Source organism: Perognathus longimembris, chromosome 19 (genome assembly GCF_023159225.1).
Source record: "Perognathus longimembris pacificus isolate PPM17 chromosome 19, ASM2315922v1, whole genome shotgun sequence".
Taxonomy (NCBI): domain Eukaryota; kingdom Metazoa; phylum Chordata; class Mammalia; order Rodentia; family Heteromyidae; genus Perognathus; species Perognathus longimembris.
In genome coordinates, this window is record NC_063179.1 from 32,748,560 (window position 1) to 32,870,972 (window position 122,413).

At 39.0% G+C, this 122,413-nt stretch overlaps 1 protein-coding gene across 4 annotated transcripts; it reads right to left on the bottom strand.

Moving 5' to 3' along the window:
- Window positions 1-16,062: 16,062 nt before the first annotated feature.
- Window positions 16,063-103,562, bottom strand: Plpp1 (phospholipid phosphatase 1). Of its 4 annotated transcripts, none has more exons than XM_048368515.1 (6): window positions 103,072-103,562; window positions 73,139-73,293; window positions 50,984-51,264; window positions 24,046-24,103; window positions 17,535-17,711; window positions 16,063-17,039 (listed from the first exon to the last, which is right to left on the bottom strand). In XM_048368515.1, the coding sequence occupies exons 1-6, from the start codon at window positions 103,127-103,129 to the stop codon at window positions 16,908-16,910; spliced, it is 861 nt and encodes a 286-aa protein (XP_048224472.1). In that variant the 5' UTR covers window positions 103,130-103,562; the 3' UTR covers window positions 16,063-16,907. The 4 variants fall into 4 exon arrangements, with proteins under 4 accessions (XP_048224472.1, XP_048224473.1, XP_048224474.1 ...); XM_048368516.1 differs by lacking the exon at window positions 73,139-73,293 and adding an exon at window positions 57,432-57,583 and having other exon boundaries at window positions 103,072-103,558; XM_048368517.1 differs by lacking the exon at window positions 103,072-103,562 and adding an exon at window positions 57,432-57,583 and having other exon boundaries at window positions 73,139-73,272.
- Window positions 103,563-122,413: the final 18,851 nt, after the last annotated feature.

Sequence of the window (122,413 nt, forward strand, 5' to 3'; positions counted from 1 at the left end):
GCTACTTTGTGTTTCAAGAGAATGTAAGTTAATAGATTTTTTAATTCATACATTACATAGTAGAGATTAAATAGTACACTGGATAATTCCTAATTATAACAATACTGTATCAGACAGGCACTAGTGGCTCACTCCTCTTATTCTTCTAGCTCAGGAGACTGAGATCTGAGGATTGTGATGTGAAATTGGCTTGGGCAGGAAAGTCTATGAGACTCTTATCTCCAATTAACCATCAAAGAACTAGAAGTAGAGCTGTGGCTCAAGTGGAGGAGTACCATCTGTTAGGTCCTCTCCCTGAGGGCTCCATGCAGATGCCCCCACCTCATTAAGTCTCCACCCAGTTACCTGGGTAACCTGCAGACCTGGAGGCAGTTACCTCCCCTTTCCCTGAGGTCACATCCTATTCAACCTGGTCACAGCCCTTGCCCCTGCCCTAGATATAAGGCAGGGCTGGGTGGGGGTCTCTCTCTCCTCTCTCTGTCCCCCCTCTCCCTTCTCTCTGGCCATGGATCATCTTGGCCACAGGCCAGCAGTTCGGTAATAAACTTTCTCTCCTGCCTGAATACCACGTGGTGTTCTCCTTTACTGGCTACCTACTTTAAAAACCTAACACCATCCTTGATTAAAAAAGCTGAAGGACAGTGCCCAGGCCCTAGAACTGGCTCTATTGTAATATAATTTTTGATAATACTAAATACATATAAGAGAGTGAGATTTTATTTTTAGCTAGTCATTACTTGTCATACTCCATTTTTAATTTGTCCTATAGCCCAGTTGTTTTATTTTTTTAAATCTATCCCAGTCACCTTGTCCTAGAAAGAAAAAAGACCTGTGAAATTAAACTTAGGAAAATGTAATGAAAATGAAGGGAGACAGTGCGATTACATTAAACACACCCCATTAATAGACATAACTTTGAACCAAACTGATCCTATTAGAAACTGAAATCTTAGTTTTCATGGGTAAGGTGTGAAGCAGAGACTGTAACTCTTGAAGGCTTAACAGTAACTTTTTCATGTCTGTGATTAGTTAATTATTAACAGCTCCTTAGAAATCCAAAAATGGCTGGGCTAAGGGTATACCTCAGCAGCAGAGTATTTGTCTGGTAAAGAAATCTAACACTGAAGTTTTAGATGGAATACACAAGAATACTAATTTGAAGTGTGTTTCTTTTTTTTTTTTTTTGGCCAGTCCTAGGCCGTGAACTCAGGGCCTGAGCACTGTCCCTGGCTCCTTTTATGCTCAAGGCTAGCACTCTGCCACTTGAGCCACAGCACCACTTCTGGCCATTTTCTGTATATGTGGTGCTGAGGGATCGAACCCAGGGCCTCATGTATACGAGGCAAGCACTCTTGCCACTAGGACATATTCCCAGCCCCAAGTGTGTTTCTTTAAAAAAAGAAAAAAATTTTTTTTGCCAGTCCTGGGACTTGAACTCAGGACCTAGACACTGTCCTTGAGCTTCTTTTGCTCAAGGCTAGCACTCTGCCACAGTGCCACTCCTGGATTTTTTGTTTCTGTGGTACTGAGGAATCATTCCAGGGCTTCCTGCATGCAAGGCAAGCACTCTACTGCTAAGCCACATTCTCGGCCCTAAATTTTTTTCGTTGTTGTTATAAAATTGATAAACAGAAGGGTTACATTTATATAGGTCAGGTAACCAGCACAGTTTTAGTGTGCATTTCTAAAACCAGTATTATTTTAAAAAGTAATATATGTTTTCAAATTTTCACATTTAAGGCTTTATTGGTTGTGAATGGAGTGAGGAAAATTAAGAGATTAAGATAAGGACACTTTCCTTCTAATAAAATTTATAGTTATGATTTTATTCATTTTTCTGAGTCCCAAGTCTTTGAACTCTGGGTGTGGGCGCTGTCCCTGAGCTCTTCAGTCAAGGGTAGCTCTGTACCACTTGAGCCACAGCACCACTTCCAGTTTTCTGGTGGCTAACTGGAGAAAAGTGTTTCACAGACATTTGTGCCTGAGTTGGTTTTGAGCCACAATCCTCAGATCTCAGCCTCCTGAGTAGCTAAGATTACAGGTGTGAGACACCAGCGCCCTGCCACATTTTAAAATAATACAGTAATTTAAAATCAGTGTAACAGTGGCTTGAGCTGTGATCTTGCTATTCAGGAGACAAAAATCTATAAGATTTGGGTTCAACGGTAGCTGTCAGCCTGGCATTCTCAGATTTCAGCCTTCCTGGTAGATAGGATAAAAGACATGAGCCACCAGCACCTGGCTAGGGACATTATTTTTAATGTTCTTTATTCCAAATATTTGATTTCAACTAATCTAGAATTTTTTCGAAACTACAGTTGTTTCAGACTTAAGAAAGACATTCGTCATGTTGATGTATCTGATTTTTTTTAATATCTGATCTCATTTCCATTGATAAAGCAAAAAGGTGGCTCGTGAGCACACTTTGCAGATTTAGCAGTGTAATATTTTCTTCTGAATGTAATTGAGGATGAAAGTGATTTTTCTTATATTAAACTTGAGTTGATTAGAAACTCAAGATGCTAATAACTCACGTCTTGAGATTAGACATGAAAAGGTGTCATAGAAGCCTTCCTTAATTTAAACAAGCAATTAGTAGACAACTGTACTTTAAACTTGGATTTTTATATCTAACTTCCCTTTGTTTATAGTCTAGTGAGATGCCCAAGTTAACAGAACCATAGCTGGACCACTCCATCAAAGGCAGGTAAGATAGTACAAAATAAATGTTTTGACAGTCTGATTATAGTACAGTTTAATTATCATCCTACAGAGAAAACTACAAGTGATGTGAGTCATGTCATATAATGTTACTTTAATTTTAAAGTTTTGTATTGATAGTGACATTGAACTTGAAGCTGTATTTCCTGAAGCAAGTGCTCTACCATGGTAGCCTTTCCTTCAGCCTACCATTTAATGCTGTTTTATCATTATTTCCTTTGATCTTCATTTTAGTGATTAAACCTTCTTCTTCATTATTGCATTGACTTGTGTGGAGTCTGTTGAGTGCCAAGTTAAAACCAAATAATATGGATAGGCTACCTGACAATTTATTATTTGTATCATTTCCTTTAGTATTTAGAAATGGCATCCTATACACTAGATTTAGTTTAACTTTCTTGTACATTTTTACATCCTAGTTTGTAGTGATTTTTTTCTTTTGCGTTTAATGTATATTAATACAAAGTGAGTTTTACTATGTTCTCATACATGCATATACTGTACTTTGGTCATATTCATCTATATATCTTTCATTCTAGTCTCCCTTTTTCCTCCAAGTGGTCCACCTCTTCCCATAATTATGTTTTTCGTAATCTAGATTTTGTGTATGAAAGAAAACATGCAATATTTGTCTGGTTTATTTTACTTAACATGATGATGACATCCAATTTCATGATAATATTCCATTTTATATATGTGCCACATTTTTATCCATCTTATCCTAATGGATAAGGATGTTTTCATTTGGGAATTGTCTGTTCATTTGTCCTATCTTTTTTTCTTCAATGATTTGAGCTCTTTATATATTCTAGATATTAATTTCCCACCCCACAAGTAGCTTGCAAAGAAAGATTTCTCCCATTCTGCAGGCTGTCTCTTCATTTTGTTAGTTCTTTCCTTTGCTGTACAAAAAAAATTATTTTTAATTTAATGTAGTGCCATTTGTCAGGTCTTAATATTTTTCTGAGCTATCAGTCCTAGTCAGCGAGCCATTGCCTGTACCTTACTGAGAAGTGGTTTACCTATTTTCCTCTAGTAGCTTCAAAGTGCAAGGTCTTCATTAAGGTGTTTGATCCACTTTGAATTGATTTTGTACAAGGTGAGAGATAGGAGTCTAGTTTCAGTCTTCTGCATATGAACATAGTTTTCTCATTGGTTGACTAGGCTGGCTTAAATGGTATGTTTTTTGCCCTGTGTGAATAATCCAATGACTGGGGGTGTGGGTATATTTCAGCTTTGTTCCCCTGGCACATGTGTCTACTTTTGTGTCAGTAACAGGCTTTTCCTTTTACTGTAGTTCTGCATTACAAAGTCAGAGATGACTTGCTCAGTGTTGCCTTGCTTGTTCATTGGTCTTTTGAACTATTGTGTGAATATTAGGATTTTTTCTTCTTCTGTGAAAGATAGGCTAAGTAAGACCTTATACCAGGAGAAGAAAAATGAATCAGTGTTAACAGTTCATATCCCTTTAGTATTACTAAAATTTGAGAAAAGCAAATATTCATTTATTCTCATGAATTAGCAAGGAAATATTTTACTGTAGGATTTTTCTCTATTTTTTATTTTTAGTGAAAGAGCTGGAGATAAGTTAAATTCTGCTCTTACATACTTTTAATAAAGATTTCTATTTTTTTAAAGATATAATGTAAGATCATGCTTTTATTTTTCTCAACCAATATGACTTTTGAAAACTTAGTTGAACATTTAGCAGTGCAAGCACTGTGCTGCCTACTTAGAAAAGAATATACAAATTACACAATAATATTCAAGATGAAAAAGGGACTTTGTAGAAAACTAGCTTTGGAAATCCACAGAGTAAAAGTTACATGGGTGTTCATAAGTAAGGAATTTTAACCATGTCTTTTATCTTTTAAAGGAATGTGCTAAAAGAATTGCAAAAGTTTCAGCTGAAGCCAAATTGGAAATTGATGAGGAAAGTTATCTAAAGTTATTCAAACCTCACTTGATGGATGTGGTATATACTTGGGCAACTGGAGCTACATTTGCTCATATCTGCAAAATGACAGATGTCTTTGAAGGTATGGCTAAATTTTTCATTCATATATTTTTCCAGATACAAGAAATGCACTTAGGGTTAGGGTTATTCCTCATTGGTAGAGTGCTTGTTGCCTACCATATACAGAATCTTAGAATCCCTCCCTCTTACCACACACACACACACACACACACACACACACACACACACACACACACACACGGAAATGAGAAATATACTAAAGATCAAAGTAATAACTTTGTGCCAATTTCTGGGCTAGCAATCTACTACTTGAGCCACAGCACCACCTCCCGCTTTTTGTGGTTCATTGGAGATAAAAGAGTTTTATGGACTTTCCTGACTGGGCTGGCATCAAATCGTGATCCTCAAATCTCAGCCTCCTGAGTAACTAGAATTACAAATGTGAGCCACCCATGCCTGGCTGAGGAAACACAGGAAAAACCCCCAAAAAAGAAAAAGAAAAAGTCCCATGAGGTTCCTCAGGAAAATGGGGTGGAAGAACCAGAGCCCTCCGTCTCTTTCTCCAAGCACCCGAAAAAGCTTTTTCCAAGGAGGAGTTGGTTAGAAGTGATCTTGAAGAGACAGCTGGTGGCAGCACAAGTCCTCCAAAGAGGAAAAAGCATCCTAAGGTGGAAGTGGCAAATGAACCAGAGGAGGCAGCCAGCCTCCCTGACCCCAAGAAAAAGAGGAAATCCTCCTCCAGGGAGAAACCAGTCAGCAGCAGGCCTGAAAAGGCTGCTAGAAGCAAAAGCAGTACCAAGAAAAAGAAAAAGCTCAAAAAAGCATCCCAGGATTAGAGTAGACATTACCTGGGGGGAAGGGCATGCCTCAAGGTGACCTTTATCATTCCATGTCCTAAACCCCAATAAAAACTAACAAAAAACAAAAACAAAAAAACAACAAAAAGCATAGTCTATGTGCTTTAAGTTCTAAAATACAGTTCTAGCATCCAAAAACAGAAGTAACAAGTAGAGCCAGCACTTCTTGAGCTTCTGTTGTTTTCTTGACACTCATTAAACTTTACATACATTCTCGTCTCATAATAATTCCTTCTAGATTATATAATTAACATTATACATGTTAATTAACATTCGTTAACATTATATTATGTCATCGTACATTGGCATAATTAACATGTTAATTAACATTACTGTTTTTTGTTTGTGTGTGTGTGTGTGTGTGTGTGTGTGTGTGTGTGTGTGTTGGTGTCTGTGTCTGTGTGTGTCTTCTAGGGGCTGAGAACATTAGGAGTTCAAGTCCCACTTTGTAAAAGTCTAAGATTGTTCCATGAACTCTTAGGCCAGAATTGAAAGGAAAGCATTTTCTGCACATTGCTAATTATAGATGTTCCACCTTTTCAGATAGGAGAGGAATGGGGGACAAGAATATCTTGGGCTGGGGATATAGCCTAGTGGCAAGAGTGCCTGCCTCGGATACGCGAGGCCCTAGGTTCGATTCCCCAGCACCACATATACAGAAAACGGCCAGAAGCGGCGCTGTGGCTCAAGTGGCAGAGTGCTAGCCTTGAGCGGGAAGAAGCCAGGGACAGTGCTCAGGCCCTGAGTCCAAGGCCCAGGACTGGCCAAAAAAAAAAAAAAAAAAAAAAAAAAGAATATCTTGATCTCTGGCAGAAGAAGATGGTGGAGGAGCAGCAGAGCCCTATCTAAGCTTGTTCCCAGAACCCAGTTTTTCTTCTACAGGGAAACTTCTAACCCTAAAGACATAGCCCAACCAGGTATAACAGTACAGAGCTTCAAGTTGGGAAGGAAAAAATGAGAGCGCAGATCCAAGAATCCAGATTTCAGCTGCAGGCGGTGATGCCGCCACCAGCCGGCTGCTTATTGGGTGGAGCCAAATCCACACCCACCTCCAGCACCACAGCAACGAGGCGAGAAACCCGCCAGACGGCAGCAGACAGACGCACTTCCACAAGCAGAGTGGGAAAGCTCCGGAGAGCCAGAGGAAGCATGAGGACTCCACAAAAGGCAGTCTCACTCTAGTATGCACCCACAGAACGCCATTCAGAAAGTAGCCCATCCCCCCATCCACCACAGTGAATCTCCATCTTTGTCCCTGGCACAGACAGAGCAGACCAGAAATAAAGCGTGCCAGGGGAAAGTAAGGTCAAAGGGGCCATCTTTGAAATGGGCAAGGTGCCAGAGTGGCAAGCCCCAGCTCCGCCCAGGGGAAGGAGTCCCCGCCCAGACAGGAGGAACCACGGCAGCCCTGCAAGCCGCCCTGCAACACCAGTAAACAAAACAAGAGGCTTGCTTCCAGGCAGCCATCACTGCCACTACTGCTGAGACAGCAACAGACTGGTTTCCTAGGCCAAATATTATCCACCAGTGTCTGGGGGCTCCCAGGCTCTTCCCGCAAACCCCAGCTAAGGACACAGCCAGTCCCGCCGAGGGGGGAGGAACTTCCTTGCAGGCAGATCCATCCTCCCAGCTAGAGCCCACCGCTGAGCCCTTCAGCAGCCCCAAGGTCCCACTCAGGGCCTGCCACCAGCAGTCTGGAAGTCACGGCGTGGGCTTGGCAGGTGCAGGTACAATTCAGAAGTCGCAGCCCTGGCACCACAGACAATTCAGGAGTCAAGTTGGGGCTCTGTGGGCATGTCAGGGGTCCTACCCAGGGCTCTATCCACAGTTCAAGGGTCCCACCCCAGGCTCCGCTCCACAGTTCGAGGGTCCCACCAGGGGCACCCCAGGCAACTCAGGGGTCTCAGCCAGAGTCCAACGCCCACTGTCGCCGGCCCAGAGATCCCAGCTGGGACCACCGAAAGCAGCACAAGGGTCCCAGCCAAAGCCCACTGCCCACCTTCAGCAGCCCAGTGGTCCCATTCGGGACCCACTGCAGGCAGCTCAGGAGGCCCAGCCAGAACCTGCTGCCTGCCCTCAGCAACCCAGAGGTCTCAGCCAAGAGCCACAGGTCCCACTGCCTCCGAGGTAGAATGCTGCTGCTGGCAATGCCTCGGGAGCAACAGACTGGTTCTCCAGGTCGTCCACGTCCACAATCTCCCAATTACTGAGGGCACCCAACTTCTAACCACAACCCTCAGAGAACCACAGAGGCACCACCGCCCAGGACCTCCAGAATCCATTGAGCCAAGGTTAATGGTAGGCAAGATAATAGGCATGGAGGGTCAATCTGAGTGAATCAAAGGTGTTCATAGAGCAATTCTATCAACCCAAAAAGAAATAACAAGGTTGTAATGGTATAAAATAGAGCTACTGTTGGTTTTTACTTCCAAAGTGTAATTTGTGGGTACACCCAATCTGCTGCTATACCCCAAAAAAGAGAGGGAACTTACCTGTCTAGGTCTGTGTACCTATAAGAATAGCACAACAGGACCTGATAAGCTCTGGTTCCGACCATAAACAGTGCCAAAGGTGGCTAGCAGACTAGCATTCAAATCCAAATGGGCAGAAGAAACACAAAATGTATGGCAAGACAGGGAAACTCATCACCCACTCAAAACAAACAGGAAACAGAGCATTCAATTGAAATCCCAGGGGAGAGCCCTCAAAATGCTCTACCAACTATGCTGATAAAAATGATAAATGAAAAGTTTGACTGTCTCCAGACTAGTATCCTAGAACATGAGGAGGCGAACCAAAAAATAATTTGTGAACGTGATGAATCCAATCATAAGTTAATACAGGACTTCATGGCCTCCACAAATAGAATGATAAATGAACTCCAACAGAAAGAAAAAGAGTCCTATGAAAAGATAGCTACTCAGCTAAAAGAGATTAGAGACAGTACCCAGAACCAAATCAATGAAGTAAGGAAGTCCATACAGGACCTAAGAGAGAGTTATAGCAGAGACATGGAAGACATCAAGGAAGATCAATCCAAAGGTAGGAGATAAGAAAACAAGTTGCAAGTTTAGGGAGCATACTGGACAATGCAGAAGATCGAATCTCAGGAATTGAGGACAGCCTAGACATTATGAAGAAAGAAGAAAAAACAATACAAAATCAAACCAAAAAGCAAGACAGATCATGTCAGGAGCTTCAAGAGGCCCAATATAAGACTAATAGGAATTGAAGAAAACCTAGAAAAAGAAGTCAATGGAATGGGCAACTTACTTAACAGAATATTAGCTGAGAACTTCCCAAACATCCAGAAGGACAGGCCTATCCAGATAAAAGAAGCATTTAGAACCCCAAACAGACCAGACCAGAAAAGGACTTCCCATTGACACACTGTAATCAAAACAGGATCAATAGAGGCCAAAGAAAGAATCCTTAAAGCTGCTAGAGAAAAGAGAACAATCACGTATAAAAGAAAACCAATCAGAATTTCCCCAGACTTCTCAGCAGAGACCATGAAAGCTAGGAGAGCCTAGAATGACGTTTTCCATATCCTAAAGAAAAATAACTTCCAAGCATTCTGTACCCAGCTAAACTCTCATTCATAACCGAAGGTCAAATAAAAGTCTTCCATAGCAAGGAAAAATTGAATCAATATATCTCCACCAAATAAGCATTACAGCATATCCTCAAAGATGTCCTCCACATCAAGAAAACACCAAGACAACAATCCAGACAGGAAAAGCAACCTTAAATAAAATTCCAGATTAGCAAAGCAAAAAGGGAAGACACAGCCCCTACAAAGATAAATACAATGATATAGATACACCTCTCAATCCTAACTCTCAATATTAATGGACTTGACTCTCTGACATAGATTGACATAGATTGACAAGTTGGATCAAAAAACAAGATCCATCTTTCTGCTGCCTCCAAGAGACTCACCTTGCCAGCAAAAGAAAACATATTCTAAAATTGAAAGGCTGGAATAAAATCTATTAAGCAAACGGCCCCAGCAAACAGGCCGGGGTCGCAGTTCAGTATCAGATAAAATTGACTTCAAACTAAAAACAGGAAAAAGAGACAAATAAGGTTACTACATACTAATAAAGGGATCTCTCCTACAGGAAGACATAACCATCCTAAACATCTACACTTTTTTTTTTTTTTTTGGCCAGTCCTGGGCCTTGGACTCAGGGCCTAAGCACTGTCCCTGGCTTCTTCCCGCTCAAGGCTAGCACTCTGCCACTTGAGCCACAGCACCGCTTCTGGCCGTTTTCTGTATATATGGTGCTGGGGAATCGAACCTAGGGCCTCGGGTATACCGAGGCAGGCACTCTTGCCACTAGGCTATATCCCCAGCCCCTAAACATCTACACTTTTAACACACCATTGTCACCTCTGGACAGATCAACACACCAAAAGCTGAGCAAAGAAACCTCAGAACTAAACTACATAGACCATGTAGATTTAACCGACATCTACAGAATACTCCATCCAACAACACCAGAATATACATTTTTCTGAGCAACACATGGAACATTCTCCAAAATAGATCACATCTTAGGGCACAAAGAAAACCTGTACAAATACAGAAACATTGAAATCTTCCCTTGCACACTCTCAGACCACAATGGAATAAAACTAGAGGTCAACGCCAAGGCCACCAAAGAAAACTCCACAACTCATGAAGACTTAACAATACATTGATGAACCAGCAATGGATATTCGAGGAAATCAGAACAGAATTAAAAATGTTTATGGAACTAAACCAAGACGAATTCACAAATTACCACCTCCTCTGGGACACAGCAAAGGCAATACTAAGAGGAAAATTTATAGCCCTGAGCACCCACATCAACACATTGGAAAAATCCCAATTAAACAACTTAAGAAAGCAACTCAAACTCCTTGAAGGAGAACAACAAGCCAAACCAGAAATGAACCCCATAGACCTACGGCTACTTAATCTTTGACAAAGAAGCTAAAAATATAAGTTGAAACAAAGAAAGGATCTTCAACAAATGGTGCTGGTGAAACTGGTTCAACACCTGTAACAAACTAATACTAGACCCCTATATATCACCCTGCACCAAAATAAACTCCAAATGGATCAAAGACCTGGAAATAAAATCAGACACCCTGAAAACTACAAGAAGAAATAGGAGAAACTCTAGGACTCATTGAAACTGGAAGAAACTTCTTCAACAAAGGCCCAGAAATCCAACAAATCAAAGAAAGGCTGGACAAGTGAGACTGTATCAAACTGCAGAGCTTCTTCGGGGCAAAGGATATAGCTCCCAAGATAAATAGAAAGCCCACCGATTGGGAAAAGATCTTCACCAGCCATACAATGGACAAAGGCCTGATATCTAAAATATACACAGAACTCAAAAAATTAAATTTTTCCAAAACAAACAATCAAAGAACCAACAGCCCTCTTGACAAATGGGCTAAAGGCCTAAAAAGAAAGTTCTCTGAAGAGGAAATGAGAATAGCCAAGAGTCACATGAAAAAGTGCTCTACATCACTGGCTATAGCAGAAATGCAAATCAAAACAACACTGAGATACCACCTCACCCCAGTAAGAAGGTCCATTATCAGGAAATCTAATAATAACAAATGCTGGAGAGGATGTGGCCAAAAGGGAACTCTACTACATTGTTGGTGGGAATGTAAACTTGTTCAACCCCTCTGGAAAGCAGTATGGAGGTTCCTCAGAAGGCTAAACATAGAGTTTCCCTACAACCCAGCAGCCCCACTTTTGGGCATCTACCCAAAAGACTACAAGCAAGACCACACTAAACCCACCAGCACAACAATGTTCATCGCAGCACAACTCGTCATCACTAAAACATGGAACCAAGCTAGATGCCCCTCAGTAAACAAGTGGATCAGGAAAATGTGGTACATTTACACAATGGAATTCTATGCCTCCATCAGAAGGAATGACACTGCCCCATTCATAAGGAAATGGAAGCAATTGGAAAAAAATCATACTAAGTGAAGTGACCCAGACCCCCAAAAAATAAACCCTATGGTGTCCCTCATAGGGAATAGCTAGTACAGGAATAGGCTAGTCATGGAACAACCAAAATACCCCAATAACTACACCCATATGACCACATAAGAAGTTGCCAAGTGAAATGAACTCCATGTTGAGGAAACAAGAGTTATACCACTGTTGTAAGTCTTCTCAACATGCTATGTGAACTCATACTACTTTTTTCCTTGTCAGTTTGTTTGACTGAATGGTTTGTCTAGTTTTGTTTCTCTTGTAGTCCCTTCCTGTGGCTGTACCCTCGCTACTACTGTACTACATCCGAGTACCCTGGATATTGTCCAATACAGGTAACAGAACTGGGAAAGGGAGGGAGAATGGCAAAATCGAGAGACAAAGAACAAAAATCATCACTTAGAAACCATTTGGTGTAAACCAACTGCACAACTCTTGGGGGGAGAGGGAAGGGGAGTAAGGGGGAAAGTGAAGGAGGAGGTAACAAGTATAACAAGAAATGTACTCACTGCCTTTCATATGAATCTGTAACCCCTCTGTATCACATTTTGACAATAAAAAAATTGAAAGAAAAAATATCTTGATCTTTAATCATACATCTAAAATTACTAACCTGCACCTAAAAGGTACGAAGCACCTCTTGTATTTCCTATCTATACCAAGGTTGAGAGTGGCTAAGCTACAGTCATCTGGAAAGTTGGCTGTGAAATCAATCAGTATTTAAAGGTAATTAAAAGAGACAGCAAACCTCTTCTATTTTTTGTGTTGTGCTGATTTTCCAAATCTTGAAATAATTTAAAGGTCGGAATGAGTTCTCTGAGTAGCAGGGTGAGTTGATGGCTATCACATAAGCACTTCACTTTTTCACGCCTGCTGTGGACAGGACACAGTCACTCTGCTTGGAAAAAATCCTCTGAGCCTCTCAGTAGATCCACTGCAGTGGCCTCAAGAATAGGAAGTAATGGGGTTCCTTCCATCTTCTACCTAACCCAGATCAATCTTTGACTAGAGAAAACATTGAGTTGTATGGTCCCCAAAACCTTCCCCCAAGGAGAATCTATTCTGGGCCTTCTCTTCCACTTTCCTTAATGGCAATTCCAGATCATCCTTGCTCAGAAGCATTTTTCCCACTTCAGCTACGCTTCTTGGCTGCTCCCTCTCCCAAAGAAAGTTAACACCAGTAGGCATGTCTTCTTACCGAGAAATTCAACCAAATATATCCAACCCTGGAGAAAAGTCTTATGCTCCCCGTTGCTCTGAATCCCAGGGTCTTCCTCCTCCTCCTTCTTGTTGAATCATACCACTTTTGCTATGTGCAACATATAGTGTTTAAGAGCTGTAATCCTACTTGCTTGATAGATGAAAGATCCTGGGCAAGTTTTGCTTGAGTATACCTGCTACTGGTGCTGGTGTGCCATGCTCTGCACTTCATATTTAATAAACATTAACTGCTGCTGCCCACTTGGGCATGGGAGTTATTTTCCTCACCCTCACTCTCTCATCCCTTTTACAGCTAAGTTCTTGAAAAAGAGCAGTCAGTACCCACTTCCCATTTCAGTCTGCTTGAACCACACCTCCACTTCTTTTTGCTGCATCTCTCAGACTGCCCAGGCTGGTGCTAAATAGCTATTCTCAGATCTCAGCCTCCTGAATAGCTGGTTATAGGTGTAAGCTACCAGGACCAGCTTTATAATATTTAATTTTAAATATACATATAGTTTAATTGTAAATTGTATAATTGTAAAGTATTTTAGAAAACCAAGCTCAGTCTATGTGAATTACTGTAATATGGTTATATGCTTGCTTAGAATCTTACTGTCTAGATACCATCTCTGATGATAGTCAATTAATAACTTCACTGAGTTTTTCTCTCTTTGTAACATAGGGATGACAACGATACTTGCCTCATGAAGTTGTGAGGATCAAACAAGAGAAAATTCATAAAATAGAAAGTATAGACATAGCACAAGTGCACAGTAAACATTAGGATTCACCAACTTTTCTAAAATCATATTCCAATTTTAGCTTTATTCCAATTTTACCTTTCCTTCATCTTAAAAATTTTATGAACATCATTTATTCTAATATATAAGAAAGCCTTGTTATTATAAGATGTGCATACATATGTAAATGAAGTGTCACTCTTGACCCTAGATTATAAAACTAATTCAAATTAAGCAACACAGTGTAGAATACAACACAAGTTTCTACCCAGTCTTTCTGTAACTCTGGGTACCTTCCTTGGCTTACTCCTGCAAACCATGTACAACCACACTGTACATAAGAGATGGCAGTGTCCTTTTAAGTGTCTTTTCTGGGGCCTATCTATTGTAGAGATCTTCTTTTTAACCAGTCTCATCCTAAAAACCTCCTGCTACCTGAAAGAACATCTTTGTAGGCTGATTGCTGCGGCTTAGGGATGTGTTTAGAAAATAGACATGTTGTCCTTATTGCACCCTTGTACATTTTCAGGCTGCTTTTAACACCCCACTTGGAGAAGTGGTCTGTGTGTACTTCCTGAAGTCCTAGGAGTGTTTAATTCAGGCAGAGAATCCAGGGCCATCCTTGAACAATTGGAACTGCTTACAGTTTCAGCTTTAATGTAGCTGTGTCAGACAGGGTGAAGATTCATAGCTAGTCTCCTCTTTGTGCTTCCTTGAGGCACAATGAGGAAATTATTTCAGTTCCACAAAAATGAAAGGCCTTTACAAGACATATGGAATCCTGTTGTGTTCCCTCCACAGGATACTGGGCGTGACATTGATACCTGAGGAGGCCATACCCAGGGTCCTCAGGCTTTTCTGCACTCTCAGGGGCATTCACGGCCTGCCTGACCTCATTCTTGCAGACCCAGATTAAATATCATGTTTGCCAACCTTCCTCTGTTTCATCACACAGGACATTTAGCTTATCTGCATTAAATAACAAGTGTCAACATATAGTAAAGTCTGTCTCTTACTAACATTAGTCAAAGCTGGGAATTAAACTTGTCTTTTCTATAGACTTCATAGTGCCTAGCAGACAAGCCAGTCAAGTTTACTAGCTTATTTAGTATCTAAAAGTACTGTTACTTGTTCTATATTCTTTTACCTGGCCTCTTAACATTGTACTGTTCTTGATTAACCCATTTTACAAATAATTTGTTCCTTTTCTGTCTAGGCAGCATAATTCATTGTATGAGGCGCCTGGAAAAATGGCTTCGGCAAATGTGTCAGGCAGCAAAAGCCACTGGAAACACTGAGCTGGAAAATAAATTTGTAGAAGGTCAGTATCCAGCTTTTCCTAATCATTGAGGCAAATATTCTGACACTTGAGCCACTGACACAACTTAGGGGGGTATTTTGAAATGTCCTTGTTGGTTTCCATGGAGAACCATCCAGTAGTTTTGTTACAAAATTGAAATGTAGAGGATTTGTATGGGGAAAAGTTTAGGGAGTTTGTTTTTGTACTCATGAGTATTTATTTATTTTTATTTTTTTATTTTTTATTTTTTGGCCAGTCCTGGGGCTTGGACTCAGGGCCTGAGTCCCTGGCCTCCTTCTGCTCAAGGCTAGCACTCCGCCACTTGAGCCACAGCGCCACTTCTGGCCATTTTCTGTATATGTGGTGCTGGGGAATCGAACCCAGGGCCTCATGTATATGAGGCAGGCACTCTTGCCACTAGGCCATATCCCCAGCCCCTCATGAGTATTTATTGTTCAGCTCCTTTGTGCCAAACATGGTTTTAGATATTTGGAGTTGCACAGAAAACAAAAATCACTGCCTCCATGGATCTTACATTCTAGCATAAGGGAGACAGAAAAATCAATAATTAAAATATATCAGATGGTTTTAAGTATACAGGATTAAAACATGCCGAGGTTTGGGGGATGGGTGAGATGGCCTGGAGGGCCTCCACAAAGGAAGGGACCTTTGAGGCTCTCTAAATACTTGGTATATTTGTGTGGCAGTAAGTGGCTAGAGCAGACTGAGCGGTAGGGTTTGGAAGGCCCCAGGCCTTTCTCTGCAATGATTAGAGGTTTGGATCTCAAGAATGATGTAATTCTTGCTTTGAGAGTATACATGTAGTGTAGCAAGTTAGGCAGGATTGCTGGGCCAAGGATTTGGGGGTGGGTAGAGGAAGTAAGCACATTTGTTAAATAGATTTGTCTTCCTCATGAATAAATTTGAGAAAAGAAACAAAGAATGGCAACCCCACACTGTTACTCTGAATCAGTCAATGCTTGTTATTTCTGCTTAGTGTTATAAGAAGAGATTTGCAAAAACTGGCTTATTGTCTGGCGTGGTGGCTCATGCCTGTAATCCTAGCTCTGAGGTCTGAGAATCATTGGGGCAGAAAAGTTCCCTACCTTCTTATCTCCAATACACTACTCTGAAAAGGCTGGAAGTGGTGCTGTGACTCCAGTGGTAGAGTTCTAGCCTTGAGCAAAAGATGCTCATTGACAGCTTAGGCCCAGAGTTCAAGCCCCAGGACTGGCAAAAAAATAATTCTAAAAAGAGACTGGCTTATTTTTCAATATTGATTAAATGAACAGTTTTAAGCATGAAAGTTTTAAAAGCTACCTGCCCTGTTTTTGTACAAAAGAAGAATCTCACTAAAATAACTAAAAGTATATTTACTTTCCCAGATGATTTTATTTTGAAACAGTTTTAAACACTACCCCTACATATTCGGTGTACTTCAGTCAAACAAACAGGAGTCTGGCTTTCTAAGTTTTCCATCTTTTAGGAGGCTGCAAACTCCTTTTAGGTATCTTGGACCAACCACCAAATGCTTTTGATTTGTCAGTTGCTGTCATTTAATCAGGATTGTCATGCTGTCTTTGAAAGTATTTTCTTTTCTCCTAGGAATCACCAAAATCAAGAGAGATATTGTGTTTGCTGCCAGCCTCTGCTTATAGTCAGCTTAAGGAACATGGATTTAAAAATACTCACCACTGGTTTGATTATAGTTGACTACAAATGCTTACAAGTGTTGTGGTTCTCTCAAGACAGTTGTCCTTAAACATTTTAATATGCATTATATTTAAATCAAACATATGGGAAAGCGTATTACATACACATATGTACATAGCATTACATTTTTTAATAAAAATGTACACGTGGGGCATTGCTCTAGTGGAAGGCTTGAAATTTGTTTTGGTGAACTTAGAGCTATTAGATAACCGCTGTGTTAAATGTGACTATATACACAGATAGAGTGGGTATTCAGGAGGTACAGCAGCAGCAGTCCTGGAAAGGCCTATACACCAGGAAGAAAAACACATCCTCTTGGCTTCTAGTTGCAGTCATTTTCCTTTAGAAAGCAGGCCAGTTTCAACTGCCACCTTGCTACCCTTCAGGGCTGGTGATTGTTCCGATAGTGATTTCCCGCTGTTGGGGTTTCATGCAGAGTTGTGTGAGAGTCCTCCTCTTTTCTTTCTTTAAAGGGAGAGTTTCTTGCCTTGAAGAAATCTGATACATACACGGCCTATATGGAACAAGTTACACATGGAACACTTATGTATATTTACTAGTGCAGTTTACCTAAGGTACAGAAATCTTTTTGCAAAGATAAACAAAAGGATATGCATTGGAGATAAAAATTTAGACTATAAAAATTAGTATCTAATATGAATTTTAGTAAAAAAGGTTATTGCAAAAAGAGTTGCTTTTTTATGCTTTGGTAAATAGTTTTAGTCTACTAACACTTCACAAAAGTGTTAGGTACATTAATTTTCAGTTCATACCCAAAATAAAATGGTTTATAGCCATAGGCTTGAACATAAGTATAAATTTAAGAGTTTTTATCTAAAGAGTAACCTAATTTTTATCCAGTGTGCTTAATATTTACTTTAAACACGTGATTCTTAGCCACTGGGAGCCACATTCTCTACCTTGTCAGTTTTCTCTTTGGGTATTTTTTCCGCTTATTTATCCAGATGTTGATGGTATCAATATATCAGCTGCTTCCCTGTATACTTACAACCAATACTGCAACCACAGCTCCTTGAATGAGTCCAGTCAACACATCACTCCAATGGTGTTTGTAATCAGAAACTCGAGAAAGGCCCACATAAATGGCTACAGCAACAAGACCAAATTGTAGTGTGGGACGTAAGAGTCTTGCCCAGTCTCCCTTCATCCTGGCTTGAAGGTAAAGCTAACAGAAAAGATAAGAATAAAGAAAATAGTTCATTACTATGGCAACTGAAAATCATGCTTATAAAGAGTTGGCATTTAAAATGACTACCAGGATAGCTATTATACATGGAATAGAACTTTAAGCAAGCATTCTTGTACTCATTAATACCTTAAAGTTAATACCGTCAAACATAAAATACAATATACTATTGCAATTGTAACTTATGTTCCAAAGAATTTACTAGTTATCTGGCAATTCTACCCTTCAAATTATAAAGCCAGTGGTTGCTTTATGACTTTTAAGACAGGATTTCAAGCCAGCTTCTCCCTTTTGCTGTTTGGGTTGTCAAGCACAATGATCCTAGTTTAGAGATAAATTGTTAGCATTCCCAGCACAGCTTGCTCAGCTCATCAGAGACTGTTTTCTTAACTTACCAGTTTACTTGAAAGCTGTGCTAGCCTCAAACTATTTAATGGAGCCACTGAGACTAAACACATTATTGGTGTAAATAAATAAAATTGGCCCAAATAAGTAACACACATTGTAGCACCCTTTTTAGGTACTATCAGGCCTGGAAATTTACCCTTTCTGATACCTGCCTTTTGATGTTGGATGCATTAGTATCTCAAGATTTTATTGTTTTTGTGGAATTGAAGTCTGAACTTGGGGCCTCATGCTTGCTATGCAGGCACTGTATCACTTGAGTTAATCTACTAGCCCATTATCTAAAAGTGTTGAAGCAAAGGAATTCTTGAGTGAAACTACTCACTTTTTTAAGGATAACTTTACACTAGTTCTAAGAATATAAAATTGCAGTATTATTATAGATAGAAATTAAGTTTATTTGTGTATGGTGGTACGCAACTGTAATTCCAGCACGCTACAGAGTCTGAGGCAGAGGATCACAAGTAAGACAGATAAATCTACATAGTAGGGCTGGGAATATGGCCTAGTGGCAAGAATGCTTGCCTTGTACATATAAAGCCCTGGGTTCAATTCCTCAGCACCACATATATAGAAAACAGCCAGAAGTGGTGCTGTGGCTCAAGTGGCAGAGTGCTAGCCTTGAGCAAAAAGAAGCCAGGGACATTGCTCAGGCCCTGAGTCCAAGCCCCAGGACTTGCAAAAAAAAAAAAAAAAAGTTTTTTAAAATATACATAGTAAGACCTTTTAGTAAAAGAAGAGTATAAGATTAGCATTCATTTAAAAGTTCTGTGCAAAAATTTAAGATTCAGATAAATTAAGTGTAGTCTTCAGAAAACACTTTGTAAGGCTCTGCCCAATGGCATTACCTATTTAAAATAGATGTGCAAATCCATTCCCAGTTGTGCATTGCTGTGGGTGTTTTGTTCTCAGCAGCTGGCAAAGACCCAGAGGTTGTCTAATTTTATCAAGTACACAGCATAAACATCTAAAAGAGCATACCAGCTGTTTAACTGAGTGTGACTCATTTGCTAGAATAAGTGCTACTAGAATTCTATGTATTCTCCAAACACAAACCTTGTTTTTTGTTTGTTATTCAAACTATGACAATAGTAGCAAAAAGAGACTTGTCTCAAGATTTGCTTATTATTTCTGTCTTAATTGGAAACTATTAAGAAGAAAAGACTATAGCTGAAACTAAGCTTTGGATATTGCTGTCAGAATGGTTCAGCTATTACCAACAGGTTACTCAGACTATAAAAATATAAATCCAGGAATTACAGGCTTCTGAACAGAGGTATCTTAAGGCCTACCACTTAAGGAAAATAGTGTCCATCTCTCCTTAGGAGAAAGCAAGAAAAAAAAATACACCTCTCAAATGGGACTTAATTAAGCTGCTTCCATTTTGTACCTCCAACCTTTCCTCATGTAAGGTCCTAAAATTCCCTTAGCAGTATTTTCCTTCCAAAGAATCCTGGCTTCAATTATAGGTATAAAATTGTTTTTGTTAATTGTAATTAAGTATTATTTTCCTCAAATTTCTTCTCTAACATCCCGAGGAAGGGAATTTATTCACTCTGGATCGGTAGTCAAAAGCTGCAGCACCTTCAGAGAAACCTTTGCCCCTGGTAAATAGCTGGTTTTCTCCTATATATCTGCCTGTGTACAAGCTTCTCCCATCAATGAAACTCATTATAGATGCAGAAATTATTTTACCTTGAAGGACTTCAGGGATCTGCTTTGTTCTGCCCCTAACCTATGTTCTATACTCTGGTTCCTCTAGGTGCCAATGGCCATGTTTGAGAACACTTGCTAATTGGAGTACTTTATGTTTGTGTGTACTGCGTTTTCTTGGAACAAGGGTACTCAGGGTTTTCCCTATGAAAGGCATTTCTTAGAGCTTTACTCTTCCACATGAAGACTTCTCTATTTCAGTTGACCTCAAGAAAGTAAACACCACCAATTTTTTGGACTTTGATTCATAGGTGACATGCCTAGAATTCCACTGTGACTTTTGTCCCAGGCTATTAATCCTGTGTGAGTAGGTTCAGAAAAGTACAACATGACTTCATGGTTTAGAAAAGCACAACATGGCTTCACTTCCTAAGCCTCTTCAGGTTCTAGGGTACAAATATTTTAAAATCTCACCCTCTGGAGATGGGGCAGTTGAAAAGTTGGTTAGTAAGTCTACATTTTTCCATAGCCAGTCTATTTTTATCCTGAAGTTCTTGAACACATCACATCAGAGTGCTTCCTGCTTAAAACAAAGATGACTGAATGTATCAACACATAGGTGTGATTTCGATGCCAGGAAACACAGCTTCTGGTTCCAAGAGTGTCACTCTACATTACCCGGTGATTTTGTACAAAGCAAGTACTTTGCATAACTTATTTTTAAAGAATCTCTCCATCATTCTAACTGCTACAGAGAAACATTGTCTGAAGCTCAAATTAGAAATAGGGACAGAGCTCACAGTAAAAGGCTCATTATGTCTCTGCCTTTGCAAACTCACATCTTACTCCTTTCCCCATATGTCTCATCTGCTGATAGCATTAGTCCACTCTGGATAAGACTTTTCCATTTTTTTTTGTCAGTGGTGGGGCTTGAACTCTGGGCCTGGGCACTGTCACTGAGCACTTCAGCTCAAGGCTAGCACTCTACAGCATGCATAGAGTTCCTAAGCTTGACTCAAGCTTCTATGGGCCATGAGCTGTTTCTCATTTGCTCAATGCCCAGAGATTCTTTCCAGTCTCAGAAACAGGGGCATGAAATATTAGCAGTACTAAGTGATGGATTGAAAATGGTGTAAATTGTGAGTAAAGAGTGGTGTGAATTAAATTGGTGAGTAGCACTAGAAATCTGGGAAGCAGTTTGTGGCAGGGAAGAAAGCCTTAAACAGAGAGGGATTTTCTAACAGGCAGTGATACTAGCAACCTGGGGATTCAGAATCCACAGTAATGAATAGGAAAAATCTGTGCATTTCTCATGTCTAGTACCATGATTATCCTGAATAACCACCCAAATTTGGAACTGGCAGTCAGCCAAATTCAAGGGCAGGCACAAAGCACTCCAACTGGCTTTGTGCAAAGCCACTCCTTCCCTGCGTGTCTGCTAGTCAAGGCAGCTCTTCCAGGGGGCCTCCCTGACACTGGCAAGGGGTGATGCTGGGCTCCCAATCAGGGCAGAACAATTGATGGAACGGCTGTAGGAGACATTTTTATCTGGAAGTTAATTTCTAGACGTTAGAAATTCTTAAATGACTGCACATCTTCACCCAAACCTGGGACTGACTCATGATGCCAAGATGCCCAAAGCATTGAGATTTATCTATTGCCTAAGGAGTTTGAGAAAAGATGCTAAATGCTGCATAAAAACAGGAAAGCTGAAAAGCCAGAAGACACCTATGTATTAAGAACTGAAATAAAATTTGGGACTATATCCCAATCAAGAAAATATTTATGGGGCTGGGAATATGGCCTAGTGGCAAGAGTGCCTGCCTCGTATACATGAGGCCCTGGATTCGATTCCTCAGCACCACATATACAGAAAATGGCCAGAAGTGGCGCTGTGGCTCAAGTGGTAGAGTGCTAGCCTTGAGCAAAAAAGAAGCCAGGGACAGTGCTCAGGCCCTGAGTTCACGGCCTAGGACTGGCCAAAAAAAAAGAAAATATTTACGCTGTCCAGTTTCAGGAAAAGGCAGTGCATTGTTAGGCTTCTCCAGGAAGGCTACAACAAAAATGGACCTGGACTATTTCCTCATAATTTACCTCTAAATGGCTTACATTGTCCTATATTTACCATATCATGATTGAGGTAATTTTCCATTTGTGTATGTGTGAGTCCTGCTCGCGGGCTCCTGGATATCCACCTAGCACACCTGTATCTAATCACTGAGACTTCCTACTAGACTTTAAGTAATCAATAAAGTAATCAATAAAAACAGTTTCTGACTGTTAAGAGGTGCCTTGAAAGTTCAGAGACATTAGCAGTCTCCTCTCAGAGATATTTTTCTTCATAGAGATTATAAGAAAGTCAATATTTTCAATAATGTAAGATAAAAGTCAGTGTCACAAGATTTGCCAAGTCTCTATGTGAGTCTGGTTCCACACTTCAAATATAGTTCAGTATAGTCACAGACTGGTGTTCTGGGGAAAGGTCTTGAGATGGTGACTGCTCTCACCATTGCCTCACGTTCCCCATGTCCTATTTTTAAAAGAGCAAAAAGTACATTGGCTCCCTTTATGAGGAAAGCAAATTTTCCTAGTAAGATGAATGGGAGATGTGACAATGGCATATGCTGTTAGCCACCTTGAAGTAAATTTCTCATGGAACATCTACAGAATCATTTAGGTGTTAAAAAGGAAGCCCTAAATTCTGCTGAGTTTGCATTCTGTTGCTTCCTTACAAAATTTAACATAAGATATGAAAGACTTAAAATTTCCAGACTGTTGGAAAAGCCAAAAATTATTCTGTAATGGCTTGATATTCTGGATCCGAATTTTTTAGAACTGGCTAACAAGTTATACAGAGGAGATATTTATTTCATTGCTAGATAAGAAATTTACATGTTACATGGCACCTGCAATTTTTACCGTTTTATTCCCCATGTACTGGGGCTCAAACTCAGTGCCTCAAGCTCCTGCTTGGCTTTTTTGCTCCAGGCACCACTTAAGCGACACCTCCAACTTCAGTTTTTGGTGATTGATTGGAGTTAAGAGTCTCATGGGTGTTACTGTCTGGGCTGGGTTCAAACCATGATCACCATATCTCAGCTCCTGAGTAGCTAAGATTACAGGTGTGAGCCATCAACTTCTGGCTTTCACATGGTTTTAACTTAGGAAATTTGGCTTTTCAAATAAGATTCTGGTACAGATGATTTTAAATTCTGAAGCCAATTAAATCCCTTTAGACTATGCTTAATATTGCACATGATAGAATTTTTAATTTAACCCTTAAATAATCATACATCAACATGATCAAAGAAAAAATAGAAGTCTACAAATACACATGAAACAAAATTACATGAGAATCTATTCATGAAGCCAATACCTATACTTGATCTGTTAGGATAGAAAGCTCTCTTTGTCCTCTAAATGTTGACAACATACATAAAACAGTGATGCATATAATTTTATAAGTAACATATAAATAGGAAGCATTATAAAAAATCAATTGAAACTGATCCTTAAAAATTCCTTGAATGTGTTTTCAAGCTTGGTCTTCCAATAATTACTGTAAAATATACACCCAGGGTTAAGGTGACTTTGGCTCAAGTGGTAGAGAGTTTGCCTAGCAAGTATAAAGCCCTGAATTCAAACCCCAGTATTGCAGACAAACACACACACACACACACACACACACACACACACACACACAACCAAAAGGGACACATGCATCTCTAGTTTTACAAGCAAAATATAGGTACAAACTTTGCTAAGGCCTCTCAGAGAACTTAAGAATAACATACATGCAAATGACCAGGCTGCTCAATAGGCCAGCCATCAGAAATGGACCAGGGAGTTCCACAGACAACTCCCAGAAGTGGAAAAACTGGTCCCGTGGAAAGCAGTGTGAGGAAAGTCCAGCAAGTGAAAGGAAAACAAAAACTGCTAAAACAGGAGCCACAACAGCTGCTTTGCTGTTGATAATCAAGTTCAACTCAAGAGAGCAAACTACAGAAGGTAAATATCAGGACTAGTGAACCCACACTGAGAGGTTAGGAATTGGGGGTGACTGTTGTAGGTGCACAGAAAGCTATGTGTGGGCTCCAAAAATGGCCCAAGTCTAAGGATGCACATTCTTAGCAGGAAACTTGAGAGACTTGCTGATATGTTCACTTTCACCTGCCCTGTGCAGCATGAAACACCTATGCACAGAAGCCACCCACGTAGCGCATAATCCAACCATCAGTAGGCACAGAGTACTTACTGCCACGAACAGCATGCAGTACATGGAGAACGAAGAGTGGCCTGAGTAGAAGGACAATCTAAAAGAGAAAGAAGAAAATATCAGTATTTTCCTCTTAGAAGCTGTCACTACTCCTTTCTTCCCCCCCTAGTGGGGCTGGAGAGCACAAGCAGGCCTTCCTTGGGTGTACTTTAACAAGCATTCTATCACTGAGCCACACCCATGCCCTAGACCATTCTTAATTTCATAAAGCTTATAGCTTCACAGTGCACATGCTCCGTCCCTCCGCCTTTTAAGAATTTTCAGGATGGGGGTAGAGGACAACTGTCACAACATTATGGAGTGTACAGAGGTCTAATGGCAGATGTCCACACAGGATCGCTGATGTCTACACAGCAGTATCACTCTATTGAAACTTCCAAGATGGGCAATGAGTCATGAGCAAACTTGCCAAGCATTTCTTCAGATGTCAGAGGAGTAATAACTTGACAAGCCATAACTGGTATAAGTGGCCTTGACTTTATTACATAAAAACTCATAAGCCCATATTTAAGGTTTATTTTTCAACTATAGCATTTGCTCCCAAATAACATGATAACTACTCAGTTACTTCATTTCTTCCATCCATATATTTGTGTGTGTTCCATGAGCATGTATCTTGTCTTTCCAAACAGATGAAGTGTTTTTGTTTGCTACTGCCCTTTAAATTGTGCACAGACAATGCTGAACCAGATGAATATCTCATTATTATAGTCTACAAACCTCTGAGCATCACCTTTACACCTAAAAATGACAGTGATTACATAACTTAAAAGAAAAACTAAAGCTAACACTGCAGATATAAGTTCTGCTTACACAGAATTAGCCACTGCTACGAGAAGCTGGGCACGTTAGTGGAGGGTGTGGAAAGCACCCAAGCAAAGCACTGCAATGTTTCTTCTATTTTCTCCACACAAGAATATGAATACAGGGCTGGGGATATAGCCTAGTGGCAAGAGTGCCTGCCTCGGATACACGAGGCCCTAGGTTCGATTCCCCAGCACCACATATACAGAAAACGGCCAGAAGCGGCGCTGTGGCTCAAGTGGCAGAGTGCTAGCCTTGAGCGGGAAGAAGCCAGGGACAGTGCTCAGGCCCTGAGTCCAAGGCCCAGGACTGGCCAAAAAAAAAAAAAAAAAAAAGAATATGAATACACACACTGTACTTACTATACTCTGTCTTATTCAAAAGGATTATGTCTTATTCAAAAGATGCTGAATTCAGAGAAGAGAAGGCTCATATCAAAAAGTGTGTGTGTAGTGAGTGGGGAAGTAATGAGTAATTAAATACATGTTGATGGTGGCTCTAGAGAAAAATCTAAACCAAGAGCTTTGTCTTTTTGCAAGTCAGATATATTCTCAACACAGTGAACCTTCTAGTTTCCTGTGTCATCCAGAAATTATATAATTAAACCTGATTATTTTGACCATTATATATTTTAAAGAAAAAAATCACTTTTTAGCCTTATATCTGGCTACAGAGAATTGATCAAAACAAATCTCTATTTTAAATCAGATAATTACAGCAGAGTTCTGTGTATTTTATGGTTAATTTCAATAAACTACGCTGATGAACTGAAAGAAACAACTTCAGAGATTGTCAAAAGCCATTGAGCCAACATAACCATGATCATAGAAATATTTTCAAAGTCAAGCCATTTAGTTTAGTTCCTTCACCTTATAGTACAAAATCATAAACTCAAAACTAGTTTTTAACGGTCTTCAATCTAGTATAATTTAGTCAAGTACAAACAAAATCAATTCTTTATTCTGAATATATAAACACATTTTTTATTCAATATAGAACTAGCCACAAAGTCTGCCTATGATTTTGACGGGGATTAAAAACAAAGGGCTAACTATTCAATCTTGGTTTTTAAGTCTTCATCCATAGTAACTTATCAAACAGATCAGGTAATATGGGTTTTTATTTCTATTAAAATGAAAATAGCCAGGCAATGGTGGCTCACACCTGTAATCCTAGTGACAGTTCAAAGCCAGCTGGGGCAGGAAAGTCCATGAGACTCAACTTCAACTAACCACCAGAAAGCCAGGATTGGCACTTTGCCTCAAGTGGTAGAGCATTAGCCTTGTGCTAAGGAGCTCAGGAATAGTGCCCAGGCCCAGAGTTCAAACCCCACACCCCCCCCACCAAAAAAAAAGAAAGGTCCTTCAAAACGATGCTGCATTAATTCTGGGGAATGGTCTGTAAACAATAAGCAACCTTAAATAATCAAGTGCATTAGCCTTTACTACATTACTGTGAATTTCTATTAAAATGGCAAACTTAATTAGCCAGGTGCCAGCAGCTCACACCTATAATCCTAGCTACGCAAGACGCTGAGATTTAAAGACTGCAGTTCAAAGCGAGCCTTGGCAAGGAGAGTCCATGAGACTCATCTCCAATAAAAGATTCAGGAAAAACCAGAAGTGGCACTGTAGTTCAAATGGTAGAGCATGAGCCTTAAGCACAAAGAGGCTCAGGGGTAGCTCTCAGGCCCTGAGTTCAAGGCCCAGGACCAGCATTTGTCACATAGAATACCCCTTTCTCCTAGGAAAGTGATTAAGTTCAGCCTGAACCCCAGTATCACAGTCCTCAGAGAATCCATAACTATTCACCCACTCCAAATCGTATTCCTTCTCCTCCTCCTCTTCTGTACTCCAACATCTAATCCATGTTCAACCTACCTTATAAATTACAAAGACAACCAAATCCATCAGAAATCAACCAATATAAAGCGTTTCTTCTTAGCATTTGAGGGCTTATAGGAAGATTATATTACAAGGAACCTGGCTGATCATCAATTTTGTCTTCTTCCACAACCAAAGTTTCTTTTTCCTAGGCCTCTCCATTCTTAAAAGTTAAGGGGAAAAAAAAAAATCACAAAACAGCTGTTGCCATTGGCTCAAGACTATAATCCTAGTTTCTCAGGAAGCTGAGATCTGAGAGATCACAGTGTAAAGCCAACCCTGGCAGAAAAGTACAAGAGACTTCATCTTCAAATTAAGCAGAAAAAAAGCCAGACTGGAGGTGTGGTTTAAAGTGGTAGAGCACCAGCCAAGCAGGCTAAATGTAAATCTGAAAACTAAGATGGAAGAGATGGCTTTCAAATAGTGTGTTTATGTAACCTGCAACTAGTCTGCCAATGTTTAACCTTCCTACAGACCAGGAAATCATGAATTTCTAGTCACCAGAACCAAGAGAGCAAGGAAAGTATCTTTAGGTACAAGTTAAAGCAGATAACAACAGTAAGAAGAGAAGAGGCCAAAACCCAAAGAGCTGTCAAATTATTTTGTTCACTAGGAAGCTTGCAAGACAGGTCACTCTTGTTCCTTTCAGATAGACCAGGTGACATCACTGCAGCTCACATAACCATAAGGACTAGCACCGTGCCTCAATACCTCCCTTAAGAGCTCTCTACTCAGTAGACAAAAGCAGAAAAGTACCCCAGTTCTTGCTATTAAAATAACAATTCCCATCATGGAATCTTTAAGGTTGCCATTCTAGTACATTTAGACTATAATTATGGAAAGGACAGCTAAATATGTTTTGCAAATATAAAAACAAAACAGGATCATTTTGCTTGTGCTTCACGCCCTTCATTAGAACAAACTGCTGAGCATAGAGTAACAGACCTCTCTAAGCCCTGCCAACTTCTCCAGAGCCATCATCTGCTAACAAACTATTTAGTTCCTGACATGTTCATGCTGTACTTGTTCATCCTCTCTCCTAGACTAAGCTTCCCACATTCTTTCCATAAATATTATTCAAGAGTCAATTCAGCCACTGATTCCTCCATGAAATCTTTCCTTAAAAAAACAGACTATAGAGCCAGGTGCCAGGGGCTCATGCCTGTAATCCTAGCTACTCAGGAGGCTGAGATCTGAGGATCACAGTTCAAAGCCAGCCTGGGCAGGAAAGTCAGTGAGATTCTTATCTCCAATCAAGCACCAAAAAGCTGGAAGTAGAGCTGTGGTTCAAGTGACCGAATGCTAGCCGTCCACACAAAGCTCAGGGAAAGTGCCCTAAGGACCCCCTGCCACACCCACCCGAGACAGACAGACACACACACACACACACACACACACACACACACACACACACACACTGCAGTTATTCCAAGGAAAAAAGCCCTACTTGCATTCAAATTTATCAACTATACACCAAGTTCCTTAGGTAAAAATCATTTCCTACTGAATCTTCTCCTTCCATTATATCAAAAGTTGGAGCAAGAGGAACAAGACTTTTTAATAGCCTTGGGTGTACTTTGTTAGTACATCATTTTTAAAATAAAAATCAATATACAGAGAAACAAAAGGAAAATTGTTGGTAAATACCTTAAACGAGATCACATCTAATACCCTAACACTTTTCCCAGTCATCACACATTCAGTAGGTGCTCAGCACATTTTTATTTGATTTTTACACCTAAATCCCTAAAGTACTTTCTCCACATAGCTGTTAGAAATTTCAACTTTATCTTCAAAGCCCAGGAACAGAAACATTAGGAGGTACAGTCAACATCCTGTCATGATCACCCTTCACTCAGAAATCCCAGGCTAAATAAACAGAACTTAGTGCACTGTCTCAACACATCGGGGAAGGCAAGCATTTTTAATAATGCATACAAAATGCCCCCAAATCCTTTATACATTGTACTTAAGGGAAGCCAGATTGGTTGAGCAAATAATGTCCATAATGACATAATAGTAGCTATGTTTTGTTGTAAATTTTTTCAAGTCTAAGCAAGTAACATACAACAATAACAAGGAGAAAAGGTTTAAGTATCACCTGAATCCACTGCCTGTATGAAGATCTCTTAAATTTTTAAAGAAGCATTTTACCCATCAAAAAGCAAATCTTATTCTTAAGTTTTCAAAATGTTACTTCAGCTGCAAAGCATTACCATTGCAATAGATTACATAAAAAATTAATGGTTAATATAACACAAACAAAAAAGAAGATAACGATTCCTATAATCTTGCTTTCCAGTGTATATAAGTTTATTATATATAAGAACAGTAATCTTATTAAACTTTACTGTTTTCCAAACCTGTCTCCAAAAAAAGCATCAAAAATTCCATGAAAATTTTGCTATTTGCCTGCTCAATAGAGAACATCATAGAAATTCAAGTCAATATTCAGGCACTAGGGGTCAGGAAGCTGCTGTTAAGAAACTTCAGTTGGTCCAGGCAAGGCTGGTGGCATGTGGGTATGAGAAATTGCTGTACCCTTTAAAGCAGTTGAGTTACTGCTTTCCTTACCTGCACTCTGGTCTTCGACATCAGAAGAATCTTACTCTCTAAAAGCAAGTTGCTGAGTTCTGTACCCCTTCAGCTATTCATTATCTCACACCTGGATTAGCACTATATTCTCCCAACTAGTCTTTACACTTCATTATCTACAGCATAAGTTCATGCTCCTTAGAGTACTACTCCAAACTCCCAAATCTGAATACTCTAAACATCCAGCCTTTGATCATGTGGCTCCCTGAACTGAGATATTATTTCACTCCAAATCTACACACTGAAGTCTTTTTTTGGTGTGTGTGTATACTGTTACTGAGACTCAGGGACTAGGCACTGTTCCTTAACTATGTTCTTTTTTTTTTTTTTTTAATTTCTGGCAGTAGTGGGGCTTGAACTTTGGGCCTGGGCACTGTCCCTGAGCTATTCAACTCAAGGCTAGTGCTCTACTACTTGAGCCACAGTACCACTTCTGGTTTTCTGGTGGTTAATTAGAGATAAGAATCTCACAGACTTTCCTACCCAGACTGGCTTTGAACCATAGTCCTCAGATCTCAGTCTCCAGAGTAGCTAGGATTAAAGACATCAGCCACTGGCATCTGGCTCCTTAACCTTTTTTACTCAAGGATATCCCTCTACCACTTCAGCCAACTCCATTTCTGGCTTTTGATGGTTAACTGGAGATACTGCCCAGGCTAGCTTTGAAAAACAATGCTCAGCTCTTAGCTTCCTGAGTAGCTAAGATTAAAATCTACAGTTGAAATCTTACTTATTCTTGAACTAGAATCCAGCTACTCATTCTTTGATTTCATGTGGAAATTTATCTTAGATCACTTTCCATCAGCCACTTCATCTCTAAACACATCCATCTTCATCGTAAGCACCATAAGAACAGCACAGGTATCTTGGCAGTTCCCACAGTGATCACAGCACAAGAACTGTAAGACATGCCTAACAGGGAAACTAAAAAGAGTCATTAATCTGTGTGTGTGTGTGTGTGTGTGTGTGTGTGTGTGTGTGTGTGTGTGTGTGTATTTTCATTTTGTTTGGTTGGTTGTTTTTTTGCCTGTGTGGTGGTATTGAGTTTGAACTCAAGGTCTTGTGTCTTTGTAGGGAGGCACTCTACCATTTGAGCCACATTCCTAGCCCCCTTTCACTTTATTCTTCAGATAGTCTCATGATTTTTCCCTGAGGCTAGCCTCAAACTATAATCTTACTATCTAGATCTCATGTAGCTGGGATGATAGATTCATATCACCACATGTGGCATATTGGTTGAGATGAGGGACTTAGTAACATAGAATCCTACTGATCTCTGCCTCTCAAGTATTTGCATTATAGGTATGTACAACAATGACCTTTTAAGTCATTCTATTTTAAAATATAACAACTAAGGCTCTCTTCTTACAAAGTGAAAAATAATTTTAAATCATTCCTCTACCTCACTGTATATGTAGATATTTCCATATAGATGCAGAAGGTTCCTGGTTACTACCCATGCATGAAAAAGACAATAAGTCTAAACAAATTAATATTTTGGAAATTAAAAAGGTTACTCATTAATATTTACACTTAAACTATGTAGATGTTGCTCTAGCAAGTTTTACCAGGCACTTAAGTACCTAGAAGGCACCAGCCACATTATAATGGGTTTCCACAGGTTTCATATAGATAATTTTCCTTGTCTTATGCAAGACATATACTCAAACATGGGGGGAGGTCACACTTAAAAAAGAGAAACCGTTTCATGTGGGCAAGCATACATATTGCTATTAGACATCAAAATGATACAAGGCAACTATAATCCAAACAACTTTATTTTTGCTCTCTGATTCACAGAGATGGAGATCAGGAGATCAATCACCCAGAACTGATCAGAAACATTTACATTTACACTTAAAAGACATAATTTTAAAGTGTGGATAAAGCTCAGTGGTATCGCATATACAAAGTCCCATTTTGACTCATCCCAGCACAAACAAGAATAGGAGAGGGGGAATGAAGAGGTTAGGAGGAGAGGAGATAGAAGAAGATAGAAGAGGAAGAGCGAGGAAGAGGAAAAAGGCAGGGGGGGAGGAGGAGGAAGAGAGAATGTGAAGGGAGAAAAAAGAAAAAGGAGAGGGAGAGGGAAAGAAGAAGAGAGAAGGGAGAAAAAGAAGGAGGAAATTGAGGAGGAGAAAGAGAGAGGAAAGGGGGAAAGGAAGGGAAAGAAAAAAACTTAAAAGCAAGGGGAAAAAGTAAATCTCTTAAAAGCAGCCAAAAGGTTTCTATAGGTACTATCACAAGCAAACCAGTTAGCTGTACACATTCTGCAATTCTCATGTCAAACAAGATAAATACAAGACCCTATATCTTGAGAAAGATGCCATATGAGGTCCCATTCTATGTGACCTACGGCAGTGGTTCCCAAAGTGTGGTGCCAAGATCAATAGCGGTATCTGAAAACCTGTTCCCTACCTAACAGAACCACACTTGATATGTTTTAACAAACCCACTAGATTATTCTAACAAACCACTAGTCTAAAGAAGTTTGACTCAGAAGGGAGCTACGGTTCTGAACTACAAGCTCAAATATTCTCCTGATATTCACCTGGCATAAGAAATGGCGCTCTGTAACAATATACTCTTGGAATCCATAGAAAACTCTCAAATACTAATTTTAAGCAGTGCATAGAAGTCTAGATACTAAATTAATAAGCATTCCATTAAAGTTCATTCCTGTTCCTTTTATGTTTAGAACCCAAGGACTATCACAGTTGAAGTCCAGTAAAAGTTTTATGATATCAGCGACAACAGACTCAGTACAAGAGTGCACACGTTCAAAAAAAAAAAAAAAAGGTGAGGAGAAAGAAAGAAAATCAGTGTGGCAAACAAGACTACAATTGCAGGATATTCTCATCCTAACATGTAACTCTGACTCATCTACACAGTTAACAAAAATGCCTCATTTGGGGTGCTTATGTTCCTTCCCTCCCAGGACAAGCATTGTAATTTTATAATTAAAAATGTATTTGGTAGCAGGCTATGAAAGCAAATAAATCAAAAGAGGAGACAATTCTAAGCTATAGATGATGTTTAGACTGAAATGTTTTTACATTTTTTGGGGCTTCCTGAATGTTAAATTTCAAGAGAAAAGTAGTAGGAAAGTCTGTGTCCAGTCACACTATATTCCACAATAGAACAGCAAGCAAAGCCACAGTTATGGACCAATATTATATATCTCTATGACTGGCAACAACTGAATCATTCTGGAATCACTGATGGAAATCACATTTTTCTAAAATTTCTTCTTTTAATTTCAATTAAGCAACCTTAATCACAACAATGACTTTCTTAGATGCCTTGGCTAAGAGTAAAAGGTGAGTTTTACTGTTTGTTTGGTGATTAGACCAGGAGAGATATTACTCAAGACATAGCCATAGGATTTAGTGGAAAAGTACAAAATGAGAACCAAAATCCTGAAGTTGAGACCCTACTTCCATTATTACAGTTTCTGGGATCAAAATTAAGATGTTAATTTTCACTGTGTTAAAGATGCTTCTTTCATAAAAATGGGACATACTACTTTCCATACTATGTTACAGAATGCTAAAAGCAGCTCAAGCAGTAAAGGGCTTGAGTTCAAGTACAATCGAAAGGAAATGAAAGGGAAAGAGGGAAAGGGAGGGAGAAAAAGAGAAAGGGGGAAAGGGAAAACAACAACAACAACAACAAAAGAAAGGGAGGGAGGGAAGGAGGGAAGAAGGGAGGGGAGCTAAAAGGCAATGGTCTGTGTATTTACACCAGATAAGGAAATACTAAACTCCCACATTAGTGGTTCTTAAGTAAACAATGTTAACCTTAAAAAATTTAGACACTAATAGAAGAAAGGTTTTAAAGATATGCAACTGAAATTAATTTTCATCAAGAACATATATAATTGGAAAGTGTTCTCAATTTTATTCATAATTTAAAACATGCTTACAATGTACCTCACCTAGCAATTTATTTTACACATAATAATAATAATAATAAAGGTGACATTTACCACCCAAATAGGATCCTTCTGACTAGGGGACACAGAACACTTTCTGGCCCTTTCTTTTTTCCTTCCTATGCTTTTCATATACAGATCTACAGAAGCAAGATCCCCACATTAGTACAAACCACTGAACAATTCAGTATAAAATTCGTAAGTATAAAACTTATGGAAAAATAGAAGAAATTCTTTGTGACTTTAGGTTAAGAAATTTTTTTTCTTAATCTTTTCTTATCTTTAGTTGTACAAAGGAGGTGCTATGTAACAAAGCAGTTTATGAATATAATGCATTTTAATTAGTGTCACCCTTTCAAAAAAAATTCTTACATAGGAATAAAAGGCCTAAAGTAAAAGTGTAAAGTTTAAACAAATTTAATCAAAAGCTAAAACATTTGTTCCTCAAAAGGCACTACTTTCTCTTAAGAAAATTAAAAGCTAAGCCACAGATTAGGGGGAAAAAGTGAAACAAAATATATAACTGATATAACAGACTTGGAAAAAATATAAAAAGAACTCTTAAAAAGCTGTTTGATTATAAGAAAATAATTTCTTAAATGGATGAAAGTTTATGAAAATAAGGATATAATAATGGTAAGTATATAGAAAAGATCAATACCACAGTAATTAGAGAAATGCAAGTTAAACATACTATCAAATATTAAAATGCTACTATTAAAATTTTCAGCCATGAAGCTGGACAGTGGCAGCTCACTCTTGTAATCCTAGATACTCAGGAGGCTGAAATCTGAAGATCACGGTTTGAAGCCATCCTAGGAAGAAAAGTCCATGAGACTCTGATCTCCAATTAACCAGTAAAAACCTACAAGTGGAGTGTGTGGTAGAGCTCCAGCCTTGAGTGAAAAGGCTAAAGCTAAAGGATAGTGCCCAGGCCCTAAATTCAAACCTCAGTACTGTTGGGAAAGGCACACATATGTGTGCATATACACACACATGTGCATACACACACGCACACACACACACACACACACACACACACACACAAGATCCTCCCCACTCAATGGCAACAATGCAAATAATTTATAATAACTCAAATTCTCCCATTCTGCTGGTAGGAATGTATACTGGAGTAAGTAATTTGGAAATGGCTTCTCAGTTTATAAAAAGTAAAATGCCTATCTACTACATAACTGAAGCATATCACTCTGCTATGGTTTGAATGTGTCTTTCAAAGTTCACATGTTAGAGCTTAATTTCCAAGACAACAGTGTTGAGAGGTGAGACCTTAAGAGGTGATTATGTCATGAGGACTGTCCTCATGAATGAACTTTGATGATATTATGCAGCACCAAGGATGAGATGAATTCTACTGTCTTCTTTCATTTGTTCATTTTCTCTCTTCTTCCCGCTTTACATTCCTCTCTCCCTAATCCCTCCCATCCTATTCCATCTCCTACCACACAAATGCCATGTAATATTTTTCTCAATGCCATGACACATTGTTGATCTTCCCAGCCTCCAAAACTATGAATTTTTATAAATCCTGTTTAAGTTGCTCTATGATATTGTTATGGCAACACAAAACAGATTTAGAGAGAAAACAAAATGCGCCACACATAGGAGGATGAAACATGATCAACAGCACCTCTTTCTTCAGAAATAATGGAAGTCAGAATACTGAGCAATAACACATTCACTGTATGAGAAAAAAATACTACAAAAAGTTATATCCAGTAAAGTTATTGTTTGAAAAATGAAGTAAAAAGTAAAAGACATTTCCAGGCAAACAAAAGCTGAGAATTTGTTGCTGGAAGACCTAAGGTAAAGACTACTTCATGCGGAAGCACATAACACATAACAGTAACCTGAGTTCCAAATCCTTCATTCCGTACTACTTTGAAACTTTGTGTGTTTAAAGTTCCTCACCAGAGATTTACACACATCCCAATCATTAGATCCACTCACTGACTTTCTTGTTAATTTACCTAAACTTCAAGATGCCAACACTATTTTTCTGAGTTTATAATGTATGTGGATAAAACATATATTCTCTTCAAGCATGTATCTGCTGTAATCACATCAACTTTTGTAATACAGGTCTTAGCCGGTGTAAGACAAAGAAAAGAAATAAAAGGCTACAATGAAAGAAAAAGAACTCGAATTCTCTTTATTCTCAGAACATGTGAATGGGAGATGAAAACCTGAGGAACCAATAAAAGTTATACCTGAAGTAATAATTTTGTTAAATTACCAAGATTATAGGACATGAGAAAAAAAATAAAAGCCAACTGTATTTCTCCACAATCTAAAACAACTGGAACTTAAAAGTATATATACACTAACATACACACACACAAACACACACACACACACACACTCTTTTTACAATGTAATCAAGAAACATTAAGAACTCAGTATGGTATTTTAAAACATGTGTATGTAATGGTTTGAATTTGAAATACCCCCTCAGGCTCCAGTTGTTAAACACTTGGTTTCAAGTTCACACTAGTGGCACCATTTTGAGAGGCTGTGGAAATTATAGGTGGTAGTGCCTACCCAGAGGGAAGTAGGCTACAGGGTGTGTAGCTTTAACATTTATCCCTGTCCTCCAGTTGCTTTCCCTGTTTCCTATCTACTATGAGATAATGAAGCTCCTGTATGATTCATTCTTGCCACCATGATGTTTGGTTCAACAACCCAATGACAACGAACATGGACTGAGCTGAAATAAATCTTTAGTCTAAACTGTTTATGACAGTCATTTTGTCAAAGCAATGAGGAGAAGGTAACAAAGACACTGTACCCGTACACTGACTACTAAACATATTGACAAGACAAACTAAAAGAAAATCATCAACGAGGAGATATACCGTATTCATGACTTGGAAATCTTAATGTTAAGATTACCATTTGTCATAATTGATATAGATTTAAAGCAATTCAATCAAAATTCCAGCAAAGAAAACACAAAAGTTGTACAATGGACAAAGCAAATTTAAATGAAGAACAAAGTAAAAGCATTAATAGTACTTCATTAAGACTTCATTAAGTACCTCATTAAGAGTGCTTGCCTCATATACATGAAGCCCTGGGTTCGATTCCTCAGTACCACATATATAGAAAAGGCCAGAAGTGGCGCTGTGGCTCAAGTGGCAGAGTGCTAGCCTTGAGCAAAAAGAAGCCAGGGACAGTGCTCAGGCCCTGAGTCCAAGCCCCAGGACTGGCAAATTAATAATAATAATAATAATAATGGATTTATGAGAGAAAGCATATGAAAAAATATTTACAATCTTCAGACAAGTAAAGATTTCTTGAAACACTAAAAATACAAATCATGAAAAGGTAAATTAAGTTTCATCAACATCTTATACTTCTAAGCTTCAACAAACAATAAGAAAATGAAAGGCATGCAACAGCTTGTTGAGAAAAGCCTTTCAAAACATATCTAACAAAGGACAGTTATTCAAAATATATAATGAACTCTTAAAAACTTAGTAAAATAAGCTATCCCCTTTTTTTAATGGGCTAAAGAGTTGAATAGCCATTTCACAGATGAAAACAGCTAAATGGACCAAAAAGCACAAGAAAAAATGCTCAAAACACAATAAATACAAATTAAAATCATCCTGAGATACCAAAACAATACTCTATAAAATAAAACTGACTAGTATCAAATATGCAAGGAGGGCTGGGAAAATGGCTTAGTGATAGAGTGCTTGCCTAGCTAGCATGCATGAATCCCTGGGTTTCATCCTCAGCACCATATAAACAGAAAAGTCCAGAAGTGCTGCTATGGCTCAAGTGGTAGAGTGCTAGCGTTGAGCAGAATGAAGCTCAGGGACAGTGCCCAGGCCCCAAGTTCAAGCCCCAGGACTGACAAAAAAAGATGCAAGGAACAGAAGCAACTGGGCCACTAAAACATTCTTGCTTTGTTCTTTAACAAAGATAGAGTACAATCACTATGGAAGTTGGATGGCTTCTTAGAATGGTAGCAAAGTTATACTCCAGAGACAGAGATAGAAGAATCATGAGTAACCTAAAGCTGCACAGATAATTCAAGGCCAACGGGAGCTACATAGTGCTATCTTTTCTCAATGAGGGAGAAAGGGAGGGACAGAAAGAGAAAGGGGTAGGGAGACAGAGAAGAAGAAAGAAATAGACTAAAAATAAACAACATGGATGAAACACAAAACTAAGACATTAAGTTAAAGAAAGCAAACACAACAAAGTTCTCACCATATGCTCCCCCTGACACAACATTCTAAAAACACTGAAAGGACAAAAAGACTAGATCTAGGCAGTGTAGAATTGACTGCAAAGTCTCAGGAACTAACTTTTGGAGTAATGGAAATTATTCAAAGGTTTATCTTGGGGAACACTAGTCATAGAAAAATATTCACTACAATTTTAGGGTATGTGAATTATAAGTCAATAAAGCTATTTAATAATCAGCTGGAAGCATGGCTCAGCAGTAGAGTACTTGCCTAACAAGTATGTGGATCCCAAGTTCAAACCCTAGTACTGAAAAAGAGGGAAGGAAGAGGGAAGGGAAGGAGGAGGGGGAAGCAAAAGAGGAAAAGAGGGAGAGAGGGAGGAAGGAAGGAATTTTTTAAAAGCAGATCAAATAAAGTCTTCAGATGTCATTATTATAATGGTTTAATATGCAGATTTTCAGCTTGACCATGGCATGAAAGCAATACTCATTAAGCTTTAAATAGAAATTATACTTTGAATTTTGATCTTTTCAATATATGACTAATGATACAATCTCCTGACAATATTCTGAAATTCTGGGCAGTGGTAGTGAGCCACAATTCCTAGTCAGCCATACAATCAAGAGGGATGTTGGATAGGCCTATTATTTTTACTTATAATATTCCCAATGTATGATGCATTTATCAGATTATCCCATTATAAGATGAGTATCTATATCCAATTTTTATTTTCCTTTGTGATTTAAATCCATAAAAGCAGTTTTCATTAGTGTGTGTGTGTGTGTGTGTGTGTGTGTGTGTGTGTGTGTGTTGTTGTTGTTGATGATGATGCTGTTATTTCACTGTGTTAGGGTTTCACTGTTTTATAGCCCAGGTTTGGCCTCACAATCCTCCTGCCTCAAGCCTTCCCAAGTATGGATTATTGCCATGGGCCACCAGTCTGACTTTGTATGTTTGTTGTTTTGGTTATTGGACTGGGGATTCAACTTGGTACTTTCCACCACTTGAGCATGATCCAGTCCTTTTGTTTTGTTTGTTTTTCAGTTAGGGCCTCACACTAACTTTGCCTGAAAAGACCTTTATCCCCAATCCTTCACCTCCACCTCTTGAGAAGTTGAGACCACAGCTGTGCACTACCACACTTGGTTTGTTTTTGAGATAGGGTCTCATTGACTTTTTCTAAACTGGCCTTGGACGTAATTCTCCTGACTCTGCCTCTTGAGTAACTACAATTTACAAAAAAAAAAAAAAAAACTTTTACAGCTTTTTGTTTTATTTCTTTATTTTACTTTATTGTTATTATAAAGGTGATATACAGAGGCTTTCCTACATGAGTCAGGTAATGAGTACATTTTCTTTTGTACAGCGTTATCTGTTCCCTCTTCTCTCCCATTCACTCCCTCCCATCTCCACCCATGGGCTGTATAGTTCAGTTTAATCAATGTTCAGTATGCTACTGCTGCACTTTTTCACCCTTTTTCCTCAAGTCCTGTACTTTCCCCTCCTGAAGATAAATCATATATATACCATATATAAGGTAAAGATACAGAATCGTCAGAAGAAAAAAACATTTTTTAAAGTCTTTTGTTTCCATGTCTTAGGAGTTCACTTCAGTACATATTATTTTATTTAATTGTGAAGAGCACATAGGCATTCAGTACATATTATTTTATTTTATTTTATTGTGAAGAGCACATAGGCATTGCACCTTTGTGATTCGCTCCTAAGGCTATCCTCTTTTGGTCTCATTGTATCTAGAATCCTGTGTAATTTGTCAGATCCCAGTGTATTTTAGATCTAACTTCCGTATCAGAGAGAACATGTGCTGCTGTCTCTCTGATCTTGGCTTACCGTACTTAACATGAGTTGTTTTAGTTCCATCCATTTTCCTGCAAATGACATTATTTTATTCTTTCTAATGGCTGTGTAAAATTCCATTGTATATAGGTACCCTATTTTTTGGATTCACTCGTCTATTGTGGGCCATCTGAGATGGTTCCATATCTTGGCTACTGTGAATAGGGTGGCAATGAATATGGATGTGCAAATGTCCTTATCATATCCTGGTTCATGATGTTCAGGGTAAATGCCTAGGAGTGGTATGGCTGGAAGTGGTATAGGGAAGGTCTATGTTTAGCTTTTTGAGGAACCTCCAGAATGTTTTCCAGAGTGATTGTACTAGCTTACATTCCCACCAGCAGTGCAGTAGGGTTCCTTTGTCCCCACAACCCTGCCAGCATTTGTCACTGTTCAAATGCAAATGGTTCGCCAGTCTAAATGGGGTGAGATGGAATTTCCAAGTTGTTTGGATTTTAGTACTCTACACAACAGTGGATTCTCCCTAGCAACAAGCTATAGAAATGATCCTTGAGAGGACTTCCGGGAAGACGGTGGAGGAGGAGCAGAGCCTTGAGCTCCCTCAGACATTGCAGTTTTCCCACTCCAGGGAAAATTTTACCCCTAGAAAGACAGCCCAAGTAAGTTATAACAGTACAAGGATTCTGGTCAGAAAGGAAAAATCGATTTTGCTGGCCTGAAAACACAGATTTGGGCTTCGGGCGGCAACCCGCTGCCACACCAGTGCCGGCACAACAGCCTGCACTCCGTCCACCTAAAGCACACAATGGCAACCAGGGAGAAATCCTCCAGAAGGCGGCAGACACACACGGATCACAGGCTGAGCACGAATGGGCTGAAATAGCAGAGAAAGCATGAGTACCCTGCGAAAGACATTCTCACTCGTGCCCACAGAGCAGCTCTTTGAAGGTAACCCTTCCCCCACCACCAGAGCAAAGCGCCATCTTTGACACTGGCATAGGGTTAGACCAGACTGGAACTAAAGTGGGTATGGGGAAAGCGAGGACAAAGGAGCCATCTTTGAAATGGGCAAGGGGGACCGACTAGTGAGAGCCATCTCTGCCAAGGAGAACGCCCCCTGCCAAGGTGGGAGGCTCGTCCTGGGCTGCGGCTTACACACTCGTGTGAACTCAGCCAGAGGTGCCCTGCCCTGCCTGCTGGAATTTCTAAACTAAAATCGAAAGCATTGAGCAGCTACCGGTGGCACGGAACAACCAGATGGGAAAACAAACAGTTCCCAAGACAGATAAACAGTCCCGTCACAGAGGAAGCCCAATTCCCAGCCCAAAACAGAGCTGAATTCCATAGCCAGCTCTGCCCAGGAGGCCGCCCAGGAGGGAGGACCCTCCCCGAGGCAAGCTACTCTCAGCCAGGTAAACCAGGCCAGAGGTACCCCGCCCTGCTGAGTCCACAGCCTATTCAAAGCCAGGCATTAAAGGCAGCGGCCCCACAGAAGATGGAAGGAGCCATGGTTCCCAAGACTGTTCACGTCCCCATCTACAGTGGACTCCCAAGGCCTACCTGCAAGCCGTGTGAACCACAAAGCCCCAGGATTTCACTAACAGGGGAGAGGGGTCAGAGCAGATCCAACCCCTGCAAACTGAAAGTAAGTCAAACCAACCAAGCAGCAAAATAGACTGCAGACCATAGCAAGGAAACCAGGGACTGTAGAAAGCCCATCCAAACAAGGAAGACTCCATTTTTTTTTCAAAACATTTTTAAGCATTTTTTTTTATTTCTGAAACGTCATTGGTTTTTTGTTTTACATTTTTACCTATTTGTATTATCAAGCTTTTTATCAAGTTTTTTTCTTTTTTTAATAACTTTTCTCTCTTTTATGCATTTGTTGTCCACTATTTTTTCTTTATCTCTCTCTTCACATTCCCTTTCTTTAAAAATTTATTTTCCTATGAATAATACTTCCACTCTTTTCTGCTAATACTCCATTGTCTATCATTTTAACCTTGTTCTTTCTACTGATTCTACTCTTCTCCACATTTCCACATCACTGAAACTAAACCAAATCATCACCCACCCCCATACATTTTACTCTATTCTCCTTACTACCTCTAACTTACCCTCCTGACTTACTTCCAGGACATCCAGATTCCAGTGACCCCTGGTTATTGGATAGAGGATATCCTGGCTCAATCAGAGAGAATCAAAGGGGTTCAAAGACAAAGCCAGCCAGTCCAAAAAGAATGTAATATAAGAACAAAAATTGCTCATAGGGTTTTAACAGTAAATAAGTAACTACTGAATACAGGGATCAGGACTGGTTGTTATATCAGAATTGTATTCTTTAGGAACACCAAATCTAATTTTATACACAGGTATACAAGGTATCTGTATATAATTGTGAACTTGTAAGATTTACACAACAGTGCTCGGTAGGGTCTGCTTTGGGTCTTAAACGGTGCTCACAAGTGCTTGTAGATTGGCATTCCCAATCCAAATGGACAGAATAAACACAACAAAGATGGCAAACAATGGAGTCTCATCTCCCACTGAAAACAAGCAGGAAGCAAAGCAGTCAATCAAAGACATAGAAGAGAACCCTCAAAATGCTCTACAAAGTCTACTGATAAAAATGATAAATGAGAAGTTTGAATCTCTTCAGTCAACTATTCTAGAGCATTAGGAGGCAAAGCAAAAATTAATGGAGAATTTCATAGCCTCGACAAATAGAAAGATAATTGAACTTCAAGAGACAAACGAAAAGATAGTTACCCAGCTAAAATATTTGAGAAACAGCACTCAAAACCAAATTAATGAAGTTAATGAAGTAAAGAAGTCCATGCAGGACCTAAGAGATAAGTATAGCAAGGACATGGAAATCATCAGGAAAGTCCAGTCAGAAGGAAAAGAGATTCTAAATCAAGTAGCTAGCCTACAGTCCCAAATAACTGAAGCAGAGGATCGAATCTCAGGAGCTGAAGATTCTCTAGAATCTATGTAGAAAGATAAAAAATTAATACAAAACCAATACAATCGACAAAACAGATCACTCTAGGAGCTTCAAGACACAATCAGGAAGCCCAATTTAAGGATAATAGGTATTGAGGAAAACCTAGAGAAAGAAGTTAATGGAATAGGCAACCTATTTAACAGAATATTAGCCGAGAACTTCACAAATATCCAGAAGGATAGGCTTATACAGATACAAGAAGCATTTAGAACTCCAAACCGACCAGACCAGAATAGGATATCCCACTGACACATTGTGATCAAAACAGAATCAATAGAGTCCAAGGAAAGAATCCTTAAAGCTGTTAGGGAGAAGAAAAAAAATCACATATAAAGGAAAAGCAATCAAAATTACCCCACACTTCTCAGCAGAGACCATGAAAGTAAGGAGAGCCTGGAATGAAGTATACCAAACCCTAAATAAAAATAACTACCAACCAAGAATACTGTACCCAGCTAAACTCTCATTTATAGCCAAAGGTCAAATAAAAGTCTTCCACAGTAAGGAAAAACTGAAACAATACATCTCCACCAAACCAGCTTTAAAGAAAACCCTCAAAGATGTACTATACAGGGAAAATAATCAAGATCCCAGTACAGAGAGAGAAAAATGAACCCTAAACAGTAAACCAGAATATCAGATCAAGAAATAGGAAGACAGGACACAGCTTTTAACAAGATAGGGATAATGAAAGGAACAAATGATCACCTCTCAATCCTAACTCTCAACATTAATGGACTTAATTCCCCAATCAAAAGACATAGGCTCATAAGTTGGATCAAAACTCAAGATCGATCTTTCTGCTGCCTCCAAGAGACACATCTATCCAGCAAAAGTAAACATGTCCTAAAAGTCAAAGGCTGGAATCAAATCTATCAAGCACATGGCCCCCATAAGCAGGCCGGACTTACAATCCTAGTATCAGACAAAATTGACTACAAATTTATAAAGGTAAGAAGAGACAAAGAAGGTTACTACACACTAGGAAAGGGATCTCTCCTATAGTAAGATACAACCATCCTAAATATCTACACACCAAATACAGGAGCACCCAACTTCATCAAACAAACACTACTGACTCTAAAAACACTCACAGACCCAAACACATTGATAGTTGGGGACTTTTAACACTCTACTGTCACCTCTGGACAGATCAACACGCCAAAAACTGAATAAAGAAACCACAGAACTAAACAACTGCATAGACCAACTAGACTTAACCAAAATCTACAGAATATTCCATCTAGCAACAACTGAATAAACATTCTTTTCAGCAGCACGTGGAACATTCTCCAAAATAGATCACATCTTAGAGCACAAAGAAAATCTGTACAAATTTACAAGTATCAAAACCATTCCCTGCATTCTCTCAGACCACAATGCAATGAAATTAGAGCTCAACTCAAACAGCCATCACAGATAATCCTACAATTCTTGGAGACTAAACAACACACTGCTAAAGGACATCAGCGGGTCATTGAAGAAATTAGAACAGAAATTGAAATGTTTATGGAATTAAACCAAGATGAGTACACAAAGTACCAGCTCCTTTGGGAGCAGTACTGAGAGGGAAATTTATATCTCTGAGTGCCTACATCAACAAACTGGAGAAACAGCAACTCAACAACTTAAGGAACCACTTTAATCTCCTCGAAAGAGAACAACAAGCCAAACCCCAAGTCAATAGACAGAAGCAAATAATTAAAATCAAATCAGAATTAAATGAATTGGAGACAAAAAAAAAAAACATCAAAAGAATCAACAAAACAAAGAGTTGGTTCTTTGAAAAAATTTACAAGATAGACAGACCCCTATCAAACCTGACCAAAAAACGAAAGCAGCAAACCCAGATAAACAAGATCAGAGATGAAAAAGGTAACATCACCACAGAAACAATCAAAATTCAGAACACAATAAGGGACTATTTTGCAAACCTTTATGCCAACAAATTCAAGAACCTGGAAGAAATGGATGATATCCTACAAAAAATTGATATCCCCAAACTCAACCATGAAGATTTAAACCTACTAGACAGACCCATATCCAGCATTGAAATAGAAACGGCAATAAGTGATCTCCCATCCAAGAAAAGTCCAGGCCCAGACGGATTCACAGCAGAATTCTACAAGGCCTTCAAAACAGAACTCACACCAATATTTCTCAAACTCTTCAATGTAATTGAAAGAGAAATTTCACTGCCAGACACATTCTATGAAGCCAGTATAACCCTCATCCCAAAAGCAGGCAAGGACTCATCACGGAAAGAGAACTATGGACCGACTTCCCTGATGAACACAGATGCAAAAATCCTCAACAAAATTCTGGCCAATCGACTTCAACAGGTCATCAAAAAAATCATACACCATGTTCAAACTAGATTCATGCCAGGGATGCAATGTTGCTTCAATAAACGCAAGTCAATTAATGTAATCCACCACATCAACTAGAGCAAGGTAAAGACTCACATGGTTATATCTCTGGATGTAGGAAAAGGAATTCAATAAAATCCAGCACCCATTTATGCTAAAAGCCCTGGAAAAACTGGGATTCCAGGGAACACTCCTGAATATAATAAAGGCATTCTATGACAAACCAATAGCAAGTATAATTCTAAATGGTGAAAAAATTAAGCCATTCCCTTTAAAATCAGGAGCAAGACAGGGATGTCCGCTCTCTCCCCTTCTCGTCAACATAGTACTAGAATTCCTAGCCAGAGCAATAAGGCAAGAAGAAAATATAAAGGGGATCCAAATAGGAAAAGATGAAGTTAAACTTTCTCTCTTCGCAAATGACATGATATTATACCTAAAGAACCCCATAGACTCTACTCCCAAGTTACTCGAGCTGAACCAAAACTTTGGCAAAGTTGCAGGATATAAAATAAACCCTCAAAAATCAATGGCACTTCTATATGCTCATGACCCAAATGCCAAGGCTGAAATCAGGAAAGCAACTCCTTTTACAATAGCCTCAAAAAACATAAAATACCTTGGAATACCTTAACGAAAGAAGTGAAAGACCTCCATATGAGAACTTTAAAAACATGAAAAACGAAATTAAGGCAGAATTAAGGAAATGGAAAAACCTCCCATGCTCCTGGATTGGGAGGATTAATATAATCAAAATGGCAATATTGCCAAAGGCTGTCTACAAATTCAATGCAATACCCATTAATATCCCAACACAATTTTTTAAAAAATGAAATACAGGAAGCAATCCAGAAATTTATATGGAACAATAAAAGACCTAGAATAGCAAAAACAATCCTAAGCAGAAAGAACAGTGCTGGAGGAATTACAATACTCAACCTCAAGCTGTATTATAAAGCTATAGTAATAAAAACAGATTGGTATTGGCACCGGAACAGGCCTGAAGACCAATGGAACAAAATTGAAGACCCAGAAATGAACCCACAGAACTATGCCCACTTAATCTTTGATAAAGGAGCTAAAAAAATTGGATGGAAGAAAGACACCCTCTTTAACAAATGTTGCTGGAAAACTGGTTCAACACATGCAACAAACTACAACTAGATCCTTATATATCACCCTGCACCAAAATCAATTCCAAATGGATCAAAGACCTCGAAATTAAAACAAATACCCTAAAAACACTAAACAAAGGAGTAGGAGAAACATTTGGGCTCCTGGCACAGGACGGAATTTCCTTAACAAGGACCCAGAAATGCGACAAATCAAAGAAAGGATGGACAAATGGGACTGCATCAAACTGTAGTGCTTCTGCAGGGCAAAGGACATAGCTCGCAAGATAAACAGAAAGCCCACAGATTGGGAAAAGATCTTTACCGGCCATACAATGGACAAAGGCATCATATCTAAAATATATGCAGAACTAAAAAATTTACATTCCTCCAAAACAAAACCACAAAGAACCAATATCCCCATCAAAAAGTGGGCTAAAGACTTACAAAGAGACTTCTCTGATGAGGAAATGAGAATGGCCAAGAGACATATGAAAAAGTGCTCTACATCACCAGCCATAAAAGAAATACAAATCAAAACAACATTAAGATTCCATCTCACCCCAGTAAGAATGTCCTATATCAAGAAAACTAACAATGACAAATGTTGGAGGGGATGTGGCCAATAGGGAACCCTACTTCATTGTTGGTGGGAATGTAAACTGGTTCAGCCACTCTGGCAAGCAGTATGGAGATTCCTCAGAAGGCTAAACATAGAGCTCCCCTATGACCCAGCAGCCCACTTTTGGGCATCTACCCAAAAGACCACAAACAAGAACACACTAAAGCCACCAGCACAACAATGTTCATCGCAGCACAATTTGTCATAGCTAGAATATGGAACCAACCCAGATGCCCCTCAGTAGACAAATGGATCAGGAAAATGTGGTACATATACACATGGAATTTTATGCCTCCATCAGAAATAATGACATTGCCCCATTTGTAAGGAAATGGAAGGACTTGGAAAAAATTATACCAAGTGAAGTGAGCCAGACCCAAAAAAACATGGACTCTATGGTCTCCCTCATAGGGAATAATTAGCACAGGTTTAGGCTAGCTACAGCAGAGGATCACAAGAGCCCAATAGCTATACCCTTATGAACACGTAAGATAATGCTAAGTGAAATGAACTCCATGTTATGGAAACTTACTTTCAACATGCGATGTGAAACCATAGCTTCTATTATTGATGACCCTCTTATGTCCCCTTCCTGTGCTCATACCTTCACTATCTCTATATCTTATCTGAGTACATTGGAAACCGTGTATACAGGTATTAGAACTAGGAAACAGTAAGGGAATACCAAAATTGAGAGACACAGGGTAAAAAAGACAAACGATTACAAAAGCAATACTTGCAAAACTGTTTAGTGTAAATCAACTGAACAACTCATGGGGGGAAAGGGAAAAAGGGAAGGGGGAAGGGGGAATGTGGGAGGAGGTAACAAACAGTACAAGAAATGTATCCAGTGCCTAATGTATGAAACTGCTCTGTATATCAGTTTGACAATTAAAAAAAAAAAAGAAAAAAAAAGAAATGATCCTTGAAGTATAGTCTTGGTATTGTTTTTAAGCTAGAGCTAAGCTTCAATGGATTGTTGTGATCATTTTATCTGTTAATTTGGGGTTTTATTCTGTATTTTTACATAGCCATTTACTTGCTCTTTACAAAAAATGTCCTAAATTTCAGTCACTTCTAATAAGCTTTCTCTTCTCCAACAAGCTGTTTGTTCATCTCCTCCATTCTAATTCCTCTGCTACACAATATGGAATTCCATTTTTAGTGTTAAAGTCTCTTTCTTGTCCTCTGTCTTCAAACTCTCCCCTGAAGTTTCACTACATCTCCTAGCTATCCAACTAAAGAGACTTTCTTTAGGATACTGCTTGGCCCTGGAATCCTACAAAAGCAGAAAAAGTGATCTTCAGCTTTCTTGTGGAGTTATGGGACCTTTATCACTCCATAAAGATGTTTCTGGACTATTTTTTCTTTTTTCTAAATTTAATTAACTTATTTTTATTTTTTTCTTATTTATTGTCAAAGTGATGTACAGAGAGGTTACAGGTTCATACGTTAGGCCTTGGGTACGTTTCTTGTACTGTTTGTTACCTCCTCCCTCATTCTCTCTTCCCCCTCCGCCTTTCCCTCTCCCTCCATGAGTTGTTCAGTTGGTTTACACTAAATGGTTTTGCAAGTATTGCTTTTGGAGTCATTTGTCTTTTTATCCTTTGTCTATCGATTTTGAGATTCCCTTTTACTTCCCTAGTTCTAATACCAGTATATACAGTAATCTGGACTATTTTTTCTCTATAAAAACATTTACTCTTATAAAAACATTTACTCAGCCAGGCACCGGTGCCTCATGCCAGTAATCCTAGCTACTCAAGAGGCTGAGAGCTGAGGATCACCATTAAAAGCCAGCCCAGGCAGGAAAGTCTGTGAGACATTTATCTCCAATTAACCACCAGAAAAAATAAAAGTGGACTATGGGTCAAAGTGGTAGAACACTACTGGCCTTGAGCTGAAGACCTCAGGGACAACACCCAGGCCCAGTGACCAACACACACACACACAAACATTTGCTCACATGACCCTAAGTTAATAGTACTATTTTGTTTTCTACCACATACTATTTCTTGATTGCCTACCTCTGGTCACTTTTCCCTCTTCATTAGAGAACGACTATATTATTCCTCCTCATCACCATACAACTTGTCATTCAACAACCTGATCTACTCTTTGGCTTCTTTCCAGGAAGGTTTTCTTCCAATCTCATCATTTGTTTAATGTAAGTCTTCCCTGGTAGACTAAACTCCATGAAGATGGGGACCAAAGATGTCTTGTCCACTGCTGAATCCCTAGCAAGGAGCATAATATATACACTAGTTAAATAAATTGTTTTTCCATTCATACTAAATGCAAAATGGAGGCTACTAAAGACCTATTTGCTTACAAGAGTCTCAGCAAGGCCAAAGAAATATCTGGAAACCTTATAAAAGTAATTAAAGATATTTTTTCCTATTAATACCTATCTTAGAACATAAGCAGGTAACCATAACAGAAAAGACAGGGCTGATAATTATGATATTTCAGGTAAGGAATTTGCTTTGCTACTAATTAGTGTTCTTGCTTAATATTATTGGGTTTCCAGTTTTTTTCTCATCTGTACATTAGAGGTAGGCTTTCTGAGTTCTAAATGTTCTACTTCCTTCAACACAAAATGGTATATAAGAAGGCAACCTAGGCTAGGGATATTGTTCAATGGTATAGTGCTTACTTGACATGTATGAAGAGGCCATAGTTTCAGTCCTCAGAACCACAAATAAAATTTAAAAAATCAAACTTAAAAAGAGGTAGGCTCCCCACTTTTGGTCATCTACCCAAAAGACCACAAACAAGAACACACTAAAGCCACCAGCACAACAATGTTCATCGCAGCACAATTTGTCATAGCTAGAATATGGAATCAACCCAGATGCCCCTCAGTAGACAAATGGATCAGGAAAATGTGGTACATATGCACAATGGAATTTTATGCCTCCATCAGAAATAATGACATTGCCCCATTTGTAAGGAAATGGAAGGACTTGGAAAAAATTATACTCAGTGAAGTGAGTCAGAAACATGGACTCTATGGTCTCCCTCATAGGGAATAATTAGCACAGGTTTAGGCTAGTCACAGCAGAGGATCACAAGAGCCCAATAGCTATACCCTTATGAACACATAAGATGATGCTAAGTGAAATAAACTCCATATTATGGAAACGACTGTTATATCTTTGTGTAATTACTTTCAACATGTGATGTGAAACCATAGCTTCTATTATTGATGACCCTCTTGTATCGCCTTCCTGTGGTTGTACCTGCACTATCTCTGTATCTTGTCTAAGTACATTGGAAACTGTGTATACTGGTATTAGAACTAGGAAACTGAAAGGGAATACTAAAATCGAGAGACACAGGGTAAAAAGACAAACAACTACAAAAGCAAGACTTGCAAAACTGTTTGGTGTAAATCAACTGAACAACTCATGGGGGGAAAGTGAAAGGGGGAGGGGGGAGGTGGGAATGAGGGAGGAGGTAACAAACAGTACAAGAAATGTATCCAATGCCTAACATATGAAACTGTAACCTCTCTGTACATCAGTTTGACAATAAAAATTTTTTAAAAAGAAAAAACAGCAACTAAGAAAAAAAAAAAAGAGGTAGGCTGGGAATATGGCCTAGGGGTGAGTGCTTGCCTCATATACATGAAGCCCTAGGTTCGATTCCTCAGCACCACATATGTAGAAAAAGCCAAAAGTGGCTCAAGTGGTACAGTGCTAGCCTTGAGCAAAAAGAAGCCAGGGATAGTGCTCAGACCCTGAGCTCAAGCCCCAGGACTGGCCAAAAAAATTTTTAAAAATTATTTTTAAAGAGGGAGGAGGCAACCTGTGGACTGAACCAAGTTACCTTACAAAAACATATTATATATACACACACACACACACACACACATTCTTGAAGCCTTGCAGCATGGCACCTTCCCATAATCACAAAACTCAGGAAACTAAGATATGAAGTTTAAAAGTCTAAAATCAGATTGGGCTGGCTATATAGTGGGACCTCTTGAAAGACGAACAGGAGAGGGAGGAAAGGGGAAGAGAAGAAGGGGAGGGGACTATAGAGCTTTCAAAATGATTGGATTAGATCCAAGTTTCAGCAACCTATGACCCCTGGGGCAACTGCTGTTAGTATAAACAAAGTGTTACAGGAACATAACCACACCCATTCATCTAAGTATTGTCTATGGCTGTTTTTCTGCTGTCATGGCAGAATTCAATAACTGTGAAACAAACTATATGGCCTACAAAGTTTCCCACATTTATTATCTGGTATCTTAAGAAAATATTTACTGACTGGAAGAAATGATCCCCAAGTTCCATTTTACATTTTTATACAGGGACAATGAAAAGAGATTTAGCAAAATGCTTCTAAACAGATAAAAAAAAAAAAGCCATGGTTAAAACAGGAAAAAAAGAATGAGGAGAATGAACATGAGTCAAATATGAATTTAATTCACTCCTGGTGATTACATCAGTATTTCCCTTCAAGCTGGTGACTTGCCTTCCAGTCTCTGAAACCTTCTAATTTAAGAATACTCAAGCTAAAGTAAGCACCAAAGATTCAACACTCACCTGCCTTCCTTTACTTTTTGTGCATTCCCCCGACATATGTAGTTCTCAATGTAACCATCACTACAGTTGATTTTTGACCAATCTGGGTCACAAACATCCAAGAAGTGAGGTCGAAGTCTGCCTATTGAATACTTGGCAATGTCAGTCAGGGACTGACTAGCAGCTGCACCAAACAAAAAGGTTCCAATGGCTTTGTAAATAGTGGCTATGTAGTTATTCCTGATAAAGGAATTTGAGTGCAAGAGGTTAAAGTAAACAGAAAGAGTTTCTCCAACAATCATCTGAAAAAGAAACAGAAAAATAACGTTAAAATAGCAAACAAGCACTTAAAACAAACACTAGAAAATGGTAAATTACATTGTTCTTTTTTAAAAAAAAAATAGCCAAACTCTCCTCACCCTCAAACTTTTCTTTTTTTGAGGGGTGGTGACTGTTTTTATCTTTACAAAAATAGCCAGCTTAAGCTATCTAATCCTAAACAAAACAAGACAATGAGCCTGAGCAACTGTAGATACTACTTACAAAGCCAAAACTAAGTAAAAAACATGGCATAGTGTACCTGAAACACTAAAGCTATTTCTCCTCTTGTATTCCAAGACAGTGATATATCCCAGAAGACAAAAAAAATAGCCTATTCAAAAAACAAATTTCCAACCCACAATTTCCTTTATAATAGTCACTTTTGTCTGGAAGTCTTTATTTTTGTCCAATATTCATTCCTCTGGACCAAAGACATTCATAATATTAAAAAGGGTAAAAAAAAAAAGTGTTAGGGAGCAAAAAACAACAACAACAACAAAACAAAACAAAACAAAACAAAACGGGGCTGGGGATATGGCCTAGTGGCAAGAGTGCTTGCCTCGTATACATGAGGCCCTGGGTTCGATTCCTCAGCACCACATATACAGAAAATGGCCAGAAGTGGCGCTGTGGCTCAAGTGGCAGAGTGCTAGCCTTGAGCAAAAAAGAAGCCAGGGACAGTGCTCAGGCCCTGAGTTCACAGCCTAGGACTGGCCAAAAAAAACAAAGAAAATCAGTAGGGTTCTCTAAGATAGAAGCCATATGTCCAGAGGGCAAAGAATCAGGTTTGTAAGTCCTGCCTTCCAGAAATCCTTTAAGGGGGGGTGGGAGGCACCTTATGGATTTTTTAATCAAGTACCAACACTTGGGGTTCTCCTTTCCCCAAAGCAACATTTCCACTGAGCCTTGTTATTGTTTTTTCCACTCACTTTTCTAAAATCAGAGCTAGAGCTTCTTCATAACTATATTGTGAACTATAAGGTGTTTATAGTACCTATGTATGTGTGGATGAATACAAAAGTGTACCAAATTTAAAAGCACTAAAAATATATCCAGGAACTTTACAAGTTCACAAACCATTATTCTGAGAAATTATAAAAAAAATACTCAATAGCAACATTATAAATAGTGACATTTACTAATTAAATAAAAATAGCCATCTGAAACTGAAACACATATTTAGGAAACAGTCTGCTTGCTAGTTTATGTGGGGGCAAAGGGGAGAATGTAACAGTGTCATTTGATAGTTTTCCTGCTAGATCTAAATTACATATGCTAATTTTCTAAGCATTTGAACATTTCCAATGTAAGGATTAACTGTCTTCAGGGTTGGTTTTGCCATAATGAAAAGAAATCGCTGCTACCTAGAAAGGACTTCAAGAACCTGATATCAAAAATTCTTTCTTCAGTACTCCTAGAACTCCATAGAGTCTTTTAATTTTGACAACCAGACTATGAACTCTACAAATAAGAGGGTTTTCTTTCTTAATTGTCAAATAAAAAGCAAGTATTAATTACGGGATCTAATCTAAATAGGTGGGTCTATTTTTAATTGAAGGTACTGCCTGTAGGGGGAGAGACAGAAGACACACAAGAAAAAGAGAGAGACTGAGACAGAGTCCCTTAAAACATACACTGATGGAAATAGAGCCCTTATGGGAATGAATTCATCAAACCCATAACAGGAGAGGAAAACTATGAGCACTTAAACTTTCACCATGTTGCTTGGGGTATGAAAGCATACACTGCCTCCTTGGGCCATTGTGGGTGGTGTCCCAGTAATTCCCAATTGGTCAGAAGTCAGAATGAATTTTGCTAATGGTTCATTATGGAATTGATCTTTGACAGTTAAGAACATAACATGTATATCAAAAAGCCAAATTTTAGCTGTGGACATTTCCATATCCCAGTTGTCAAATGTTCTTTTTCCCTCTCTCCCTCCCTCCCTCCCTCCCTTTCTTTCTCTTTTTGCTGCAAATTGTGGCTTGAACGCAGGCCTGATACTCTTCCTTGGCTTTCTTGCACAGTTAATACTCTACCACTTGAGTCACACCTCCAGTCTAGTATTTCTGCTGGCTAATTGAAACTTTGCTTCCCAGACTGGCTTCAAATCTTTATCCCATGGGTCTTATAAGTAGCTACAATTACAGGTATGAGCTACTGACTCAGCTGTACTTAAATACTCAGCTATGTTCCAGACAGCCTCGTGAGTCTTCCTACTCAGATTCATCATTACTTAGGACCACCTAAATTCTGTTCTTGCCAACAATGAAAGAAATTGCTTCGCTGGAAACATTCAGAGTGCTGAGTGAAAATTACAAGCAGATTGACAGTTAATGCTGGGGTGGTAGGGGACTGTTCTGGCAACTGCTGGGTTAGCTCACATAATTTTTGTTTGTTTGTTTTGCCAGTCGTAGGGCTTGAACTCAGGGCCTGAGCACTGTCCCTGCCTTCTTTTTGCTCAAGGCCAGCACTCTACCACTTGAGCCACAGAGCGATATCTGATATGCATGTATATGGAATCGAACCCAGGGCTTCATTTATGCAAGCTAGGCTGGGAATATAGCCTAGTGGTAAAATGCTTGCCTTGATAAATCAAGTGTGTTTCTCTTTACTGGATAAACAGAAGAGAAGTTCTAAATCAAGTTATATGATTTAAATGTAGAGTTGTGTCTGCTCATTTGATCTACACAGGACAGTCAAGTCTTTTTATTTTTCATTTGTGTGCATCTACTTCAATTCTTAGATGCTGATGAAGTGTATACCTAAGCCAACTGTGCCCTAATTAATCATAGAACTGAAAAATCTCTTCATGTGTTATTTACTTAAGACTCTAAGGATAAAATAAAATTTTAAGGAACAAAAGGTAATGGATGGGAAACAATACAAAGAACAAGGTTAGTAATTGTTTAAATCACTATGAATCAATCTTTTTAAGTTTATGCCTCATAATAGTCTCTCACCATCTCCTTTATAGTTCCACTGAGCAGTTTTATATCTTTATACTCTCCCTACAGTTTTATGTCTTTCAGGAAAGAACCAACTTCCCAAAACACATTTCCACATCATCCACTCCTTTCCAAATAGCTATGCCTCATTTCTTTTACCTTACTGAGCCTTTCTCAAAAGCCAAAACTGAACCATCAAGCTGAATGGATTTTTAAATATTTATCCCCTTTAGTTTCTCAGTAGTATTTGGCTTCAATGAGCATCTCTTCCTAATTGAAATTCTCTAATGTCTTATAAGAAACTATACTATTCTTGGTGTATTTCCATAATGGTAAGAGTGAAAGGAGAAAAGCCATGTAAATATGCATGCATGTATGTCTCCATGAAAGTCTGATATTGAGTCTGTAACTGTTCTTAATGATTTACTTTCTAAAGAACAAAAGGAAACATATACAAATCTAACCAAGTATTGCCTCAAAGAAGTTGAGTTAATGAATAAACAAGAATTATTATAATTATTTTTGCCAATCCTGGGGCTTGAACTCAGGGCCTGACCACTGTCCTTGACATCCTTTTACTCAAGGTTAGCACTCTACTACTTGAACCACAGTGCCACTTCTGACTTTTTCCATTGATGTGGTGCTAAGGAATTGAACCTAAGTCTTTATGCATGCTAGGTAAGCCTTCTACCACTAAGCCACATTCCCAGCCCCAGATTTATTTTAAATTAGTACATGAAACCACTGCCCTAAGCATACTTTGTCCTTCTTGATACTGCTGATATGGAAATAATACTTTTATAGGATCTTTAAATAATTATCAATTGTTTGAGTGTATGTTTGTCGGTGTTTGCATGTGCTGCTACTAGCGCTTGAACTCAGGCCGCTGCACTCTTTCACTTAACTTTTTTGCACTAGGCTGGCATTCTATCACTTGAGCCACACCTCTACTTCCTTGCTGGATAATTGGAGATAAGAGTCCTATTAATAGCCCTTTATGCCCAGGCTGGCTTTGAACTACAATCCTCAGATCTCAGCCTCCTGAATAAGCTAGAATTACAGGTGTAAGCCACCTGTTCTCTTAAGAACTTTATACTCATATGAACTTACTTGTCCTTTTATTAAATGTAAAGATAACTTCCTTAGAAGTTGTGTTGAAAAAGAAAGTTCTAAGTTCATAAGATAGGGTCGTTTTGTTAGGCTCTGTGCATGGGGCACAGGTTGCATTACATCAACATGGTACCAGAAAGGAGCACCCTATTCTCTTGCAGCCTTTGACTTTGCAGCAGATTCTGAAGTTTTGTTTATAAACATCCTTTTTATTGAAAGGGATGCTGAACAGAAAGTTATTTCTAGAACTAAGAGACCACATGAATTTTGTCTGATATTAGGTATAGGCTGCAAATAATTCATATTTGCAATTATAAGGCCTACTTCTAAAAATGTTAAAGTTAGCAATCTTTCATATACATTTATACTTTAAAAAAACAATAAGCCCTGCTAGGAGTGTGGCTCACATAGTAGATCATCTGCCTAGAGTTAAAATACCAGTACTCAAGTGCAAGGCCATAAAGCACTGAGATAAATCCCCAGGACTCCAAGTAAGGTAGATTCTTCCTCCCTCTTTAATTGGACAATCACAGGCTTGGCTTGCTAGGTAGTAAAAACTCAGTGAGTATAAAGATAGAATGGTTTAAAAACAATAAGCCATGCTAGGAGTGTGGCTCACATAGTAGATCATCTGCCTGGAGTTAAAATACCAGTACTCAAGTGCAAGGCCATAAAGCACTGAAATAAATCCCCAGGACTCCAAGTAAGGTAGATTCTTCTTCCCTCTTTAATTGGACAATCACAGGCTTGGCTTGATAGGTAGTAAAAACTCAGTGAGTATAAAGATAGAATGGTTTCTTAAAACTTCACCATATTGTAAGACAAGTTAACAAGATTACTGCATAATTACTCCACCACTGCATTTATGAAAACATGTAGTTTCAAGTACGGTGTTAGGCTATGAGAGGCTCAAAAACAGGCTGAGAGGACACCAAGTGAACAAGTAATTGGCCTTCACAAAACTGAGTCTTGTGAAGCAAATATTTATATACTAAAATTTTCTTTTATATGTTGAATTAATTTTCAACTCACAGCATATGAATTGAGATGCTGTGATCATTTTTAAGGCATTTGATTTTTAAATCAATAAGTTCTTTAAAAGTAAATTTCAAAACACAAAGATATATGTTGTTAACCTGTTGTCCTTTATTTTGGATAGGATGATATTTTCTGCTTTGGGGGTAAAGGGGGGCTGTCCTAGGGCTTAAACTCAGGGCCTGGGAGCCATTCCTGTGCTTCTTCTGTTCAAGGCTAGCACCCTACCACTTGAGCCACATCACTACTTCTGGCTTATTCTGAGTAGTTTATTGGAGACTGTTGTCTCCAATCTGAGATCCTTCGATCTCAGAGCTTGGATCACAGGGAGGAGCCACAATGCCTGGCTTGTTTTCTGCTTTTAATATAAATTTTATTTCTAAAGTTACAAGCTTTGGATCACAAAACAAACTAAATAATAGAATTTGTGGGTACAGAGACTTAGAAAATATCTCATCTAATTGTAGAGATCCTCTAACTAAAACTACATTATCTGAACATTTCCATCTAAAATACAAGAAAACAAGAGCTATCATAATTGTTCAAAGATTCAGCCTTGCCTTCAATACCAGTAAAAATGCTTTCATGTTTACTGCCTTTTTCTCCTATTTATAGCAATATTGAAAAATTCTTTAAAGTAAACATGGGTTGAACAAAATTCTACCTTTAGTTAGCAATTTCTCTTTTCTGGAACTCAATGACTAAACAATAGGCAATATACAAAGATACAATAAAGTATATAAAATATGCTAGAAAGTATATAAAATATGCTAGAAACAAATCAGTAATCACACCATTACTGAAACAGTAAAAGGTTTTGCCATGACATGAAAAAGAACTAGTATGAAAACTATACGTATATTCTGAAGGGTTCTCCTAATTATGCATTGTCACTCTTTTGGTCTCATTAAAATAACTGAGATGATCTTGATCAAATACCCATCAATTAAAGGTTAAAAATATACACTGTCTGTGATGGATTATACATTTAACCATAACATAAAATTAAGCCAAGTGCTCAAAAGTTATAAACTTGGAAAAGTGATTTAACTTACAACGATAATACTGAATGGAATGATTATTCCACCTAATAACGCATAAGGTATGGTGTCTTCTTTGTAAGGGTACTTGATGGACTCATCATTACAGAATACTCCTCGTTGGAAGGGGGCATGCCTTGAAGTAAGAATTGCAAAAGGCAATCCAGCTAGCAAAAAGGAATAAATGAAAATATCATTAAAAGTTATCAAAACTGATTAATGGTAATTACTATCCCAGAGACTGTTTATAAATGCATTCGCCATGAAAATAAATAAGAGCACGCGTAAAAAGGAAATGCAGCAATGCATGCAAAAGAAATTAGAAGTGCAGTTTGGGGTAAATAGTTTTTCTATAGGAAACAAGGCTTCCAAGTCTGCTATTAGCCAACTTAACAAGGAACATCTTTCTGCCCAAATACACTATATGGATTTTTGGGGAAATCTCCCATGCTCTTATTGTCATTTAACCATCAGGTTTTCAATACTATTACCCAACTAATTTGTCATCCCCCATATTATCACTATGTCACCCTCACATTTGGAGAGGATCTCATCACTGTTTAAGCTAGCAGAGTATCTAAATTGAACTTTATCCACTCATTTCTGTACTACTTAGAGAAGATTTATTAGAGGTGCTATGGAAGAAGTCTAAAGCTAAATTTCTTAAGATATACTATGGCGGCAAGAACAAAACCACTCAACAAATACATAACAAACCACAATACAAAAGCACATTTATCATTTATGTTTTCTGTAAAGATCATGCCTCACATTCATCTGCTAAATACAAACTTTACCTAAACGTGAACTTTAACAATACTTCAGTTCTCCTTTACTTCACTGAATCTGGCCTACTGATTAATAAATACTGCAGTATACTTGACTCATATTGGTTATGAAAGAGATGCAGTTTAGCATGAACTCTCAACAGGAGGTCAACTTCAAGACTAAGCTAAGTATGACTTTCCCTGTAAGTATTCCAGCTCCTTGCAGTATACCACAGCCACTAAGCAACTGGCTCATTTGTAGTTCAAGAGCTATCTCTCCATGAAGTACCAAGCTTTGATGACATTTCCAGTTTTCACTAACTACATTAAACTCCTAATTGCTGAGTGATAATCAAGGTTCTTCTACTCTGCCCAACTGTACTTTACTTGAACCAAAGTTTATTTCCCTGTGTGAGCAATTTGTCAATAGCTGACAACCCTTTAAAAGTCTTCAAAATACTACAAAGTTCCCAAAACCATACTTCTAACTGATCCTTATACTAAGTACCCCCTATATCCAAAGAGAGAGGAATGGGATGAAATGGTTTATACCACAGCTTCAAACGTATAGATGTTTTGCACTTATCAGCATATCTTGTACAAGTAAATAAATCGAGTGGTGGGCTGGGAATATGGCCTAGTGGCAAGAGTGCTTGCCTCATATACATGAGGCCCTGGGTTCCATTCCTCAGCACCACATATACAGAAAATGGCCAGAAGTGGCACTGTGGCTCAAGTGGCAGAGTGCTAGCCTTGAACAAAAAAGAAGCTAGGGAAAGTGCTCAGGCCCTGAGTTCACGGCCTAGGACTAGCCAAAAAAAAAATCGAGTGGTGAATTTAGTTGCTACCTGCCCTATAAAGCTAACTAAGCATTTAGCTTTCAACCAACAATCTTATGCTAAAAATGAACAATCTTACTTTAGACTTTACAGTAAACCATTGCTCCTATAGTTCATTTTACTCAAAAGAATCCAATATAAAATCGTGGAAACATTTGCTATTTACATATAGCACATTTCTGAATTAGCTGCATTTTAAAAGCTAGGAATTAAAGTGGTAAATTGTGTGAATCCATTGTGCAAAAAAATTTGATAGGTGTTACCAGGAATACTAAGCTCAACAAAGCACAGTACATAATTATGGCAAAGAGATATAAGGAACTTCCAGGGCTCAAGGAGAGGAAAATTGATTTCAATCTCAGTAGAAGGAGTCTAGAATAGAGATATAGGTTTCGGGATATAAAGGATCTCTGTAGTTACAAAGATGAGAGATACAGCATAGGATAGAATAAAGTGGGGAGGAGGGAAGTAGTGCAGTAGTGATATTAAAGAGCAGAAAAAACACCTATGGTGAGCTGAAGGGAATTCAAGCGCAAGTAACATCACCAGGCCTACACTGAAAGGAAAGGACATCTCAAGAGATGGAGGTTAGAGCTGGAGGTATGAGCTGAAGGGAAGTCAAGAACAAGTAACATCACCAGGCCTACACTGAAAGGAAAGGACATCTCAAGAGATGGAGGTTAGAGCTGGGAATATTGCTTAGTGATAGAAGGCTTGCCTAGCATGCATGAAGCCCTATGTTCAATTCCTCAGTACCACATAAACAGAAAAAGCCGGAAGTAGTGCTGTGGCTCAAGAGGTAGAGCATTAGCCTTGAACACATAGAAGCTCAGGGACAGAGCCCAGGCCCCAAGTTCAAGCCCCAAGACTGTCAGAAAAAAAAATCTGGGAAAACTGGTGCCTAGTGACAGTCCATTTAAAACTTAGATTCTGATATTAAACCCATATTCACCCACAAGTAAAGTACAGCTTTGAACTTTAGCCAGTGGATATTTATAATGATCCAGAAGAGTACATGATATGGTAACAATTCATGACTTCCACAAACTAAATACCACATGAACACTTCTCCATCCTTTATCAGAGAAAAGAAAAGACAATCTTAAGAGCAGTCACAACACAATTTCTTTTCTCTACTGTACAAATACTTAGGACCCTGGAACCATAACAGAAATATTTACAAACTGCTTTCTCTCTCTCTCTCTCTCTCTCTCTCTCTCTCTCTCTCTCTCTCTCTCTCTCTCTCTCTCTCTCTCTCTCTCTCTCTCTCTCTCTCTCTCTCTCTCTCTCTCTCTCTCTCTCTCTCTCTCTCTCTCTCTCTCTCTCTCTCTCTCTCTCTCTCTCCCTCTCTTGTTACCAGTTCTGGGTCTTGAATTCAGGGCTTGGGTAATATCCCTGAGCTCTTTTGCTCAAGGCTAGCACTATACCCCTTGACCCAGAGCTACACTTTCAGCTTTTGGGTGGTTAACTGAAGATAAGAGTCTTATAGACTTTCCAGCCCCAATTGGCTTTGAATCACAAATCCTCAGATCTCAGCCTCCTGAGTTGTTAGGATTATAGGCATAAATCACCAGCATCTGGCACAAACTGAGTTTTCAGAAGGATTGATGGCTGGGTTTCCAGCAAGACTGTGAAATTCTAGTCATTCTTTTATAGCTGGATGCTCATGGACTGCTGATGACAGAATCCAGGTCTGAGTTCAGTATATACACACAAAAAAACTCTATTATATGTAAACCCTCTTAATAATAATGAAAACTATATAAATGTCCCCACAAAACAGTGTTTTTAAATTATCACAAGTTATAATTTTCAGGACACCAGTGGCTCATGATACTCAGGAGGCCAAGATCTGAGCATCAAAGTCTGAAGCCAACTTGGGCAGGAAAGTTCATCATACTCTTATCGCCAATAACCACCAAAAAGCCCCAAGTAGAGATGTGACTCAAGTGGTAGAGCACTATCCTTGAGTTAAAAAGCTAAGAGACAGAGCTCAGGCCAAGTTCAAGCCTTGGTATTGGCACACACATACACACACACACACACACACGATTTTTTTCACACAATAGAGAATCCATACTGTACAATAAATTGATATTGTTACTTTTAAAAAATAATATTCTTTTGTATAGACATTAAACATCTCAGATACCCAGAAGTCAATAACATACAATTCCAGAGCCCATAGTAGCAAATATTACAGATATGCTGACTCAGGGCTAACTGCAGCAGGCAGCAGGATGAGAAATCACAGTAATGGACACAGTAATGTCCACAGCCTGGATATCTGTTGCAAGGAAACTTCATCAGGAACCACATCAATAGTCTGGAAGACAACTCCAGTGTCTGACCAAAGATTCCATTTAAAAGAGAGACAGACAGACAGACAGAACAGTGTCCACTTGTAAAATATTTCAGCAATCACATTCTCTTCTTAATACCTAAATAGGAGAACAAGGATGAAGATGGAGGTAAGAAGCCTAAAGAACTCAGAGGTACAGGTTATACTATAGAACAGTGAGTAGATTGTTATTTTTGCCACCTGATCGTACCCCTTGACTAAACAAACATGTTATGCATGTGTATATTTAGTCTACCTTCTCTATTAGGTCATTTGGAAATCTACCTTTATTTATTTACCAATGGGGAAAATTCCAAATGTGAAGTAGTCAATTTTGAAAATGCAAGCTGGAGCTGGTGGCATACAGCTCACAAATATAGCATATACTTATGTTGAAGCCTAAAATATAAAAAAGTAGAAGTGAAAATACAGGAGGCAAAAAAAAAAATGGTAGAGGTAAAGCTCAATGGTAGAGGTACTTACTTGCCCGACATGTATATAGTCCCTAGTTTGGTCCCAAGTACCATAACAAGAAAGGAATAAAGGGAAAGATGGAAAGAGGAAGGAAGCGAGGAAGGGAACAAGTTGTCAAAAGATAATAGCAAGCACACAAAATATAATCCTGCTTATTAAAATATCAAAAAGAATGTGCCAGTACTGTGCTTCTTTCCTTCTTTTCACTTATATTTAAGAGAATGAAACTGTGGTGACTCCTAGACAATCTGTCCAGTCATGGATGAAACCAAGTAAACTAGGGCACATAGGGATAACATGAGAAAATATAGCTCAGTAAACAATATATCAGAAACAAAAGTAACTACTGAACTATATCAAAAAGCAAGAAGCAGAGCCAGGTGTGAGGATAAATGCCTACACTCCCAGTAATTAAAGACTGAAGCAGGATAACCAGGAGTTTGGGGCTAGCCTGCACACTAGATGGTAAGACATTATCTAACAAACAAACAAAAATGGCAAGAACTAAAGGAGAGAAAAAAAAGGTCCACAGTACTATATAACTAAAAGTCTTACCTGGACTACCACATGAATGTATTTCCTTTCCTGTAAGCAATTCAGAACAATGATCCTATGCATCATGTACTCTTCTTTATGTGACTTGGAGTATACTTCATTAATATTTCTCTTTACCAGGAGCAAAATTCTTAAAAACTGAAACATAACTATTTTCAGATTTACAGTGAGAATTACAACTAACATAGGCTAAAGACTAAAATTTTTTTCATTGGTTAAATCTACAGAAAGACCCATACAGTATTATCTGTGAAGCAGTTTAATATTTAACACATTTAAATATAGTTCAGGGTATACTCCAAAAAGGCATCCAATTTTTACAAATTCCAGAAACTTAAAAATGTGTTATTTTTGTTGACATTAAGGAACATTTCATTTACAAACTTCTACCACAGCTAAGAAATGGAGAACTTAATGTTTTCTGTTCAACAATTGAGTGCCTGCCCAAAGTAGGAACTCTCACGTAGAGTTTGTGAGCATGTCTGGCCCAGATCTTACAGTGGTTAATATTAAAGTGAAGGCAAAAGGATTTGCTGATGAACTAACTGGGTTTAAGAAAGAGTAATCAAAAATGACCTCAAGGCTTTCTGTTTGAGCAACCCTAAGTCTAAAGTTGCATTAAATGAGATGAGGTAGATAGGAATGGAGGCAAGGGATAGATCCCAAGAGTTTGTTCTTGGACTAGTCTTGCTTGAGGCACCTTACCTAATAGTAAAGATGTCAAGTAGGCAGAGAATGTAAAATCTGAAACTTGGGTGAGAACAGGCTAGAGATAAAATTTGGCAGAGATGGTATTAGAGCTATGAAACCAGATGATGTTGGCAAGCATAGCTACAGAAGAAATAAGGGTCCAGAGGACTGATTCAGAGCACTACAAGTAAAAAGTCAGGAGGAAGAGAAGGACCTTATAGAGAATGTTTCATTTTAAGTATCTGGTATCAGTTGCAGGTAGCTCACACTTGTAATCTTAGCTACTCAGGAGGCTGAGATCTGAGGATCATGGTTTAAAGCCAGCCAGGGTAGGAAAGTCTATGAGACTCTTATCTCCAATAAACCATTCAAAAACCTGAAGTGATTATGTGGCTCCACATGGTAGAGCAATAGCTTTGAACAAAAAAAGTTCTGGGACAGAGCCCAGACCCTGATTTCAAGCCCCATGACTGACAAAAAAAAAAAAGAAAGGATCTGGTAAGATGAAATTAAAACCAGGAGACCAGTGCTGGTGGTTCATTCTTGTAATCCAAACTACTTGGGCAGGCTGAAAGGAAGGAGACAGCTTAAAGTCAGTCTAGGAAGAAAAGCTCATAAGACTGAATCTCCAAGATAACTAGCAAAAAGCCATGCTGGACACATGTCTGTTGAGAGAGAGCCAGCTAAACAAATGCAAGACCCTGAGTTCAAACCCCACTACTGGCAAAAACCCAAGAATGGATACTCAAATCCTAGAATTAGAGAATAAGAGAGACTAAGATCACAGAATAGAAAGGTGAATACAAAAACCAATTCAAGGGCTGGGAATGTGGCTTTGAAGAGGAGTGCTTGTATGAAGCCCTGGGTTCGATTCCTTGGCATCACATACACAGAAAACACCAGAAGCGGAGCTGTGGCTCAAGAGGTAGAGTGCTAGCCTTGAGCAAAAAGAAGCTGGGGACAGGGCTGGGAATATGGCCTAGTGGGAAAAGTGCTTGCCTCCTATACATGAAGCCCTAGGTTTGATTCCTCAGCACCACAAATATAGAACAGGCCAGAAGTGGCACTGTGGATCAAATGGCAAGTGCTAGCCTTGAGTAAAAAGAAGCCAGGAACAGTGCTCAAGCCCTGAGTTCAAGCCCCAGGACTGGCAAAAAAGAAAAAATCAATTCTATTTTTATGTACTAGCAATGAACAATAGAAACCAAAGCACCATGTCATGTTGGACATACTTGATAATACATACTTGTACTCTGAGAATTTGTAAGGCAGAGACAGGAGGATTCAGGTTCAAGACCTACATGGTGGTTACCCAGTAAGATCCTATTTCCACAAACAATTAAATACACTATACCACTTATAATAACTCAAAATGTTGAAATACTTTAGACATAAATGTAACAACATATACAAAGAATCTGTATACTGAAAACTATGAAAGGGATGAAAAAAATCGATGCTCTATAAAGATACCATTTTCATAGATTGAAGTCTTAAGATAATCATGTCAATTCTCCCCAAATTGATCTACAGATTTAATGCAATTCTTATCAAAATTCCAGCAGGATCTTTTCACAGACATGAACATCTTCACTTTAGATTTATGCATAAAGGCAAATGAACAAGAAGATCCAAAAAATTATGAAAAAGAATAAAGTGGGAAGAATTTTTAGAAATTTTTAGAAAAACAATCCTCTTGTTTTCTTCTCCTCACTCAATTTTAAACTATTTGGTATATGCATATATGTATATTTACTACCCAATATACAACTACAGTAATCAACTTGGTGTGGTAGTAGTAGAAGGCTAACAAGCAATAGCTGGACATGGTGGCAAGCAACTGTCACCCCAGCTAGTCAGAATGTATAAACAAGAAGACCACAAAATGGACTGAAGTCATAGCTCAAGTAATAAAGTGCCTGCCTAGCAAGCAAGATCTTCTAAGCTCAAACCCTAGTACCACAAAAAGAGAGAGAGAAAAAAAATAATCCATATATACACATGTTCATACAGTTTTAGCTAAAACCTGGTAACAGTCAGGATGTCCCTCAACAAACTTTTATACATCCATAAAATGGAATAATACTCAACAATGAAAGGAAAAATTACTGGGACAACAGGCATCCCTCTGAATTAAAAAAAAAAAAAAGAGGTGAATGGTGCTCTTGGAAATTGAATGAGGAGTAATACAAAGTAGCTGCTGCTGCAAGATAATAAGCCAAGATCTATCATAACTATTCAATGAGTAACTACAGAAGACTATAGTAAAATAGTGCAATTTGGAGGTGCTGAGGAAGTTATACATAAGGATAAATTGTAGGTTAAAAAATTACAGATCAAGTGGTAGACATTGCAAAATTCATACTGAGTACCACTGGCTCATGCCTATAATCCTAGTTATTCAGTAGGTTAAGAACTGAGGATGGAACTTCAAAGCCAGCCTAGGCAGGAAATCTGTGAGATTCTTATTTCTAATTAATTACCAGAAGTGGAGCTGTGGTTGAAATGACAGAGTGCATAAGCGAAAAAAAAAAAAAAAAAAGCTCAGACAGTGCCTACATCTTATATTCAAACTCTAGGACCACAATCAGACTATAAAGTGAGAGGACTAAGTTCCCAGTACTGCAATTTGGGAAATTTTTCTGTTAAAAATACTTCCTGTGGGCTGTCAGAGTAACTCAAGTGATAAAGTACCTGCCTAGCAAGTACCAGATGGAGTTCAAACTCCACTGCCACAAAAATATTTTAAATAATTAAATCAAATAAAATAAGTTACTTTATAATTAATTTGTGGATGGGGGTAGAGTTTAGTAGCAGAGTGCAAAGCCTGGATTTGAACCTTGACATCACAGGAGGAAAATAACCATCCAAATACAGTCTATCTTCAGAATGTGCTTATGTAGGGCTCCAGATTTTATCTTATCTTAAATTCCTTTCCATGAATTTCAAAAAATACTTGGTTATATAGATTCTATACCTCCTGGTTTGTTTATGGATTCATTTGTTCAGAGTTATTTATATCAAATGCTACAGGTAGGGGAGGGGTAGTCACTCTATAAGTGATTTAAGCAACAGAGCATCAGCCATAAGCTAAAATGTCAATTTAAAGCAAAAACTCTGAAAGTACAAGTCCCAGTACTAGTGAAAACAAACAAAAATAAAATTCCTAAGGTTTTAGTTCTTTGTGGGCTTTGTCCATTATAAAAACTCATACTGAATTTACAATGACTGAAATCATAATTACAGTACAATATTTTCTAAATGAGTTTCCACTGAATCATTGAGTCTTATAAATAAAAGGCTTATTCTAGTTATTATACTACTATTAAACTGTATTCCTCTTTGGTAAGAGCCAATGAGAAGCTAAGGATACAGTTCAGCAGTGGATCACTTGCCTTTTATGTGTGAGGCCTTGAGTTCAATGCCAAGCACCAAGAGGAAGAAGAAAGCAAAGGAAGTAAAGAAGGAAGGGGGAGAACAGGAAGAAAGAAAGGGAGGGTGGGGGAGGAGGCTGGCTTTGTATCAAAATAAACTTTTTTTTCTTTGTTATTGGTATATTGTACAAAGGAGTTAAAATTGTATAAGTCAGGTTAAAAATATAATGCTTCTTGGTCAATGCCACTCCTTTTTTCTCCTCCACTTTTCCCCTTTGTCTCTACTTACAAGTTACATAGTTCACTTATTACATAACATACACTGAATATGATGACTACAACATTTGCTCATCTTTCTTTTCTCCAATCCTGTGGCCCCCTCCTTTGCTCATACCCCCAAAATATATTTCCACTTCCTGGTATTAATTTTGATAAACACTACATTAGTTGTTTAGAGGAGTTAGGCCTTAAGCATACCCTCCTTTAGTGAGTTTGTGTAAATGCATTGAGCCCTGTTTATGTTATTATGCAGAGTTATATTTTAGATCTAGTCAAAATAAATATTCTTACAAAATTAGTTAACAAGTTATATGAAGTACAACTCTGAAATATTACTTTTTAAAATCTTATCAGGTAATTATGGTATTAATATCCACTTTGAGGATAATCTTATGAAACAATTATTACTATTATTTAGCAAAACAGCATTTATATTTTACTAGAATCTATGAGTACATTTTAAAATGTTTTAGAATTAATCTGTGTGTGTGTGTGTGTGTGTGTGTGTGTGTGTGTGTGTGTGTGTGTATTGGACTCAGGACCTTGAACAGGTAGGCAAGTGTTCTACCAATAACAAGCTACATCCCCACATCTTAGTTTATTTTTTAAAAGCAGTTCCAGGCTTAGAGAAAAACTGAACAAAAATATTACATACTTTTCTTCCATTCCTACCACTCAGTTTCCCTCATCTCATGTTACTGTAGTACATTTGTTATAACTCTCCACCAATATTAGTATACTGTTACTAATCAGACCACAGTTTTGGAGTTTGTTCTTTACATTATGTAGTTCTATGATGTTGATAAATATGCAGTATCCTGTACCTACCATTACAGTGTCATAGAGTATTATTTTACTGTCTTAAAATTCCTGTGTTCATGGGCTGGGAATATGGCCTACTGGTGGAGTGCTTACCTCACATACATGAACCCCTGGGTTCGATTCCTCAGCGCCACAAACAGAAAAAGCCAGAAGTGGTGAGGTAGCTCAAGTGGTAGAGTGTTAGCTGCGAGCAAAAAGAAGCCAGGGACAGTGCTCAGGCCCTGAGTTCAAGCTCCAGGACTGGCAAAAAAAAAAATCCTGTGTTCTGCATATATAACCTTTTTCGATCTGTTCCTCAAACTCTGATAATTACTCATATTTTTACTACCTTTGTACAGTATTGCCTCCACCATAGTTAGAAATCATACAATTTGTAGTCTTTCAATCTGAAAATCATACAATATGTAGTCTTTTCAAATTGGAAAAACTTTTCAGTCTTTTCTGGCTTTCAGTTGTCAATTTGCATTTAAAGTTCTTCCATGGCTTTTTATAGGTTGGTAGCTTTTTGTTTGGTTTTTTTCTTCCACTGAGAATGAAATCGAGGGCCTTGCAAATGGCTTTTATTTTGAATTTTCACTATTTGATGCACAGTGGTAGCTCACAATTTCTTAATTACAATTCCTAATGACATTTAATATCTCTTCACATGTTAACTTGCCATTTGTATATATTCTATTTTTAATTTAGGTTGTTTTCTTATGGTTAAGTTTTAAAAGTTCTTTGTGGATGAGTACCATGGCTCACACCTGTAATGTCAGGAAACTGTAAGGATCATGGTTTGAGACCAGGACCAGGCAAAAGGTATATAAGAAATCATCGCAATCAATAAAAAAAAACTGAGCATGGTACACACCAGTCATCCACCTAAGCAGAAAATGTAAATAGAACAGGAAGAGTGAAGTCTAGGCTTGCCTAATCATAAACCAGGCACCCTCCCTCAAAATAACTAAAGCCAAAAGAACTAGTGATGTGTAGTTTAAGTGGTAGAGGACCTAACAGATGTTAAGGCCCTGAGTTCAAACCCCAGTGCTACTGAATATAAATATACATATATCTGTGTGTATATGAAAAAAATACATATATATTTTTTGGATACAAGTCCTTCCTCAGATGCTTTGTAAATGTTTTCTCATACTATGTTTATTTACTCTCTTAACAGTACCTTCACAGAGCAATTTTTAATTTGAATTAAGTCCAACTTATCAATTATCTACTAATGCATCATGCTCTGGTGCTGTAAAACTCACTGTTGGATCGAAGGTGTAGCTTTATTTTGAATTACCAAAATAAGTGGTGGTGCACACCTGTAATTCCGGCACTAGGGAGAATGAGACAGGATCATTAGTTTGCAATCAATATGGATTACATAGTGAGGGAAAAAAAATCCAAACAACAATGTTATATGTTCAACCAATTTCTTAGAATCTAAAAAAGAAAAAGCAACATGTTGAGTGATAATCCCTTTGTACAACTACTTAAAGTTAATAAAATATAATTTTTTAAAAGGAAAAGCACATAACATCCTCAACTAGTTTACAAAATATCATTTATAACAGGAAATTTTATGAAATATTAACATATTTTCTTAATTCTATTTGTTTGATCATAACTACTACCATGTCAATGAAGTTTCACTCCAAGTCATCTTTTTTTTTTTTTTTTGCCAGTCCTGGGGTTTGAACTTATGGCCTGAGCTCTGTCCCTGGCTTCCTTTTGCTCAAGGCCAGCACTCTACCTCTTGAGCCACAGCATCACTTCCTGCTTCTTTTGTTTACGTGGTGCTGAGGAATTGAACCCAGGGCTTTCATGCATGCTAGAAGAGCACTCTACCCCCTAAGCCACATTCCCAGTCACCAAGTTATCACTTAATACCAAATATTAATTTGAAACAGCCTTTCAAGGAAAAAAATGAGACAATATGATTGTATTTATTCCTTGCTAAAGATATTTAAAATATGGGGGAAATAAATGCCCATTAGTATTCAAAAAAACATGGTGATATGAAGGCTGATTTCTTAGTTTGAGAAGTTTCTTGTTTCATATGGAGCTGTGTGAAAAATAACGGTGCTATAAGTCCTTATGAAAAATGTTCTTTCTTTAGACAATTGTCACAAGCTAGAATAAAACTATAAGCATCCCTTAGTAATTAGTTTTTTGACATAAAAGCGTACTAAGTGCTTGGATACAGTATACCTTAGTATTTGTTATATATCCACTTTATAGAACACATGTAAATGTCTCTTTTTTCTTATTTATTGTCATAAATATCTTAATAACTTTTACTTTATATAATTAAACCAAATGGAAAGAAAAAATTATGTAACTATTGAGTACATACTGTTGTTTGTTTTCAGACCTAAGGATTAAGCCCAGGGCCTCACACATTTTAGGCAAATATTCTGCCACTGAACTACATCCTCAGCCTAAGAATATACTGCTAATAAAAACTGAAGCTCTGGGCTGAGATGTGGCTTAGTGGAAAAGTACTTGTCTAGCAAGTATGGAGATCTGGGTTCAATACTCTGTACCATAAAAAAAAAAAACCTGAAGCTCTATTACTTTTTAATAATTCTATTACCTTTATATTAACTGCTGAGATTTTTCCAACTGGCCTTTTTTAGAACAAAAATATATGCTCTGTAGTTAAAATTTTCTACCTCTATTTTATTAAACATCTACTGCATTTTAAGTGCTGTCTGGCACTGAGGATATGTTAAGTGAGCAAATATGATTGTCCCTATAAGGACATACTCTTAGTAAAGTTTGTTTTGTTGCCTACTGAATACCAGCAACACAGTACCTATGTATGTCATCATGGAAGCAAGGGAAACAAACGTGAGTAATGGGTTCTTTGGACCACGGCCAGAAAAGACATTAAAAAAAAACTTACCATCCTATAAAAACCAACAAATTCTAATTGATCTCTTGCCATCATTCAGGAGAGAGCCTAATGCTATTTGCCATAAAATTATTTATGTATTGCTTTAGCCCTCATAAAAATACATATGTAAAACCTTTGTTAATCAGACCAAACTTTCTTCTCAATATTGCTTTAATTTCAATTCACTTAGGAACATTAAATCTTTTTAAATATTTTTTTTTATATTTTGGGGCAGTATTTTTCTCTCAAATTTTGACACATACTCTTTGCTCATTTTCCTTTGGGCCATTCATCTATTTCTCACTAATTTATAAGATACAAAAAGAGATTAAGCCCTTTCCAGATATATTCCTAGTCTGTAATGATGTTTTTTGAGTCACTTCAAATAATAGAATGTATCATTAAGAGCTTGATATATTGTTCATACACACACACACACACACACACACACACACACACACACACAAATCAATGGCTATTTTAGGCTAAATTTTTTACCTAAGGGCTATGCAGAAATCAAGGTCTAAGGAAGACAACTACTCACAATTAATAATCAAGTTGATTTGAAAATAATCAAATATACGTAAGAATTTTCAATTTCTAAGCTATACCCATTGAACTCCAGATACATACTAACTTTATTGTTGCTATAACAATACAGTTGCTATTATTCTGAAAGTTGACAGGGAGACTTAGGTTTTTATCCTTTTCTAAAAACATGATTACAAAAGTAAAGGAACTGCCTTTATAAGGAATTACCAAAGGAAAAGGAAGACCAATACAAAGTCAAACAAAGAAAGGAAAACCTCCAAAGAAACTTTAAGCTAAATAATATAAAAAAAATCTAGTTTTCTAAATTTGGCATCTTTTGATAGCTAATTAACAGAAAGAAATGCATTAATAAAAAAAATATGGTCCTCAAATTTTAAAAGGCACTGCTCAGCCAGGCGCCGGTGGCTCACACCTGTAATCCTAGCTACTCAGAAGGCTGAGATCTGAGTATCACACACAGTTCAAAGCCAACCCAGACAGGAAAGTCAGTGAGACTCTTATCTCCAATAATCTGCTCAGAAAACACTGGAAGTGGTGCTGTGGCTCAAGAGGTAGCAGGCTAGCCTTGAGCACAAAAAGGCTCAGGGACAAGAACCAGGCCCTGAGTTCAAGCCATGGGACCAGGAAGCCCCCCCCTGCCCCCCACAAAAAAGTCATTGCTCTAAAATGTTTACCACAATTTTTTGCCTATCATCCTAAATCTGAGTGTTCATCATCAAATTATAAAATATGTGCATAATGGTACATCAAACATAATTCATTTTACTGAAAATAAATTATATTCTATATATGATGTTATATATAATTTATTATATTACATATAGTTATCAAAACTAATAAATATGTCACAGGAATTATATAAGCTATCAGAACATTTAAGGCCCAGAAGATAGCTTAAATTACTTCTTTTAGTACAAATAAGTTTGAGTTAATATTATTTTCAAGTCAATTATTTCAACAATAAATTCACAGGATGAATTCCCAGAACTCAGGGATGCATATCACTCTAATTTAAACTGTGTATTGTGTTCATATTTATTTTGATAAGCATTTCAAAAATACATGTCATAAAGACAAAAAACTGAATTTATAATGTATTCATATATAAACATACAAACTGTCACACTAAAGTAAATGTTGATAATAGTTGAAGACAATTAAGAAAATTAATACTGCTTAGAAAAAAGTAAATAAAATGAACCCAGATATGAAATGGAAAACCAAAGAATTCAATTATTAGTCTTAGCCAATTTTGAGGCAAAATACGAAAGAGAAGTCAGCCATTCTTACTGTAGAACAAGACTGCTGCTGAATTTACTGAAAAACTAGAATATTCTAAGTGCCTGGAGAAGCCAACTGACAGAAGTCAGAGAGGTCAAGGAAGAAACAATGGCTGATCTGCAATACTCCTTAGACATCCAAGGAGGTAAATCTTTGCCCTGCTAAAGATTTCTTCTATTTCCAAGTCACATAAAAAGACAAAGAATAAGGTTCAGAAATCAGAGCCAAGGATAAAGTAGGCACAATATCCCAAGTGGCAATCGTAACCTAGTTTGAGATCTGATCTAGAATGGAAGATTCCACTTATCTAAAACAGTAAAATCCAATATTGGTCTACAAATCGATAAGCTCTATAAATATCACAACTTTTAAATAGAAACACAGTTTTGATGTATTCTACAGAGTCTATTACACAGATCCCTGTAATATGTTTTTGCTAAGTTCATTTTCTTTCAAACTGGTAAGTAAACATCAAATTTTTATCTCAATTTCTACTTGCTACTACAATAAAACAAGTATTATCTGAGTTTTAGTTCCATCATAAAATAGCCTACTGAACTTGAGCAAGTTATCTGTGCCTACATTTCTTCATTCATACTGAAAGGAGTTGGTTCAAATGGTTTAAATGAATCCTTACATTCTAAAATAATCATTCTATAATTCTTCAGGATGACAAGTTGTTTTAGATTACATCTTTAACTGAAAAATCACCTATGAGTTAACAAATAGTAGGGTTTATTCCTCAAACAACTATTCACCATTATAACACGTTGAAGAAATAACTTGGATTTACCCCCGCCATCTCCATCACTTCATCCAACCTCCAGCACAACAAACCCATCACTACCTACTTATTAATTTACTTACAGAGGAGATGGGTAAGCCAACCCCCAATATGATGAGCATAGTGGTTGTGACGGTACCATCATGGTACGGATACTTGATGCTGTTGTCTGTACAGAAAAAGCCTCTCTGAAATGGATATATTTGGCCCAAATTTAGAACAGCCATAGGCATGGAAGCTGTTGGGGAAGGGAGAGAAAGACACACATGATTAAATTCAATTCACTCCTTTAGGAAGTAAAGGCTACTCAATTGGATGCAAATTTTACTCATTTTGCCCTTTCTGGAGGAAGATCAGCATTCCACAATACCCAAGAGTGAGACTGATGCGATCAGGCAACATTTGCTTATACATTTGCTTTCACTGACCTCTGATTTTAGGCACAATCAGAAAACAAATTGCCATGGAGAAGAATAAAACTGGTGTATGGAAAAATAAAGCTGAAAAAACAGGAAGGTTTTCTATTTGCATATAGTCTAGAACTAACTCATATTTAAAATAAATTGATTATCTTAAATATGTTCAAGGAAAAAGGAAAAATTCTGTAAATAATTTTAACAGCATTTCAAAGTATAATATAAAAATTTGCTTCACATTAGAATTTAAATAATAGAGTTAAAAAATAGAAACCCTAAGTATGTCTGATAGTAAAAGCAGAAAGAAAGAAATAAGCCTCTTGTTTTCCAAATAGTATTTAGAAATGGATTGATTAGAAAGTTCTTTATAAAGAAACACCAAGGTAGATTTTTGGGGGGATGATGAAACTGTTCTACATCTTGACTGTGACAAAAATGTGACAAAAATGCTGCATAAAAGGCAGGAATATGCCATGAAAATAGAAATATAGCTAATTACTAAAAACAGTGTAAGAGAAATTTGGAATTTCAGAGGTCAATATGAATTGAGACAAAAAAGACATTGAAGAAGAGGCAGCTGAGTTGAACTTGAAACAGCAAGTAAAGCATAGGCAATACAGAAGAGAGCATTTAGTGGCCGAAGGATGCAAGTACAGCATGAGAGTGCATCAATACGAGCAGTGGGAAGGTGAGCAACGAGTTTTCAAGATACATGACATTTCATGGCCAACAAATACTGCATGCTCGCACATGCCAGTCACTAGACTAACACAGATTAACTCAATCCTTACCCTTACCCTATAAAGCTGGTACTATCAGTACCCCTATTTCTTATTAACAAACATTGCAGGTTAGAGAAATGAAAACATTACTGAAACTGTAAATGGGAAAATCAGGATTCCAACACAGGCTACTGACAAGTTGTTTCTACAGTCAGTGAACATATGTCCTCCCAGACTACAAGTGATCTGGCTAGAGTAACAGGTTAGAATGGTGGCAAGGAAAACAGGCAGTCTCTCCTTTTTTCCATTGTATTGTGATTAAACTCAGGTATGGAGCTCTACTTCTTTAACACCTCTTTTGCACTGATCATTTTCAAGGTAGGGTCTCATTTTACGCCTAGGCCAGCCTGACTGCAATCCTCCTACTTGTGTTTCCCTGGGTCAATGGGGGCACTCACCAATGTTCTTTGCCATTGTGCTGAGATGTTCCACAGCATCCAGCCACTAGCTCACAATCTCACCAACTTTTTATCCTCAGGTTAGCAACAATTCCTTGACCTCTACTTCCAAAATGCCTTGGAATACAGGTTTAAACCACTGCATCTGACCAGACAGTTCCTTCTTATCTGTCTAATGGCACCCTCTACATATGTCTACAACACTAGATTTTAAGTTGCTTTTCACACATCTTTCAGCAAATCTAAGGGCAAATACTGTATTATCCTTGTATCACTTTTACTAGGCACACAGTTAAATCTGAACTAAAAGTTATTAAGTGGATAAATGGATAAAATTCAGTGTAAAGATCAGAAGAGGTTAACATAAGAAGCTATAACTTAAGCCAGGAGGATAAAACAGTTTTCAGAAAAGTCATGAAGTCAACAATAAGAGGGACAGTGAAGGCAGGCAAGGACTAATATTCCTAGTAAAATCAGGAAAAGAGACTTGTCTTGTGAGATTACATCTCAGTAGAAGAAAATCAAGTATGGTAGCACATACCCATTACCCTAGTCTAGTCTAACACAATTGCAAACCAAAACAAGAAATGAGATCGTTCTCAAAAAGTATCCAATGAAATATAGATAGACTCTTACGCTTTCCCTCATTGGTAAAAATTAGTGTATGTTTAGGATAGTCCTAGCAGAGGATCACTATAGCTCAATAACTATGTACATATGATCATATAAGATGATGCTAAGCAAAATGAACCCCAAGATACTGGAAACAAGTGGTTTGCATTGTTGTTGTTATTTTTAATGTACTATTTGAAATTATTTCTTTTTTTCTGGCATTTTTCATCCCTATGGTTTAGCCCCTGTTGTCACTGTATTTGATTAACCATGAAAAAGTTGGAAGTGGAGCTGTAGCTCAAGTGGCAGAGCACTAGCCTTAAGAAAAAAAGCTCAGGCCTTGAGTTCAAGCCCAGGATTAGCACTTAACAAAAACAAAACAAAAACAGGGGTGAGTCTGGCATTTTTCAGTTAACATGAGCTGCATACATTTTCCTGAAAATTCTTTATGGCTGATTAGAGAGCTCTATCCAGTGTGTTAAAATTCAATCAACAAGCAAGGTGGGCACACATGGCTCATGCCTATAATCTTAGTTACTCAAGAGGCGGAGATCTGAGGATTACAGTTTGAAGCCAGCCTGGGTAGGAAAGTATGGGAGACTTTAATGTCTGGTTATCCACCAAAAAAAGCCAGAAGTAAAACTGTGGCTCCACTAGCTTGAGCCATACCACCAAGGAGTTACGAAGTGTCACAATGTCACAGGCCAGCACAGAAAGCCTGAGGCCTTTGCTCAGTGCTGTCAATAAGTAATGATAATAATAAGCACAAAAAAGGGGGGCTGGAGGTGTGGCTTAGCAATAGAGAACCTAACTAGCAAGTACTACAGCCAAAAACATAAAAAGAACCTTAGGTTCAATCCCCAAAACATACACATACCAAAAAAAATTTTCAAGCTTGTTTTCCACTGGGAAAACAAACTGCTAACAAAGATCAACAGGTTAAATATACCCATGCTAATTACTATACAAACTTATAATTTAAAAATCCCTGGAAACTTGAAGGCAGGTTCTACAGAGCCTAGTGTCCACTCTAGGCAAGGACTTAGGTGTGGCTATTACACAACACTTCTTTCAGCAGCACCCTCCCCCCTCCCCCTTTCTCAGTAAGAAAAAAGGTAGGACTCCAATTGCATTTTCTTTAACAACCTTATATTAAGTCCACAGCTTCCTTATAGGGAAGTAGGATGATCAGATTTCCAAATGAGATGTTGAAGAGTCAAAGTCAGAGTTCACAATAAAACTTTACAAGTAGTTAGCAATTTGCTCCACATTGAGCTTCTGGTCTCTTCTTAGGAACTGTTAAAAAACTATCATATGGGGCTGGGAATATGGCCTAGTGGCAAGAGTGTTTGCCTCATATACATGAAGCCCTGGTTTGATTTCCCAGCACCATATACAAAACGGCGAGAAGTGACGCTGTGGCTCAAGTGGCAGAGTGCTAGTGAGCAAAGAGAAGCCAGGGACAGTGCTCAGACCCTGAGTCCAAGGCCCAGGACTGGCCCCCCCAAAAAAACAAAACTATTATATGTATCATAAATTACACATATTCTACTCAAAGATAGTATTAGATTACCAATCTCAATACTCACTTTGTACATCTTAGAGTTAGCAAAGATGTCAGGTATCTGTGACTTTCTTCCAAGATTCCTATGTAAAATTTTCATAAACTATGTAACTTTTAATTTGTAAAATACCATGTACCCCGAATAAAAAGGACAAGTCATAAGGTAGCCTCTTTACCAGTAACAAATATTTATCCTTACTGGAAATAGTTAAAATATTCTAGGCAGCCCAGCTTATGAGCACTCAAACAGAAATCCTGCTAGTCTTGAACACAAATGTGCTTAAAAGAAAAGCTTGCTTTACAGTGAAAAGATTTATAGCATGGCTCCTTGTGGATATTTACTAAGTCTTTAAAGAGTTTCACTGCTAAAACAATTATTCATCTTACATGGCCCTTCTCAAATATGTCCAAGAAGAATGGAAAACAAACACTAAAGACCAATACCATGCAATAATAATTTCTGTTTTCATCATATTAGAACATAGAATATTTCAGATTTCCTATCATAAAAATCTGAAAAATCTAAGAACAGGAAAACCTACTCAGTAATATGACTATAGACAATAACACATAGAAACATGTCATACTGCACAGCAGGCAAAGTAATATATAAAATATTATATAGAGAATAGTTTCATTTATCTAAACCAATTTTTGTGTTTTATATAAATATGTACATAAAGTCTAGAAGAATATATGATCAACTTTTAAGAAGTTATCTCCAGAGATGGTATTAATGCAAATCTGGTAGGAGACTCATTTCCTACACTATGCAATTCCTTGTTTGATTAATTTCTAACAAAACAAGGTTAAAAGATTACATTTGAGGGCTGGGAATATGGTCTAATGGTCGACTGCTTGCCTCACATACAGGAAGCCCAGGGTTCAATTCCTCAGCACCACATATATAGAAAAAGGCAGAGGTGGTGCTGTGGCTCAAGTGGTAGAGTGCTAGCCTTGAGCAAAAAGGAAACCAGTGACAGTGCCCAGGCCCTGAATCCAAGTCCCAGGACTGGCAAAAAAAGAAAGAAAGAAAACAGAAAGATTAAATTTGAGCTTCTAAAAATGCTTTATTGTTATGAAAATACAGTGTTTCTTAAGATTATGCCTGTAACTTACCTGAAATTACAATTTACCTTAAAAAATACATACATACAATTTACGTTTTTTAAAAAGTGTGATTGTCTGAAATGGGCCTATTTTCTTGACCTGTAGGTTTTAAACTCAGAACCTCAGTACTACCTAAAAGTTGCTTTAGCTACATCTCCAGTCCTAATTTGTCTGAGGAAGTCTTTGTTTTTGTGTGTGAACGAGTTAGAACTCAGGGACTCACACATGCTCAATTTGCTTGTTCATTGCTGTTCTACCACTTGAGCCACTCCTCCTGTCAGGCACTTTGCTGGTTAACTGGAGATAGAGTCTGTTGGGCTGGCTTCAAACCAGGATCCTCTGATCTCAACCTCCTGAGTAGCTAGAATTACATGTGAACCACCAGCCCCTGGCCTAGGCCTGTTTTTTATTGGTTATTTTAAAAACAAGGTCTAAAGAATTTTTCTGGGGCTGGGAATGTGGCTTAGTGGTAGAGTGCTTTCCTAGCATGCTTGAAGTCCTGGGTTTGATTCCTCAGCACCACATAAGCAGAAAAAGCAGGAAGTGGCACTGCGGCTCAAGTGGTAGAGTGCTAGCCTTGAGCAAAATGATGCCAGGGACAATGTTTGTCCCTGAGTCCAAGCCCCAATACTGAGAGAGAGAGAGAGAGAGAGAGAGAGAGAGAGAGAGAGAGAGAGAGAGAGAGAGAGAGAGAGAGAGAATTTTCCTGCCAAGAGGGGCCTCTTATGATCTTTCTGACCTCAGCCTCCTGAGTACCTAAGAAAATGGTCAAGAGTCACCAGGGCCAGTCTTAAACCAGCCTATTTTTTTTATTCTGCTTAAAAAAAAAAGCCACAGCCAATACTCTTTTCCCTTTTTTCTCCCTTCCTCCCTCATTCCCTCCCTCCCTTCTTCCTTCCTTCCTTCATTCCTTTGGTCATGGGCTTGAACTCAAGGCGGGGTACTGACCCTGAGCTCTTTTGCTCAGGTCTAGTGTTCTACCACTTTGAGCCACAGCACCACTTTGGTTTTTGAGTGGTTAATTGGAGATAAGAGTCTCATGGAGAGTTTTCTGCCCAGTCTGGCTTGAAATTTCTATCCTCAGATCTCACTCTCCTGAGAAGCTAGGATTCAATGTATGAGCTGCCAGCACCAGCTGTTAAGTTTTATATTCATGTCTGGTTGATACATTCTCAGGAAAGATATAGTACTATACATGACTTTTTAGGGTTTTCCTCTCTTGCATTTTTTTTTTCCTTTTGGTAGTACTGGGATTTGAACTCAAAAGTCAAACTTGCTAGGTAGGCACTGTGCCTCAGCCTCCCAAGTAGCTAGGATTATAGGCATGAGCCACAGCCAAATACTACTGGCTGGAAAACAAGATTTTAACAAAATGTTTATACTACTGATCATACTATCAATTCTACTTAATAACTACCAGGGTCCCAATTTTTTTATCTATAAACAAGATAAAAGGCCTTTTCTCTGAATCTGCTTTGTATAAACACAAACCCGATTTTCTTCTGTTTCTTAGACTGGATTTGAAAGTTGCTCTGTGTGATCTTGCTCTACTACAGATGGACTAAAGCAGCCATCCTGACTTTTAAGTACTCTTTCTTGCAAACTATTCAAGAAAAATGTGGAAACTTCAGCAAAATTTACAACAAATAGTGAGAGAATTACTTCTTGGCTGGTGTTTTCCAAGAAGGAAGTTGATAAAACTCACAAGAAACACATTCCACTACAAACAAATAATCCCGTTTATGTAAATTTAACCATGTTTGTGCACTTTTCTACATGTATATTTGGATAAAGAGTAAGTCTACAGTTACTTTTGTGACATCTGCTTCTACAAACCCTTTCATTTTCTCCTTTTAGCAGTCAAATGTTAAAAGTAAATAAACCTTTTGGCTCTTTACTAGTTTGTGTTACCTGAGCAGTTTTTAGAAGTTTCTATTCATTCAACTTAAGGAACATTCTTTGTGTCCCATTCATTTGGGACAAAATACATTTGGGGGAGGAAAAAAAAACGTCCAATATCAGTTTCCTTTAGAAACAGCTTTTTAGAATCACATAAAAATTATCTTGCTAAGTCAACAGTTGAGTTATTTGTGAACAGAAGACTTTCCTTCTCTTCTTTATAAAGGAATGCTAGCTGTCCAAAGGTAAAAACAAATAAAATAGTCTTTTCTTGAATGGATCAAATGCAAACACTACTTCCCAATTATTCTTGACCACTTGACAAATGTTTTCATGTCTAGTACCCAGATAAGCATTCAAATCCAGTACTCAGGCTAAAAAGGAATCACTAATGGAAGTGGCACTGTGGTTCAAGTGGTAGAGTGCTAGCCTTGAGCTGAAGAGCTCAGGGACTGTGCCCAGGCCCAGATTTCAAGCCCCCGCCCAGGCCCACGACTGACAAAAAAAAAAAAAGGAATCACTAAAATTACTAATGTAAAATGTACAGTTGAATCCATAAGATTCCATTAAGACTGCTCAGAGAAAAGTGACAATAAAAAGCTACAAGGAGCTTTTTTTTATTGTAAAGGTGATATGCAAAGGGTCTACAGTTACATAAGTCAGGTAATGAGTATATTTGGTTTTGACCAGTGTCACCTCTTTCCTCCTTTTCTCCCTGTTTTCCCCTCCTGACCCTCCTCAACCAGACCACAAGTTGTACAGTTCATTTTCAACATAGTGTCTACTGGGCATCACTGCTGCATTCATTCGCCTTCTGTCTCACCATTACAAGGAGCTTCTGTTGAGGGTGGGTAGCAATAGGAAGGTGGAGGACTAACAAAGAGGGTGAATGAAGATGAGTATGGTCAAAGTCATTTATTTGTATATATGAAAGTACAACAATGAAACCTTTTGAGATTGTTTTAAGAAAGAGGAGTGGAATAAGTGATTAAGGGGATGAGATTGATCAGGATATATTGTATACATGTGCAGAAATGTTACGTGAAACCCACACCTTGCACAACTAGTATATACTATTAAAAAATAGTCCCGTATCCCTTATCTGAGTTGGCTGGAACCAGAAGCTTGTGAGATGTCTGAGTTTTTTAGGATTTGGGAATATTTGCATAGATGTTACTGTTTGGCATCACTAATCCAACTGTTTCAAAAACCTGAACTTTTTGAGCATCAGAACTCAGATTTTGGTCTTCAGTTTAGGGATGCTACACTAATATCAAGAAATTAGAAACAAGAGCACCAGGGGCTAGAAATATGGCCTAGTGGTAAAGTGCTCACCTCATATACATGAAGACCTGGGCTCAATTCCTCAGTGCCACATGTATAGAAAAGGCCGGAATTGGTGCTGTGGCTCAAGTGGTAGACTGCTAGCCTTGAGCAAAAAGCCAGGGAGAGTGCTCAGGCCCTAAGTGCAAGCCCCAGGACTGGCCAAAAAAAAAAAAAACAAAACAAGAAAGAAGAGCACAAAAGAATACTACTAGAGAAAGTGACATTATCAAAAAGGTCCTTAACAGACTACCTTTTACTTAGCTGTCCTATGTCCTTTGCTGCATGTTATACCCTTCTCTCAGTAGCACTGATCAGTGCTGGTGTCTGCCCCAAAGAGGATCAAGGGCCTGACTACACTGCATAACTAAACCTGCCTCATTGTCTTTGGCACTAGTAGAGGTAAGATACTGAGCATATCTGTGGTATTTGGTACGATAATAAATACAACACAAGCTTCCATTTAAAGTTGAGCCCCAGCGGTTCACACCTGTAATCCTTACTACTCAGGAGAGATCTCAGGATCAAGTTTCAAAGCCAACCCAGCCAGAAAAGTCCCTTAGACACTAATTTCCAATTCACAAGCAGAAAGCTGGAAATGGAAGTGTGGTTCTAGTGGTAAAGCATCATATTTGAGCAAAAAAGCCAAGTGAGAGCACAAAGCCCTGAGTTTGAGCCTCAGTACTGGAACACAAACAAATATATAAATAAATTTCCACTGCTTCACAACTCTAGAACACAGCTCCAGGAAGGTAGACATCTCCAAGAAGGCAGACATTTGTTTATATGCCAGACATCTACATCATTGCCTAGAATGTCCTTCAACAAATATTAGACGAATGAGCAGAATCATTCTGTGAAATAGGTATTATCATCCCCATTTTAAAGATCAAGAATGACTCAGAGAAGTAATTTTTGTTGTTATTGCTTTTAGTTTGGAGTTTGTTTTTGTTTTGTTTTTGAACTGGTCCTGAGGCTTGAACTCTGGGCCTGGGTGCCTGTCCCTGAGCTCCTCTTGCTCAAGGCTAGTGCTCCACACTCAAGCCACAGTGTCACTTCCAGCTTGTTCTGTGATTTAATTGGAGATAGAATCTCACAGACTATCCTGCCCAAGCTGGCTTCACACCACACTCCTCAGATCTCCGCCTCCTGAACAGCTAGGATTACAGGTATGAGCCACTGGTGCTCACTAGAAAAGTAATTTAAAGTCATATATATAATAAGCAAAGGTAAAATTTTAAATATTAACAATTAGTCCTAAGCCAGCACTAGCAGATAGCATTTGTAGTGAAGGAGCTAGGTTGTGTCATAACCTTTCAGCTGGTAGGATTATAGGAACCAGACTCAGAAATACTGGCTATTATAGCCTTGATATTAAGTGGTTCACTCAACATTTCAACCTGTACTGAGATATCTGACCCTAAAGCCTTCTTCTAAATCTGGAGACAGTGCACATAGCACTGTTTCCAGGGAACAGTGGGGGACAATTGGGGGTTTTAGTGGAGTTGAAAACCATTCAAAGCAACTTAAATGGAAAATAGAACTAGTGATGAATTAAGGGTTGATGACTGAATCAAGTCCTGGTGACTCATGCTTGCAATCCTAGCTACTCAGTCAACTAAGATCTGGAGGATTCAAGTTTGAAGAAAGCCCCCCCCCCCAAAAAAAAAGACCAAGATAACCAGACCAATAAAGATTTGGACTGGAGGCCTGGCTTAAGTGGTAGAGCACTTACTGAGCAAGAAAAGCTTAAGCCCTATGTTCAAACCTTAACACCTGAAAAAATAAAATAAAAAGATTGATGACTGACTTCAATATGTTGCCAGACAATTTTTTAATCCTGAATTAAAGTAGGATAGAGAGAAGCAGATGAGAGAAAAGCAAAATATGAACTGACAGAGCAAAATTCCAACGTAAAATTTTTCAATACCAGGTAAATAATCTGATGAAAAATCAGCACTGGTTCTTGAGCAAAAGGAGTTGATGAAAGCAGTAGTTTTAAGAACAATACACTTGTGCAAGGTGGAGGTGAAGAAGGGAGAGCCCAGAGGCAGGGGTCAGCTCTACAAAACATGGTAAAGAGTATCAATAGCAAGAGTTCAATAAAACCTCAGCTTTTAAAAGAGATACCTATGTTCTGACCAGCAGCACAACTTTTCTGAGGCTACTATAAAAATTTAGTTACCTTTCTAAATTTCTAAGTTAGGACAAAAGAAAGGGCAATTTGAAAGTTATACTTATGAAAGGATTTTACATTTTATGGTTTGGTCAATAATTACTTACAATATCTTCAGTCTTGGAGTATTTTATTCATAAGACAATCAAAATAAACTTGTGTGTATACTTAAAAGCTTCTTTAAAAATTCAGAGCTAGCATTGGGGATATAGTTCAATGGTAAAAAGCTTGCCTAGCATGTGTGAGATCTAGGAGTCCCAGCACAGCAAGAAGTCTAACTAAATAAATAAAGCTATTAGGGTAGGTTACTTTAGTATAGACCTTTTCTGAACTAACAAATTTCTTAGGAGAGAATCACAAAGCCTCAATAGCTATGTGTATATAATCATATAAAATATTCATAGAAATGAACTCCAAGAAATGAAAATGAAGTTTTTTTGTTATTTTACTTTTTGTAGGTTTTTTCCCCTTTGTCACTGTTTGTGATTTCTGCACTTTTTGTCTTGTATGTAAGTTTGTCTGTTTGAGGGAGGAAAAAGGGAGAGCACAGAAATGGCGGGGCAAAGGGTGAACTAATGCAGCAGTGATACTCACTAGACACAAGCTAAACAACTTGTGGGGGAGTACGGTTAGGAGGGGGAAAATGGGAGAAAATGTGGTAAGGGTTCAAAAAGAAATGTACTCATTACCTGACTTATGTAACTGTAACCCCTCTATCACCTTTACAATAAAAATTTAAACAAAAATATAATAAATATGCTATGTAATCATGCCCTAATAAAAATTAAAATCAGGAAGTGGATCACCTGTTGTTCCTCCCCAGAAAGACACATAGAAGCAGTGCCAAGTGGCCACAAACAAGATTCATTTCTCCCACTCCTTATGGAAACAGCTGTTCCTTTTATTTTTTGAGCTGACAAAGGTCACAATCAGTAGCAAACTTTCCATGCAAACTTCTATATATAAGCAAAGAGATGACTGACAGACAGTCCATATTTTTTTCTTTTTTCTTTTCTTCTCTGGGCACTTACCATGAATCTGAAATTTCTTTGGTACTTGAGACTATAACTTCATACTTTCTTAGCCACATAAAAATCCAGTTGGGAATAACATTTTGAAAGAGTAAAAAGAAAAGTTAGAAAACTGTACAGAATGATTGTAAAACATAAATGGCTGGCCTACCTAGAAACGCATTATGCTGAGATCAGATTCAAAAGACTGCATATTACTCCATTAACATGAATTATTTGAGTTTCATTTACATTAAATTATAGGATACAGAACAGCTCAGTGATTACTAGATAGAGCAGAAGGCAAGTGGGAGGAGTAGGTTACAAGGAAAAGCATGAGAGAATAAAAGGCCAATGAAGAGAGGAGGAACTGACCAATTAAGTAGCTTGACAGTGTTGTAGTTACATGACTAAATTCTAAATGCCAAGTGTGAATTTTACTACATGTAATTTTTTTTAATACTACTCAAAGTTGGTTTAAACATCATCTTATCTCTCTACGCCCATTGCTTGTTTCAAACCTCTTGACAAGCTCTATACAATGATCTCACTCCCAGTCCCTGGCTAAGTCTTACTTGCTAGTCTAGCTTCTATTAGGGTACTTCTGGAATCCTTCCTTTGGTGTGGCAGGGTGGAGTCCTGAAGAAAGTCAGGAAGTCAAATATACCTGACAGGGTTTACTTCTGGCATTCTCCCAGTTGCTACTTAAGTAAGTGTGGGCAAATTTCTTGCCTGAGTTCATTTTCCTGATCTACTAAGTGAAAATAAATTTTTATTTACCTCCCCCAAACTGTTGTAAACTAAACTAAATGATAAGTCTAATGTGGTATCTGGCATATTAAGAAGACTTAACAAATGTTTATTCCCTTATTTTTCTCCCCTGTTCTCTTGCAGTTCCCCCATGAACTAGATGAAACATAAATCCACCATACTTAATCCATGCTTCATAATTACCTCTACAAATAAAATGTCTCTTTAATCCCTGAATTCACAAAGTCAGACTGTTTATCATCTGATAATAAATTAAAGAATAACCTGTCAACTTGATCTGATCTTGTTGTTAATGGAGTTTAGAGGAAAAGGGAAAAGGAAAGAAGGGACAGAATAGGCCCAAGTACATTGAGAAGGTCTGGGATGGGTGACCAAAGGTTTCCAAAGTTTCTACAAAGTAACATATGCAATATAACTGCACAAAACTGCAGATAAATATACTAAAATGACAATAAAATTGCTTATGTCAAATACAGACAATGAAATATCATATAGCCATAAAAATTTGTAGAAAATTCTTCATTTATACCAAGAATATAAATAGAGCATGGTAGACACACCTGTAATCTCTGCTACTTAGGAGGCTGAAACAGATTGCTTGAGCCCATAAGTTCAGGAACAGAATATGATCACAACAGAGTGGGAATCCCACCTCAAAAGAATTACAAATAAATGCAGTAATATGCCAACTTTGTTTTTTAAAAGAGTGTTGTTTTTTTTAAGTGTGGGAATATATACATTTAAAAACCCACTGGCAGGGCTAGGAATGTGGCTTAGTGGTATAGTTCTTGCCTAGCCTGCATGAAGTGAAGCCCTGGGTTTGATTCTTCAGTACTACATACACAGAAAAAGCTGGAAGTGGAGCTGTGGCTCAAGTAGTAGAGTGCTAGCCTTGAGCAAAAGCAGCTCAAGGACAGTGCCAAGTCCCTGAGCTCAAGCCCCAGGATTAGCAAAAAAAAAAACAAAAAAAAAACCCACTGGCAAGAGATACAACCAAAATGTTAAAGTACCGGAGGTTAGGCTAAAAAGAAGGATGAAAGATGATGAATGCAGTCAAAGTAGATTGACTGTAATTATGAAAATAGAACAATGACACCTATTGAAATTGTTTTAAAGAAGGGGGAAGGAAGAGTGATAAAAAGGGTAAGAATGATTGTAAACGTGTGAAAGTGTAATAATGAAAACCCCTCACTATGTATAATTAATGTAAACTAATTTAAGAAAATAAGGAAAATGACATCATCTCTAGTGGTAGTGAAAATAGTACTAGTAATATCTCTCTTCTTTTGTTAGACTTTTAGTTACCAATTAATTATGAATAAATCTGAGAAAATGTGCAAGTCATACTTGACTAGAAATCACAGAAAGAGCTAACCTAGAACTTAATAGCACTAGTCTGTATTATCGAGGACTCAGAAACCTAGAAACTGGAAGGACTATGCCAAACCTATATACAAAATACTACATGTTTCCAAACTCAAAAGATTAAAATACATTTTAAACTATATACTCTTGGTGAGAGGGAAAAAAATATGATGAACTCCTCCAATACAAAGCACTTTTTAAAACAAAGTCTCACTGTAGAGCCCAAACTGGCCTTAAACTCATGATCTTCCTGGTTCAGCCTCCTCACTAACTAGAATTATAGCTGTGTACCACTACATTTTAACTTGTAAAATCTATAGTAGGTAACAGGAACACTTCATCACATATTTATAGTCTGTCTTTTTCTTCAGAGACTTAAACAGCCAACAAAGTTCAAAAGATTATACAGGATAGTTAATTAAGGAGAAGATTCACTTAGTTATAAATATCTCAGAAGTGTGTAGGCTAGTGATTGAGTGAAAATTTAAAACCTTTAAGGAACCCCCCTTTAACCAAACTTAAAAAGTAATCAAACTGACTTGATTTCATAGGCACAAATAATTTCAGTGCTCAAAATATGTGTAGAGGGAAGGGTTAGCATTGTCCCAAAAGAAATGTACTTATTACCTGACATATGTAATTGTAACCCCTCTGTACATCACCTTTATAATAATAATACAAATTTTATTTTTAAACTATGTGTAGGAAAAAAATCATGAATTTATAAACAGAGGCTGTGGATATGTCAGTGATAGAGCACTTACCTAACATGCTGGGGGGGGAGAGGAAGGGAGAGGGAGAGGGAGAGGGGGAGAGAGAGAGAGAAAGAGAGAGAGAGAATGTGGGAGGGAAGAGAGTAGGGAAGAGGGGGAGAGAAAGAAAAAGAGGTAAAGAAAAAACCTACAAACAATAATTTAAAATAAACAAAAATCCATATCTGAGACCACACATCCTAAGACATAATACAATTCATAATCCTCAACAAAAATATATTTTAGATCCTAAAAGTATTTATGTGGATCCATCTTTAACGGTCTGAAATTATAAAATGGCAATGCTCCACAAACTAAAATAAAGTTACACTAATTTTAGTGCCTGAGAAGAAAAGCAGTAAAAATTCTTACTTTGTCAGGAAGTTACCAAATTGGCATATCTAAATTAGAACACTTTGTTTAAAACACAGACTTTTTTTTAAGTCATACAATATAAGACAAAAAGTTTTGGAAGTTCTTTTTTTTAATGGTTATGATTATTGTTGTAACAAGTCACATATTCACTTTCCCAGAATGTACAACAGTTATTTTAAACACAGATAAACTGAAGCAAAGAAAGAATTCTACAAATGATTTCTTAGCCTTAAGGCTAAGAGCAAACATTCAATACTGGTACTATACTATAAACAACTGCCACTGTGGAAAACAAGACCAAAAAAAGCACATACTAGTTACCTTTACTTCCCATATCTCAAATCTACCCACTTTTTTTCATTTCCATCACCATCTTCTCAGTCTCCCTACTCACTTAAGACTACTTCAAAGCCTTCTAACAGATCTCCCTAAAATATCTCTTCTCTGCTCTGATCTATTTATTCTACTCTATAGACAAAGAAAATTGGGAGAAAAGAGATGCTGGGGATCGAAATTAGGGCCTTGAACATGCTCAGCACATATTCTACCACTAAGCTACATCTCAGCCCTAAAGTAATGATTTTTTTTAAAGCTAATCTATTCTCTATCCTTAAAACATCTTTTCAAGAGGCGCTATGGCTCAAGTAGTAGAGCCTTGGGCTCAGGGACAATGCCCAGACCCTGAGTTCAAGCCCCATGACCAACAAAAACAAAAAAAAAAACTTATTTTTATAAACTACTATAGTACCCATACTTCTTCATGAACATTTATTGCTTCATGGGGCAGGAAAAGTGAGGAAGTTTGAATTCTTGGCCTCCCACGCTCACTGGACTTTTTCAAAAATGGCTGGTGCTCTATTTATTATCTGAGCCACAGCTCCAGTTCCCGCTTTTTTAGGGCTTGCACTCAAGGCCTGGCTGCTGTCCTTGAGCTTTTGTGTTCAAGGCTAACACTCTACCACTTGGAGCCACGATAAACTAAGTGGCTAATTGGAGATGAGAGTCTCGTAACCTTTCCTACCTAGACTCGCTTCCCATGGCAATCCTCAGATCTCAGCCTTCTGAGTAACTAGGGTCACAGGCATGAGTAACCAGCACTAAGCTAGTTCCAGGTTTTTTTTGTTGATGTTGTTGTTGCTTTGCTGTCTCTTTTGTGAAGTCTCCAGGACTTCAAACCTCAATCCTCAGATCTTAGCCTCCCATGAAGTTGGGATTATAGGTGTGAGACATTTTTATATTTTATCTGGGGGATTATTCGCATCTCTACTACCTAAAACAATGCCTAGCAAGCAATACATGAGCAAGTAATATTTGTGGAATAAATAAATGCTACCTTATAGTGGAAAACACTGGGTCATATGCCAAGGAGGACACACAAGTAAAGACATAGACCCAGACCCTTTCAAAGAAAATAAAACTTTCAACTTAGGAGACTTGTCCAAGTGACAGGTGATGTCTATACTTAAACTTTTATATATCTTATCAATATAAAAGAATTTTGAATGTTTTTATACACTAACAGAAACAAATAAAAATGTGTTTCATATGTTGATGAAATATGAAACATTTTAATAAAGTTTTATTGAAATTGCATGCTAAGAGTTACCCAAAGGACAGGCATAGAGGCAAAACTAGAATCTGACTTCCAAACTAATAGCTCCTTCTATTAATCACACTTTGAACTCTAAATAAAATTACACTAATTGCTCTTCCCTAAAAAATCATATACAATGTCAAAATGTGACTGGAAAACTCATACAAACACTTATGTCCAAATGAAGAAATAACCCATTTGTTTTCAAATTTTGTTAAAAACTAGACTTTATTCAGTGACACACTTAGAATTTCACTCATACTTCAGGACATAAAGTAAGTTTTAATACAGATGTCCAACACAAGCTGTCAAGTAAGCATTACCCATAACTTGTCTAACAAGTTTTGATAGCATCAGGGAAACATTTTCTCCAACTAGACCACTGGGTCAGACATAGAAAATATTTAGAAAGGACAATTTTAAATTCCTGTCTCAATACTCTGGTTTCTCTTCAAATCATGTAAATTGTTCACCTTTTACTTAAGGGTCCTGCCTATTACCTATGCTCTCTGAAAAAAAAAATATATAACAAGTATCACTTGCCTGTGCTATAATGCATAAGTAAAGTTTCTCTAACTGGGAGTTTATTTTTAAGGTGTTTAAGGAAAAATTTTATAAAAGCATTAATTTTATTTTTATTTGGTCATATAGTTAACAAACTATCTCAGCTGAAGATCATTAACTAAATTCAGAACCATCTCAAAACACTAGAAATGAGTGTGATCATTAAACACATTTTTTTTTGTCAATAGTAGAGCTCGAACTCCGGTCCTGGGTGCTACCCCTGAGCTTTTGTGCTCATGGCTCTACCATGTGGAGCCACAACTCCACTTCTTCTGGGAGTTAATTGGAAATACAAGTCTTACAGACTTTCTTGCCTGGACTGGCCTCAAATGGCAATCCTCAGATCTCAGCCTCCTGACTAGCTAGGATTACAGGCATGAGCCACCAGTGCCCAACTACACATTATTCTCTTAAATTCTCATTGATTAAACTAAGTTAATAAAGAGAAGCAGTATGAAGTTTTCACCTAGGGTATACTCAATACCTTCATGTTTTGCAGCTTAGTATTAGGAAAAGTTATAACAATTCAAACTATGTCATCTCTATCACAAGCACCTTTAATTATTTTAATTAATTGTTTTCTCTCAAATAATGCACATTCATTCAGATACCCTATCTATGAGCTATGTGAATACTGCTCATCCAGAAATATAATCAGAAGTATAATGAGGCATTTGGTTCCAGAAAGAAACACTTAGAAGTAATTGACCATTTCTCATAGTAATCTAGGAACTGGGAACTAAAATATGAACTAGGGTACATCTTCAATCTAGGACTACATTAAACAATGTTCCAAAAGAAAAGTCACTAGTACATAAAAATCACATTTAAATACTATATGATATAACATTAGTTTACTAAGTTAATAATGATAATAAGAGCAACACTTTAATGCCTACTTCAGGTCAGGAATATTCTAAATGTACAACAAACATTGTCTCATACATTATCTCATCTAATTTCATAGCACTATTAGCATCATTGTTTTCCTCATTGGATGAGGAAACTCATAGGCAATTGAGGTGACTTGCCCAATATCACAGTAACAAATATCTCAAGAGTAGCTTACTTATGTATATTGCCTATTCACTCATGTGACAAATAACTCAATGACTACCACATGCCACATATTTTCTAAGCACTCATAATATGATAATAAGTACAGATTGGCATACTGAACTTGCTGCAGAAATTATTTCCAGAATTTAGCAATAGCCAAAAGTAATGCTCTCAAAACTTCTTATCTCTGCTGATAGAAGAACATGGTACCAGGGGAAAAGGTCCCTAAATATTAAAGCCAGACTTCATTCAAATGTCTGACTATCTCCCCTTCCAAGGTTCTGTGTACCTCTAGAAGATGAAGAACTTGTTTCATTCATTCTTGGTAGTCTCAAGTGTTTAGACATCATAGGCACTCAATAACTTATACAGTATTACTTTAATTTCTTATGAGTTTGCCTTCTATGGTAAGCAGGAAACTATTAAGATATGTATAGGTTTTATTTTTCCAACCATTTTTGTACTCCTGGTGGTACAATATAAAATGGGATTAACACTACACACTTCACAGAACTTTATGACATTATTTTTACTTTATGTTAAAATATTTACCAAAGCACATTCATAAGTTTCAAATAATGGGGTTTGTTTTCTCTATGTACCACTCAAAAGCAGTCTATCCATCACTCCCTAAAGTTGGTGCAAATAAACCAAAGGGCAAAGCAGAACCTGGTTTAACAAGCTGCCAATTAACTGCAAAGCTCATCCGCTACACATTTCCTATATGTTATTTTCCTAGACACCCCACCCTGAAAAAGACTTGGGAAACATTTCCAAGCAGTAACAACTTAGGACTAAACCACGAGGTTCTAACTATATCTGCTGGAATGTCTTACCAAAGGTGACTATGAACACTAAATACATGATTCACTCGAAACACAGGAAGTTCAAAGGTTCTTTCTTTCCTGTGAAGGAATGACTATAGGCATGTTACTAAACAGGGCCAATTAGTTACATCCTCCAGTTACATCCTCACAAGTTACCCTTGTTGCTAACTCTCAATAGTTATTAGGAGTTTGAATTATGAAAAATTAAAGTGCTTCCTTTAAACAGATATGTGCTCAACATATGTTAAGAAGAAATTGACTCTGAAAAATACATCACCAGTAAACAGAATTAAGACAGTCATAAAACATTTGGTCCTATAATGATCAATGCTTTATACAGTCATCCAATTCCCCCTATCTCTATGGCCTGTCTTTTCACTCCTTACAACCTTGTCCAAATCTGGACCAGTAAGTCAATGTTTGAAAGATATAGTCCTCAGCCTGGTGCCAGTGGCACACACTTGTAATTATAGCTATTAAAAAGGCTGAAATTAAAAAGACTGCAGGTCAAAACCAGCAAAAAAGTTGGCTAGAAGCATGGCATAGCTGGAATAGCCCTAGCTGTAAATAAGCAAAACTCAAGTCCGAGATCAAGCCCCAGTACCGGGGCAAAAAAATTTATAAGCCTCAGAAATGTGTTTATAACTGCAGACTCACACTGATTCCTAACCAGGTTGTTTTGGGTGAGTTTCCCAACTATTCTTCGCCTCAGTGTCAACATCTACAAAAGAGAGATGACCAAACAACTCTTGCTAAGGCAAGCAGTTGAGACTGTACAACCTACACCTTGCCTAGGAGCACTAAATAAATGTTAGCTGTTATTTCTGTTACCTTATATTTAAAACAAAATTTACTACTAAGAATATATATAGATGGTAACTGGGTACCAGTGGCTCATGCTTGTAATCCTAGCTACTCAGAAGGCTGAAATCTGAGGATCACGGTTTGAAGCTAGCCTGAGCAGGAAAGTCTGTAAGACTCATATCTCCAATAAACTACTTAGAAAAATTGAGATAAGGTGCTGTGGCTCAAGTGCTAGAGTGCTAGCCTTGGACACAAAGAGGCTCAGGGGAGAGCACCCAGGCCCTAAGTTAAGCCCCAGGACTGCCACAAAAAAAAAAAAAAAAAAAAAAATCTATCAGAGTGCCAGCTGTGAAAAGGAGTGGGGACGGGGGGGGGGGGGGGGGGAGCCAAGCAAGAACACCAGGTCCTGAGTGCAAGCCTAGTGCCAGCAAAAGAAAAAAAAAAGGATAAAAGGAACACTTGCCTAGTATACATGTGGCCCTGGATTTAATCCTCAGAATCAGGAAAGAAAAATACACATGTATAGTATACATGTATTGCTGGCCTGTTTTCTAATATAAAATGCCCTTTCCTTCTTGTTTCTCAAAATCTGGCTCTTCCCTATGCTTGAATTCCTCTTCCACCTTGTCCTTACACTCAATATAAACATCTCTCAATTCAATTATCCCTTTCTCAGAGAATTACCTTTGGGACTGCCATCTGTCATAACCATTTTAATTCTTTCTTTTTTTTTTTTTTGCCAGTCCTGGGCCTTGAACTCAGGGCCTGAGCACTGTCCCTGGCTTCCTTTTGCTCAAGGCTAGCACTCTGCCACTTGAGCCACAGCGCCACTTCTGGCCATTTTCTATATATGTGGTGCTGGGGAATTGAACCCAGGGCTTCATGTATATGAGGCAAGCACTCTTGTCAGTAGGCCATATCCCCAGGCCCTAATTCTTTCTTTTTTTTTTGGCCAGTCCTGGGGATTGGACTCAGGGCCCGAGCACTGTCCCTGGCTTCTTCTTGCTCAAGGCTAGCGCTCTGCCACTTGAGCCACAGCGCCCCTTCTGGCCATTTTCTGTATATGTGGTGCTGGGGAATTGAACCCAGGGCCTCATGTATACGAGGCAAGCACTCTTGCCACTAGGCCATATCCCCAGCCCCATAATTAATTCTTTCTTAAGTCTTTACAAATCTTTGTAATTTTCATATGTTAGTGTGGAGAATTTATCTCTTTTTCACACTAGTATTTTCAGCTCCCAGAATTGTACTAAGCAATTATGTATATTCAATAATTAAATGAGATACAAAATCAAGCAAAGAACCAGTGGCTCATGCCTATAATATTAACTACACAGAAGGCTGAGACCTAAGGATTGTGGTTTGAAGCCAGTACAAGCAGGAAAGTCTGTGAGGCTCTTATCTCCAATTAGACACACACACACACACAAACACACACACACACACACGAAAGAAAAAAAGCAGGAAATGAAGCTGTGACTCAAGTGGTAAAGTGCCAAAAAAAAAGCAGGAAATGAAGCTGTGGCTCAAGTGGTAAAGTGCCAGCCTTGATAATGCCAAAGGATGGTGCCCAGGAACTGAGTTAAAACCCCAGTATTAGTGTACACATGTACAGGCACAGGCATATGGGCACAGGTGCGCACACACACACACACACACACACACACAGATGACAGAAAGTCAAATGCTTCAAAAAAACTTACAGTACTTTCACAACAGAATATGGCCTAGTGGCAGCAGTGCTTGCCTTGTATACATGAGGCCCTGGGTTCAATTCCCCAGCACCACATATACAGAAAACGGCCAGAGGTGGCGCTGTGGCTCAAGTGGCAGAGTGCTAGCCTTGAGCAAAAAGAAGCCAGGGACAGTGCTCAGGCCCTGAGTCCAAGCCCCAGGAATGGCAAAAAAAAAAAAAAAAAGAAAAAAAAAAAAAGAAAAAGAAAAAGAAAAAAGAAAAATAATTTCAGCTTAACAACAATATTTGAAAAACAGGAGTAACAGGAGGAGGGGAAGAGGGAGTATTACACAAGTTTTTCTTTGCTACTTGGCTAACTGCAGAGATAAATTGAAATAACAGAATTTGACAAATGACAATGTGCAATTAGAGTCATTCAAAAATCTTAGGAATATTGACTCTGCTTTTTAACAAGGGAAGGAGCCAATGCCAAGGCCTGAGCAATAAAAAGTGAAAGGATAGCTAATTCTCATTTTCTGGGATAGAATGAAACTCAGGACTTATCACTGTATAAAGTATCAGTTTTTCCATTTATTTAATTACAGTCTACCACAGACCAACACAGATCAATTTCCACCATGCCTAGAATTACCACTGCTTGGAGATCATATATATGGCTTTTACACGTGATAGATAAAACACTAGGCTTTAAATTCATTCTGTGAGTACTCATGGAAAATGTTTTACAGTTTGTTTTTTACAGTTTGTAGTTTCTGCAAAACTAGTTAGTGATACTTTTTTACTCATATAATGATTATGTTATATGTAGTAGGATTATTTCAATCCAGCACTTGTGTCTCGTGCATATAATATCAGCTACTCAGGAGGCTGAGAACTGGAGGATCATGGTTCAAGTCCAGCCTAGGAAGAACAGTTCAATAGACTCCACCTGCAAAATAAACGAACAAAAACAAAACAACAACAACCAAAAGAAAACACCAAAGAGGAGGTCTCAGGGCCTTGAGTTAAAAAAATTAATACTACAAAAAAAGAGATTTTGTAAGTACAAAGCATTTCGCAAATACTTTATAAACTGACTTCAATATACAGCTGAGGAAACAAGCATAAAAAGAACACATTCTCAAGGTCATACAGTAAACAAAGAAAATGAAATCTGGATACATGTAGTATGGTATAATGTCCACTGCCAAAATATGTTGTTTCTAATGTTTAAAAAAAAAAAAAACCTACAGTTTTTTAAAGAACAAGTCACTCTCAACTTTAGATTAGTTTCAGTTTAAAAAAAAACAAAAAACCTTTGCCTGAGTTGTTTGTCATTTACACCTAAAGGTTGAAGATGCACAGGTCAGAAGGAAGAAAATAAGGAAGTATGGGACGAATAAAGATTAAAAGCCAGAAGTGGCACTGAGGCTCAAGTGGTAGAGTGCTAGCCTTGAGCAAAAGGAAGCCAGGGACAGTGCTCAGGCCCTGAGTCCAAGTCCCAGGATTGGCAAAAAAGAAAAACAAAATCTATTCTCTATTCAAAACAAAGTAAATGTAAGTTAAAATTCATCTTAAGAGCCAAATAGTGACAATTTCTTCTATGCCCCTACTTTTGTTCCAAACTATCCACTTATATTTGTTTCATATTAGTAGAATTGTCCCATGTTTCTTGTGCTTAAGAGTTCATACGCTATATTTTCAACATTTAACTTGTGTTTGTATCTTCTGTAAACAACATAAAATTGAATCTTGCTTTATTCAATTATTATTAATTTCTGCACTAAAATTTAAAAGAAATTACCTGTATAAACTGCTTTTATGGGTATTAGAACTGGGGAAGGGAGAGGGAATACCAAAATCGAGAGACAAAGAACAAAAAAACAAACCATTCAAAAAGAAATACTTCCGGGGCTGGGGATATGGCCTAGTGGCAAGAGTGCCTGCCTCATATACATGAGGCCCTGGGTTCGATTCCCCAGCACCACATATACAGAAAACAGCCAGAAGCGGCGCTGTGGCTCAAGTGGCAGAGTGCTAGCCTTGAGCAGGAAGAAGCCAGGGACAGTGCTCAGGCCCAGAGTCCAAGCCCCAGGACTGTCCAAAAAAAAAAAAAAAATACTTCCAAGAGAAGGACACAGGAGGATTCTACTGTTGACGTGTTATCTTTAAAGTTCTATGTGAATTTCCTGTGGAAATACCCTATGTGGTTACTGTATATGATTTTGGTACACTAGATACTGTATATATGCCTACCTGATCTAGGAAAGGGAAATAAAAATAAGGGTGTAAGATATCACAAGAAATGTATTCACTGCCTTATTATGTAACTGTACCCCCTTTGCACAACACCTGGTCAATAAAATTTAATAATAAAAAAAAGTCTTTGCTCTTAGCGATAAAAAAAAAAGCAATACTTACAAAACCATTTGGAGTAAACCAACTGCACAACTCTTGGTGGGGAAGGGGAAGGGGTGAGGGGGAAAACTGAGGGAGGGGGTAACAAGTAGGACAAGAAATGTATTCACTGCCTTTCATATGAATCTGTAACCCCTCTGTATCACACTTTGACAATAAAGAAAAAATAAAATAAATAAAAAATAAACAGAAAAAATGTTTTTAATATTTCATTTAAAAAATTGCTCACTTCTCTGTACCTCAGTTTTACAATAAAATTTTTTTTAAAAATGCTCACTTAACATAAGAAAAAGCTTTGCAATAGGATTCCAGTCTGACCCAAGAATATGCCAATTTGACAGTTTTGTTCATTTTTTGAGATTCCTTCCCTCACGGTGAGTGAAAGCAACAAGAAAAATTAAATTAAGTAAGGAAATAATACTAGCAAACTTTCATTAGAAGCAATAGAAATTTCCTTAGTTGGAGCTAATAGAAGTCAAAATTGCAAGAAGTTAGGCACTGTCTCCTACTTATTTTTATCTTCAGTACCTACCAAAACCTAGTGCCCACTAATCAACAAATGTGTTAAATAGTAAGTGAAAGAAGAAATCAGTATTAGAAAGGGGAAGGCACAAAATGCAAAAGTCTATTTAGCAAGTATGGATCTTTCCACAATATTTCCTCCAACCCCTCTACGAACTCTTTAATGAAGGGATTCAGATTGGAGATTAGGAAAGATACCGTTCCTCAGGGGTAGGGTAGAATGATGTCAGCATTATAGTAATAACAAATGACATCCATATTTGAGGTAATCAATATTGGAGTAACAAGGCATAAGGATTCCACAACCACCAGTGGTAACAATCACTACTTTTGCTGCCAGATTTTGTTCTCTACCTACTGACTCCACATTTAGAGCATGGTAAGGAAATCATAACCTGTTCCCTCCTAAGAAAGCCAACACTCAGGCCCAAAGACACCTGTTGCATCTGCTAATAAGAGGAGCCAGAATTGATGTCTAGAAAGAAGAGCTACCTCACATCTGGTTGGACATTGATGGGTATTACTGACCCAATCCTGGCCAAAATAAAAAAAGAAAAGAAAAGAACAGTAACACTCAAACAATATATTCAGGAGAATTTACTAAAGGAACCATTCCAGAAGATGTAGGTAGGGTTGGAGAAAGCATCTAGCATCACAAAAAAATTAACATCTCTAAGTCTAAAGGAACTAGAGAAGGGTTACCAGAAGCCAGAAAGATCTGTAACTGTAGCTAGCTGACAGAAAAGGCTATTGAATTTTCGTTGTGACCTACTCATAGAACACAGAAAAGCCCTTGCAACACAAATCCATCAGGAGGGAACTGGCTCTTTATAAAAGCAAGGGTTCAGATGAGGTATTCAATGGAAGTTGCTTCCCAAAGGACAGAGGAGGGTGGAGCAAAGATCTGGAGTAGCAAATGGAGAATATATAGAACAGAAGGGTATTCTAAATGACTGCCACAAAGCAAAACACAGACACAGAGAAAGGTTTTGATTAGTTCCCTCCAAATATTCTAGACATCATGGGACGTCCTGCAAATAACCCATAAACATATAAATACAGAGCAGAGTCTAAGCAACTTCTGGCAATGCTGCATCTCTAAGGGTAAAGAGCCATTTCTATATCGATCCAAGGGCATTCATACCTGCTTTATATATATACTATACACTATGTACTATATAGGGCAAAGATTGTTCATCTTTGTATCATCAGCACATAACAAGGTACAAAGCTGGCCTTCAATCAATGTACATGTAATCAATTAATGATTTCAGAGTCCATTATTGACATGTTGACAAAAATAGGGAATGATTCTTAGCAACAGAACACTAATAAACTGTATCTAAGATATAGTTGAATACACAGCCACTTTCATACCAGTCCTTCATCATCCTCTATAAATATGGCCTTTTCTACAACGACAGACCCATTCATCAAAAGAACCAGAGCAAGATGACTTTATTTCAGAAAAGAATCAAATATAGGTTATCTATCAAAATTCTCATTCTGTTTCCAAGGATTTACACTGAAAGGACTAATAATTTAAGCATGCGTATATAGAGGAATTAATGTTGTACAATGATGATAAAGACAATTTAGGGGCAGAAATACACACATAAATATATATACATATACATACAGCATGTTTAATCCCACTTCAGAAGCATTACTCTTAGTAAAATTATAAAGTACTTTTGAAACAAAATCACATAACATCATCACATTAGAATGGAAATACAGAATGATGTTAGAGTGGTCATTAACATAATCTGGAGCATATTCACATTATAATTATGCATTACTTTCACAAAACCCTGTACTTATAAAATGCTTAATCATCCTTTTGCTGGTATAGTCAATTCTTATCGGCAGATATACCACAGTAAAAGTTAAGGCCAAAGTGATAACCTCTTCAAGCCCTCAAGATTTTACTGCTGACAGTAAATTTAAAAAAAACAAAATGATCCTTATGCTCCCACTAGAAAATGCTAAGTTTACTACAGAAATATAAGCTTTCCAAAGGCTACTATGGAAAGTTTTGTATCATTGATATGACGTTGGTACCAAGGCTCTCCTTTATTGCTATTTCTAATGGAGAAGTGATGTTAAATCTCATATCTAATTAAGGTTATTTAGGGAAGTAAAGTACTTACTATTTATTTTTTTTTTTGCCAGTCTTGGGGCTTGAACTCAGGGCCTAGACACTGTCCCTGAGCTTCTTTTGCTCGAAGCTAACTCTCAACCACTTCAACCACAGCACCACTCCTAGCATTTTCTGTGTAGGTAGTACTGAGGAATTAAACACAGGGCTTCATGCATGTTAGGCAAGCACTCTACCAGTAAGCCACATTTCTAGCCCGGTACTTACTATTTAGAAAAAGTGAAGTCACGGGGCACCAGTGGCTCATGCCTGTAATCCTAGCTACATAGGAAGCTGAGATCTGAGGATCAAGAGTCAAAGCCAGGGCTGGGGATATGGCCTAGTGGCAAGAGAGCTTGCCTCGTATACATGAGGCCCTGGGTTCAATTCCCCAGCACCACATATACAGAAAACGGCCAGAAGTGGTGCTGTGGCTCAAGTGCCAGAGTGCTAGCCTTGAGCAAAAAGGAAGCCAGGGACAGTGCTCAGGCCCTGAGTCCAAGGCCCAGGACTGGCCAAAAAAAAAAAAGAGTCAAAGCCAGCCCGAGGAAGGAAAGTCCAGTGAGACACATGTCCAATTACCACCAGAAAAGCAGAAGTAGTGCTGTGACTCACGTGATAGAGCACTAGCCTTAAACTGAAGAGCTCAGGAACAGTACCCAGGCCCAGAATTCGAGCCCCACAATGGACCAAAAAAGTTTCAAATAGTGTTGGGTTTTTTTTCTAAAAATTCACAAGTCCACAAAAAAGAGCTTTTTGTGAAACCACTAATGACGTTTTAGATATCTTATTAAAAGTCATCATAAAGCATTTGCCTAGCAAGTGCAACATCCTGGGTTCAATCCCCAGTACCAAAAAAGAAAAGACAAAAAAAAAATGTAGTTAAAAAAAAAGAACAGACCCCTTTGGGCTGGGATGTAGTTCATTGGCAAAGCACTTGCCTAGCAAGTGCAAAGTCCTGGTTCAATCCCCAGTACCAAAAAAGAAAAGACCAAAATATATACATATATAAATATATATATATATATATATACATTTAAAAGTCATCATATTCCTCAAAAAGTTAGGTCAATGTAGAATCTCTAAGAAACAATTATATGTTTGCATCATATTGGAAATAGAGGTACAGAATTTATAATTTGTTAAATTGTACTACATACAGTCTCCCTTATATGTGATTTTAAAAAAAGAAAAGAAAAAAAGAACTTAGCCGGGTGCTGGTAGCTCACGCCTGTAATCCTAGCTACTCAGGGGCCTGAGATCTCCTGTGGTTCAAAGCTAGCCCTGGCAGGAAAGTCTGTGAGACTCATCTCCAATTAACCACCAGAAAACCAGAAGTGGTACTGTGTCTCAAGTGATAAAGCTAGCACTAGCCTTGAGCTGAAGAGCTCAGAGACACTCCCTAGTCCCAGAGTTCAAGCCCCATGACCTACCCCCCCAAAAAATGGAACTTGTATATAGGTTTATATTTAATAACATTAGCTGCAGCTACCTAAGAGCAGCATATATTATGTTTCATCCCTCTTTGTTATTGTTAGGTCTCTAGGAAGGAAACACCTTATTTTACAAGTTAATAATCCCATATGGTAAGAGAGGTTGATACATGACTATAAAGTATAAAATATGTGACAATACACCAAAACTAACAAAATTATTTCTAATTAAACATTTTCCTCTCCTTTCACTGAAGTATAGCTGTTTGATGATCAGTAAATATTAAAATGCATTCTAATTTAACATCTTTACCAAAAGTAAACTTTTCATTGCAAGTAAATTTATAAGTATATTAAGGTGCGTGCGTGTGTGTGTGTGTGTGTTTGAAACAGAATATGGCTATTCAATCCAGGCAGGCCTAGAATTCAAGAGCTTCCTGCCTCAGCCTCCCAAGTGCTGGGATTATAGAGTACACCATCACACTTGGCCTAAAGATTGTCTAAAACTGTATCCCCATCACCTAAAATTCACAATGGGCTACATAGGAAGTGTTCTGATAATAAAGAAGTTTCATAGATACCAAACAGATTTTCCCCCCACAGGAATAGAGGAAGGATAAGCAAATGTAGTTATTATATCCAATGTAGGTTATGTAAAAAAAAATGTAAGGTGAAGGAAGGGGTAACAGTGATCAAGAAGCATTGCACTCAACCTGACTTGTGGAATTTGAACTCCTTTTTACAACTCCTTAATAACAGCAATAAAAACTGAACTATGTAAGGAGGGTAGGGGAGAAGGAAAACAGGGGAGAATGAAGAGGTGACAATGACCAAGAAGCATTGTACTCATAACCTGACTTAATAGAATTTGAACCCCTTTGTACAACTACAAAAAAAGAAATTTTCCTGAGAGGTAAAAAAATACCAAAATTTATATGAACTTGTTAAGATTGTAAACACCTAAATGTAAAGAGAGTTGAACACACTGGAACTACTGGGTTAAAACAGGAGGAAACTTCTTCCCCCTAAGAAGCCAATATGCAGACTGGCATCGTGAACGCCAGAAAGCCAAGGCAGGCATCTCGGATCTGAGGACTTGCCAGAACTACTTAAACAGGAGTCGCACTACCAAACCTCCAACAGGTCTTGTTGTTTTCCCTAACATAACTGCCTGGTCTAATACATATTTTAACTAAAAGTCAAAGCCACTCCTTCCAACATCTATCCCTTTATCCAAATGAGTCCAAGTCTTTCTCATCCTAAGGAGGAAGAAGCACCTGGCAACCAGAAACCCCTGGAACTGAAGTCTTTCGATCAGAAAACAACGTCAAGTTTGCTGCAGCTCCTTGCAGGGTTGTCACAGGAGATGGAAAGCTAAACCACCGCAGGGTCTGCGCAGAAAAGGAAACCACCGCAGTCTGACACACACACACACACACACACACACACACACACACACACACACACACACACACACACACACACACACACACACACACACACACACACACACACACACACACACACACACACACACACACACACACACACACACACACACACACACACACACACACACACACACACACACACACACACACACACACACACACACACACACACACACACACGGCCCCCTCCCCTCCACCCTAAAGCTAGCGTCTTCAGACAGGAGATGGAAAGCTAAACCACCGCAGGGTCTGCGCAGAAAAGGAAACCACCGCAGTCTGACACACACACACACACACACACACACACACACACACACACACACACACACGGCCCCCTCCCCTCCACCCTAAAGCTAGCGTCTTCAGACCTACAGGCAGGAACCTGGCATCCTCATCCCGACTTACAACCTGACAATTTACAACCTGGCAACACCTTCTAATTAGGAGCCTTCTAGCCTTTTATAGCTGAAAAATTAAACTTTCTCACAAGTAAGATTAAACCAGGAACTGGCGCCTGCTACTTGAGAAGCCCCTGGTAACACCCCCACCTCCGGGCTTCCAGGCCAGGTTCTCTATAGAACCTGATGAGCCAGTGGCCGGGATTCTCTACAGTAGAAAAGGGGGAGCAGCCACCCCGCCTGCGAGACACAGAGGACAGGAGCGAAGGACCGAGCGCAGAGGCGCAAAGCAGGGCCGGGCTCAGCGCACCGAGTGGGCGACAGACAAGGCAGTGGGGGGCCACGCGGGAGCTGGGGTGCAGGCTTCAAAGCGGGGTCCCGCGCTGCGGAAGCACCCCCGCCCCGCGCCGCGTCGCGCTCGGCAGCCGCGCCCGCATCAGGCACACCCACCCCACGCGCCGCAGCGACTCGGTAGGCGTCCCCGCCGGGGGGACCCCGGCCAGGGCGCACCGTCCCACCCCGCCCACCCGGCTCGCGCGCACGCACGCACGCCCCTCGGGCCCGCGGCGCCTACGTACCCAGCAACACGCAGGTCACATCCAGGGCCACGTACGGCAGCCGCGTCTTGTCAAACATGGTCTCCACCTGGGCTGCGGGCGGCGGCGCTCAGCGCGGCGGGCAGCTTCAGGTACCCGAGTCTCGAGCCCGCGTCCAAGGGCCGGCTACTGCTCCTCCCGATCCGAGAGGGCAGACTTGGGACCAGGCGACACTCGGACTGCCAACAATGGCTCCCGCGACCCCTCCCCTCACAGCTCCCGCAAACACTCGGTCGGGGCTGAGGCACCGGCGTGCCAAGCCGCGTTGACCCGGTCGCCTCAGGCCCTCCCGGGTCGGCCCTGGCCCGCTTCGACTGCTCCCTGTCCGGTGCCCAGCGCCCTATCCAACAGGCGGAGCGTGTGGACTCGTGCTTTAAAGATGAGGACCGGTAGAGGGAGGAACGCAGCGCGGGCCCCTCCCGCCGGGCAGCACGGGATCCGCCACAGCTCGGCCTCGCGGGCAGCGGAGCAGCGGCGGCGACGGCCGCGGCGGCGGGGCGGGGCCGGGGAAACCCCAAGCCGGCACGGACCGCCAATCAGAACCGACGGCCCCGCCCCTCCGACCTGAAGAGCCCGCCCCTCCGACCTGCAGAGCCCGCCCCTCCGACCTGCAGAGCCCTCCCCGAGCTCGGGTGCTGGCTGGAGGGGCGGAGCGTGGTGCGCGGTCTGGAGCTTTTGCTCCAACACACGTTCCTCCGGTGGTCTCGGAACGCGGCCTCCGTAGCCCCGGCTGCTGGGCAACGCTGCCTTTAAAGGGGAGCCTCCCTACCCAGAATCCCAGAGCCGTGCTGCATGCCACCTCACTCTTCTTGTTTGGGGGGATGAGTAATCGGGAGGTCTTCCTGAGCCCAAGTGACAGATGTGCTCATGGCCCAAACTATTAAGTTAGGCACTTCTCGTCCCTTTTTTGTATTTGGCCTCTATTAGGGCCGGTCTGCCCCAGCTGAAGTCAGCCTTACCAAGAATCCTGCTAAGTCATCTGACATTGATATCTGATCTCTTAATATCAACAAATTTCTCATCCTCTCACCTTTAGTGTGTAAATAAATCTCTGGCCAGCCTTTAGCTAGAACCCCTCTCCCCTCTTGGTAATATCCTCTTGGTAATTTTCCATGCATCCTCTCCCTTCACCCTTGGCTACAAATCCCCCGATGTATTTGCTGTTTTGTGAGTTGGGCTCAGTTCCTTTTCCTTATTTCAATTTGTGATTCCTACTCATAACTACTTGTGGTAGACTTGAATAAGGAGGTCATTCTGAGAGATAGAAGATTGTGTCTCAGTGTTAAGAGCTCGATCCCCAGTACCACATAAAAAAAGGGAAAAATAGACTCCCTTATGTCAGAATAATTTTTCTTTAATAACAGCATCCCTTTGCCCTGTTCCGAGGAGTAGATCAGATTTAGTAATGTTTCCTAATCTCTAAAAATGAGGATGTTGATAATTATTGCCCTGTTCTGTTCAAGGGGAAGTGGTGAAGCCCAGAAAAGATAATATGAAAGTTATTTTTAAAAAGAGTTAAACTTCGACACATGTCAACACTTGATGTCTTTCCTCTTTACTTCTAGTTCACCTTATAGAAAGATGCAAAACAAAAATCACAAAACCATACCTGCCACTTCTCAGACTTTTCCTGCAAAGCTTCCCAAAAACTAATGGAAAGATAACATAAAACTTAGTGAAATTAAGACAGTCCCCCCAATTGATCCTTTGCATCAATAAGTATTTGAATCATGAACAGTGTTTTGAGGATTTCACCTTTTGTTCAACAGTTTCTCATTGCTTTAAGCAACTGCACCTAAGAGACCACTGTTCTGGGATTGAAGGCGTGGCTTTGGTGTTAGAGCTCTAACCAATGAGAAAGTGAGAGTTCCCCTGTGGAAGAGAGAGAAAGAAAGAAAGAAAAAGGCTGTTTATTCTATGGTTTTCTTGGCTTCCAGAATTATAAGTGTCCCTAACTGATAACTAAGTGCTAGGTACTCATTCAAAATAGTTATTGAGTACTTACTGTATTTCAGGTAGTCTGGTCTTAGTGTTTTATTTAAATGGTTTTTGAAATAAACATTTATTTTTTAAGTGGTTTTTCAAAAATCTTATCAAATTGCAGACCAGCAATGTTCCAGACCAGCCTGGGCTACATAATAAGACCTGGTGTCAAAAAAAAAAAAATCTTAATGATTCCATTTGCTACTTAGTCACTAATTCAGTGCTTATTTTTTTAACAGCTTTATTAAAAGACATAATTCATCTGAGTGCCAGTGCCTCTAGTCTTTAATCCTAGCTACTTAGGAAGCTGGGATGTGAGAATCAGGCCAAAAAGTCTGTGAGAATGTTATTTCCAATTAACCACTCCATTGGGTCTGGGAATAGCCTAGTGGTAGAGTGCTTGCCTCCCATGAATGAAGCCCTGGGTTCGATTCTTCAGCACCACATATATAGAAAAAGGCAGAAGTGGTGCTGTGGCTCGCTCAAGTGGTAGAGTGGTAGCCTTGAGCAAAAATCCAGGGACAGTGCTCAGGCCCTGAGTTCAAGCCCCAGGACTGCCAAAAAAAAAAAAAAAAAAAAGAAAACAAAAACACCCAAAAGCTGGAAGTGGAACTATGGCTTAAGTGGTAGACAACCAGCCTTGAGGTACAAAGCTAAGGGACAGTGTCAGGCCCTGAGTCCTGAGTTCAAGCCCCAGGACCAGAACACATACCAAAAAAAAAAAAAAAGCATAATTAGCAAACTCATTTAAATTATATAGCTCGTAGTTGTTAGTACATTCAACAAGTTATGTAAACTTTCCTATTAGTTTAGGACATTTTCATCACCCAAGAAAATCCTTAACCATTCCTTAATACTCATTCCCAGTTTCTCTCACTATACACAAGGCCCTTGGAAATTATTTTATCTATTTTATCTCTATAAGTTCTCCTCTTCCCTGTCCTATCTTAATTGTAATCATATAGATTACAGTGCCTCCCTGTCTCTCTTCGCTGCAACTACCCAAGCCTCTGATAACTACCATTCTACTTGTCTTTCTATGAGATCAGCTCCTTTAGATTCCATATATAAATGAGATCACAAAGTCTTTGTCTTTCTGTGCCTGGCTTATTTCACTTAGGATACTACTCAGTGGATTCAGCCATGTTGTCTTTTGTGGCTGGATAGTAGTCTCCTGTGTATATATACATGTCTTCCACCTACTTATATGCTGGGGGATGACTGGATTGCCTTCATGTCTTAGTCACTGTAACTAGCAGGAAACATAGGAATGCAAATGTCTACTGGATTTATTCATTGCATTTCCTTTAGATAAAGACTCAGTACTTAGATTGCTAGATTGTACGGTAATACTATTAATAGCATTTGGAGGACCATCCATTCTATTTTCTATAATTGTTGTACTCATTTACATTCCCACCAGCAGTGTATTAGAATTTCCCACTTATTGTGCCTGTAATATATTCCACACCCAGGACACAGCTGTGGAGAGGCCAAACCAGGCAAAAGGTCTTCAAGGAGCCTGCAGCCCAGTTCAGAAGCCCAGCATATAAATGAATGCAGCATTGTAGCAGAAATGTGTTGGTGTATAGCAGGCACACAGAGCAAAGACCGGGAGCTCTGGAAAGATGCCATAGGGTGGTGACGCATTGTTCTTTCCTGCCACTCTACCACACGAACAGATGTAGTCTTAGGCAAGAAGAAATAAACTGTTGATGTATTAAACAGTCCTCTACCTCATCCTTTGGAAGAGTTACTGATAAAGCTTTAAGAATAGATTAAGAAATCCAAGTTCATTAGGAGGCTTTAAGCCATTTCCTATTATTTGAAATGCTATCTGTGCTGTGTGCAGATTATAAGGAGATAACTCTCATTTGAAGAATGTAAAAAAAAATTAAATATTTGTTTTGGAGTAGAGGATTTGCTTGGGGAGGGTATTTTGGTTTATTGTCTTTATTAGATTTGGGGCAATCATTAACATGAAAAGTAATTTAGAAGTGGCAGTGAAAAAAATATTAAAAATGAAACATTAACACCTTGTGGAGGCAAGTATGGGCCTGTTCCTGGACCAAGCCTGGGACCTCAGAACCTCCCTTAAATGCTTCACCAAGTGCATCCTTGGATTTCGAGATTTCCTCTTACTATTATCAGCATCAAACTAAACCAAATGTTTTAAGGGAGTCCAGCCCCCTAAATAACAGAGAAATTAATTTGTTCTTATTACCTTGGTGAAAAATGTCTATCATCTACACCCTCCATTTCCGCTTTCTCTGTAAATGCTTCCATAGCCTCCATTGTTCCCCTACTGCTTTACTTGCACTATTCTTTAATACATTATTAGTAAGTCTCCTTCTCTCCAATTCAACATTGTTTCCTGTCTCAACCAATTCATCTCATAAAGTGATTCTACTAAGAATCAATGCTCTGAGGATATTTGTGTTTCCCTCTGTGTATATTCTTTCTCCCTAAATAGGCTGAAGCAAATATAGTTTTTGTTTTTGTTTTTGTTTTTGCCAGTCCTGGGCCTTGGACTCAGGGCCTGAGCACTGTCCCTGGCTTCTTTTTGCTCAAGGCTAGCACTCTGCCACTTGAGTCACAGCGCCACTTCTAGCCATTTTCTGTATATGTGGTGCTGGGGAATCGAACCCAGGGCTTCATGTACATGAGGCAAGCGCTCTTGCCACTAGGCTATATCCCCAGCCTGCAAATATAGTTTTTATGATAGCCAAATAATATTGCAAAACCAGAACAGTTAAAAGTGTAAATAATAATTGGTTTCCCCAATACATCTACCCTAAGAGAAAATTTACATTTATGATTAAAACTTTTTATGACCTTACTAAAGCTTTTATAATTTAATATTTTGTAGATACATTAATACATAAGTGAGGAAACATAATAATAAAATGAGCAACAATGAATCAACTCCTCAAAGATCTTTATAGTATCATTGAATCCCCATGTGTGTTCTCCTCCTCTCTTGTTACCTGATTCAGGAGAGGTAATTGCTGTCCTGAATTTTGTTTTTCTTTTACTCTGTTTTTCCCCCTGTGGTTTAATAACATATGTATGTATCTCTAAAACTAGATATATACTGTTTAGCTCACTTGTTCTTTAGCTTGTAAAAATATTATTGCAAATACATATATATCTTCTGCCTTTGAGAGTTTTTTTACTCAGTTATATTTTGTTATTTTGTCTAATTTAGTTTGAGATGGGAATTTACTTATAGCCCAGGCTAGCCTTGAATTTGCTATGCTGGCCTGGGATTGGGGCTCCTTCTGCCTCCATCTTCCCAAGTGGTAGGGTTATAGGTATGCATCATTCTACCTAGCTTCATATATCTTACATTCAGACCAGTTGCTGCAGTTGTAGTTCTGTTATATTGATATGGATATATCATTTCAATATAATAAATGATAGGAATTTATTGAGTTATTTCTATTAAAAATAAATAACATAGAGACAAAGGATAAAAAGACAAACCAATGCAACAGCAATTCTTACAAAACTATATGGTGTAAACCAACTGTACAACTCATGGAGGGGAGGGGGAAATGGAGGAGATAACAAGTTGGATAAGAAATGTACTCACTGCCTTACATATGAAACTTGTAACCCCTCTGTACTTCACTTTGACAATAAAGAAAATAAATAAATAAATAAATAGCATTGTTGCTGGGCATTGGTCACTCATACCTGTGATCCTAGCAACTCAGGAGGCTGAGATATTAGGATCCCAATTCAAAGCCAGCCCAGGCAGCAAAGCCTATGCTACTCTCATTTCCAATTAACCACTTAAAAAACCCATAAGGTTGGGCTGGGAATGTGGTTTAGCGGTAGAGTGCTTGCCTAGTGTGTATGAAGGCCTGGGTTCAATTCCTCAGCACCACATAAACAGAAAAAGCCAGAAGTGGCACTGTTGCTCAAGAGGTAGAGTGCTAGCCATGAGCAAAAAGAAGCCAGGGACAGCACTCAGTCCCTGAGTTCCATCTAAGGACTGGCCAAAAACAAACCAAACCAAAACAAAAACCCGTAAGTGGAACTGTGGCTCGAGGTGTAGAGCACCAGACTTGAGTGAAATAGCTAAGGTACAGCATTCAGGTCCTGAGTTCAGATAATAATAATAACAATAAAAATAATAATACTTAAAAATCATTTGTAAACATGTGTTATATATGGAATTATTGGCTATAGGACTGCTATATCATTGGATATGCATACATTCTGTTAGGTCCGTCCCTGGAGGGCTCCATGCAGATGTCCCCACCTCATTAAGTCTCCACCCAGTTACCTGGGTAACCTGCAGACCTGGAGGCAGTTACCTCCCCTTTCCCTGAGGTCACATCCTAATCCACCTGGCCACAACCCCTGCCCCTGCCCTAGATAGGCAGGGCTGGGTGTGGGTTGTCTCTTCTTTCCCCTCTCTCCCGTCTTGCATCGTCTCGGCCACTGGCCAACATTTCAGTAATAAACTTCTCTCTCCTGCTTGAATACCACATAGTTTTCTCCTTTACCGACTACCTACTTTAAAAACCTAACATGGTGCCATGACTCAGATAGGGCTTGAGTCAGAACAGGTGGAATTCCCCTTTATTTTTCTCCTTTTTCGGGGAGTATCCCTGTAGTGAAGGACCAGAGTAACCCCATATTGTACTAAGACCCCATTCTGTACCTGACTGACCTTACTGTAAGTCTACCCCCCCATCCCTCACTTCCCGGTAAAGACCATATCTGATTGTGAGTGTGATTTCCAGTAATTGTGAGTGTGATGTCCAGTATCTAATTGTGAGTGTGATTTCCGGTATCTAATCAAAACCCTGCAGCTGTGCACGTATCCCCCTAGCTACACCCCTATAGCTTAACCAATCCTGTAACACTTCCTTAAAGTTGTTTGTTCAATGCTATAAAATCTGTGCTGAATCTATGCTCAGGGCCTCTTAGCGTCACCAGTTTACTGAGTGTACGGAAGACCGAGCTAGCCCGAAATAAATGCCCTTTTTGCTGCATGCATTGGTCTTGGTCTCTGGTGGTCTCTCGGGTGATCCAAACTCGAGCATTTCATCCCCAGTCCTGACAGCCTTTTTCCGTGAACTGAACTGCTGCAAGACGCCACTTGGGACTTTTCACCAGCACCATTGCTGGCCTCCACATCCATGTCCTCACCACTTCTCTACCTGGTGAGTGAAACTGCTGCTGCTCTGGTTCTTTGCCACTCCATATGCAGTTACTGCCCAGTAAGCTCTCATTCACTCACCAGGCCACCTGCCTCCAGTGCTTTTAGGGGTTTTGCATCACAGTCACACCCAAGCCAGAAAACTGCTAGCATGCCTCTTGACAGTGCAATAGGGCCTGCTCGAAATACTCGCACAGATATAGTTTTTGCTGCTGCAATGGTACATGGTCAGGAGTCACTTATATTTAGGCTCGCTCTCTCTCTTTCTCTCTTATCCTCTCTTTCTCTTCCTTTTTCTCCCTCTCTCATCTTCCTGCTTGCTTGCTTACATTATAAAGCTCCAAGGCCTGATAATGTGCTCTTGTGCCAAGTCGCAAAACCACCACCAAGAAGACCACCGAGACTCAGACATTCCGAAATGCAAAAGCAAGGCAAGGCTTTATTTAAGTGAGCTGCAACTCGGGCCTCGTCCTACCCACTGACACAGCAGCGGTTAGGAGGCAGCCTAGAGCTGCGATTACACAGGGCTTATAAAGGCAAAAAACAAAGTTGCAACAATCAGGTGTTCAAGCAAGCAAGATTAGGACACAGGTACAAATCTGATTGGCTCAGGGCTCGAGGCATTCTGGGGGCAGTTAGAGTTAAGCATTCCCAGTGGTTAGAGTTCTTGACTGACTGGGCCCTAATTAGCTTGTCCTGGGTTTGCTCACAGGGCCTGCTTATCTCAGGTTCACGTGGTAAAGTGGGGTTCGCATGGTAAAGTGGGGCCTGACTTCAAAGTCTGGCACTTCAGTGCCTTGATCACAAAGCTGCCTCTTTTCACAGTTCTTTGAAACTGAGGCTCAACCACCAATGTGCTTTGTCAGCAAAGATATCTAAAAGTTATTTTCTCTAGCATTGGCCACATGGTGGATATTGTGTTTAATAGGCACCAGCTCAGGCGCCATTATGCCATGTCACGTGTTCTGTTAGTGTGTTTGTCCTCCTGCCACATGGCATCCCACTGGAGTTTATCAAAATATGGTTTCTCCATTTTATAATCTGAAAATTTTTGTTTGCTAGCAAAATTGTTTTTCTAACTGACCACGTGGTTCTAAAATATTGGGCAAAAAATGTCATTTACTATTTGTTAGGTTTTTTTAAAATAGGTAGCCGGTAAAGGAGAATGCCATGCGGTATTCAGGCAGGAGAGAAAGTATATTACCGAACTGCTGGCCTGTGGCCAAGATGATCCATGGCCGGAGAGAAAGGAGAGAGAGTGACCCCCACCCATATCTTATATCTAGGCACCCATGCCTTATATCTAGGGCAGGGGCAAGGGGTGTGGCCAGGTGTATTAGGATGTGACCTCAGGGAAAGGGGATGTAACTGCCTCCAGGTCTGCAGGTTACCCAGGTAACTGGGTGGAGACTTAATGAGGTGGGGGCATCTACATGGAGCCCTCAGGGAGAGGACCTAACATTATTGGAATTACAAAAGATTCTACGGCTGAAATTCATTTTTGCATGCTATAAAACCTATGTGCACAGTGTATGTGTGTTCCATGTGATTATGTCTGTGTAAACGTCATTTGTTAGTGAAGTCTCAGAAAAGGGAATTGAAGAAACAGTGTAGGAAGAAGATGGTATGGGTATGTCTTAAATTCATACAAGACAAATTTGCTAAATTGGTGTACAATTGTTGGCTGTGAATTAAACACTGATATAAATCCAATATGCCATCTAGCTATATGTCCACCTAGCTATATATCTGTGCTAAAACTCTCATCACATCTACTGAGATTCATCATTGCAGAATTCTGGCAAGTATTTGTTGGTCAATTCTTGACAAGGTGCAGGTAAGCTCTAATCCTCTTAGTCTCTTGTTGCCTTAATTGGGAATACAAAAGGGCTTTTTATGGCAAAGACTCTTTGGATTGCAGTTCGAAGCCAGCCTGGGCTGAAAATCTCCCTCAAACTCCATCTCCCAACTAACCATCAAAGAGCCAGGCTGGAAGCATGGTTCAAGAGACTTATCTCTAACCAGCCAAATGCTGGAAGTTGCATTATGGATCAAGGGGTAGAGCACTAGCCTTGAGCAGAAGTGTTCAGGGACAGTGCCCAGGCCCTGAGTTCAAACCCCTGTGAATGCTGTTATGTCGAGTCACGCGAAGACCACCAAGAAGGCCACCGAGACTCAGACGTTCCGAAATGCAAAAGCAAAGTCAGGCGAGCTGCAACTTGGGCCTCGTCCTACCCACCAACACAGGGATAATGGGCGGAGGGAACCCGTACATTATTTCAAAAGGAGTAAAGCCAAGCTGATAGGGAGAATTTCTTACTCTAAGCAGAGCAAAAGGAAGGAGTGACACCCAGTCTGCGCCAGTCTCTAAGGCCAATTTAGTTAAGGTCTCTTTTAGAGTCGGATTCATTCTCTCTACCTGTCCTGAACTCTGGGGTCTATAAGCACAATGCAATTTCCAATCCGTCCCCAGTGCAGCGGCTATTCCCTGACTTACTTTTGAGACGAAGGCCGGTCCGTTGTCCCACCCAATGGTGGATGGCTCAAATTTTCCAGGTTTAATTTCTGTGAAATCTACTTCCCAATACACGCCTGGCCTATCCCCACGGAGGCGAGCTCCTTTAGTAACTGGTTGATTGGGGGCATTGGTGAGCTGACAGGCCTTACAATTTTTAACAATATTTTCAATAAGTTGATCTCCTTTCTAATTTTCACTTTGGAGTGTTGGAGCAAGTCCTGCATTCTTCGGGTTCCCATGTGAGAAGCTCGGTGGATTCTCTTAAGGATCCCCTTACCCAGCCCTTGTGGCAAGATAAGTTTCCCTTCACAAGTTTTCCACCAGTCATTGTTTCCTTCTCTGTCCAGGGGTTTGTGGGCCATGGGAATTTTCTTTATCCATTCCAAGTCTTGTGGGGAATACTGGGGCACAAGAGGTAAAGCTCGTGGCTCTGGGTCTACTAGAGTCAATACTTCTCTGGGCTCAAGGGCTGCTTCCTTAGCTGCCTGGTTGGCCAGATTATTCCCTCTAGTCACCGAATCAACTACCTTTTGATGACCCGGGAAGTGCATAATGGCAACCTTTGCTGGTTCCCATAGGGCCCGGATGATGCTTAAAATCTCCTGCTTGTTTCTAATGGCCTTTCCTTCGGCTCTCAGTAGCCCCCTCTCTTGGTATTCATGTCAAGTAGGCCTAAGGCAGGGGCTTCCAGATGGCTTTTCTAGATTGCCTCAAAGCCTTTTTGCATCTGCTCAGTCCAATGAAATTCTGGGAGGTTTTTGGTGGCTTCATATAGAAGCTTGGCCATCTCAGCGAACCCAGGTATCCACAGCCGGCAAAACCCTGCTGTTCCCAGGAACTCTGACTTGTCTGGCTGACAGGCACAGGGATTTTCAGCACAGTCTCTTTACATGCATCTGACAGCCAACGCTTGCCCTCTTTTAATATGAAGCCCGGATAGGTGACTTCAGGTTTACAAATTTGTGCCTTTTAACATTCTAGTTTGTAAAAGCTTTTTCCTGACTGGCTAGGGAACTGATCTCTGATGACCTAAAAAAAATTACCTTTGCAGGCCTTTAACAGATCTCAATAAGGACACAATCTCAGGTCTACAAGCTTTCTTTCCTGAACAGATATATCAGCTTAAAATTCTCACGGCCAGTCAGAGCTTTGAGTAGATGTGGGGGTTGGGATTTTAAACTATCCTCTCATTTGACAAACTTACCCTTACTAACCACTATCACAGATGACTGGCAAGTTCCTGCCCAGTAGACAGACATGGGCATTGGAAAGGCATGCTTACAAACTATTCTGCTAGGACTTCCTGGCTTTGATTAACTTTTGAAAGGCCAAACAGGAGTGACTCTAGGATCTGACACCATCTCTGCCATCCAAGCAGTGGCTTACTGCCTCTGGATGCTCCATCACTTTTGTCACAAGAGGAGTGACTTTCCACTGGACTTGGACTCAGGGCCTGAGCGCTGTCCCCCAGCTCTCCAGCTCAAGACTAGCACTTTGAGCTCCACACAACTCCGTTCCCAGCACTCTGCTGGCTGATTAGAGACAAGTCTCTCACAGGGACCTTTCTCTGCCCGGGCTGGCTTCGAACTGCAGATTTCAGATCAGTGAGTCTTACAAGAGGCCACTTTACTCCAATTAAAGCAACAAGGTGGTCCACACAGAAGTAGTTTTTAAGCATGCTCTTACCTGGAACTTATTAAGGGCCAGTATTAGATCTTGACAAACTTGTAGGAATCACCTGTGCTTCTCTGTGGGCCTGCTGGAAACTGTTACAAAAAACCTACAAATAAGCTGGAATGGCAATTAAACTTTCTATTAAACTATCTATCTATTTATTTATTTATTTTTTCCAGTCCTGGGCCTTGGACTCAGGGCCTGAGCACTGTCCCTGGCTTCCTTTTGCTCAAGGCTAGCACTCTGCCACTTGAGCCACAGCGCCACTTCTGGCCATTTTCTGTATATGTGGTGCTGGGGAATCGAACCCAGGGCCTCATGTATATGAGGCAAGCTCTCTTGCCACTAGGCCATATCCCCAACCCCAATTAAACATTTTGGTAGCCATAATTCTCCATTTCTCACTTTGCAATAATTATTTAGGACAATTTTACTTCCAAATTTCTTATCTAGAAATGTATTCTTGATTTCCAAAGCCTTTTTAACACTAACACAACACTTTAGCTTTTATCTGCATTGGAAAAACTGAAGCTCACAGGCATTCTGAAACCAGGTGCCACCCTTTGCCTATGGGCTGCTTGTTTCAAAAGAGCCTTTTTTTTTTTCTTCAATCCCAGTTACTACATGGCATGAAGACCTTTGAACTCAAATGACAATTTTTCCTTAATGCAAGAATTACAATTAGAAATACTTATCCATTCAGCTTTCCAATATATTAGTGAGAAACATTGGCCCATTCTGCCATTTCTTCCTACATACATAGAGTTAATGAGAGTTTACTTCTATCCCCATTAGTTTAATATATTTATCCTTTTAAATCCAAATTTCTGACACTTAGCTCTGATTAAACATTTTTTAACTATAGTTCCTCTTTAAAACAATGCAATAATCCTTTAAAGCACTTGGTAATGCCCAAACTTGATGACCATTTGAATTTAAACTTAAACTCACTCAATTTTACATCATATTAACAGTCTTGAACATGTTCACACTCACACATGCACACACATACATATTCAAAAGATCTTAAAGCGCACAAAATAGGCATTGGCCATACATTTTCCAGTGGCAACAGATATTTTTGCCAATCTTACTCCTGCAACATTGCAAGTTTTAAGACAAAAACCTTTAACAAATGATTTTAGCATTCTCCAGCCTCATTTTCCAGGGCTTGATAGTCTTAGTAAAACATTTTTTAGTCTTAGTAAAACATCTTAGCACACCAAATAATTTTCTGCTTAAGAAGGCTGGGTGGGGGTCCCCCCAGCATTCTTTTTGCGGACACTCACACTGATTGTGAGCTGTCGCCTGTATGTCTCATGCAGGTTTGACACAAAAGAGACTGTCAGACTTGTAAACACAGAGACGACAGCGCTGCATGGTGCGGTCACTCTCTGCCACCTGCGGATGGCTTGGGCTGGCCCCGTGTCTGCCACTGTCGGCGGTGGCTGCGGGTCAGGACTCGGGGCCAACGCCTCCGTGCCCTGGGCTGCCAGCGCCAGGACTGGTCGGGACCCTCCAGAGTGGAGGGCACAGCTGAAACATTTTAAGAAAGGCCAAACCCAAGCTGGAGTGTCCCTGTCAACTAGTTCCCTCCAGGTGTCTGAGCTATCTCCTTGACTTCCCTCCAGTGAGCTAGGGACAAATCTAGGGGGCTAGATGGAGGTCCCCAAGATAGAACGTTACCCATAGCTCTGATCAGTTGTTTAGTTCAAAAGGCTACCAAAAAAACAAACAATACAACACACAGGCCTGAGAATAAGAAAAGCTATGAGTCGGAGATCTCCTAGGTTGACCCACAAGCCTCCTCCTGCAAGCTAAGCAGCAGGAGCAGACCTAAGTTGGCCCACAACCTCCTGCAAGGGTGCAGGAGGAGTGGACCCAAGTGGACTCAGGTAAGGGTAGAGATCTGGAACGTGCCCCAGTCTCCTCGGGATTGCCGAGTAAGCACGTCCGCTTCAACAACCCCTTTAAGAACCCTTTTAAGAAATAAGCAAAAGCAAAACAAACAGACAGACAAATTACAGGACAAGACAAATGAACAGCGCTGTTTCTTTACCTTCGGAGTCTGGGGTCTCGGGGGTCTCTGGGGCGATCCCGGGTGAAACCCCAAATGTTGTGCCTAGTCGTGAGATGACCACCAAGAAGGCCACCGAGACTCAGACATTCCGAAATGCAAAAGCAAGGCAAGGCTTTATTCAAGCGAGCTGCAACTCGGGCCACGTCCTACCCACTGACACAGCGGAGGTTAGGAGGCAGCCTCGAGCTGCGATTACACAGGGCTTATAAAGGCAAAAAACAAAGTTACAACAATCAGGTGTTCAAGCAAGCAAGATTAGGTCACAGGTACAAATCTGATTGGCTCAGGGCTCGAGGCATTCTAGGGGTGGTCAGAGTTAAGCATTCCCAGCAGTTAGAGTTCTTGACTGGCTGCACCCTAATAAGCTTGCCCTGGGTCTGCTCACAGGGCCTGCTTATCTCAGGTTCACGTGGTAAAGTGGGGTTCGTGTGGTAAAGTAGGGTTCGCGTGGTAAAGTGGGGCCTGACTTCAAAGTCTGGCACTTCAGTTATATCATTCCACTCCACCCCAGTTGCAGATAAACTCCAAACTTTCATCAAGACAATATTTTTGGAATTCTTCCTGCTAATTGGATAAGCATAATGTATAGGTGATTGTAATCTTACTTTGCATATTTAATCACTAGTGTCATTGGATATCTTTCCCCAAATTTATTCACTAAAGATGTTTACTCTTGACATAGCCACCGAAATAGAAAGACAACCAATGATATGGGAAAGGATATTTACCAGCACAGCAACAAAGGCCTGATATCTGTCATCTACAGAGAATTCAAAAAACTAAGCCCCCCCAAGCCCAATAAACCTATTAGGAAATGGGCAAAGGAGCTAAAGAGAGACTTCACAAGAGAAGATATAAAAATGGCAAAGAAACACATGAGGAAATGCTCAACATCCCTCGTAGTAAAGGAAATGCAAATAAAAACAACCCTGAGATACCACCTCACTCCAGTTAGAATGGCCTATACTCTGAACTCAGGCAACAACAAATGCTGGAGGGGGTATGGGGAAAGAGGAACCCTTCTCCATTGTTGGTGGGAGTGCAAATTAGTACAACCACTTTGGAGAACAGTATGGAGGTTTCTCAAAAAGCTCAATATAGACCTACCATATGACCCAGCCATACCACTCCTAGGCATCTATCCTAAACAGCAAACCCCAAGATATCAAAAAGACATTTGTACTTCCATGTTTATCGTGGCACAATTCACAATAGCCAAAATATGGAAACAACCCAGATGCCCCTCCACAGACAAATGGATCCAAAAAATATGGTACTTATACACAATGGAATACTACATAGTGATTAGGAATGGTGAAATATTGTTATTTGCAGGGAAATGGTCAGAACTCAAACAAATAATGTTGAGCGAGACAAGCCTAGAACACAGAAAACAAAGGGGCATGATCTCCCTGATATATGACTGTTAACAAAGGGAGACGGAGAGACAGTAGAGACCAAGTCTGTGAAACCAAAAACTGCTTGTCAAATAGTATTCCCCACAGGATTGGGGCAGCGACCCAACAGTATGTAACTAAAACCAAACAATTACTCAGCATATAAAGGTCAAAAATTGACCTCTCAGGGGAATACAGTAGCTCAAAAGCTAGGTATGTACGTTCATATGACTATTGTCGACATATGGTCTAATATCGACATTACATTTAAAGCCCTAGGTGAACTTTCTTGGGCGTGGCCATGTGGCTACTGTATATGTTCTCTTTTTTTTTTTTTTTTTTTTTCTGCCAGTCCTGGACCTTGGACTCAGGGCCTGAGCACTGTCCCTGGCTTCCTTTTGCTCAAGGCTAGCACTCTGCCACTTGAGCCACAGCGCCCCTTCTGGCCGTTTTCTGTATATGTGGTGCTGGGGAATCGAACCTAGGGCCTCATGTATAAGAGGCAAGCTCTCTTGCCACTAGGCCATATCCCCAGCCCCTACTGTATATGTTCTTGATACATTGTATATTGTATATATGTCTACCTGACCTAGAGAAGGGATAGAAAAACAGGGCGTAAGATATCACAAGAAATGTACACACTGCCCTACTATGTAACTGTACCCTTTTTGCACAACACCTTGTCAAAAAAATTTGTGTTCAATTAATAAATAAATTAAATTTAAAAAAATGTTTACTCTTTATTACTTTCCTTCCTTCCTTCTTTATCTCCTCCTCCTCCTCCTCTGCCTCCTCTTCTCCTGCTTCTTCCTTCTTTCTTCTTTTTTTGTTGCCATTGCACCTGCCTTGGGCCTAGCCATTGTCCCTGTACTGTTTTTTGCTCAAGGCTAACACTCTACCAAAATATTGAGCCACATCTCTAATGGGGTTCCCCAAGGAAGGAGACCACAATGTAAGGGGGTCCAAGGGGTCGGGGGAATCCCCCATCCCTCCAAGAGTCCACTACTCAGAGACAGTCACAAGTAAAAAGATGGATTTATTGGGGAAGTAAAAAGTATACTTACCAGCCAGGGTCACGACCCAGACTCAGGAACTGGGACCATGCACCCCAGGCCACGCTCAGGGTCGGGTTATAAAGGCAGACACCACATGGTCAAGCCTGCCACAGGCAGGTGGCCAATCTTATCACAGCGAAGGGGAACTTCCCTGAATAAGGTGGGGGAGATCTTAGTGAAGATGGAGTTGGTTTCTGCTCTCTTTAATCTGAGATGGAGTCAATCTGACACCCCTCAACAGCCCATGATGGTGCTGGCCAGACCTGACCTCCATATTACAATCTCCACTTCTAGCTTTTTGGTAGTTAATTGAAGACAAAAGTCTGAGAGTTTCCTCTTGGGCTGGCTTCAAACCATGATCCTCATGTCTCATCTTCCTGAGTAGCTAGTATTACAGGCATGAGCCACCAGTGCCCAGACACCATTTTTCTATGTAATCATTTTGCTTATTAAATTATAGACATTCTTTTTATTTTCTTAATAGTAATCTTTTATATTGTTATTTTTGTCCTCTTAATATATAACTTGTCATTTCAACTTCATGAGCAATTATGGGGTAGAGTTCTTGTAAATGTGTAGGAAGCACAAGGAAAACACTGGCAAAATTTCCTTCCCTTTCATTTCTACCTCCTTTGAACAAGGACATGATGTTTAGACTTATAACAAGCCTATTGTAGCCATGAGAAGATCAAGAAAGCAATGTCACTGGTCTTTATAAGGTTGAGCCATGAAAACCACCAGCAATGGGTTTAAGAGTACTAAGAAACATCAACAGGTACAAGGCCTTGAACCTGACTTCTTGAGAAACTGCATGTCATATTATGCTTAACAATTTTTTTTCTTCTTTTTTTTTCTTTTTTTACCAGCCCTGGCCCTTCAACTCAGGTGGGCTCTGTCCTTGAGCCCCTTTGTGCTCAAGGCTAGAGCTCTACTACTTGAGCCACAGCGCCACTTCTGGCTTTTTCTGTTTATTTGGTATTGAGGAATCACACCCAGGGCTTCATGCATGCTAGCAATCACTCTACCACTAAGCCACATTCCCAGGCAACAAAATCTTTTACTTGAGGTAATTAAATTGATATCCTGGTCTTTGAAATGTCAGAGCCTGAACAAAACAATTTGTATGGTAGAAAAATATTGACTGAGAATGGACCTGTGACTGGCAAAGTAGAAACAAACTGAAAGACTTCTTATAATGTCAGAGTGGAGAAGACCATAAAGCTGAGAACTCACATTAGAGATTAATGAAAAACAAGATTATAAAAGGCATGTATCAACATTTTCCAGCTTAAAAAAATGTGTTCAGACAAACAGGATTCATTGAAAATAGGTGATGATGTACTTAAAAATGGTCATTTAAATAATGTCTGCAGTGGGCTGTAAACTAAAGGTGAGTAGACCTTGTCTTATCAATTAGGTTATCTATACTCTGGTCCTTTCTTATGTTTACTTCCTTGTGTTCTTTTATTTGTTTTTGTATGTGTTTATTTTTGTTCCACTGGGTTGAATCTAGTGCCTCAGGCTTGTTAGTTCAGTGCTTTATTTATCCTCCTACCCTTTCTAAAATCTTTATGGCTTTATTAAGGAATAGTAAGGAAAAACAATCTTCTGTTCTCATAGGAGCCAGTCAAAAAGGTGTGGTGTGTGTGTGTATGTGTGTGTGTGTGTGTGTGTGTGTGTGTGTGTGTGTGCATCTGTGTCTATGACTGTTCCTGAGGTCAAGTTTGCTAAATATTGATCCTAGGACCTCACGCAGACAATATGTTTTGATAGGTTTATTGTAATAATCAAATTTAAAATGTAGACAGAGTTGTTTACCAAATGTCTAACATATGTAGCCACAGAATACATATGTTTTCAAAAACAATTCTTTTAACATGTACTCATCATGTTCCCTACACCCACTCAACCCCAGTACCTACCATGGTTCCTTAATCAACCAAAAAAGTAGGTTACTTTGACATGTCTTGTTCCTAGTAAATCCACACTTGGCTCTGGTGATCACCACTTCCTTTCTCTAAGATGCTCACAAGTTTAACAATCTGTTACCAGGAATATGCACCTTAATTGCCTATAAGGTATCTATAACCTTAAAGATTAAAAATATACTTTTCTATTAAAAAAAAAATCTTGGAGCCAGATACCAGTGGCTCTCACTTGTAATCCTGGATACTCAGGAGGCTAAGATTTGGAGGGTCAGAATTCAAAGCCAGCCTAAGCAAAAAAATCCACAAGAATCTCATCTCTAAAATAATGAAAGAAAATCCAGGCAGAAGGCTTGGCCAAATGTAGAGCCAAGCCATGAACAAGAAAGCCAAACAAGAGCATGAGGCCTTAAGTCCTTAAGTCCTTAAGTCCTAATAAAAACCTAGAACATAAAAGAGAGTCCTGTATATTTGCGTTTTCTTATAGCCGCCTCTTCTGCTGGTCATATTAAATTGCATTTTTCTTACAGTGCTTGATATATTTTACGTTGTATTATGTATAGTCATGCTAGAGTAGACCCTGGTCTTTTCTAGGGTATATAGGATAGAAACTCAATGAAAGCACGAATTATTTTTTAGTCATTTTTTAAGCAGCTGACAGAAAATAAAATTAAAAACAAAACAATGACTTATCCATAGTAAGGACTTTGGAAACAATGATTGGATTCAGTTTATAGCACTGAGTTTAGAAGATGTGTTAACATTCAGTGATCTAGAGAGCTGAAAAACATGAAGGTTGGGATCCTCATGAGTTATTTGAAGGAAAAACAATAAAGTACTGACTTTGTGTCAGAACTCTTAAGTGAAGCCATCCATCAACTTGTTGATTCAAGGCCACATAACAAAATAATAGGTAGAGTCAAAACTCCAAACCTGATCTGACTATGCCAGCGTGGGAGAGGAGGCAGAAATCACTAAACAAAGAATGAGTCACAAAAGCAAGTGATGTAGCAAAGGGTGAGTTAACAGAAGCAAGGAGAAAGAAGTTTGTGAGTTTGAGGCCAGCCTGGGCTGCAAAGTGAGTTCCTGTAAACAAACAAATAGAAGAGATATTCAAGAAAGAAAAAAGGAAAGAGAGCGAAAACTAAGAAAGGAAGGAAAAGAAAAGAAAGAAAGGGGGAGCCCTAAAGAAGTCTCTTGCCTCTTTTTCTATGAAAGGAAACAGCAAAAAGCTGATGGTTCAAATGCTATCAAGGATCTAAGAGGGGAGCCTTTTGACAGTATGGAGGTTTCTCAGAAAACTAAAAATAGGTTGGACTTAGTAGCTTATGGCTATAAACCCAACTACTTTGGGAGGCAAAGATCAAGAGGATTGTGGTGTGAGACTCAACCACTCCATCTAAACTCACATAATGGCACATGTCTGTGGTCTCAGCTACATCAGAAGCCATAAGTAAGAAGATCAACTCTGAAGCAAGACAATTAGAAACATTACTAAAACAAAAAATAGGTCTTT

What these genes read in the sequence shown, in the direction of transcription:
- Plpp1 (XM_048368515.1), bottom strand. Translation starts at nt 103,129, where the DNA reads ATGTTTGACAAGACGCGGCTGCCGTACGTGGCCCTGGATGTGACCTGC. An exon ending in ACTGCATGCTGTTCGTGGCA is followed by an intron (nt 17,712 to 24,045) that starts GTAAGTACTCTG and finishes CTTTTCTGTTAG; the next exon opens with CTTTACCTTCAAGCCAGGAT. An exon ending in CTGTGGTTGCAGTATTGGTT is followed by an intron (nt 17,040 to 17,534) that starts GTAAGTATACAG and finishes TGTTCCATATAG; the next exon opens with GCCGTGTATGTATCAGATTT.